The 144,179-nt window shown below is 37.2% G+C and overlaps 2 long non-coding RNA genes across 5 annotated transcripts; one reads left to right on the top strand and one right to left on the bottom strand.

The window, feature by feature from the left end:
- The first annotated feature begins 41,238 nt into the window (after positions 1 to 41,238).
- Positions 41,239 to 89,414, top strand: LOC110482340 (uncharacterized). Its single transcript, XR_002467401.3, has 3 exons — positions 41,239 to 41,516; positions 78,495 to 78,770; positions 80,931 to 89,414. It is a non-coding gene; the product is annotated as an uncharacterized LOC110482340 (long non-coding RNA).
- On the bottom strand, positions 89,391 to 106,876 carry LOC110482353 (uncharacterized). Of its 4 annotated transcripts, XR_002467404.4 has the most exons (6): positions 106,736 to 106,876; positions 99,282 to 99,346; positions 98,728 to 98,806; positions 95,902 to 95,956; positions 92,057 to 95,819; positions 89,391 to 90,476 (listed from the first exon to the last, which is right to left on the bottom strand). It is a non-coding gene; the product is annotated as an uncharacterized LOC110482353 (long non-coding RNA). The 4 variants fall into 4 exon arrangements; XR_014952865.1 differs by having other exon boundaries at positions 92,057 to 95,956; XR_014952864.1 differs by having other exon boundaries at positions 92,057 to 98,806.
- Positions 106,877 to 144,179: the final 37,303 nt, after the last annotated feature.

Here is a 144,179-nt window from a genome sequence, read left to right as displayed (position 1 = left end):
TTGGGGCAGAGAGGGATGTCAAGAAAGGAGTCGGGATAGGGGCTGGGGAAGTCTGGACTGGATTGGGGTCTTGTATATAAACATTAGGAGGGGGTGGTAGTGGAATTACTGCTGGGGGAGCCAGTAAGGGATTGGGGTTCAGGGTTGGGTTAATTGGAGGAGGAGGAGGTGGTGGATAATCAAGGGGATCCCAGGTCTTAGTAGTGGTTTGCCTCCCCTTGTTTTCCTCCTTATCCTCCTCTTTCCTTTTTAATTTATGGATCTTCACATTCCCTTTACTCATATCTTTTAACTAACAAGCAGCATATTCTATCTGCTCAATATTGGGAGTCTCTTGCATTTTTAAATAATGATGTAATTGGGAACAGACCCATGGATCATTAGTTCCATATCACGACCACCTCCCCTGTAACTTTAACTTTGGCCAAATCTCCGTGCAATAATAAACCATTTTTACCTGGTCTAGGGTTTTGGTGGCCTCCTGAGACTCCCAATGGTCTAGCAGTTGTCCTAGTGGACTTTCTATAGAAATACTTTTTATTTTCTTTTTCCCTACCTGGGGGCTTCCTCTTTTACTAGCACACTGTCCCATCTTTAAATCAACTACTCAAATCCCCTCAAAGGTGCCCCTACCCAAACGGAAATCTACAGACGGGCAACACAAATCTACAACCAACTCAATACTTTCTGAACCAAAACTATTTAACTTCAACGTAAGCCTTTTCCCCCCTCAGTGCAACTTAATCCCTCACAGATCTCTTTCACACCTTTCCTTTCACTCCAGGGAATAGCTTTAAGGGATAGGATTCACACACACTTTCTCTACCCGGGTAGATTTTCACACTCACACCTTCGGTATCCACTTCCTAGGCCTCCCCTAGGACAGTCTGATACCGGGGCCTATCCTAATGATCCAACCCCCTAACCATACCCCCATGCCTCGCCTCTGCCCTAGAGACTCCCAAGCACACTTTTCGACACTCGCCAGGGTACCCAGTATTAGAAGCCTCTCCCCAGGCCCCAGGACCTTCCCTGGTCTAGCCTCCCTCCAGGCCGGATGCCTTTCGTCCGCTCCCCAGGCTAGACCGCCCTGTTCTAATACTGTTCCTTCCTCAATTTTTTGAACGGAGGTAGGAAGGGTCCAGGAGACTCCATGGGGTTACCCGGGGGTATCCCTTCCCAGAAACTGGGATCAACCCAAGCGGGGCCCGACCCCTTTGCCGTCCACCGGTCCGGCTTGGCTACCCCCTCCCCAGCGGAATAGCCTAGGAGAAAGGGATGTGTGTGGGAATGTGTGGTGCCTGTCCTTGCCCTTCCGACTCCCCACCCCGGTGCTCTCGGCCGTGGGTTTACGGTCCCCTCCCTGAGACCGCGGTAGCACACCACCTACGGCACGTCTGGCCCGGCCCTGGGAAGTGAGGACCCTCGTGGGCGCTCGGTGCCGGCAGTGCCTGGGGGCACCCTGTAAATGCATGGGACTCACACTATGTCTGGGTATTCCCCATGCCTGGACCTACCCAGACCGCAACGGTCTTATCAAGGGAAACCTAGCCCTGCTGCGTGCCACTCACACCTGGCTATCCCCTGCACGCCTGGGGGGGGGGGGCCCTTATTACCCCCAGGAGACACCTCTTCCACCAGATTCTTTCGCTTCCCCCCGTTCCCGGCTGGCCCCCTTGTAGGAGTCCAGAACTGCGGTACTAGGGGGTCCCACTCGCTTCGAGGGTCCGAGCTGCCGGCCCTCGTCTCATTCATACACCACTCGCACACCTCCTTCGCCCGCCACCGGAGTTACTCACCCTCCGGCGCTCATCGTCATCGCTGTGCCCAGGCTGGTCCTCTTAGTCCGGATGGCCAGCTGTCCCAGAGGCCCAGGATGGGCGGCCGTCCTGGTCCTGGTGTCCTCTTCACGCATGACAATCCCGGACGAGCCCCCAGCTGAAATGAATGGGCAAGGAGACCAGCTCCTTTTGAATGCCTTTATTTAAGTGACTGGCTCTGGTGGGGGCCCAAGGGGTCGTGCACACCGCCACTGCTCCCTTTGGCAATGCAGAGGAGGAGGTAGTCAGTTTTGCTATGCAGCAGAACTGGGGCTCGTTGGCTAGGGGTTTTACTCTGGGTTGACTCTACTTAGGTTATGGTGACGCTTTGGGTACGATTTGTAGTGCTGGTAGGATAGAAGGACTCCTTCCTGATCATCAAAGTCAGTTCATTGTTCAAGTCTTAAGTTGGCTTGTCGTCTTCAGGGGTTTTTCGGAGTTTTTGATCATTGTCCTTAATTTGCATATCCCCGGAAGTGCTCTGGTCACCATTTTGTGGAGAGCGGAGGCAATACCCGGTGGTCGCAACATGGATGACAGGTACAGTGAAGGGGGCACAACATGGAGGGAGACATCAATGGGGGTTTAATAAGTGATAACAATTTCAATTAACACATTTAACCTTAAATTCCTTAACTTCCTTCAATTAATGAACTTGTTCATAACAGCTACAACTGCCAATGAATGCAGTCACACCTGGGAGTGCACCTGGCATTCCATGTTTCCAGTGCCACTGTCAGGATACTGCTCTTGGCCCTGCGAAAATAACCTGGTTTTGAAGATAACTGGCCCTAATTCTTTTTTATGACAAACAAGTTTCGAACATGATAAGGTTTGCAAATTTCAGCTGCTGCATGTTAAATGCCTCTTTATATCCACAGTCATGTGTGAAAGGTTTTAGGGTGTACTGCTATGTCTACCCCACAAAGACACTAAAGATGATTGTGAAATCTTTGTGGAGGTGTTGCACAGTAAAAGGGCTGTCATTCTTGCTCCTGGCCTTGGAAATAACTTACTTTCCCCAGCAACCTCTGTTCTTGTGAGCCACTGTGCTGTTTAGATTTCTTCTTATTGTTCCAAACGTGGAAGGCTTTAGAGAATGGAAGTTTGCCTCCTTACAGTAAGGGTTATGCTGATCATACCACAGACATTCAGAATGGCTGAGGTTGAAAGGGTTCTCTGGAGGTCATCCAAGCCAACCCTTCTGCTCAAACAGAGCCACCTACATCTGATTGCTATTTTCATCTGCTAGCTTTTCTTACTAACCAATTTCTTTTCCTTATTTTAGTTTTCCCTTATTGTAGTTCCTGAAACTTTTGGGAAGCCAAATTCTTCAATTCTGGCTGCTTTCTTTCTGCTGAAATTTTTATTTTTATTTTTATTTAGACTTTTATAAACCTATCTTTCTCTTTTAGACTTTTCCTTTTTGGCTAAATGTACTTCCTTCAGCTTCACATCCAGTTTCCTTATTCAGATTATCGGACAAACCATGCTTTGAGTCTCTATTACTTGCATCTCTCTGGCTTTTTCAAAACTAAGTTTTGCCTTATTCACTCACATGCATTTATTCACTCCATTGTCAATGTCTTCCTATAATTTTTATTAATTCAAAAATACATTTTACACATAGAAAAATGGTAAAAAGGGTTTATATTCACAGCTGTCTCAACTCTTGCTCTTATTAGCAAGTTCTTCCATCATTCCTGTTTCCTTTTCTTCCTGGGCTTGAAAAAAAGCTAGTCTCCTGTTGTGTTCATGTCTTCAACTCTCTTCGGAATTCATTTCTGTCTACAGCTTCTGACAATCAGTTTCTCTCACCTCCTTTTCTGAGGCTTCTGCATTCATTAATATTTAGTATAGCCTTTGATCTCAGGGTCTCCTGTCAGCTTGAGTAAAGCCAGGCAAAAAAAAAAAAAAAAAAAGCCATCAATGAATCCTCCCTCACTGTGTTTTCCCTTAAGGAGACCTCATTCTATTGCAACTCCTTTCCCTTAACTGTATTGTTTCGTTTAATCCATTTCATTTAATTACTGGGATAATTTCAAACACATAAGGTATGGAATACCATAAAGTTATAAAAGAAATTTTTTTATTTCCATTCCAAACACTAGATAATAGCAGAAAACCTCTGCCTATTACTGTATACTAGCTCTAAGTTAAAAGGAATAAACTAAAATGCAATTATTCATGACATTTCATTTCTTAGGTTTTTTTTATATGTGTAATTTTACCATTCATGCAGATAAAGTTACTCATCTATGAAAGGACACCTAGTGGCACCCAAACAGATGTTTCATGTCTACCTATAAAACATAACAATGTCGGTAACATATGAAAGTGAAGACTGTTACGACCCACCCCCATGAAGGCAAGAGCAACTCAGGTTCTTCTTAATAGATCCCTTGGGGCAGATTAGAGTTTTGTGAACACGCGTATGTAGGGTTCATTTCAGAACAATTTGGTTGCAAAGCAAAGCAGGTATGCAGCCATTTTGTTATTATATACATTTATACGGAAATATGAAAACATAAAGGAAAACTTAAGGAATGCTTAATATAATGTATAAGAAAAAGAAAGAAAAAAAAAAGAAAGGAGAAGAATAGAATGATACATGGGTCACCACCCATGGATCTACATGAGACTTGATTGTTGCATATTGGTGTCCATGGGTTGAATTGATGATTGCCATCTTTATCTGTCTGGGGTGGGGGAAAAAGCCCACAAAACACAAAGTCAGATGGGTTAAAATGTGCTAAGGCTCAGGTGGGAACTTCCTGATAAGTCATGTGTGTGTATCTTTCAGTCCTTTGCTGGAAGGTCTCAGAAATTAGTCTGCGGGTATTTGATGGTTTTGGACACCTTCTAAGACAAGACATGCTTCTGATGTCAGCACAGTTGAGCCTGTTATACCCCATCCAACCTTCCTGAGGGGGAAAGAGAAGGAGTTTTACACCTGAGTGAGCTGTGTAAGGAAGGACAATTACTGTGATGAGAAGCACCAGCCCACCCTGCAGAATTTGCCTCCATCACCCTCAATCCTTGGCTTGTAGCCTCCAGGTGGTGACAGTCTGCTCCTCAGGGCAGAGGTTTGCCATTACACACTGAAACGTTCACCTCCTCCTGGGAGTTCGAACCTGGCCTCAGCAAATGGGTCTGTGGGCTATAGCCTCCCTCCTGCTAGAGCTGATTTTCAACACATCTGAGAACGGTTTCCTTTGTGGACATGTTCTACGCCCCCAGGCTTGCTTACTTCTCCTTAGACCTGAGATATCTGAACAATAGTGCCACCTTTATTTTATCACATCTCAAGTTCCCATCAGGTGGCTTAACTCACAGCCCAGCTCCCCTCAAGAAGCATACCCAGGGAGGGATGGGCTTTGGTGGTCCCTGATGAGCAGCTGCTTCTTTGCAGTTTGCTACAGTGGACAGAAATCATTCAGTGATGTTAACAATGTTTAAGCCATTAAAAATATAATTTCAGTCTCTCCCAGAGACTAATCCATAAACTTGAATTCTGCAATTTGCATAGCTCTAGGATTTTGCATGGACCTTAAGGGTACATGAACAACCCCACTAACTTCACTGAGGCCCTAAACAGACATAAAACCCCATGCTGGGTTCTTTGTCAATATCCAGGTATTCAGAAATAACACCACCAAATACCAGGACACCTTTTTTTCTTTTCTCTTCTGTTATGTGTTTAGTGTATTTTCTACAAAATATGTTTTAATACATGGATTTTCTTTGAGAACTTTCTCTGAAATCTGTATCCTCCCAGGGGATAAAGGTTTATACCATTATTTGTCACATTATGTGTTAGCTACAAACAGTTTAAAATTACAGGCATATTTATTGTAAGTACTGAAGCGATGAATTAGATGTTGCATGTTTCATCTATATTTGTCATGATGCTACAGAGCTTGTTAGCAGCCTAGGATATACAGTGATTTAATGCTGGGTTCACATTCAGTATTCTCTTTTAGGCTTAGGATTTACAATTATCTTGTCAGTGTATTTCAAGACATCAGAATGCTGACTCCTTGCAAAAAAATCCCAAACCCACTGAAAAAGGGAATCCACTTAATGACTTAATGAGTATCTGTGTAAGAAGCAATTATCTTTTGTAAAGGGAGAGCTTTATTTGTTCTACTGTCCTATTCAGATGTCTTCCTTACAGAGCAGGCAGCAAATTCCTCACCTAAATATAGGAAAAATATAGGAAAAGTATGTGAATTTGGTCCATGACTTGTGTGCCTACAATATGTAAACTTTATGTAGAATTTTCTGACTTATTCTGGTGATCATTTTCACCACCTATACACTATAGGGAGGTTGGAAATTTTACATATTCTGTCATTAATTTTGTAAAATATTTTTCTTTTCTTGTAATGTGTATAGGAAGGATGCTTCTGTATTATCATTTTTGTTTGCATTCACAAGTTATTCATGTCTCATACAGTTTATAAAACAGGTAAGAATATGCAAGTTATACTTAAAATTAAAATCACATATTTCATTTACTATAGATTCATATCTCAGTCACTGCTAGCCAACATTCCTATTTTAGCAATTACCATCCATAAAACCAAAGTATCCCAGCACTGTTCAGGCAAAACACCTCCAAACCTGCAAAGTTTTTACTGGATGCCAGTGGTTCCTGTGGTGCTTGACTTAGAGTATTTTTTAAAAAATTAAATCACTTTCTCTAGTAAGAGAAAACCTCAATAACCACCAGGATTTATGCTAGATATATAAATATCATGACTGTATGTGTAATCAATACACAAATACAGGAACGATAGCTGAAAGGGGCAGATTCATGACCTGGAATTCAGAGAGAAGAGGTTTTAAACTTTCACCAGAAGAGAACACCACGACTGCTGAAGTTGAATGAGCTTGTGAAAGAAGAATGAAGCAGAAGGAGTCAGGAGATTCACACAGAAGGTGTCATTGAATCTGGGAAGGATGCTTGTTGCAGAAAGGGTAGTCCAGCCTCATGTCATTTGACCCATACGTGTACAGCTGAGATTGACAGCAGTTTGTCAGGCCCCAGCTTCCTCAGTTCACCTCTGATCCCAGTTATCAGCAACACAGATGATCATAGGAAGAAACACGCAGGATAAGAACCATGTCTGTGGTGAAAAATAACACCGTAGGATTTATAGGAGGAATAGGAACAGAATAATGAAACTACCAGCTCAGCTCAGCGTGTGTCCAGCTCAGCCTTCTCCGACCCAAATCAGACAGCAGTGCCACCATCTCTGTGCGTGACTGCAGAAAAAACAGAGGCTCACTGAGACTGGACATGAAATAACTTAGCAGGGAGAAAAGCAGGATGTGAGAGATCAGGAATGAGCACTGAAGGAAGACTTGTGGGCTTTATACAAATGCATGCCTGTGCTGTAATTCACAAGCACCTTGATGCGGAAACCTCAAGAAACTCGCCTTTCACTTGTATTGTGGTTTTCATCTGCATTCATATATCTTATAATTTGTTGCAATATGTACTGGTGCCATATCATACAGGGAGATGAAAGGATTACTTATTAAGCACAGGACAGTCATGAAGTTCTTGGTGAAATCACTTGCTCTAAATTGTTAATATCTACATCTTTTCACTAGGAAATAATGGCAGGGTTTTTTTTTTCCTTACTGCACCTTTCTTTCAATTAATTTTACGTAAGGGATGCTGTAGAGTTCCGCCTCGCGAGATCTCTTAATAGTAGAGAACTCGGCTAGCAGCTTTTCTATGATGGTGGATAAATGAGGCTCGTACCAGGCAGGATGACTCTTTCAAGCTGCTTTATTTCGCTGAGGGCTGGGTGTCAGCTGAGACCAGCGACCCAACCACACAGCAAGGGAGCAGGCTCAAAGAGAGCCCCGAGCAAGGGGCGGGTTAGGGTTTATAACCAGGTGCAGAGTAGGTGGGGCAGGATACAAGAGATCCAATAGGAAAAGGGTTCAGAGGAGGAGTTAGGATGGGGTGATAGGGGTACAACAAATGAGGATGAGGGAAGGGGGTGGTAACTGGAGAAGAACCAATTACAATCAGAGAACTTAAAAACCTTCTAGAACAAGGGGTAAGTACAAAGGGGTGATTGACATAACTAAAAGGTGGGAATAACTGATAATTGCATAACTCGGGGGGAGTGCTGGTTTTGATGGACATCCTGGGAGGCGGGCATCTATACCACAGCCTTCTCCCATAGCATGTCCGGGGGAACTTCTCTTAAGTCCCCTACCACAGGATGCTTCAAGCTCTTTGCTTCTCACACATCTTATATCCTTCGTGATACATTGTAGGGGAGAGAGAAGAATATTATGTAAGTTCTGGTGCCCTCTTTTTACATAGCCAAAGCCACACTCTGACACTCAATATTAGCACAACAAGGAGAACAACACTGGAAGAAAATATCAGAGCAGACCACAGTTACAGTGGAAATGTCAGCAGAGAATGGCTTTTGGTTACAAATGTCAATAATTTCCCTTTATGGTTTTAATGAAAATTCCTCTCTGAGAACTCCTTTATCTGCCCACATGCCTGCACTCTTTGCATAGTAAATATGAAAACCTGTACATAAAAATGAAAGGGACTGGAGTTTCTCTCCTCCTGTAAAGTTGCCAGCAAAAACCAACAATTTGGTTTTGTCCTTCAGGTATATGGTGCATTTTCTCAATATGCTTAAAATAGATTACTATCTAAAGCATCTGAACAAACCCAACTCATTAAATGCAATTATGCTTTAAATACATTTCATCATTTATCACAGAAAAGAGGATAAAATGGTCAGATGTCAATATATATCAGTAGGGTTAAATGTTCATAACAGATTTAAGCAAGGAAATGCACTTTTAAAATACTAAATACCTGAATATATATAAAAAAGGAAAATACTTGAAATACTTAAAAATTAAATACACTTTTAACTTTAATGACTATTTTTAACTTTTCCTTATCAGCAATGATGACACATAAAGTAAAAAGTCTCATTTAATTAATATTTTACTCTTGGAGGAACAGGGTAGACCCTGCCTAAAGTTTGATAAAATATAAATGTAGTATTTTTATGACCCATTATAAGGGTATGTGACATACACTGGAATGAATAAGCTCCCTCAGTGATCATTGTAAATGCCAGACTGTCAACTCTTAGGATCTTATTTGCAAGCACACATAATTTATGCGAGGAAGAGAAAGCAAGAGACAAAAAAGGGACACTGTCAGCCCGTTTTGTCACATTTGTGCTTACAGGGCTGATGCCTGAAGTAACAGCCCCCCCACTTTTTGCTTGAGCAAGCTCCAGGCAGGCATCAACCTCCCCTTTCCTTTTCTCTCCTCCCTAGGAAAGGATGTGATCACACCTAGGCTCATTCTGGGTAAACCCGAAAAGATTTGTTAGATTTTGCGTGTTGAGGTGATCACAGCCCTCTGCCCTCTGCAAGTTCCTCACACAGTCCTGGCAAGGAAGGGATATCCTCTGAGGAATCAGGCCTACTTTTGGGTTGCAGAGGGGAAGAGATGTTTGGTTGCAGGGAAAGAAGAGGAGCAAGCACGGTGATTTTGTCTTGTGTCATTTTTTTATCCTGGCTATATATAAGATGTTTTCAGGTAATACCTCTGTGTAGGCTGTGATGAGCAGTAACCGCATCTGTCAAAGGGAGGTCTTGATCTCAAAGGATGTTTTCTGTGTTATGGGAACATAATTTTCAATTTTGCTTTTATCTCTAACTCTTTCAGAATCCTACACTGATAGGTAACAATTACTTTACTAAATTAAGGGAAGTGGGTAATGGAGGGATCTTCTAGGAAATCAACATAGGACCTTCAAAGGCAGATGATTGAGTGCACTTGAAATAAGCATACAGAAGTGAATATGATAACTAGTATGGTTATTGTGAAAAAATGCAAATATGGTGCTTTGGTGCTTCAAACACCAAGACAATGTGGATTAATGGCCACAATAACAAATGAACCATACCACTCTTTTTCCTACTGGATTTAGAGAAAGTATGCTTGATTCACCCCCTCCGCTAACAATTCTCTTCCTGTCAAACATAAAATATGAATACTGGCCTTGGGTCAAATATGAGTAACTCATATCTACAATATTATGTAACTGGAGATGTACTTAATATTCTGAATATCCTCATCTGTTCCAGTAAAAATTGCAGAAAGTGTGCATTAGCAGAAGGAATGTTCCTGAAGTGTCCTCAAGAGTGGTAGCAAACACCAACAAGCTTTACTTTCTGCTGCTTAAGGTTGTGCATCAAGAATATAAAAACATGTGAGTTACTTTCTTGAAGGCTAAATCCTCTTAATTCTTGGATTACAGTGGTTTAGTACAGAGCAATGAATTTTAAAATTTAATTGGGAGGGGATAGATTTCTAACATTGTCCTAACTGAAATATTTTTATTTGAAAAATAATTTTCTTGTTCTTTCACAAATTAATCTTCAGGCAACATCTACTTTTAAATGTTTGCTTTGATCATGAAACATTTGGCAAAGAAAGAAAATTATGTCAGTTTTTAGTAAGTGTATAATACTTCAATGACCATTTAATTACAGTGGTATAATAGAGACTAAGTTGTGATTTTGTTTTAAACAGCCCATTTTGAGCTCACAACAGGATATTCTGAAAACTGTCTAGAATGACAAAGAAAAGTTTTTTACATCACTACTTCTGTGATTCACATAAATAGAGAGGCTTTTTTTGTGAGAGCAAAGCTCAGGTAGACTGACTCAGTTTAGCTCTGTAGGAAACCATGCACTCAGTTTGATTAACAACAGTAAAAAAATTTCAGGTTAGTTGAACTAGAAACTTATATTTCTTTCCCCCAGAAAGCAGAAGGGCAATTTTGTCTCAAGCAAATATGTAAATTAAATTTATAACTCCGGAACAATTTAACACACTGTAAAAATTCTAGACAGCCAATGAAGACAGGAAACAAATTAAACAGAGTTGATTTAAGGACCACCTTTAGACAGAATAGTGAACCAGGGGAAAAAAAGCCTGCACAAAATATGGTCATATATTAATTATATTGTAATTATTATATATTATAATAATTTTATGTAAACTATTTTTTCTCAATGGGTGGATAATAATTCATCCTTTTTTAATGAAATATATTCACCTGGACATAGCAGGAGGTCAAAACTTAACAAAAAATCTGAAGGCACCTGACTTTTGCTGCTTGATTACAAACAACCAAGATTTGAAATTAGCAAAAGGGAGTACTTGGATGTTTAAGGAGACACATGGAAACTTTGTCTTTAATACTGTTGTTTGCTTTGCATTTTATGTTCGAGTGAAACTAAAGTTTAAAATTCCAGCTTCTACAATTCTCTTTTTATCTTTCAGAGATAATACTAGATATCGGAATGGGGGAACTTGAAGTCAGCACTGGAATTATCTCTGGCATAAAACTATGTTTTATTTATATCACAGCAATCAAAAATTTATACAGTTTGAAATATAATAATGAGAAAAAAAGAGAATGGGTAAAATGGGAAAACATCCATCAACAGTTTCAGTTTCAGTTTCCTGTACTTATGTATTTGGTATCTTGTGATTAATACTTATATAGTAACTAATAATGCACTAATAATTCTGGATGTGGCAAGAGATCCTCTTGAGAGGAGGATCATCTGAGAACTTGATCCTCTATTGCACAGTTTAGTATTCAGCCTGGTAGAGTTGCAAGATGATGATTCAGTGGTAGCATCTTCCAGATACTCGACATACCTGCAAGGGATGTACAGGGTGTGAGGCACATGGACGATTTACAGGTTCTGCTTTTTCTTTTCTGTGTTCTGCTTTCATTCCTCAAATATGACCTTGGAAAGACAAGTAATCATTTATGAGACTGTTTAAGAAGAACATTTTTCTCTATTTTTTGTTCTAGATTATAATTTTGTCCCTGGTTCATGTGTGATCATGCAATGTAGTACAATTTTCTGTAATTCCCTGTTTCTGAAGTGAAGTTGTCAAATTTACCCATTATATTAGTTTTAGAAGTGGAACGGGTTCTCATTACTTCTCCTTGTTACTGGGAAAAGTAGGCTTTTTCTTTGGCTTTCACTGCTTCTGGGGGTTATGTTGAGTTTTTAAGGGTTTTTTTTTTTGGTAAAAGACAAGTTCCTGAAGATGTTTTCTATCCCTGTGCAGTTTAAATGTCTCTAAAATTATTAAAGCTGTGACTGCCATTGACCCCTTGGTATAAATTGGTTGTACTCACTACTCTAGGGCTCTCATTAGCTGGATGTTGTATTATACTTTTTTTTCTTAGTTTGCCATTTGTGGCAGGCTGCATATCTGAGTCTAATTTGGAGGATTTAAGAGCTCTCTTTACCAGAGATTTTTCAAGATATGCTCAGCATCATAGTAGCACAGTCCATCTGTATGGGACATTGATCTCATGACAGATCTGAATAATATCTAAAATAAAACTAAAAGTGTTTCCCTCAGGAATTATGAATTCACAGGTATTCTTTTCCTTCACTAATTCTTCCTGCCTACTGATAGCAGAATGGGATATAAGATATCTGAGTGAACAGAACACAAAACCAAAACACTTCTTGGTTGGAAGGAAGTATGAGGCAATATCCCAGTGACGTGTCTTCAGATTTTTGCTGTCTGTGACAAAAATCAGAGTTGGGTCCATGCGTGTAGTGGGTATATGCTGGCTGGACATTAGGCATCCACCAAAGCCTCTCTATCACTTCTGTCCACAACTTGACAGTGAGAAGAATACATAATGAAGTGTTCATGGCTTGAGATAAGAAATGGGAGATATCATTCACCAAATACCATCATAGGCAAAACAGACTCAAACTGGGCACATTAGTTGAATTTACTACTGACAAAATAAGAACAGGAAAATGAGGAGTAAAAATAGACCGTAAAAACACCTCTCCCCAGTTCTCCCTCCCTCCCGGCTCTACCTACTCCCCACCAGCAGCAAAGGGAGACAGGGAGTGAGGGTTCTGATCAGTTCATCACCCATTGTTTCTCCCACTTCTCAGAAAGAGAAGTCCTTCTCCTGCTCCAGCATGAGGTCCCTCAAAAAAAGTAAGTCCTCCATGACTTTATCACTCTCTACAACTTCCTAAAAGGTGGTTGTAGTCAGGTGAGGGTCTTTCACCAGGCAGCAACTGCCAGAACCAGAGGACACGGTGTCAAGCTGCATCAAGGGAAATATAGGTTGGATATTAGGAAAAAGTTTTTCACAGAAAGAGTCATAAAGTTCTGGAATGGTCTGCCTGGGAAGGTTTTGGACTCACCGTCCTTGGATATGCTTAAAAAAAAAACCTGGATAATGGCACTTGGTGCCATGTCTTAGTTGAGGTGTTAGGGCATGGATTGGACTCAATGTCTTTAAGGTCTCTTGGAACCTAGTAATTCTGTGAATTCTGTGAATTCTGTGAAGTTCTCCAATGTGAGTCCATTCCATAGGTAACAGTCCTCCACAGACTGCTGGAATGTGGGTTGCTCTTACATGGAGTGCAGTCCTCCAGGCACAGCCTGCTCTAATGTGGGTCCCCCATGGGGTCACTAGCCTTATCAGGAAACCTGCTCCAGCATGGGCTCCTGTCTTCACAAGTCCACAGGTCCCTGATAGGAGGTTCTCCAGCATGGGTTTCCCATGGGTTCAGAGCCTCGTCTCAGGCATCCACCTGCTCCAGGGTGGATCTCCTCCACAGACAGGTGGATTTCTGCATCCCTGTCCTCTTCCGTGGGCTTCAGGGGCACAGCTGTCTCTCCATGTCTCTCTCCACCACAGGCTGCCGGGGAGGCTCAGTTCTGTTGCCTGGAACACCTCCTCCCCCTCTGTCTGCACTGACCTTGGTATCTCATATATTCTCACCCTGCTCTGGCCCGAATTTCATCTGCACAAAAACCTGTTTATTTCCTTCTCAAATATGTTATCACAGAGGTATTGCCACCATTTCTGATTGGCCCAGCCTTGGCCAGTGGCATATCCATCTTGGCCCTGCTGGACATGGAATAAACTTCAAGTAGCTTCTTACAGAAACTGCTTCTGTAGCCCCCCTGCTACCAAAACCTGGCCATGAAAACCCAATATGAGTCTTCTAAGTAAAGTTTTCAGCTGTCAACAAGCAGATTTTTATGTATTTGACGTAGTCCCAAGTTACAGCCAAATTTTTTAGGATAGTTGGAGACCCATTCAGATGATTTCATACGGATGAGCAGCCAACAGGTATTATGGTGCAGAACAAATTCTTTTACCACTGTTCTCCTAAAGAGATAGCTGCTCGCATGCCTGTGGTACATCTACTATATTTCATAGAGGACTGGAAAGCAAGGATGCCTCAGTTTTACATATAGGACATTTAGAGCCATTATTGTAAAATTGTCCAGCATTGTGCTGTTGACATTCTGATGAGGCAGCTTAAAAAAAATTAACATCTCACTCTTACTGTGAAGGTGATGAAATGAATCTACTATCTTTCTGTGTAGGTAAAGGTAGCCCACATTTGGGCTAGCAGTAATTCAGTTTGTAAAAAAGCTGAGATGGAGGTTTAAAGAGGAGGGAGGTGCAATGCAAGCGGAAACTGTATTGATCTGGATGTTATAATCTCAGCAATGAATATCAATATCCATTGGTCATAGGTTAGTTGTTATCTGTTTATCTTCAACAAAGCCCTCTTTTGATTGTAACATAACATTGCTGTGGGTTTTGTGTAGTTTTTTGTGAGTACACTGACCTGGAAAGAGAGAATTGCAGATCTGGATGCCTTCTGTCGTTCATGAGCATAATCTGGTGACTCTTAATGCCCAACCATGTCCTCTGCACAAATGAACATTCAGTTAGATCTGCTTGGAAATCAAAATTAGCTCAGCCAGTTAAAGGATGGCTCTAACATTGTCATCCACAGTCACAGGCTGTATGAGCCATTCGCTTTAGAGTTGTAGTCCATGATCCTTGGGGGTCTCTTCCAACTCAGAATATTCTGCAATTCCATGAAAACTGCTGGAAGTCTGATGACTGAAGGAAAAGAGACATCCAAGCTAGCTTTGTATGTCCTGTAGCAGAGAAGCTATGTGGGAGGGGCAATATGTCTGAGGCAGTAAACACTAAGAGAAAGAGATTATGATACTCAGCACTATTCTGCTCAGAGGCAGGTGTTCTGCTTCAAGATTTGACATATTTTGTCCCCATAGCACTGTAACGTAATGTAATTCTACAATTATATTATCTTCCTGATGGAAGAAAATGAAGCATAAAGATTATGTAATTTTCCCCAGGCAAGCCAGTACCAAAGCTAGGAACAGCATAATAATAGACAATGGCATTGTAAGAATTCTAGGAATTGTCCACTGTACTTCAAGATGACAAAATTATTAGATGGTGACACTATGCATAGCAACATGAGCTCTTTTTTTAGCTACTTTTATATATGTTATATTTTTAAGCAGCATTGTTTCTTAACTGAATCAGGCTCAGGTAGGCCTGACCTTCCACTTTTGCTGGCACTGTATTTGGTAAAGTGTCACACATGCAACAAGTACAGAATGTGGTGAGATGTATGGGACCAAGAAGCCTGCTAGGGATCTGCATTCCTTGATCTCTAAGATCTGTCCTAATCATTGGGAAGGGATGGAAGAAAATGTTCAGAGGAGTGATGGGAAGGAAGGATAAAGAAAAGAGGGGAGTGTAGGTTGTTAAGAACATACTGGGGGATTTTGTATCTCAGTTTCAGTCTCAAATTAACTCTTCATATATCCCTGAGACTCTATGGCCCATTACACAATTGCCTGGCTTCCCTAGCACATCTCTATTCCTCCTCTACTTCCCAACTTCCTCAGTGCTGCCAATAAAAATATTGTAGTGCTGCTACAAAGCATAATGTAATGAAGAGATAAGTATATTTGTGGTTGTTAGAGCTCCACATTCAGTCCAATCAAGGAAAAACTCTTTCTAAGGGGAAAAATTTCTAAGCAAATTCCTTGTCCATCATTGTCCTTCACTGTCACCCTTTATGATAACCAGAAAAATTATTGTTTAAGACATCAGTAAAGGGCATTTTCTCCTTGGACAGTAATTAAAAGAAGCAAAACAGAAGACCTCTCTTTCTGATGCCATATCGTATTATTCTTTTGTGATGATACAAACCTGAGTGCCAGTGCTCAGTTTAAAAGACAAAACATAATTGTCCGCAGACCATTGCAGTTCTGATGGTCCTCTAAGGATCATTGCTTCAGATGTGTATTATTAACTGGCATCGTGTCATCTTCCTCTGACCTTTCTCATGAGGATAGCACCCACTGCACATGGCTGAGCAGTTGGCTGTCATTATTCCCACACTCTAAATCTGGGTACCAAACTCAGCTGGTGACTTAATAAGATGTCTTTCTTTCTTTTTTGAAAGAGTTCTTTGTCATATGTTATAATGAGTGTTTCTACTGCCAGTACAAAGTCATATGTCTTAAAGACTTTACCAGAAAGGAAAGAATAATCATTGCCCTGATCTGAGATCAGAAATGTTTGTTGCTACTTAGTTCTCTGGATTTCAAGTATCTTTTTAAAACTCCATAGTGTCTTTAGCAAGAACAGGGAGTAATTGCCATACTTACTTTTCTTTATACCTTCTTAAAATATTCTTAAAATGTTTATAATTAAATTAAAGCCTGATTCCACCTTTTCTTTTTTTTTTCTGTTGAATAACCTTCAAAGCTCTATCTGATATTATGTAAATCAAAGGCCCAGTTCTTGGAATGAAGAAGTAATTGATGGGGGAAATCATGAAGATTTTTTTTTCAGAACTTAATCCTGTATATGTAGGTTTTACAATGAAAAATTTATTTAAGTTCAAGGAAGTTGCTTGTGCTTGCTGTGCCTTGTCACTTTCAGACCAACTTGGAGGCTTTTGTTCCAAAAATATTGGGCAGACAAACACAACACACTAATATATTACCTCTAGAAGATCTGACTTTCCTGTTCAAAGGTGTTATCAATACCACAAGAGAATACCCTGAAGCTATTCTTCACTTTGCTTGAAGAGTTTGATTTACAGACATACTTTCCAAACCCTCACCACAAAAAACCAAGACAATGTTGCCAAAATTATCTTAAAATAAATTTAAGAAACTGATAAACAGTGAAACTATAGAAAAAAAAATGCTGAGATCTGGAGAAGAAATGAGAACACTGCAGAGTGATTCAAACACAGAATAATCTCATGAAAATACAGTATCTGTGATATAAAACATAAATGTTTCTAGAACATGACTTTTCAGTTTAATTTGCATTCCCCAACATTCCTATATAGCTGAGATATTCAGTAGTGCAAAGCAACTGAAAGAAAACAATTAAATCTGTATATATTATGCTTCCTTTAGTGATTAACATTATCATTTGTTGTCTTCAGCACTCAGATTCCTAACATATTATTAGTCATGAATGAAATTACAACACACATTTATTTTGATGGTTACATATGTTGTTTCAACCTCTAAAATACATGCAGTTTTCATTTAACTTTGTATTAAGCAGTGACACAATAAAAAGGAATGCAGTCAGTTCCTCACTACTTACAAAATATTGCTATTACTCAATTAATCTATTTAATTTTTGTTTAGTACCAGCTGTTGCTGTTTTCTCAGAACTTGTCTTAAAGCTTAGATGCTCAAGCTATGAGCAGGAATGCTGTGGGAAGCATTTGAGACACAAGCTTGTTGAGGAGCTGTTGATTTCAGAACACAGTGTAAATGAATTTTCATAGACAAATTAAATGACCCATATCAACTTCTAGTGCTAACAAATACTATTTATGAGTAGTGACACAATGCATATTTCTACCCCTTAACCATTAATGAAGCTACACAAGTAAATTAAGTTATGTCATTCCATCTTCATAAACTGCTGATTCAATAAATCACACTAGAGAAATAGCTGAGTAATTAGAGGATGATGCTTGAAGCAAGAGAGGCCTCATTTGCATATTAACAGGCATTTGTTGCAATAATTTCTGTCCTGGACTGTTGAATGTTAGATATGATTAATCCTGTGAGCACTGCAGCTTGACTTCACAAGGGCTGCAGTATGTGTGTACTTCACAACAGCAGCAAGGAGGCACACAGGTCTAATTAGCACCAGAAAATTGTGCAGGTATAGACACCTTGGAGTATATTTATCTGCAACATCTTGTCCCACAAAAGGTCTTGTGAAACAGTCTCAAAAGACTGGAAGAAAGGGGAAAACAACACAGGAAATCTTTTAAGCACAAGTAAGGCAGAGTTCCTACTTCTCAAATGCCCATATAGGTACAGAAAGATAAAAAAAGTTTTTCACGCAGATTTTATGGAAGGTTTTATTTCATTTGCAAAATTCGTGCCATGAATGAGCTTTTTACCTGAGCAATTGAATGATCTTTGTACTGGAGGATTTTGCTTGGTCTTATTTGTTCGTACAGAAGGGCACAGAAAACTTGATGGAATTTGTGTCACCCTACCTGGTGAATCTGTGGGCATAACACATCTAATTCACCTTGGGTGAAAGTCAGTTTGCTGTCTAATGATTTTCTGTTCTTCATTTGTACTTAACATTTCTTAGGAGGAAAATTCAGTTGTTACCTAACCAATTTAAGTCTACACCCTTTTGTGTAAATAAAGAATCATTTAAAGGACAGCAAGCTACAAGAGGTAGAAATGTGTATGAATGGAATTTGGAAGCTGACTTGACTTGTGTGCCAAAATGATGAAATGTTACTCAACCTCTCCATAAAGATAATGCAGATGAACTAATATATATTGTTCTCTGAGCTGCTTACAAAGCCATGTCTGGTTTCATTTCCAGTATATTGAGTCTACCACATTAGTCAAAAATAACCTAATGGGTTTTACTGAGAAATGAGACATAGTTTGCAAAACTGCAAGCAGAAGAATGTTAGCCTGGCATTATTCTTTATCATCTTTAAGACAGAAAAAAATGCATGGCATATACACCTTTCATAAGTTTATTAATTTTTTTCCTCATCCAATTAAAGAACTGTAGTAAAAGATAATATTATTTTTTGTGTATATGCATTAACAACAGAAGGAGGATTTCCTCCCTACCTTTATTGGGTAGGGAGGAAACACAGTGATGAAAGAAGATGAAAAGGCCAAGGTACCTAAAGACTTCGCCCTAGTCTTTATTATTAAGACCAGTTGATCTCTAGATGAACAGTGCCCAAGCTAGAAGGCCTGGATGAGCACCAAAATTAAGCCCCCTAATCCAAGGGAAAATGGTCAGAGACTTGCTACACCACATAGGCACACGCAAGTCCATGTGGCCAGATAGGATCCACACAACTACACTGAGGGAGCTGGTGGAAGCTCTCGGAGAGTCATTTTATTTCTTTTATGAACAGTCCTACTATCTGAGGAGGTCCCATTTGACTGGAGCTTTGAAAGTGTCCAAAAGAAGGACTGGAGGGAGGATCCAGAGAGCTACAGGCCCTTCAGTGCTGGGAAAGGGTATGGAGCAGATCATCTTGAGTGCCATCATACAGCATGTGCAGGATACCCAGGGGATCAGGCCCAGCCAGAGTGAGTTTTTGAAAGGCAAGTCCTGCTTGGCCATGTTGATGCATTTCTACTGCAAAATGACCCACTTAGCAGATGAGGGGCAGGCTGTGTATACTGTCTACCTGGACTTCAGTGAAGCCTTTGATACTGTTTCCCACAGCAGCTCCTAGAGAACCTGACTGCAGGTGGCCTGGATCGGTGCACTGCACTGGGCACAAATCTGGCTGGATGGCTGGGCCCAGAGAATGGTGGTGGAAAGAGTTACATCCAGCTGATGGCTGGTCACAAATGGTGTCCCCTGGACTGTGAGTACTGGGGCCAGTCCTGTTTGCTACCTTTATCAATGACCCACACCAAGTTGGGCAGGAGTGTTGATCTACTGGAGGGTAGGAAGGCTCTGCAGAAGGATCTAGACAGGCTGGATTGATGAACTGAGGCTGATTAGATGAGGTTCAACAGAGCAGTCCTGGACCCTGCACCCCCTGCAGTGCTACAGCCTTGGGCAGAGTGGCTGAAAATCTGCCTGCAGTAAAAGGACCTGGGAGTGCTGGCTTACAGGGGGTAAATCAAGCTACTTTCTCTAAATCCAGTAGGAAAAAGAGTGGCATGGTGTGCTCAGATGGCCATGAAGGCTAGTAGCATCCTGGCCAGCAGGACTTGAGCAGTGATTGTCCCCCTGTACTCAGCACTGGTGAGGCCAGACACAAAGTGCTGTGTACAATTTTGGAAAAAGATTTTGAAATACTGGAGCATGTCCACAGAAGCAATGGAGCTGGTGAAGTCTGAAGCACAGGTCTTATGAGGAGCACTTGAGGGTGCTGAGAGGTGTTTAGTTCAGAGAAAAGAAGGCTGAAGAGGGTCTTTATTGCTCTCTACAACCATCTAAAAGAAGGTTGTGGTAAGGTGGAGGTTGGCCTCTTCTCCCAGGTAGCAAGAGGTAAGACCAGAAAATGGCCTCAAATTGCACAAGGGGAGGTTTAGATTTGCATTAGGAAAAATTTCTTCACAGTAAGGCTTGACCAGGGAAGTGGTTAGGTAACCAGCCTTGGTGGTATTTAAATGACATGTAGATGTGGCGCTTATGGACATGGTTTAGTGGTGGACTTGTCAGTGTTGGTTAATTCTTGGACTCAATGATCTTAGAGGTCTTTTCCAACCTAAATGATTCTATGATTCTAATTCTATTTTAATTCTGTTCTGTTCCTATTATGTCTCCATGTGTCTTGGGAGGTCCACTTTTGTAAGGAGAGCCACCTTTCTATGTGTCTGCTGTGATCAGGATGGCTGGGGAATCCAGCCTTCCTCTTCTTTCACATAATGGGAGTCATCAGATTTTTCTCATTACAGTTATTAATTACTGCAGTAAACTGCCCAAAGAGGTATGATGTGAATCCACATTAGACCTGTAAATTGTTTCCTGGCCTAAAAATCCTTTTTTGAGCAAAAGAGAAAAAAGGAACCTCATTTTCACTGACTCAGCTGTTCCCCTATCTGTTAATCACCAGAGCACATACTTAGGCACCTCCAGACTGGAAAAGCAGCATGATTCAGACCACCTATGGGAGCTCCTCTGCCTCCTCCTCTCCTCAAGAATTTGATGCTTCTGAAATGCAATGTGCAGCCTGATTAGGGACTGCCTTCAGCTTGACAATGAGGATGTTAGGAAAAAGGGCATTTCAAACCTCTCTTCTTCCCCTGAGGCATCATTGCCACAGGGACAAGGCCTCTGCTTCACTGAGATCTGAGCAATCACACTGGTGTACTGAAGTTGTGAAGAACTATCCCCATCTAAAGAGGATGTGGGGACTCCTTCCTAAATAGGTGTCTAATTTTGTTTCGGTATTACTTAATTCTTCCCTGTTCTGATGGAACAACATTATTCTGTAATAAAAAATTAGGGTGCAAATTCAGAGTTCCTCCCAACGATGGTGAGGTGTTATATCCTATCAATTCCTAAGCTATAATGCAATTTCTGGTGCTGTCAATGCAAGCTCTCTTCATTGTTTCTATCCCAAAAAAATACACGCTTATTCATTTGCTAGAGAAAGGTCCCTTTTGCATAGGGCTTTTCTGTCTTCCAAGTGGTAATAATGCAATACATTCTATAAAAGAGAACAGAGCAAGTCAGCTTGGGACCTAATTACCTCAAGAAAGCAAAATTCTGTTACAGAACAAACTATCTTACTAAGATACCTAACTCAAGCATATAACAAATTATTTTGCCTGTTTTTTTGTGGGCTTTTTTTGGTTTGGCAGTTAGGGGGGAACTGGTGGGGTGGGGTGGAGTGGGGAGGGGAGGGGAGGCTTAATATTTTGTCTTTGATAGCAAAGATCTTAATGGTTAGCAGCCTCTCTATTTTATAATAAAACAATCACAGTAATAGTTATCAGAGGCAGATGAGTTGGGAATATCTCAACAAATATAAATAAGACAGAAACAGAAGAGGAAAAAAGAAGTAAAGAGCATTGCAGTTTGAGACACCTCACCTTTCTCCAGCTGTATCATTCTGCTTATGAAGGTGTTCCTCAGAATGCACCAGAGATATTGTCAGTAACATGATGAGAAGGAGAAGTTAAACCTCTTGCACTGTGAATAGTATCGAATAATGTTAATTTTCTAATGGCTAAAGTGAGTCCTGTGGTTCTCGGTATTTATATTTCACATTAAATCATTTGTTGTCTTATGGACTCATAGTCACTTTTCACAGAGTCCTTGAGAACTGGGGCTCATATTTAGCTTTTTTAATTACCTGAAAGATGTATAAAAACTACATTTGATGAGACAGCTTTATTTAATTCTGACCATTAATTTTAGAGCACATTGTCGAGATGACTAGACAAATGATGGCATTATTCATTTATTTGTTAATTTATTCTCTCATGTAGCACTAAGACAGAAGTACAAATGCAAAAGCTGATGCTAAACAACATCAGAAAGATTTCTGATGGTCCCCAAACAACACAGACTGGTGAGTAAAATATAGAGAAACAGAAAAATTATGGAAATAGTAAGAACTGAATATTACTCAAACTGTCATGGACTATTGCTGTCACTGGATTACTTTCCCTAACAAAGTTGATTCCACAGAGGATGTCAAGAGGAAAAACTTCCATGTATTCTCTTATATCTTGGAGCGATCTAGCATTTCAACCCACAGGCATCCAAAGATAAACATTTACAAAGATAGATAAAACCATTTCCCTTCAGGAAATAGGCAGAAGTTCAGGGAGCTCAGAAATCTAACTCACATTTGTTTGTGGCTTATGGAATATCTACTTTATTCCTTCTTTTTAAATATAAGCAATGAAGCTTCAAGGGGAGAATTTGCTTCTACCAGAAAAAAGGATCTCCAGAAAATGGCCAGAGTTCTTTTTTTTTTTACTTATTGCCAAGACTTCAAAAATACAGTCGAGTGTTAGATTTCTCTTAAACTCTATTTTCTTTGCTTCTTTTTTTTTTTTTTTCTTTTTTGCCATTGTCAAAAGTAACTAGGTAAAAGCAGTTCTATCACATATGTAACCAAAAGGGCAGATAAAGTGCTCACGTGAATTGAAACAATTTTGTGGAGCTTCAGTCATAGTAAATATATGAACCACACAGCCTAGCTTCTTGAAATACTGGTGACAAAAGGATTTACAGAAAAATTACATTAAATTGAGTTTGGTGCATACAATTTTTTACTTTGTCAAATTACATTTAATGTTTTTTACTCAACAGTTATTTATATATTAAAATGCAATAAATTACTATGTCACTGCAGATACTCTCTCCTGTTGTTGAGGATGCTGAACTGGATTTCACGGTATCATGAATTTCCTGAGTTGCATGATACAGTTTATTACAGAGTTCATGCTGTTTCATGAATTGAATAATACAGTTTAAAGCCAACTTGCTTTTTTTTTCTTTTCCTGAATGATTTATTCCTTGAGATCCATATTTGAGTGTTTGTCGGGTCAAGATTAACTGAAAATCTATATAAAATTTAGCTACCCCAAATCACAGTCAGATAAAACATTTACTGCTGCTTCATACCTTTCCAGGTTATAAAATTTAATAAGACCATGTTGTTGCCATCTGCATCAATTTCCCTTTACATCAGGAACTTTCTGCAAAAAGTGTTTCCATAAGCAAGATGTAAGTGTACATATAAGAAACAGACCCAAGCAAGAGAAGGGAGGAGCTTAATGTAGCAGGATGGACATGAGATGGACCAGTTACTTTTGTAGTTTATCACCTTTTGGAGGGGGCAGTGCCTGTGGCATTGTAATGAGGAAAGTGTGTGATCCTTGTGTGTTGGAGGAGAATCCATTTCTTCCCTTTACCATTTCTGCCCGATGAGTTGCCCACAGTGATTCGGCCAGCAGCCACCCAGCTCCCTGGCAGGGTGCACAGCGCCAGGGACCAGGCAGCCACCACTCTGCCTGCAGGGCTGGAGCCTTGGTACAACCATACGAAAACTAAGGATATACTAGGAAAATCAGTAGCAAGGTTCTTTTCAAACTGGTGGCTGTGGTGTTCTTTCACAGATTGGTGTCTTTTATGTTAAGGAGCAGGGATGGCTGCTCCTCTGGGATTATTTATTCTGCTGATGCAAACCTAATTGTTCTGGACTAGAACATCACTTTGCCATCACTTGCTGACTTCCGGACTCTTTCATTTAGCAATATTCTCAAGTTCACAAGCAGGGGTGAAGCAGGGGACATTAGTTATGCTCACATATATTAATTTCCATTGTTGAGTCTAAACTGCATTACCCCACCCACCTGGGCTGAAGCTGCCAGTTTTTCTGTCTTTACTCTTGTTCTATTCCTCTTTTCTGACTGTCAAGTCAATGGCAAATCGTACCATCTTGAAATTCTCTTCCTTTCTCCCAGCTTTAGCAAAAATGCATTCGGCACCATTACTGACTTTGGACTCTCTTGGGTAACTTGCCAATGGATTCACCACAGTTCCCTGACTGCCTCTTCATCACTACCAGCCTAACAGATGGGGACTCACCACATCAGATAGGTCTATCTGCCAAATACTTCCCAGTGGGGATTCCTCCTCTTTGTAGCAGTGTTACATCTTTACTTCTGTTTTTGAATAAGTACTCTCAAGTCCTCCAGAAGACTGTTTTGATTTTGTTCAGTTTAAAGGCATCAAAAGTAGTTTGATGAAGACATTTAAGAACCAATAGTGCCCTTCAATCTTTGAATTAGTTTGTTTTTCAGACTCCTGGCTTTTGGGACACAGATAGAGAGACATTAGTATGATTAAGGTCTATACCCACATACTTTTACCTGACTTTATCTCCTTACATTTTGTTTCTGGTAATGCATAAATTAATAGCAATGAATATATTCTTAATTTTTAATAAGACATTAAAGTAGATAAAATATCACTTGAAGATGTCATTAAACAAAAAATGAACATTTTAATAAGTGCAGCCAATAATTTACCTTGTTTTGAATTCCTGAGTCTCTATTGCTCCGATATCTCCAGCTATTAATATTACTACCCTGTCTTATGCAGCGTGATATTTTCTGGTGTCAGAGGCCAAATGCCAGATACCTTGTTTCATTTTGCATACAATAAAAGTTTGAAGTAATTGAGACAAAGCAAGATTGTGTGCTTGAAAATGTAGATCAGATTTTTTTTTTGTATATAATTCTTAAGAAAAATCATGAAGACAAGCACTTCTGAAAGGTAGGTGTGGAGTAGAAAATGGGAAGCTTTACTATTTATAATAGACTTCAGAAGATCAACTCCTAAGTGCATTACCTCACTCATTAAATACCTCTTTCCTATGACATTGTGAAAATTGAATTTGCCTAATTTATAGGTATACTCCAGATACTTTGTTTGGTACTGTTTTTTTTTTTTTTTTAAGATTTGTGACACAAGATAAGTGCTATGGAAAGGATTTAGCAGCAATCACTGCCTTACACACACTTTGGTGAAGAAAATATAGAGACAAGTGGAACTAAAAACCAGGGAAACTATATTTGATTTCATTTATCCTTCTCTCTTTTCTTAGATGGAGCTCTGTCTGTGAGAAAAAGAGAGCTGGTGACCTTTAAACAGCAGTCTGGAAGTACCATTAGTTGTCACTTGTGGTGAAAAAGTTTGTGCTGTTAAGGATGACCACAATACTGCAAATTAAATCTTGATGGTGAAGATCATTGTTTTCTACATTACAAGGCAGAAATTAAAGTTTTTCATGAAATTTCTCTCCAAGCCAAAGAAAACATAATGATCCTCTAAGTCCCAAGGGCTCCCTACCTATCTCTGAATGGAGAAGAACAACAAACAAATATATGATATTTCTTTAGATTGAAGTGATAAGTGGGAAAATGAAGTTTGTGTGGCTTGAAAATAATGGAAAGAAAGTCTTGGTTTAAGAAGAGTTAGAGGCCTTAGGGAGGCATTTAAAAAGAATTACATTTCCAGGGCCATCCAACTTAATTAATCTTTCAAGCATGAAGGATTTTAAAGAGCTTCAGGTGCAACTATAACAAAGTTTATGCAGAACTAATGATCTCCTGAAGAAACTGTCTCTATATGGAGTAAGGTACGCACAACAGAGCACCAAACAGCTTTACTCCTCTGGGAAATTAAGCACTGTAATTGTACAATGTGAATAGTTCATCAGTATCTCAAAACACTCTTGTACTGAGATCAGGTTGAGTAAGTACAATACTAAGCATCTTATGTTTCTTATGTTATCCTTGGATTTATTTGCTACCAGTTTCAGGTGGTTTTTGTAATTTTATTTTCCCCTTCTTTATAACAATGAGAGATCTGGCTACTGAAAACTGATTGTGGATCTCAGATACTGTGCATTTATACAGTGTATTTTGTAATGGAACTCAGTTTGTTCATGTTTCAGACACTATCAATAAATAAATTTAATATATTAATGATAATATTATGCCATTTCTTTCCCACACATAAATTAATATATTTTTATGAAGAGTCTATTCATTCTGCTTGGCTCCACTCATAAATTTTAGTATGACATATGATGATAAGATGTAGAGATTTATGTGAAATAATTCAGTGCTTTCAGTCTATTTACAATGCAAAATTTGAGTGGCATAGACACAGCTATAGGTAACATAAAATGTGACAGACTTTGAAGAGAGGATGGGGAGTAATGGGTTCATTATGCTCATCACTGAAGCTGATCTTTTTACATTCTGATCTACATTTCTAATGGACAAGACAAATATGTGGATTTTTTCAGTGTTCTTCCTTGGGAAGAAAATGGTAAAATATAATTTTTAAAAAATTATTATTAAGAAAATAATTATTGTATTAGTTTTATTTTAATTTTTTGGCCAGGTAAAAACTGGAAGATACAATGCAGAAGGGGTGAGAAAGACCTCTTGGCAGCAGTATAGTGAACTAAAGCACCTTTGCTATCTTACTGCAAAACCTCTTATTTTTTGAAAAATCTGCAGCAAACTTTAGGGTTATTAGAAAGGACCTAGTTCTTTACTGCTTTGGTGAACCTGAATGCCATGCAAAAAAGTGCAATTTGTTTTACAAGTCTGAGTATCTTTCCAGTCGGTGCAGAAAGCGGGTTTTAGTGCTGTGAAATGCCTAGATTAATTTTTCCTGTCCTGTCAGACTCTTTACCCCTTGAATCGTGCTGTCTGATCTGGCATTCATCATAGCTACAAAGCTATTTTTCCCTGAAGAATAAATAAAAGATTTCTGTCTCACCTCTTAAAGGACCAGAAGTCTTCTTTTAAACTATTTATGTCCTCTTCTTACTCTGCAGCCTGCTGAGCAACATATAAATTTTAAACATTTCACAAACACCTCACAACCTTTCAAAATTATCTTGTAAAATCATGACCTTTTTTAGCTGTTGACTTTATACTTTTGTTTAACCATTGTTCTTTAGGTCGGTGGCAAATCTACTAGTTAAAGGGTCTCGTTCCAAGAACAGATAATAGAGGTTCTTGCTACTATTTACATCTTCCCTAAGGATTTTCAAAGAAAAAGGATTGAGTATTACATTAGCATAAGCATGTCCAGTCTTTATGCAGCCTACAAGATGTTCTGTCTTTCTGCAGGATAACTTATCTTTCCAGAAAAGAACAGCATGGTAGTCATGGCAGATGTTACTGGCATGATAGATATTCAGCACTAGGAAAATTTGCAGTTTTGCCATACACATGACAAAAATTCATGATGACTGTTTGTCTTTTTGAAAGTTTAAATAAACAACAATAATAGTGGTAATAAATATTTAAAGTAACTTTTGAAAGTGTGAAGCTGCATATGGGAAGAAATAAGAAAATATAAGGAAAAATCAACACCAATAGAGAATGTCAAGTTTGTTTTACTAGAACTTCCACATAGGAATTTTTGCAATACTTTTAGAAGCATTTATAGTAGGGAAATCTGCCAAATTTTAGATTTTGATCCAGAAAATTTTGGAACTCATTGGTATGATCTGTTTCTTTTGGAGAGTATCCATCTTCTGTTTTTCCTTCAGCAAGCTGTTTACTTTTTTGCCGTCTCAGAGCTCCATTCACCTACTACATCTTAGACAGTGAGTAGGCAAATGTTCATTCATTGTAGGATGGGACTGATCAAGCCGTATTTCTGAGCTGCCTCAAGTCACAAAAAGCAGGGCAATTTCCCTCTGCCCACAGCCCACCTCTTTAGCTCCTTCCTGTCTCCAAAATTGAAGTGGGACACCAATTCTTGCCACCATTATTACTCTTGTGCAAAAATGAAGAATTGCACATGGAGCCTTAGCATGCTGGTACTGTACTGCCAGGTTTGTTTTCCTAAATTGTGATCTACAGTGATCTCTTCCAACATCACCAGGCTGGAAGGAGTCAAGGGCATCATTATTGTGAGTTTGGCTGCCCTGACAAAGAGGTTGCTAAATCTGCATTAGGGGATGAAATGAGAGCTCTTCAGTGTGATCCTAAGGAGGCAGGCAACGGTTGTGGTAAAGGTAAAAATATGGCTGAAAATTGTCTCTTGATTTTGGGTGGGGCTTTTTATCATAGAAAAAAAGGGAGAAAAAGAGCAGGCATTGTCAGGGCATTTGACTGTTCTGTTTGGAAAACCACATCTAATAACAATATAGCGCTGGACAGTGGACATTCTTGCATATTCCTCTATGATGACTGAGGATATTTTCATAGGACCATTTCAATGTTGGTTTTCCTTCTATCATTATTCCTGAATGATACTCAGATGTAAATTATTATTGCCTTTAAAGATATCAATGAACTATTCCTTTAATAGTGCATTCAGAAACAAATTTATGCTGTCTTGTTATGTATATTAAAATGTTGAAAATTAAACCTTTCTTTTCTCAAGCCTAGGAGATGTTTCCAGTTTTCCTGGCTTCTGAGAATATTCCTATCAAATAAGGGTAATGTAATTTAGTCCTGTGTTTATTATTAATTTCCATTAATTCATTTGCCTTTCAAACTTTTGATTTAATGGTGTCTTACTATTTTTATATGCTTAGTATTTTATAACAACTAAATATTGATGTACATCACTTCATCTTTGTACATGTGTTATTATACCTAGCAATAGAAGTGTGTAGTAACTGGGAGAATTTACACACTGAAATCTTTCTAGGTAGAATACGACAAATTTGAGGAACCTGAATCCACTAATGTTTCATTTACAATTCAGAGATTCTTCAGAACAGCATGGAAGTCCAAGACAGCAGGGAAAACTGCATCTACCTCTCAATGCTCCTACTTCTTAATTTGCAAAAATTTTTGCAAAATCTTCTTTCAGTGAGACTGAGGAATTATCAGTATGTTGGACTAAATGAAGGCTGTGGTAGTTGTGTGCACTGATTTTTGTACCAGCTTTTGCAAGACTGAGGCAGTGGAACTAGACAGGAAATCTTGCAGGTAAAAGGAATTCTTCAGTGTTAGTATGCCACTTAACCTATGCCTGGAGTTTGGAAGAATTTCCAGACTGCCAAGTGCGAGTTTGCTGCACAACACAACACAACAGATTTCATGAATACATCTATCTTACAGTGACATCTCGCAATATCTGCATGTGCTTTGGAAAGAGGAATATTTCAGCTGTATGTATGCTACAGCTCATTCCTGGAGTCCTGCAATCCCAGAATATCAACTCAGTTTTAAAGTAAAAAATTTGTCTGACTTATGTAGTTCTGTGTGCAAGCTGGTGAACAGCCTGAGGATGATGAAATACTTTTCTGGTTACTGAAATGAGATTAGTGTCCTGAGGGTGCTTTCCATCACTGCTTACAGGTGCATCCCATGTCATAGGCATGGAGAAGTCAAAATGATCCTTTCCCAGATGAATTGCAAGATTTGAAAGGAGTAAGTAGGGTGCAGTTTGGGGATTTGAGTGGGGTTTTTTATTTGTTTTGGGTGGGGCTTTTTACTTTTTTTTTTTTTTTTTTTGGATGGGTACTGGCTGAAAAAAAAATTGTAAATTCCTTTATAAATTAATGTTTTAGGTTTGGCCTTTTATATTACTATTGTAAAAGGAAAGTATCCAAGTGAGTAAGTAAATCATTAATGAAATTAGTAAGTTGTCTTGTGATTAACTGGCAAAATAGCTCCACTGATTAATTTCTTCTTGGCTTCATCCTTAACATCAGCCAGCACAGTAAATGCTAGCTGAGCTAAAGATTAGAACAGTACCAATCTACAGTGCAAAAGGAAGTAGCCAGCTATGCAACATATATATAAAATATTTTTATACAAGGTAGAATTGGATACTATGAATAAGTAAATGTCTTCATTTGACACTGGTGATACATTGACATAATACCTGGGAATTTTTTTATTTAAATGAGAAATAGTAAGAGATATTCTAAAGAAATTATGTACTGGAAAGGATAATATTTGAACAAAATAGCACTAGACTGTGACCCAAAACATGATTACTAAATTAAAGAATGAAATCAAGAGAACTCCTACTTTTCTTGATTACAGGTTAGAAGACACTTTGTTACACAACGGATTTCAAGTCTAGACCAGTGGTAATGATAATTACATAGGATGGTAATTCCTATGTAGAAATCCTTAATGAACTTGAATCCTGAATAAGGTTACTCATTTCTAACCAGAATTTAATTTCAATTGAACATATTTCATTCACCAGGTTGACACTAGAAGCAGAGATAAAGGGTCAAAACCTGCTTTTTAATGGATTGCAAAAGAAAGTCTTATATAGCAGCAGATGTCTCTCACATGATAACACACAAAGCTGTCACAGAGCTTGTAATAATCTTTTCATTTCATGAAAAAAAAAATATTACCCAGATCAACAAAGGTATATTCTATGGCTTATATCTGACTTTGTAAAGTAGCAAGATACTACGAGCAATATAATAATTCATAGCCAATTCACATTCATATAATTTTGTGTTAACACTGACCTCCTCTCCTTAATATTTGCCTCCTGAAATATTTATTGACTGCAATAGTATCTCCTCTCAGCCTTCATTTTTTTTGTGAAAAATGTTTAGCACTTTCATTCTCTTGCATAAGATAGGCTTTTAACGCCCCTTTCTATCTTCACAGCCTCTCCAGGCACCTGTTGCAGATGGAGAAAACTTTTCTAGGAGGTGAATAAGGCCTGACATAAATGAGGCTTTACAAAAAATTTACATTAAAACATTATTTTTCTCTTTTCCTCTGGAAAAAACTTTACTTCCCACCCCAATTTTTGGGGTTTTTTTTCAGAGCCCTAGAGCAGGGCTCAGAGTTGTGCTATCATCCACAAATCTTTTCAGGTCTTTTTTTACTTCAACTTTTGCTTCCAATGGGTGACTTCCCAACTTGTAGCAAAACTTTCCAGTTTGCAAGTGCAAATACCTGTACCTAAACTAGATATTGGAAGAAGGATTAAATGAAATTGATATTTCTGTGGTTCATGGCTGTGAATGCTTTTCTCAGCTTCTTTCTGACTTTGTTGATGCCCAGTCCCTTTCAATATCTTCTTCCTCAATGCAGTTTTGTAGTGTAAAGTTTAGATTCACCACCTGCCCAGGTAGGGAAAGTGACCTCTCAAGGGCAGCACACAGATCCTCTCCAGGGTCATCCAATTGCTCCAGATGGCTTTCTGTGGAGTCTCCTGAGGATATTTTAGTACATAGATTGTACATTCCTGGAAATGTCAGGAAGCGGGCAAATTTGAGGGCACACTGTTCCTACCACCATCCTTCAGAAGTGATCAAGAAGTAATTAGGAGAGGACTTTTTGTGTTTGCCATGGAGAGTGGGGCCTGGAGGAGATGCTGGCACTGTAAGTAGCTATTTTCCTTTCAAACACCAACAGAGAAGCTGATGTGTAGTAGTTGCCTGCATGTCACCTTACTTACACGTAACCTGGGAACATCTGAAGTTTTGATTTTCCATTCTTCACATACAAACACCAGAATCAGATAATCTATCTCTGCTTAAACTTTACTGAAATTCAAGTCTTTCTCTAAAATTGAAACTGAACAGAAACCTAATGAGTCTTGATGCAGTTATCAAACACAGATCAACAGGACCAAAATAAAAGATACTGTGATTTTCTTCAAAACAAAGCTGATTATTAAGTCTACAAATTGTCCTCAGATACTCAAGCACTAGGAACCATCCATGTTTCTCATAAATTCAAATAGAATTAGGCAACACCACGGGTATTTTAAGTTTCAGATCACAAATATTTTGCAAACAATCTCCATTATTATTTATAACATGTCTTCATTTTGCCGTCTCCTAACATCACTTGTCACATTTTATATTTCTGCACTCTAACACCTATGCTACACATTAGGGTGAGAAGAGTATTCATTGTGGATCATTCTTTCAACTCCAAAGAATCCTGTTGTTATGCATGACCCTAACTTTAATCATTTGGTATAGTTATTTTCTTACTGTTTTCTATTCCTCTTAAATTTATACACACATAAGCATGTGTGTATAGATTAAAGAGGAATAGAAAAAAGGGGAAGGGAGATTAAGGAAAGAGAGAGCAGGTCTAAAGATCAGGTCACGCCTGATTAACATTTGGTGAGCATTACAGAAAAATAAATATGCACAGGATGAACCACACACAGGCAATGAGTACCTTAAAGTCTTGCAGTAGCTTGAAAAATATTGTAGTAATCAGTTTGAATCAACTGCAATTTAATTATCTAAATGCACAATGGTGTTTCGATTTTCAATATATATTTTCTATTGCTGCTGTTCATGCCACTTAACACAAATTTCACCTTATTTTTCAACTTTTGAAAGTGCTGGGTATCTTTAGAAGTCTGAAATGATAAAAAACCAGTAATAGTATGATTCTTAAAATAACAGTATATTGAGAAAGAAATAAGACAAAATAAGTTTTTTTCTTCCCTGAGGAGACTAAATATAGACGAGGTGTGCCACAGGTGTCAGTTCAGCTCCTGTGCTTATATCCATAGACTGCAGCTTGTGAAAGACTTAAATGCATGTAGCATTGATGTGGAGCAAGTCAGTGCCTGCTTATTGGCAGGGATGAAAGAAGAACATGAGCAAAGTTTGTAATCACTATGGAAACTGACTCTCTAGTTGCTGTGTTGGCACATCTGTCAGGGACAGCAGCTGTTCTAGAGGCTTCCTTCCAACAAAGCTTTTCATGAGACTTGTATCTGGGACTGGGCCCAGGGCTGCAGGGTTCCAACAAGAATCCAACAGTCTGCACAAGCACAATTTTATTCTTCCCTTTGCCCTTGTAAGGCAGCTCTGTTTTCTTTTCAGTGTTTAGAAAACTTGCAGAGTGAAACACCTGGTGATGTGACATGCAAATCCTTTCTACTGTGTGGTTCAGAGCCTAGGTATTGTGGCAAATAAAGAGGGAGTCCAGCTAGGAGATAATGGAGAGCTTGGTTCTCCTTCAGCCTGGTGTGTGGCCTCTTAAAAACCTATGACTTCTTAATTTAAACTTTGGGCACAAATTATTTTTAATAGCATGTGTGGCTACTATTTACAGTATCACATCAACATACTTTCTGGCATTAGCCTCAGCAGAATCATTCTGCATGAAAGAGGAGGACAAGGTGTCTGAGGATAGTGCCACCCTAAGGAATCCAACCATCAGCAAAGGCATGGATACTCTTAGGGCTGACACGTGAAGGTAGATTGGAATTTTCATAATCCAGAGACTCTTGTTAAGATAGTATTTGTCTTTAGATAAGCAAGTCAATTTGAAGCTGGTGTTGTTTAATTCGGGATATGCTGCCTTCAATAAATTAGTGTTTAGAACACGGCATAGACATGTTGTAAGGAATATACACTCTCAGGTGTAATTTTCCAGTGCCAATGACATCCATGAGGCTGCTGAAATATGTGGTGAATTTTCATGAAATCCTATGTACTCAGTAGAGAGTAGATCAATCTTTTTGTTCTGGGAACCCTTTCAAAATCTAGACCTGATTTTTGATTCCCATGAAAACAGGCCACATAATTTTTTGTATAACTGAAGTTTCTCACTGTTTATAGCACTTTTTATAACAAAAACCTCTCAAAATTTTCTTGGGCATTAAGGTATTCTTGCAGCAAATGCAACAATTTCTCATGAAAGAATGGAAGACTACAAAACAATTTGAATTTAAGCTGGTGCATACCAGCCCAGTTCAGCTGCCTTGATTGATACTGTTAAAATTTGATGTAATTAATGGGTGAAAACAAGGAAAAGGAAGAGTGACACAACCAGATGATTTGTCACAGGCCTCCACAAAATTCTTAGTAATTTTTCTTTTGAGAACTGGTGCAACACTACAATCTCTTTCAATACTTATCTATTACAAGCATGTGTTTTCTTTCCTCTAGGAATATATGCCTAGGCATCTAAAACAAGGTGACACATCCAAGAAAGTAGATCATCAAATTTTCTGATGCCGATGTATTTTTCTAATTGTACACTGAGCTAATATTGGAAACAAACATCTAAGTCTTTGCTTTTATTATTTATATTATACCAGAATCCCTAATCTGCTATAAAAACCAGATACTTGTTACCTTTGTATATAATGGACTTTAGAGAGTAGATATTATTAATTTTTCAGCTAAGAGTTTATGTAATTAATGATGCATTTATATCCATATATATACAAACAGTTATCTTCTCATTTAATCCTTGAAAGCTACTAGCGTAGCACAGTTTGCAGTCGTTAGAAAGAATTCAGATATGAAGATCATTGAATTGTTATTTGATAGCCAAATATTTTAAAATATTTTACCACATTTATTAAAGTTCTGAATTCAAGTGGAAAGCCTATTTCTTTGGCTTTAATAATCACTGGAAAGGAAAAACAGTGGGAAAACAATGCTTTATTGCTTGACAGAATACTAGTGGTGGAAGAAAGAAAAAATGAAGGTGTGTTTCCTTTGGCCCAATGTTTTAATTGCAAATAGGTTTGTAGAATAAAATAAATTCTTTCTGATGGTCTTTTGCCATTGCTATGGGGGACTATTCAGATGACACACTTCATGAAGAAGGACTGCACCTGCTAAATGTAGTTTGTCTGAAAAGAGTTTTTATCCATGTTCACTATTAAATTGGGGGATTGCCTTGAGTGAGTTGAATCATGAGGTCAGTGAGACCTTCTTGTTTAAATTCTGTTTCTCTGTAGTTCCAGACCAGCACTTTGATTCCATATGCCAATGGATACATGGAAACACTCTACAAACACAATGCTGGGCTGGAGCACAGGCACACAAAGGTAGTTCCGGTGAGTTTATTTAGCAGTGGAATGAGATCAAGATCTGAAGTGCTGCAGAGCAATGGTCATGCTTCACTCTCAGGAACAAGTACTGCCAAAGAAGGTTCAAAGAGCCATGTTTACAACCATGGAACAAGCTCCCAGTTGATTTCAATATTTGACATTACACAGATATGAAAACTCAGTATAATTTGTTCAATCTGTCCCTATTCATTACTATCTATACCAGCAGCAAGTATTCCCTTCTCCCAGCATGCTACAGTTCTACTATGTGACTGCAGTGAGGACCAAGCAGGGACAGAGGAATAGCAAATAAAAATAATTATCTTCAACTTTCTCACCATAAAGCACTGGAGTAGTGCTGGATTGTGTAATTTTTTTCCTGGTGTGAATTGCTTCAGGTGAATGCAGTTGAAAGACAGAAAGAGTAACTTGTCTTCCCAAAGCTAAACAAACAAGTGAATGTTACAGGTATGGCTTTAGCTTGGGAGATTAACTAGAGTTCCTGTGTCTTCTGGATAGTGTCATGCTCTTCTGTATGCTGGCAGGTACAGCTGGCTTCTTATTATTCTGCAAAGATATGATTATATTTTTATGCAGGCTTTTTACAGAAAGTTAAATTAGCCACTGCAGTTAGGTCTCTGTAAACAGCCACTGCTGCACAGCCAAAGCATCATAAAGTTGTGTTGTATTCTTTTTGACACCAGCATTTTCTGGAAGTGTTGCTCACAGGAATGAAAATGTCCCAAAACACAGAAGCACATTTATTCAGAAAGACTGGAAGTAATTTGGTTGCAGAATTTCAGAGATGCTGCAGTAATCAGGCTGCCCAGAAGGAATTGACTTATCACATTTTTTATACCACTGGGAAAAGAAGAAATGAGCTATCAACCAATTGTATTACCATGTTATACCATTCTCTTTCCTTCATTCAGTTTACCTTCAGGACTATCCAGAATTGCAACAATATTAATTTTCTGTTAACTTTGATTACAAAACTAAAACCTGTCATTATACAAAATAATATTCTTTCCTTTGGACTGCTTGAACCACTTTGTAACCATGGCAAGTCTTACCAACACATTATCGTCTGTCACATATCACATATCCATAACTCTCAACTCACTGCATTTCAGATTTGGCATTCCACTTTGATTCCATGCATTGACACTTCCCAAAAATCACTCAGCTCTGGCCCCTTTTTATGAGGTCTTTCATTATACACATGCTATTTACCAGACTTTACCTAGTGCAATTATTAAAATGCAAACAGTAAGTTTTCCTCTCTGTATTAAATACACTCATTGTCCCTAGTTTCTTGTTGATAAGAGTGTTCCTGTCAAGGAGGTCTATAGACTCAATTTCTTCCTATTTTTTTCTCTTCAAGTTTATTATCTCTCTATGCTGGATGTTTTCATGTACTGACTTCTAGTAGATAATGAACTGTGATTTTCTCCCTGCTGAAGGTTGTTTAAACCTTCCCTTCCATGGCATCTGCCATGGAAGAAAATGTTTAATGGATTTTTTTTTCTCTCAGTAGCATTTAGACTGTAAACTACCAGCAAAGACATTCACTTGCAGATACAGAAAGAAGTGAAAACATTATAGAGATACTGTGCCAAATTTGGTGTTAGTGATTCAACAGGGTTGTTAAAAAGTTGCAGGAGATGTAGATAAAAGCTGTAAGAATAAACAGAAGGCTGAAAACCATGCTTTATAGATAATGGTGTGAGGTGTTCAATTTGCATACAAAACGAAGAAGACTGGAGGTATATACTGAATTTAGGCCCACCAGGTGCAATTAACTCAGATTATTTGATCAGAAGATTAGAAGGTATTCAAGTTGCCCAATTTCCTTAAATGAAGCCCAAAGCTTTTTTCTAGCTAAGCCAGATAATTCAGTCCTCAAAAGTGTGTTAGAGACGGTGAATAGATGAGTCCAGTTTCTGAGCAATCTGTCTGCAACAGGAAGGAAGGTGAGTGGTGCATCTGACATGTCAGAAGGAGGGGATGTCATCCAGAGGGACCTGGACTTAGAGATGGGGCCCGGAAGAACCTCATGAAGTTCAACATGTCCAAGTGCACGGTGTTGTACCTTGGCTGGGACAATCCTAGACATGAGTTCAGATTGAGAGAAGAGCTCACTGAGAGCAGTCTTGTGGAGAAGGGCTTTAGGGGCTCTTGAGGATAAAAACCTGGACATGGGACCACAGTGAATGTTTGCAGATCAGAAAACCAATCACGTCCTGGGCTGCATCAGAAGCAGTGTGGCCAGCAGGTCGAGGGACATGATTCTACCCCTCTGCTTTGCTCTGGTGAGTTCACTCCCACCTGGAGGGCTGCATCCAGCTCTGAGGTCCTCAGCACAAGAAAGACATGGGCCTGTTGGAGTGAATCCAGATGAGGGCCACAAAAATGATCAGAGGGCTGGGGCATCTCTTTTTCAAAGACAGGTGGAGAGAGTTGAAGTTGTTCAGCCTGGAAAATAGAAGTTTCTGGGGAAGATCACATTTCAGAACCTTAAAGGTGCTTACAAAAAGGAGGGAGAAGGATTTTTTATATGGGCAGATAGTGACAGGGCAAGGGGGAATGGTTGTATTCTAAAGGAGGACAGGATTAGCTTAGATGTTAGGAGGAAATTCTTTACTCAGGGATGATAAAGCACTGGAACAGCTTGCCCAGAGAAGTGGGCAGTATGCCCCCTCCCAGTAAGTGTTTAAGGCCAGGTTGGACAGGGCTCTGATCTAATGAGTAGCATCTGTGTCCCTGGCAGGGGAGCTAGAAATATATGATCTTTGAGTCCAACCCAAACCATTTTTATGATTTTATATGATCCTATGAAATGATCAGATAAATTAAGCCAAGATCATTCTAATGGATGAAATATATCTTCTAGTGCACCAGAAAACCAAGAAATCGAATAAATTAACCTTATGCTTCATCACCACGAAAAGGAGAGAAGTGGTCAGACCTGAGTATGCCAGCAGATACATCAATGACACAAGTTTTCTTCAGAGTAGTGGACTAAATGTTCTACTTTTATGTTGCCAGCCACTGATGCTGCAGAGGAAGATGAGAAAACAAATAAACAAAACCAGCAGGAAGTTTTTTTTTCTGACCCTCTGTAAGTAGTTAATTGAAAACTGTAAGCTCTGATTAACATAATTACATTAAAACTTAAGCATTATGAGAAGAGTATAGAGATAATAGGATTCTGAAGTCAGATTGCAAAAAAGAAATTGAATGAAGATACAGAAATGGGATGAGATTTCATAGTTCATAAAGAAGAGAATGAAATTTTGATTTATTGACAATTAGAAAGAACAGCTATGCAGACAGGCTGTCCTGAAGTCAAAAATGTCTCTGTAAGGTTGCATAAGAAGTGCATTTTTAAAATTATAGCCTGTAAATCTGTTTTTTATAAGCCTTTCCACTTTATCATAGAGTTTATTTTTTTTTTATTATTATTTCTACTGCTGGACACTGATCTGTGCAATAACAATAATGACAATATTGCTAAATGCCTCTTGTCCAACATTTGCATCCTGTATCACAACCAGATTGATGAAGTATCTCAACTTGTTTAAGGCACAGAATATAACCAACTACTTCAACAACGTCATGATCCCAATAACCAACATCCTTGTTAACCAAAGATAATTTTGAACTATTTAGTTCAATAAAAATCTAGTTTGTGCAAGGGAGACAAAGGACTGACATGTTAAGAAATACTATGATGGGATACTAATTTCCAGTGGAAAACAGGGACTTAAAATCCTCAAGAAGATACATTGTTCAGAAACCCAAAAATTTGGACACTTCTTTTCTGCCTCCCTCAAGACATACATTGGGTATATTTCTCTAACAAATGTCCTCCAAAACAAGTTTGTTTGTTGCTTTTGTTTTTTTTTGACTTGTGCTCTCAATTTTATAAACTCCTTTTCTCCTCAAGAACCAAGTACATGAGATTCCCTGTCTCACATGAGGTTTTCTTCACGATCTTCTGCTCCCAAAGACTTGTGCAAGCATGAAGCCGCAAGCACTCATGTTCTTCATTCAGGAAGCTCCACTTATTTCTCATTTGTTTGGCTGAATCAATAGGAAGTAGTTGTTGGGATTTTTGTTGATCCAAGGCCTCAATTTATCCTCACTTAAAAGGTTTGCATTAGCAAGTTATAGTAGGATTCTTAAAGTTTACTTTCTCTGCTTCATCCTACAGAGTAAAGAGAAAGGGGACTGAGAAATAATAAAAAACTTGTCAACAATTTTCTGCCTTTGGAATGAATAAGTATACTCAAGTTGCTTTACTCTCAAGGTAACAGGACATAAAGGTTTCATCTACTTCCTTTTCACTGTCAAATTGCAATCATGGAGGCTTGGTGTGACTAAGAGTTGGGCTTGCCAAGGATGCTAATTCAGTGAGTTTGGAAAATGTGTGATTGTAGAAAAGCAGAGAGAGATGTGTGTGGATCATTGTTATGAAGTTCACTATTTCATATTTTGATTTATTTAATCTTAATGAACCCCAGAAAGCACTTTCAGTGTTTACTTTTTCCTCATTTGACTCTAATTAACCTTTCCCATGATTCAGATGTCTGACAAATGTGTAGGGCTGCAGGGCTAAGTGCTTTTTTCCATGATTGACTTTAATTAAGCTTTCTCTAGGCTTGAAACCCTTGTAAACTCAAAGAACTTTATTTTAATTGCCTTCTGCCAGATATACTTATGCTAGACAAATATTATAAATCAAATACAACACTATTAGAAGTATGATGAACTGACTAGCAAAGCAGTAGTCTGCCATGGTGAAATTCATTAAACTCACCAAAAGAGCTATGATGGGAGAAACAATGACTGATTTCATGAAGGTAACTTCTGGGCTGTTAGCATCTTTTGTTTTTCTGCAGTGTAGGTGTATGAAAATATTGTTATTCTTCTCCAGTTTTGATGGTGATACGTCATATTCATTCATACTAGAAATTATCCAGTGGATCCTCCAAGAACTTATTTCATGCTTTGGACTGATCAATAGGTCTCTGTTGCAGCTGCTGGAATGAGTCAGTTCAATCTTAATTAGGGGACTCTGTCACCTAAATCATGGCATTTATGCTCTCTGACTCTGTCCTAAAAGAGCCATCAGAAGAACCAGACAAAAAGGCACCAATGCTTGTACAAATAAATGCTGATTTTATTTTTCAAAATACTGCACACAGAACCACAGTTCAATGGCTGTTTGCAGAAATAAATGAATGATTGTCCATAAATTTTAAGTTAAATGTAAGTTTTATCCGAACAAAGGTTTGTAATCTTTTTTTTTTTTTTTTTTAGTGCTTCCTGTCAAATGGTAGCATGTTAAGTTGGTTCATGGATTGGAAACATCCCTTCTATTCAAACAAATAGCAAACCCTATTTTCATTCTATGTTGCATTGCTATAAATTGAACTGTGAAAGAGGCATTGTGAGTAGCACAAAGGTCGTATGCTGCACATTTTGGCTGCTTTTCCATCATATGTTCTGAAGGATCAACTGAGCTATATTTACCTACCTACACTTCTCCTGTACCATCTCCTTGTGGTTAATGGGAAAGGTGTGGTTCTCATATCAGAATGCCATCCTGTGAAAACCCATTGCATTTGCTGTGGCTGAAATGCTTTCTCTTAATAGAAAAAGTTCTGGGGAGCTTTTGTTAGAACAAAGCCTACCAAAACTGTCTTTGGGATCAATTACAATATAGCACTGGTCTTGAAGTAAGGGTCAACTTTCTCCTTCAGTAACTAACAACATGAAAATAGATATCAACAGAGGTTAACCATAATGTCTCAATTGTGATAGCTCTGTTTCCTTCCAATTTTTAATCCTTTTTTAACATGTGGAATCTTCTAAATTATAAAACAAAATGATTATGACTATGGCTTAGATCAAGTTAATTCTCAAAAGTGAATACTCACACCTGAGCCCACAGTCAAAGAAGTATCTAATATTTAATCATATTATATTAATATGATTAACATATACAAAAATGTTTGTGTGCAATTACAGATTAATATATGCAACTATTTAAAACAACTACTTTATCTGAATACAGATCCTTCACAAAGCAGTAGACTGACTGCTCCATTAGCTCTATTTACCCAGCTAATATGTGTTGCTAAAGCTTTTGCAGCCAAAGGGTCTCCATGGGGACCAGCTTTGGCTTAGAAAGCATAATTAAGTTTGGGTACTATTGATACTCAGCTTCCAAGAGTTTTAATAAAAACACTGTACCAAGGTGGCAACTTTCAAACCCCATCCCAGGACAACAGAACTCCTTAAGCCAATCAAAAAGCAAGTGCCAGAGCCTGAACAAAGCTGTTAAGTCTGGAGTATAAATGTTAGCTTTCCTAGATCCTGCAAGGATGGAGGGTTAGCTCCTGAGTTAGACAGATTGTCAGTTGAAGGACTTCAGAGAATTTTCAAGGTAAGTGAGGATTCATGAAGAGAGATGCACAATGAAGAACTGGTGCACAAAATAATTTTTTTGAAAAGCACTCTTAGCCCTCTAAATAGTAGAATATTGTGGTTTTTAAAATGGAGTTATAAACTGTTTGATGTACTGAGGCTTTTTTTATTCTTGTGAGTCTTTGTTTATTCAGAGTCACAATTATTCTTAGAAAAAAAAATCTACAGCCATATCCTAGTTTTAATTAATTCTATTTTACATCCTGACACTTTAACTTACTTTTGATCAGCTTCTAAGTGATCTGTTTGACACGTCTATCTTTAATTCAGACTAATTGTCAAATCAGTTTACAATTTATCAGCAATGTGAAGAGTAACTCTAGCCAGAAAACTATTTTTCTTTCCAGAGTGAAAGTAAGCTATTACAAAGTGCCTGGGAGACTTAAGAAAAATGGTACTGTCTTCTGAAATTTCTGCGTGCAAGAACCCCTTCAGATTTCTAGGAACAATTTTAAGTAATTTCTGCATTCAACAGACATGACAATTGTCTGACTTGAATGAAAAATATTGCCTAAATTCCATTGCCTTATTTAGACTAAGCTGAGGGCCCGGAATCTATTACAATCTATTCCATGTGCTGGTTTTGTGGTGCTGTTTTCAATACCATGCTTTTACTGGGTGAGAGTGCTGACAAGTTATATTCTTCTTAAACAATACTTGCAATTACAAATCAAACAATAATGTCTGCCTCAACATTTCCTTTACATATATTTTAAAAACTCTGTGTAACAATTATCTGAAAAAAAAGAGCTCTTTCAGCTTTTTTGCTGTATATAAAATCCCAAGTATAGACAGTCATATCTCTTCCCTATTGGCTTATCGTTACCTCTGTGTAACCCTTCCTCCAGCTTCTAGCAGTGAGAACAAGGACCTTACATGGAAATATCCTTTTCTAAAACTGATTAAACTACAACTTATGCACATTTATTTTTCCTCTCCTGGTTCTGTGAAATTAAACTACAGTTGCAGCTGAGCCAGACATTTTAATGAATTGCAGGTTTACAAGAGAAAAAAAGGCAGAACTAGGATAATTTTGCAATTTAGTGAGGCTGGCCAAAACTGGCATAAAGTTTTGGTTCAGAAGGAGAAATTAAGGAAATACTTTCTATGAGGGTTTCATTTCAAATGTACACCATACAATGCTGTGAATTTCACAGATTTCTTTTCAAATTGGAATTTACTAATTTCTTTTGATTATTAATAAAAAAATTTTAAAAGTGCAAAACATCACTGGCATTAAAAAAACCCCAAAACCAAACACAGCAGATTTCTCTAAAGTATATTCTTCATATTTTGGTTGGGACACTGAATAGAAAATCAGTTAGTCACACAGAAAAGCCTTAGTGTGCAAAGTCTAGTAATTTTTAGGGTCATGAGTCATTGGTTATTACTTAAACCATATAACTCAAAAGTCTGCACAGAAAGGATGAGACTCTGTATATTGGTATTTCCAAAGACTGAGCAGAGCTGAGTATGTTCATTACCCACCTGGCCTATGAGAAGTATGTTCATTACCCACCTGGTAGATACTAAGGATATAGGCAGGCAGCAACTCCCTGTGTTGAATTAGTTTGAATTAATGATATTTAGAGATGATGGGGCTTGGTGCTTTTCCCTCTGCTTCTGTGACCACCATGCTTGCTTCTCAGAGTAGACTGTCCATTCCCCTTTTCAATGCTGGCAGCACTACACCTGCTTCACCCCTGCTGTAAAGTTGCCTGTACCGCAGTACCCCTCCCATCAATATGAAATATTTGGCATAAGGGCACAACAGTCTCACTGTGAAAAAGACCAGTGAAAATGGATCCCCCATGCCCATGTGTTTGTCTTTCACTTGCAGTACTCAGGGCTAGATTGTTTCTTTCTTTCCAGAGAAAAAGCAAACCCAAACAAACATTGACCAATCAAACAAAGAAAATACCCAATAATTTAACAAAAACCAAACCAAACCAAACCAAAAAGGGGAGACGAGAAGCCCTAAAATAATGGAGGATATAAGAAAGGAGTACATGATGGGTGTATTGTTTCCAATTAAGTGCAAGGATTTTGAAATATCTTCCTAAAAGCAGTGGTAATTTAAAAAAAATGCAAAAAATTGAACATATTTAAAGCATTTTCTTGTTCCCAGATTAGTGGGTTAAAATAATACTCTGGCTTTTTACTCTGATTTTGCTCATATGAAACTTACCTTCATAAAGTAACTTGCCATATTGATGCAGCTGCTTGGATAATGTTTGTTCCTATGTTTGTCATTACCAAGCAAAGAGACCTGCCAAATTATTCAAAAGTGTATTGCAGTCCCAGCACCTCTTATTATTCTGTTCACTTCTTGCTCCCGTTCTTTTCATGTTGTTCTGATACACAGGGATATAATGAAGAAGTTACATAACTAATTAAAACAGATGCATTTTTCAGAAAGACTTTGGAATTGATTTTTTGAGAACTAGCAAATTCAATTCTCAAGTGTATCTCAACACTATTTCAAAAAGTGTTTCATTTATTTGTTTTAGCTTTGGGGAGTGATGTTCCCGTATGGATTTTTCCAAAGATTTAAGGTCTTACCTTGGGTTACTTGCAATGAATGTGACTAAGCCATGACTGTTTAAGCATGCTGTCAGATCAGAAGCAAAGGTGTAACTAATGTAGCTATCAAAGGGTCTCTAAAACTGACAGACTGCCTCTACAGGATTTTATAATCTGTTTTATTCATACCATTAGTAAGATATAAGTATAGCCTAATTTTTATCACAAAATGCATAAATGAAAGCAGTTGCAATTCAGACATGGGGCTTTGATGGAGGGCTCATTGAAATCATTGAAAAGACACATGCTGGTTCCACTGGTCATGGATGAATATCAAACACATGACATCCTACTGTGATTACTTGTTTCAATGAAAATTTTTCTGATAAATCTGTCAAGCTTTATAATGTGCAAAGGAAAGAAGGGTTAAGAAAACCAGGAAAAAATATTTGTTATATAAATCAAGGTTTTTCTAGTGTGGGCAATGGAAGAAGGGAAAACTTGTAAATTTTCTTCTTTTAAACAGAGGTCTCAAGTACATAACCTTCAATTTTGGATTATTTCATTTTTCAGGTTGGATGGCTGGTGGTTTACCAGTCTGTATTTCTTTACCAGATCTTGATATCTTTTCTCTATCTTGTTCTCATATGAGGTCAGAAGGGAAAAATCGAGGAGAAAGAAAAGGAAAGTTGTACCTAGTTACATTTTGGGATCAGAATTCAAAACCAAAGAGAAAGTTCAATACATGTTTTCTTGCATGGAAATATTTGTAACAAGAATCATAATCATAATAATTATCTACATAAAAAATCCTCATTATTAATAGCAGTGGAAGCAGTGGTATTTGAAGAAAAAAATTCCTCCCTAGTTACTTATAAGAAGACAAATCTTTACAAAATACTGAAATCCAAATTCAAAGAACAGTAAATATGGTTAGCTTTGAGTTGCCACACTGAGTTCTGCTTCTTTTTTATCGATTCAAAATATTCAACTGCATTGGAAAGCTTGGTCTCAAATAGCTACTTTTCCATAAAATACACTTTTTAGATAGCATAATTTCAGATTTGGCAAATTGACCCCAGGATTAATTAATTTTCCCCCCTTTTAAACCCTTACATATCACTCTGCAGCCCTACCCCTCTATCTTCTGTTTACTGGACCATTGAATTTCTTGCTCACAGAATACCAATCACAGGGAAAGAAGCTGGAATGAAATTAGACTTGATCAGTAGTGACTGGTGATGTATGGGGGACACAAATACTCTTCTTCTCTCTGTGAAGTGACATGTTGACATTGCTTGTGTTGTTCCTTGCTTGTATTGAGCAAGGATTTCCACTTTTTGATCATGGTGGTGTCTTTTCTTTGGCCTGTGGTTGTCCAAACATGGAAATACCAAGTGACTGAGTGATGAGCAGTGGGGATTGCTGTATGGAATCTCCACGTACACACATTATGTATATGTGTCTAGCTCCCATGCACAGGCACAGAATAAAAAAAATCCCTGAACCTTCAGGTACTTTTTACTGGTAAAATAGCTGCAGGGTGACTGAGATTAATCAAATTACTTGAGAGAACAAAAGTTCAGGGAAATAGGCACAGCAATAATCCTTGTGATTTATGAGCATCGCGAAGGATTTACCACATTCGGTTCACATGATAATTTTGCTTTGGTCACTGCCTTCTGACTCACCATGAGAACTAATTTGCAAACCTGAGATATCTGAATCTTAAATGATTCTGTTTATTATGCATGATGAATAGAAAACCATTGTACTAACATTCCCTTATTCTTCTTTAGGATTTAAGAGTGACTGAAAATGAAAGTTGTTAAGGTGTCTGAGTTGTCCAAAACTTGACATATATTATTTTCTTCTTCTTGCAATTCCCAACATTGTCTATTAGCCTTCCCTCATTTTAGATTTTTTCCCATCTCTTCAGATATGCAACCGTCTGACATACCAAATAAAGAAAAACTTCAAGTTCTTGTAAAATCTGATGTCCTCTTCCCAGTTACAGCTGCAATTTCTCCATTATTAGTGTTACCAAATATTGTTATTTTCCTTTTTTTTTTCCATGCATCTTTGCTTTCTGCTGTTTCTTGCACACTGAAAGGTGTGTTGATTAGCACCATGACAGGAAAAATATGCAGGGAAATGATACAAAAAAGTCGCACAGATGTCTCTGAAATATTTTGGAAATTCTGTAGCAGTAACATATATGTCACCTTCTGCCATAAGTATAAATTGCTTCAGCTCATTTCTTGTTGAAGTGTGAGTTGTATTAATAAGGAGTGGGTTTAAAATCCTCATTGTTATTTTAAAGGTCAGCCAGCACACACAAGCAGCATGCCAATGACAGGAGTTAATAATTTAGATAACAGAAGATAAAAGTATTAACTCACATGAAATACAGCGACAGCATCACATTGACAATTGTTTTCCTTGGGAAAGCAATATTAAATTTTCATGTGGGTCCAGCAACCATAATCAAGAAGTTGAATCAAACATGAACTTGCAATAACATACTTCCTGATAAGTTCATGTGTATCCTGTGATAATTTTACTCACTTGTGCTAAATGAAAGGTACTCTGCACATCCTTCATTAAGGGAGAGCAGCCTTTAGTTTACCAGTAGCTACTGGAGAACCATGACAGCAACTTGACAACTCAGGTTTTTTCCTGATAATTTGTTATCAGGTGAGAAGATACCTGCATTCAAAGAATGTCTTGATAAGTCCTCCCCTCTGGTAAGACAGGATTGAGTAGACACTGCCATTTTGTCTATGTTTGGACAAAAGTGAGAAGACCTCTTAAATCACACAGCTCTTGGAAAAGAAGCTATGGATTAGTTATTTTCATGTTCTTTCTACACGAGGACCCAGTCTGAAAGACTGAGAAGAAATATCTTTATGCCTTAATAGTACACTGTCTGTTTGATTTGGTCAAAGGTTTCTTTGGTCAACATTTTAAAAATCAGCTAGCCAACCCTCTTTTAAGTTGAAAAATAGATTAAGAAAAGTATTTTATGCCATAGTTGTCCAAACTGAAAAACAGAAATCCTGAAAAATAAAGGTTAGCTTTCTGGAGCTACCTCAAAATCTATGTGGCAAACAGGATATTTGATTTTTGCAATACAGGGCATCACACAATTGTCATTTTCTTGCCTGCTGTCATCTGTTCTAGTAGTGAGACTTGTTCCTTGGATGGGACAGGCAGCAATACTGACATTGCTCCCTATGAAAATAGCATCTTTAAAATCTAGGTGAGATTTTGTAGGAGTCCTGTCAGCTTCCTGAAATTTACATTCCCAGTCATCCTTGGCAATACTAAAGCCAATTTTCTTTTCAGGGGTAATAATAATAACAACAAAGTAATAATAATAATACTAATTTTCTTTTCAAATCATGACATAAAACTTGCCAGAATAATCATAAACCCTTACAGAAGGGATGACTTTAAGGAACTTTATTAGGCATGGAAGTTAAGACTATGTTGAGAGGAAAATAGGATGGTAAGAAAATGAGAAAGTAATTCAAAACACTGCCTGACAAGCCAGACCTGTGCAAAATGCACCAGTGACTAATTACTGGTATGAACTTATACAAAGCAATCCCAAACTGAAAGCTTTCCCTTTGATGATTTGCTTTCATGTGTGACTGGAAGGACCTGGCTTGATGTTTATCCCCTGTAGTGGTCATTTAGTCCTTGAAGGACTGGATCAAAGCCCCCTTCCCATTCTGGCCTTGTGCCACTGTTTACCCACAGGCACTGGCATATGCATGGGTGCTGCATTGGATGGAGCTCCTCGTGTTTTCCCCCAAAAAGTGATCTGCTGATTCATCTTGAACTCTGCCCTTTGGATGAGTGTGATAACTTCAATACACTGTGCTTTTCCACACCAAGTATTATCTACACTGGAAAGAGTGCCGAGAAAGAATGGAGTGGGGAAGACTGTGTTTCATGAAAACAAAAACCTGTTGTGAAGGAAGTGTTTAAAACATGTAGAAGGACACTGCCAAATTACCAAGACTTGCTATTGCATCTATTATGAAATTATAATAATACAGAGGGGACTTCTTTCTGCTAAGGAAATTACTTGCTATATTGTTAATAATTAAAGAAAAATAAAAACAATATGACAGACTCAGCAATTCAAGCGTCAAATAAGCTTTGATAAACAGCTTCTGTAGAGCCTGTGCAAATACAGATTAACTTTAAAAATGCTATTATCCCCAGCAGAGAGATGTTCAACTACTTAAGTCGAGAGACAATTACGGATAGTAGATTGCATGTTAAGTGGTACTGAAGGGCTGTCAGTGAATACACACGTTGAGGACTTTAAATAGCTCTCCCTGGCTCTCTCAGTGCCAGAAGCCCCTTTTTGACAAATCTGCATTGCATTTGAAAGAACAGATAGGAAGTACCTTACCCAGTCACTCTCTTCTGGGACATGGTACATTCATGGGAAGACACAGTTTATTCATGAGGTGGTCATGGTTTGCAGTTGACCTGATGTTACCTGAATAGTTTCATAGCTTTAGTCACTCAGTGCAATGAAATGCTCACAAAAAGTTTGAATCTTGGCTGACAGGCTGTAGCTTTTCTTTCTCAAGCTATACCAATAAGACCACCACAGAGAACAATCCTAGAGTCACAGAATTTCTTCTATCTAGGGTAAATTTTCAGTCCAGGCAACAAAATCCACTTATCTGTTGTAGTGAAAAAGTTGACAGCCTTCCTATATGCTTAAAATTATGATACAGACTTTGTGGTACTTTCCCTAGTTATAGTATACATGGTAGATCACTACAACAGCTCTAGGAAAAACCAAAGTTTCGTTTACTTCCCCTGGTTTATATTTTTTAAGTTTTTTAATTTTGTGAACTGGAAATAGTTAAGTCAGCTCTCACTCTAGTTTTTAGTCCTGTCTGTGTGCTCTATAGTAGGCACAGACGCTGACAAACAGTTCTGAAAAGCAAGATGAGGAGATTAATTCGCTAATGATTAATTAACATATCTGTGTATAGGGGGAAAAAGAAAAATAGTCACATATGGCTGAAATCCTGTCTTAAAACCTAGATTTTATACAAAATTAACCTGTTAACATCCAGGCAATTACTGTATTAAAAAAAAAATTAAAAAATTAAACATTACTATTTGTTTCAGTTCTTCAATGCCCTGAATTATTAGTGGAAGCTGAAGAAGAATGAAAAACTGAGCCCCAGACGGTGATGAATATTTCTATGAGAAGTGCTAGGCAATTGGAATAAATCATTATGAAAAGTGGGGAGCGTGTGAAACAGGCAACAAATAACTGGAGGGCACTTTTTTGTTACCAGTCTGTATGAAAGTCTGCTTGTAACCATGGCAACTGGAAGGCCACGTTCACAGCATTGCTACCAACAAATATTGAAGAGCAACTTACAGCACTTCCCTCATTCCAGTAATATTGGCTGCTTTCCCTGCTGTGCCCTACAGACGTGTCCTGTGACCCCAGGCTCCTCCCTTCACAGGGACAATCTGCATCAGGGCCAGTTCAGCCCTGCAAGTCTGCATTCCTCACTCTTGTCGAGGGGACTGGCATGCAGCATTCAATTCTTTTCATTATTTACTCTGTTTTCAGTAGTAACATTGAAGTTTTACAAAGTGGTCCAGCTAACCCACATGGGACAGGAGGATAAATCTGATTTAACAAAGGAGTGTCATCTAGAAGAGCAATAAGCAATGTGATAATCAAAAGTTAAATGATGCATTGACATGTTAATGCACACCTACTTTTGATCACTGTACCAAAGCATTCTGGAATGCTGTGGAATGAACATTCTGGAACAAAAGTAACAATGATTCAATTTCTTTTCATTTTTTGTCCATAGACTCCATAAATGATGCCTGTATCTGAGTCTTAAATTAAACAACTAAAAGTACTTTGCATGTAAATATACATTTTGTATAACATATGGAATTATTTTAAATTTTACTTAATTCTGAGATCCATATTTTTCAAGGATTTTTGGTGGTGGGGCTGGTCTTTTTCTTTATTGGCCTGAAATACTATAGATCACTATAGATCACTACACATTCTCATCAAACAGCTCTCCAAATAACAAACTATGAGGAGAAACCATGTCCCTGGCAATCCATGCCTATATATCTATATCTATATATTTGTATATCTATATATTTGTATATCTATATATCTATATATCATCTATATATCTATACATCTGTATATGTATATGTAGATAGAGAGATAGATAGATAGATAGATAGATAGATAGATAGATAGATAGATAGACAGACAGATAGATCTTGCAGCCAGCTGTTTAGGTCAGAAAAAAAACCTGTACTACACCAGACATATTTGCCATGGATACTTTATTTATATTTACAATGATGAAGAAAAAAATATAATTTTTTGCAGGCAAATAACTTTTTGATAACATAGAGATTCTAATACCATGTTTTTGAAAAGGGAGAATCATGGAATATCCCAAGTAGGAAGGGACCCACAAGCATCATTGAAGTCCAGCTCCTGTACCTGACAGGACAGCTACAAGAATCATAGCGTGTGACATAGAGTATATAAAGGATCATAATTGTTTTCATTTTTCTGTCACAGGACATTGAAATTACGTGTATTTGAGTCACTCTGAAGTAATAAAAGCAAATTAATATAAACAATTGCAGCTTAGGATCGTCATTTATTCTTTATAGTGAATTTTAGAGCTTTCTGCTGCATGAACTGTTATTAACATTAAATTATTTGTCCAGAAGGGACTTTCTTACATAGTAGGATTTCTTTTTCTTATGATGTGATAGTAAAAATTTTTTAAAAATATAATCATTCTTATTTTTCCACGAATATTCTTCACTGGACATAATATTCCATTTGAGAACCAGTGACTAGTACTTATCCTGCATGGGTTATCAACACCTGTTATTCTGTACCTATGTTTGCTTCTGTGGTGTAGAAACTATTGCTTGATTTTGTGAGAAAGAAGACAAATATCGTAATGTTTTAAGAGATATCAAATTCAAAATCATTTGTGTGTTTTTTTTCACCTGAATGACAAGAAGATTCCATAAGCCCATCTCTCTCATTTTCTTTTGTGTTCTAGGAGTTTCCTCAACATCACAAAATGCTCACTTTCAGAATGAGTAAGATTCTATCAACAATTTTTTTTTTTTAAATCCTACTTTGAAGAGAAATTTCTTTGGGTTAGAAAGTGCTTGCTTCAACAGTTGGCAATTCCACCCTCAAAGTCAAATATACTAGTATAAAAAATTCTTTCAGTCCCTAAATTCTGATTTGATAAAAACAACATGAAAGAAGGAGCTGTGATTTTAATTTTCAAGGAGCTGAGGCCTCGCAGTTGGTGTGGATTTAATTTAAAATATTGAGTTTTCACTACTTTGGGGGTCCAGGCTGTGCTGTTTTCTATAATTGCCCTGATGAACAATTATCTAGAACTAAAGAATGCAAAATACTTGAAGGAATGCAATGAACCCAACTTAATGTCAAAATCATTAAATCCCCAGCTGGGAGAAGAATCATTCTCTTCCATTTCCAAAAAAGAAGTTAAAGATGCCATAAAGTGCAAGTCTACCTGAAACTAATAACTAGATCTTTGTCATGTCAAGAGCTATAAAGGATAAATGCAAGCTATACACTCCCTAAAATGTTTGGCTTTAGGGGATAGCCACAGTTAGTATGGTGGCAGGGATTTTTAGTTACAGGACTCTTTAGTTACAATCTCCTGTTTTACTTACAGGAGAACTGATAAATAGCCTGGGAGACATCCTGCTGGGAGACACTCTCACGCCTTTATCCCTAGCACTGCCTACCTCCCGCTGTGTTCCACTGGTTCTTTTTGGGAGTTTGCAGCAGGGTAAAGCAGCTTTTGTAAATGAGCATGAAAATTTTGCAGGTGCACAAAAGCACTCCCTGATGAATACTGTGTGTGCAGAGACTCCAGTTCACCTGTTACTCAAAAGCAAGCATAACATGAAGAGCATATTGAGTATTAGGCTGTTTGTTGAACCAAGACCCTGTACCATTAGAGTAAAAAATAAATTTTTTCTTCCAAACACCAAATCTTTGATCCTTACTTGTGAGCCTAGCTCATTGAAAGGATATGTCCCTGTATGTATAATAAGACCGCTGATGTCCTTTTGTATCATTTTCATTTTACTGTTTCTGAATGGGAGCTGGCCAGGGTATTGTGCAAAAACATTTCTGTCTCCCAGCTTCCCATTTCATATGACTGAAGCAATGAGCTCAGCACAGCATGATGGAGAAAGGGCAGATTGAACAGATGATTCAGAGGTGAGATGAGGACAAACCTGTGTTTGAATTGTGGGGTGGGGAGGGGTGGTACTTGAGTTAACTTATACAAGGCTTTCACAAATAATGAGGTTTTTTTGTGTTTTCAAACTCAGCTTGTTTTTATGAGCATGAAATAATTGCTGGAGAATTTGTTTGCAGCTAGTTTAATAGTTAGTAACAACAATTCATTATATTAATTCCACACAACTACTACTTTTTCTCACCAATGTTAAATAGTTTAGTTGAACACATGCTATATATGTCCTCATTTGGTTGATGTAAATATATTTCCTATATTCTGTACCAAAACAATATGGAAAATACAGCTTTGACTCATCAGGGAATTTAGTAGTAAACAGCTCAGTATAATTACTTAAGGTTTTAATCTGCTTGATCATGGAATATTCATAGTCATACAGGTATTCATAAGAATAAATGTCAGTACTGCAACATCTTTTCATATCTAGGAAATTACTTGTGAATTGTTTGAGCAAGTATTTCTTTGCAAAAGGCTGAAGTAACATTTCTGCCTGCAGTAATGTGCTAAACAGCTTTGTGTGTGGTGCTATCCTGCACTAATCAATCCTCTAGGCTGAGGTATGATTATTATTCTCATCACTGGCTTTTGTAAAACAAGGGTAATGCTTGCTGGTGAGCAAAGATTTGACATTTGAGCCCTGTAAAAAACTTGCACAATACTCAACATCTTACACTTATATGTAAACTTAGTGCAAGACAAAGCTCTTTCCTGCTTTAAAGACAGTCCATTATACAGGCACCATATCCTCAAACTAGATGGAACAAAGTTAAAAGTTGCATGGGAAGAAAAATTTAAAAGGCTGCCTAGTTGTCAGAAACATTAATTCTGGATTGCTTTTTGTTGAAATTTGTGTGCAATTGCATGTTTAGATTCAGATGTAAATAGCACACTCAGCAGGCAGTGTGATTTCACTTAGAGAGCATGGAGGTTTGCAGTGGGCTGCTTAGCAATAGTGGGCCAATTCCCAGCTGGAATAAGCTGGAGTAGGTCCTAGTGAACTTTACATCTACTGCATGTGTCCTAGTGATTATACAGCTCCAAGCATGTGCCCAGGCCAGTGTCAGGAGACAGCATGAGGGTAAAAGAACCTTTGGTCTGATTCAGTGCAGACATTTTTATGTGAATAGGGAATATTACTATTTCTCACTATTTTTATATTGTTATTAATGGTGAATTATTCCTGTTATTATTTTTATTGTTATTATTAAAGCAAAAGCCAAGGTAGACAAAGCCTGGGCACACATTGTGGCCCACAGATGAGCTTCTGCCAGGGGATGAGGTATCATGGCAGCACTGGGACTGGGCTTAGCAAGTACAGAACAGCTTTCCCCTGTATACCTGCATCATAGAACTGTGCTTGTGGCATTCTCACCCTTTGGAGTACCAATGAGTTTTTGGTGACACCCATCTTGTATCTCTTTGATGCTGGAAATCATTTGATGCTGTTCTTGTGGGCTCCACCTGAACCTACTCAGATGCCACATGAAGTAAGGTTTGCATCGTTTTCAGCCCAGGCATTGCAGGTATGACACCCACCTGAAGGCTCAGTGTGAATAATGCACTCCCCTTCCTTCTGACCATCAGCTGGTGAAACAGGGAATGGAGCCTTGTGTTTCCAGGTGGAGTTTATTCATTCAGTACATCAGGTGGAGTAATAAACTCCAGGTGGGGTTTATTTATTCAGTACATTGGTGAATTTTGAGCCTATGTTTACAAACATGCTCAGAGAAGCAAACTGTTGTCATCTCAGCCTTAGTAAATATAAGCATCTGATGTTCTGACTCTGATAGGAGATACCTTTATCCACCAGAGTGTTTTGTTTCAATTCAGAATGGGTTTTTTTCAAATACAGCATAAATTACATACATTGTTCCTCTTACACAAGTATATCAGAATCTAACGCAGCGTTTGCTAACAATATGTTGATAATGAAATAGAAAAACACCTCTTTCAGACCTACATTTAATTGTCTTTTTTGGGTGAAATGAGTTAGCCATAATGCTCAAGTCTTATGGGAAGATGGAAACATATTTTTTTAAATGCTTCCACATATGTCAGAGGAGATTTGCTCTTATTAATTAGAACCTTGAGAAGACTATTTCAAGAATATGTAGGAGTGTAGGAGTGGTCTACTTAATTAGGTACTATCAGAAACCTTGGATCAACATAGTTTCGATGTACATTAATTTTTTGAAGTCTATTATTTCATCTAGACACAGAATTTTGTTGAAATATTGAAATATTTGGCCTAGTTCTCAGCTTTAGTATCTGAGGCTACAGGGACTTTCATATCTCAGCCAATTTCACATGTTGGATGTTACACAGATTATTAATAGAAAAATAAATAAAAATATTAAGAGAATATTATGATCAAGTAGAATGGCTGGCAACATCATAATCCCACTATGAATATGCAAATTAAAATTATTTAAGAAGAGAAAAGTAGATAGTTAATACTGACAACAGATTTTTTCTTTTACTGTTTTATTTTCTTTTGTTTTCTTTTTTTTTCAATTTAATAGCAACTTTAATTTGCTATAGTTATTTCTTTTGATGGAAATGAAGAATATATGAGCATAATTTCAGAGTGCAATAGCAATATGGCACCAATAAACCTTCTTCCTCCTGAAAAGAGGATAATTCATATGAGGGATTCCAATAGATAGGAAAGTATCATAAATGAGATTTTATGTTTCTCATGTTAGACAGACCAAGGTCTTGATTGTAGTGATTGAGTTTTTAGGTTAGTGTCTCAGGTGATGGCCTCAGAGATATGTCACCCTGTGTTTTCATGGAAAGTTTCAGTGCTGTGAAAGAACTTGCCCTTTCTATTCAGCAGTCTTTTCATTGCTCTCCTTGATTGCTTCCTATTCCATATTCTGTTTCTGCACAATCATTTTAATAACAGCAGTAAAATACAGACCAGTCACTATTATAATTTCTTATTATATTTATAAATAAAAAAGGAATTTAATTGTAGAGTGTATTAGACACCTGAACAGGAAATTCTAGGCCAGTATAAGCAAGCACAGGCTTTTTACTGTACTAACACCACTGTTATAATTCCCTGCTCACATATCCTGCTCCTGTATTACACCCCTGCCTCAAAGGTTCTCTACGTCTGCTCTCAGTTGTGTTGGTTCTGTAACCAACCAAGAGCAAGAGTAACTTGCTGTCAAGGAAGAGTACTTTTGAAGTAGGATGGATCATGTGAGGTGCACATGATATGTGTAGAAAGATGTTATTTTAAAAACATTCTCCTTGCTAGTGAATATCAGGAAATTATCCTTGAGACAACTTCAGATGGAGCAGATGGGGAGAGAGCAGAGTGGGGTGGAAGGGAAAGAAGATATACAGGAAGGATGTGGAGGCTGATTTCTGGCTTCCCGACTCTAACATCCCCAAGGAAAATTATTTAATTCATCTATGTCCTACTGCATGCAACATTTTAAAATTCTGTATTTCTCTAAAATTAAAACATTTTTGAACACCAAATCTGAGAAAAAACTGCTGTACTGTCCATCTTCTCAGTCTCTCAACACTGGTGGTCATGATTTCTCAAAGGAAGCTTACTCTCGTGTAGTGTTTATATAGGAAAGTCTTTATCAAAACCATAAAACAAAATCTTTAGTTTATACCACAAATCAAAAGATAATAGATTTTTTAAAAATTTCTCTTCGTATTTTCCTATTACTTCAGTTATTAATTTGACTAAGTGCCATATCCAGGGACATTTAAGGAATCCTGCTTCTATCCTTTGATCAATTTCAGTAAGAGGGATTGCAAACTGATCAGAAGATATTTCTTCTCAGTCTGGCTCTGTACAACATAATGTCATGAACACAATTTTTGTCTAAATACCAGGTTCAGACTTTTAAGGAAAGTTTTATTCCCAGTAAGAAGTCAAGCTCTTAGCAGCCATTTGAATTTGAAAATTTCTAAGAATTAATCAAATGGTTTCTTGGATGGACTTGAATGAGGAAACTGGTTTTGATTCAAAGCCATTTCTGTTCACACCAGTGAGTTGTTTTTAGACAATTATATGATTCAGTGATTTTATGGAAGCTGATGAAAGATCAGTTATCTAGACAGATGTCTGTGAGGGCAATGTGCTAACCTAGACTATCAGCATGTCACTAGAACCAAAAATTAGAGAAGTCTTAAGAACTTGAAGAAATGATAGAATCATAGAATTATTTTGGTTGGAAGAAACCTTAAAGATCTCTGAGTCCAACTGCAGAGACCTAACAGTGCCAAGTCTACTTCAAGAAGGATTCCAAAATATCTTGGAAACATGAAATACATAATTGATAAACTAATAGGAATTTTGAATGAAATGAAATAAAAGAAAATTAATTAGTTATGAGATTATGCATAACAGGCTATTTGAATGTTAGATACATAGGACAGGAAAAATACTTATGTGCTCATCTCTATTCCTAGAAAATAAACATTGCAATGTCTGATGTGTATTTCTATAATTATAAATTTTATACCAACTAACGTAGTGGAACTTTTTTTTTCTTAATCTTAAATGCTTCAGTAAAAAGGGAATATATAGAATATGGAAACCAGGCTAAGGGAACAGCAAAGAGATGCAAGGGGACAAACCCTCAGGATGAATACATGCTAGAGAATTATTCATTTTAAAATAGGTCACCTTTACATCAATTCTTTGATAAATGTTGTCCTTATTAAGTGTTTATGATAGTGCCCAAGAATATCAACTCAGAACTGAGGTACATGCACAGCTTTTTTAAAAACTCCTGTCCTTTCTTTAAGGTATTTACTATCCATTCTGCCAGATGATGTGAAGAGTAAAGAGACAGAATGGGAATAAAAGAAGATAATTAGGTGATGCTATCAAAAGAGTTTAGCAGAAAGGGGATATGTCAATGCTTATTTCATTTCTTTTGTACTAACATATTCAAGTTATATCTCTACTTGTTTGCTGGGTAGTATTCAGGAGGAACAAGACCCATTTTCTGTTGCCACGTCTTCTTTATAAACCTATACAGCAGAAAAACTCTTAATTTTTTTTTAATCTTGTGTCAACCTAGTGTTGACAGAAAAAATGTTGGTTTTTTGCAGAGGTTCTTGTCCCACAACTGGAAAACATAGCTCCATATACTGTGTCCAGCTGTTTGTCCTAATGTGATCACAAAAGATTATTGTATAGCTTCCAAACTAGCAAGACACTGTATTATATATTGTATTATTATTATGTATTAACATATGCAGTAATATACCTAGAAATGCATGTGTCCATTGAATATTATAATATAGATAGATCACAAGAAAGCATTCCCAATTAATATACTTCTTTGCATGTATCCTCAGCAAGATACAAACAGTTTGAAAAGAGCTCTGGTGCAATACCTTACTAAAGAATATGAAAGAAATGTACAAAAAGTGTTGCAACACTGCTGTGGAGTATTTTACAGACAATGGTGTATTGGTAATTGCTAAGTTATTCCATTGAAACAATATTTATAAACATATCCTAGACCTACATCAAATTAAAAGTAGGCTATCTGACCCATATCCCATTAAATGCAGAAAAAGAGACACCTGACATTACACTCTAAATATCCCCACTGAAAGTTTTAGACATGAATTTTTTTCCCAAGCTGCCCCTTTCTTTAATCCTAACAGTGACAAATTGGAAAGAATTTTGATGGGAGACATATTTTTCCTGCTGACTTACTACTTCTGAGTATTGGTAAACTGCTTACTGATTACTGACTGAAAGAACTCATCTGCTGCATCCTTGCAAGCTTCTAATTAGTCAAAGGACACCTAGGACAAGAACTGGGAATGCTTTCTGATTTCCTGTGCCTCTGAATAAAACCAGTAAAAGTTCAGTTCACATTGTTCTCACCTAATAACTGTCAGGATGAGACACAGGTAAGACGTATTTCAGCCTGAAATGCCTATGCCTAATACAAAAGACAACAATGTGTTTGCTGACACTTCTTTTTGAACATAACATTGAATTATTTGCACATCCCTGAAGAATTCAATGCATCAGACTGCATCATACCATGTATGCTTCCCTTGGTCTAATCAGAACTGAGGAATTTTTCTCTCTCCTAACTGTGACACTTGTTTTATCCAGACACTTAAGATATTATATCTTTAATGCTTATTATTTGGTCCATGATTAAGTGAAAGATAATAAAAAAGCAACACCATCCACCTTCTTCACAGATCCTTCTTACAACCAGAAGAAAATGTTTCTTCTACTTTAAATGAACACCTTCTTGGAGTAGTCTACCTCAATAGCTCACTGACTGGGCATGACTAAGAAACTCACTTTAGAAACAGATTAGATTATATCCTTAATCAAAGCAGTGTGAAGACAGTGATTGAATCAATCAAGGAACAAGCACACAAGAGTGTTTAGATCTGAAGAGGCGAGGAGTATGTCCCTTGATCCCACATCCTTCTCACACATTTCATAAGGACATGTGTGAGCCTGAGGAGTAAATAGTCTCCATTTGCTCTGGCCATTAGATGTGAAGGTGGGATATGACCAAACCCATGAGCTCCACAAGTTCTTCAGAGGTAGGAAACAAGAAAACCCTTGCATGGCTCATTAGAAAAAAACAGCCCAGAATCATGTCAAGGATTTAAACCTGCATTGTGCATTTTCATCTGTCTTCTCATTCCTCCTCATAGCAAGGGGTGTGAGATTCATTACAGAATGATTCATACACTGACTGTCAGGGGGTTCATTACATGGCAAAAGGGCATTTAGATTCCTGAATGGGAAAATTAAAAATTTCAAACAGATTTCTCTTCATTTCATCAACGCTAACAAAAGTGATGACCCACCACTTGGGATGAATTTCTGTAATCTTTTTTTTTGTTTTCCTGCACACTGGCATCCTTGGTTTTCTACTACAGACATGCCTTCAGAAAATAGGTTATTTTAGTAATACTTCATTGTGAAATTATCAGGAAAAACTGTAACTTGGAAGAAAATAAAAATACTTCAGATTATAATGAAAGTCTTCTCTGAAATACTGTGGAAAAAAAGATGTTTTGATTTATGACAAATATGATGGGGTCTACTGAAACCTGAGGGTGCACAGATGAAATGACAGTTGTGCTGTATCCAGCCTACTCTGAATACCAGTTGCACCCTGGCTAAGAGATGATCCTATCAACTTTACATATACAAAGTATAAAAAACCTGGAAGCCTTCTTGTATTTTTCTGCTAGTTGACAGAGGATGTTTGGCATAATCTTCATAACTTCTGCTCCAGTGAGACAAGAATACTTCATTAGGATTTATCATGAGTACCAAGTTCCTGTCTAGAGTAGTCTTGAATCCCAACAATAAAATCTTATTAAAGCAAAGTTTTATGAACAGGTACCACCTTTCGTCTCCACTGGATTAACATTTTTCAGAGGGTTCCAGGTGAGTAAAATCTGGGATTTAAAATGAAGCTGATTTTTAACGTTTTCTGTATCAATTATTACAGACATGTCTGCTTTTGTAAAAATGGCCCTGTTTCATGCTTCACTATATATGTTGAGTTGTATGGGGTGTTAGACACTTCTACAGCTATGTAAGTTCCATAAAGATAAATACATTTTTGTATTCAAAAAATGTTGGATGCAATTCCAAATTTGAGCATTTTTCAAAGCTTTAGTTACCATATCAAGTTAGTAAGTAATAGGGGAGGATGACAGGTATAAAGAAATAGATAACAGAAACATAATGAATCAGAGTTATTAAAAAGAAGAATTTTCTTATTAATCCACTTGCAAAAAGAATCTATTCTGTAGGAAGAGTATTTGAATGTTGGCAGAAATAAAACATATGGTAATATATTTGTAAGATAGTGAAATACATATTCTGTTAAATATGTTGAAAAATATGGCAGATAATGTGCACTTTTTATAAATGCCTATAAATATTTATAATGAAATATATTGAAACATATACTTGTCAAGTATATGTTTTGTCTTTGAATAAAGAATTAATAATGTGAAATGCTTAGCAGTGATAGCTAGATGACTCAGGGGAACAGGATATCTGAGCAGAATGTTAAGTGTGTGACTTCCGTTGATTTCAACAAGAGAATATTTTCATTTTAAAAGTACAGAAACAATGCTGCATTGTTTCTGTAACTTATATTGGAAAGCATCATCAGTTAGTCACCATCACACTGGCACTCTTTATTACATCTGGAGTCTCAGTAACTATCCAGACAGTCAAAAAGGCTCTTTTCAAATTTCTTCCTTATGTATCCAAAACTAAGATACTACCAATCAGTTCTGACTGACGTGTCCCTTTTCTGATGGGAAATAAAAGGTTTATCTTCATCCCTACCCAAAAATAGAGAAGAGAGTGGCAAATGAAAGGAGTATAGAGAGATGACTATTTACCAATTTGCCACTGTAGTGGGGAAGTGTTTTTCTGTGGGGTACTGACTACCAGTGTGATTTGTAGATTGAGCTAAAGTTAATTAGTCTATCCTTGATCTCTGTAGAGACTGATTAGAAATAAATAGCTCCTTCTTTTCACTCAAAACAAGCTAAGTAAATAGGTTCCTCTGTTTGTGGTTTCTTAAGGCTGAATGTAAGAAAAAGATCACCAAATTGTCTTGTCCCACATCAAAATAATAAAGGCATTCTGAGATAATTGTCCCTTGGTTTCTCTTTCTCTGTGGATAGGAAAGATTCAAATCAGATACACATCAAGCTTTATTACAATTTTCTACCTCCTGTGACCCATTTTGAATTTCTGAATTTCAGATGTCTGCATTTAAGGTGTTCACCTCAGCTTAGTAAGTAATAGAAAAAGGATGGCTGTTAGCTCTTGATCTATCTCTTCTAAGACACATAGCTATCCAACAGTGCAACTCTTTAATCACTGGTTTCTGTCATTTTGGGTAAGACTGGGAAAGAATGATAGCAGCAAATAAATAAAATGGTGGCACATTACATGGAGACAGGAAAATCCATTAGGAAATATGTATTTTTATTTTTTAAAGTTATATAAAAAGATAACAAGTTGAAATTAATCAAAGGACTAAAGCATTTTCATGAAAAATATTACCAGGGAATAGTTAGATAGACATCCACCAGAGTAGCTGGAGCAGGCAGCCCTAGCAAGTCATCTAGAAGTTTTTTGTTAATTACTTCCTTAGCTCTGCTTTAATCTAGGGGGAGAAATATGCACATACAAATCATGACTGACTTGAATTCTGTTGCTAGATATGAAAACTACTTCTATGCATCCAAGTTCTTTTAGGTGAAAGATGCCACATAGCAATGGAAGAAGAAAGGAAACTTCTTAGTCATCAGGCTTCCCTTTCCCTTATTCTCCTTTTATTTTTATTCAAATTTACAGACACTTTTAATGTTTGTACAGCTTTTAGATAAGATGATTTTATTCATAGTAGTTTATGTACAGTATTATATTTTGGACTGGTGACCAAAACAGTACTGATGTTTTAGTTGTTGCTGAGCAGTGATTACTCTGCATCAAGGGTTTCTCTGTTTCTCACTCCATCCCACCAGCCAGCAGGCTGGGAATGCACAAGAGCTTGGGAGAGGACGCTGATGAGACAAGAGACATTGACTAATGAATATCCGGTGCCGTGTGTATTCAGAGATAAAATCTGGGAGAAAGAGGAGGAAGATGGACAATTCAGACTGATGGTGTTTGTCTTCCTAAGGCACTGCTAATGCATGATGGAGCCTGGCTTTCCTTGTTTTACTTTGCTTCTGCATGGCTTGGCTTTACCTATCAAACTGTCATCTCAACCCACAAGTCTTCTCACTTTTACACCTGAGATTCTCTCTCCCATCCTGATGTAGAGGAATGGGCTAGTGGTTTTGTGGGGTTTAGCTGTCTTCTCAGGGTTAGCATGCAACAGTGTTCTAATCAGACCACTGGATGGTAGTTTAACAATGGCGAAAATTCCTAATTTTTCTTTTACTTAAGGAAAATAGCTCCCTTGTAACTTAGCTTGTGTTCTGAAATTATTCTATCATCCAGAATTTTAAATATTATAAAAATTGCATCGAGTAATATTCTTTATGTTCAGCAGTTAATTTTGTACTTCATTATCTTGACAGATTTAATTTTCAAATATAATTAATTAATCACTTGCCAAAGACAATGATTTTCAGTTTAAAGCCATCAAAAATCTGAAAATGTCCAAGGCCAATATAGCATAGTAATTGATCTTACTTTTATGTCACTTAAAATGTCCACTAAAAGAAAAACTTCACTGGGGAAAAAAAAATGTTTCCTGGCTACAACCACATGTCACCATTAAGAAGTTTCTGAATTCATTTTATAACCTTTTAAAAATAATCATGGAAATGCTGGTACACCTATGGCAACCACAATACACCCCAAGTGAATCAAGCACACAAAACCTTAAGTGAGTGCTGCTGCAACTCTCCAGGGTGGTCTTTGCTTCCTCACATGTCACTGTTAACTGGTAGTGACAGTTGTCATGTGTCCCAGAACAGAGAGAAACATCATCACAGAACTTCAACCTGTGGCCCTGGTCCTACGGGGAAAGCAGTAGCTTATGAGATGCTAAAAAAGCAAGAAGAATGCAAAGATATGGCTGAGAGCATCTGTTGCTAACTGACATAAAATACTCTAATTCCTCTTCAACATTAGATGGGTTTAGGTGCCACATGGCAGTGGAAGCTAGAAAGAAATATCCCTGACAAGTAGGATAAAATTAAAAGTAGGAGAAGACATGGCCAGTGAAGTGGACTGTAAATGTTCTAAATGGATAACAGCAAGATCAGCTTACATTTGTCAAGGCAAGGAAAGTACATTTCCACGATTGAAGAGTGAGCCAGCCAAGTGCACACAAATTTCAGTTTTGTGGATGGTTTAGAAAAGAGTGCATTTGATGCTGGAGTTACATTGGAATCACTGGTAGAGCAGTGTAATTTAGTTTACTGGAAAGGTACATTACACTTCAGCCACCTCACTGAAGCGAGAGTGAAAACCTCCCGCGTCAGCTCAGTGATCCGTGTGTGTGCACTAAACAAGTGTTTGCTGTACATGACACATTGCAATTGTACTCAGCTATCTTGGGGAAAAAATTGGGTCTCCATATTGGGCTGAGGGAAAACAAAACCAGAATGATATTCTGCAACTGGTATTTTCTGAACCTCTTTCCTTTTCTTTTGCAATGCCAAGAGTAGGGGTTCTACTGCATCTGTATTTCAGACCTGCTTTACAAATTTAAAGGTATGTGGAAGAGCTGCTCTGTATCTCAAAAAAAAAGTTTTTCATTTTTTTCCTTTCAAGTACTTCAAAACACAATGCAATAAATAAAGAATAAAGATTTTTTTTTGTGTTCCAATGGTTGTGGGTTGTGACTAGGAAGACATGGAGCATATGGCACTCTTTTGGTGAGTCTCTGTAACAGTGCCCTGAAAGCCTTCACAAGTCCAGGGACTTCCCCAGGGCTATTCTACATCCTTGGAAGCACTCATCAGGAAGGGAAAAATAAATTTACAGGATGATGGGTTCATGATTCTTCTTCATTCGCAGGAGAGGGCACATAAAGGTGGCTGTATAGACATTAATGTACATGTTCATGGGCTGTTTTTAAATAAGTCCATCCCACAGGAAAAACCAGCATTGCTCCAGCTGTGAGATGGTGAGTAAAAAATACATATTTACAGATTACAAGCACAATATACATCCTGGAAAGTATGCAGACCATGTTTTGAAAGGAGGTAAAGCTGAATTAACAGGGGCATGGCCATGAGGATTGACAGTATTTTGTCTTCCATGCTTTGAAAGGAAAAAGAGTGATATCTATGTGCAGCAGAGGAAAGTTTGTTTACAGAGCTGTTGTCACACAGCCCCTGCTCCCCTTTCTGCTTTGTCGTGTCAGTGCCAGATGAGGACACCCTGGGGAAGAGGTGCTGCAGGCTCTTTTCTAAAGTTTCACCTGTTGATCTGAATCCCAAACCTCCTCAACTACTGCAGGCACATTCTGGACCACAGAACCCTTTGGTCACAAACCCTTTTAAAGGCAGCTTGGACTCCCCTGCTACAACCCAGCCAGCTGTTGTGGCTTCTGATATGGATATAATTGATTTGCACTATGTTGGAGGATGCTGTAGTGTGAAAGTATTTCATTTTTCTTGTGGCAGTGGATGATAAGGCTTTCCTGGACTTCCTACAGACTATTGACCTCTATAATATATCTTTGCAACTGTCAAAAAATACAGCTTGGATGTTAATGGCTATGTCACATGGCTCCATAGACAAATCCTTACTTCTGTTTTTGATAGAATCTTGCACACAAACAGGTAGTATAAACATGATTCCAGCCCAGCAGCTTGTCCAAAAGTGGAGGATGTAACCCCAAATTTCTGTAACTCATGTTTTTTTGATGCTTTACTGCTTGTATGTGTGTTTTCACTCCTCTGCTTTCTCCTTTGTGATCTTAATTTTTTATTTGTAGGTAAAGTGTTTTTTCAGTATGCTCCATACAAACTGAGGAGATAGAGTTGTCTATCCAGGCCAGTGTTGTGCTAGGATGTGCAGGAAGATTCAAAAGACCTTGAGACAGTTTATGCACAATAGCTGTTGCATTTTATTGGTTTGCATTTAATGAGGTACTACTGAAGAATTTGGAAGCATGGCCTTGAGGATCATTTAACATCATGAATCATCCAAATTTAACCTAATTATAGAAGCATATGAAGAAACTAAAAAAAGTTCTACATTGGACTGCAGAAAATAATTTGAAATTTAACACATGATGAAATGACCACAGGTGCTTTATGAAGAGAATGACTCAGAGACTCAGCAGAAGAAAAGTTTAGCCACATTCTAAAAGATGGATACCCATAATGATGTTGGATTTAACTCTTTCCTGAAAAAAAAATTAATACAATTATTTTCTTTATGATGTATGAAAAATTATTCAAGATGACATTCCGTTCGTGTTCATAGGTAAGAACGTGTTCATAGATTGGGAAGGCTAATATAATTTTGCAATATAATTTTATTTTTTACATGATTTTTGGTAGCACAAACCAAGCTTTAAAAGAAAACTCTAATATTTTGTGATTATATCTTTGGAAGAAGAAACTTCATTGTTAGTGTGTAGCAATGACCTTCAGGGCCTCTTTCTCAGTTACTAGTCACTGGGTAAAAAGCCTAAAAGAAAACTGCCTGTTATGTTTCGTAGAAGTTTCTACTTCTCCATAACTCCCATTGTGGGTCTACTGCAACAGCCTGAAGCAACTCCAGGGACCTCAGCCAGAACCTCAAGGAAAGGACTCCAGCAGAGTAGGAGAAATGGAGTCCAAAGCATGACTGAAATAAAAGCATAAATTGTATATATTCTGATGTTTAAATGGAAGTGCCACATATTGGATATTTGAATCCTTGCATAAGAGTCATGTCTCAGCTGTATCCTTGTCTGATTTTCAGTTCTGTCATTCAAGATAATCACAATATTGTACAGATACTTCAAAGGTGAATGATCTAAAGTGTTACAACTTACCAAAGGAAAATACTCAAAAATATTAAACGGTTCAGAACAAAACTAAGGTAGAACATACCGTAGTCTTTAATTCTATAAATGGATGCTGCAAAAAGAGAAACAACCCATTCTTCATTATCCATGGGGAACAGGGTAAGAAGCAATAGGCTTATTTAAAATAAGATACATTTCTAATTTAAAGGACAGTTAAACCCTAGAAAAAACTTAGGAAAGTGTTCCATACAGGAGTGTTCCATCTATAATAGATAGAATCTCTGGATGAATTTTATAATATCTGAAGGTCTTCAACTCAGTCTTCACTGTCTTAGAAGGATGCTTGATTGTATATCTTTATGAAAAATGTTTAAAGCTATATTTTAAACTCATGCATAACAAGTCAGTATTATACATACATGTCGCTTAGTTTTGCCATATTTTTTTTCTGAAATGAATTGTTAAGCTAGAAAAATGAATAAATTATTCAGATGAGAAAGGAGAACCTTCTGGATCAGTACTTTGCAGTGTTACAAGCAAGAGGTTTATGTTTTAACAAAAGTTAAATATGTTTGTGACAGAGTCAGGGGGTAAGAACTGGCAAGGCTTCCTCAGTATTTCAGAAATACTCAGATTTCTTAGCTCCATGTAGAAGCCTTCTGGGGTATACTGTCAAGTCAGGAGGGGATGACTTTAACTTTTTGAAGAAATACTCTTTTAAAGTGAAAATAAATGTAATGGAAAAATCATAAAAGCTAGCTCATGTCTCAACAAAGTGTATGACCATTGACTCAGCTGTTGTCAGAAAGAAGCACAAAGGAGAAAATGCTGCTAAAAATTTCCAGAAACATCAGCAACATCTTGCAAAGAATTGAAGCAAACCAAATCAAGAAGTAAATATTTCCATACTGTGAATATTTGCTGTGAATATTATGTATATTTATCCACAGGAGTGCACAGAGATTGTCTGCAAAATGTTGTACATGTGATAATGTTAAAGCAGCAGAAAACTATTAAGAAATCTCAAGCAAAAGGGTGAGTCATGTGTTTGCCTCAACTAAAAATTTTCAATCTTTGAAAGTGCCCATAAATATTTAATATCACAGTAATAGGATTCCATTTCTCCACACATATAAATGAGTCAAGTGTTGGAAGGCTAGCTTTGCACTCGGGAACCTCCAACTTTACCCCTCCAACTTTATGAATAAGTGTGCTGCAGCATGCATTGGATTCCCTTCAGCATGAAAAGATGGCCTGTACATGTGTAAGGACTTCTTTCTAAGGCTGCTTTCTCTGCTGCTTTGGACGCTCTTACCTGTTAGAAGGTGGAATGCTTGTAGTTAATGTTTCTCAACAGTCAGATTTACAACTTTGGTAACAACTCGTTACTGAAGAACTTGCAATTTCCTCATTTATTAGTCACCTCATTTTGGTGGAAGCTCAGTTTCAGTTTTCATTAATATATCTGATTCAAAGCCTAAGCAAAGAACACACAGAAAAACTGTATATGTCTTTCCTTCTCTTAATTTCACCATTGATATTAGCTTTGTGAAGTCAGAGCAAGGCAGATGTCTTTAGGGAAAAGCAATTAAGCAACTCCAAATGTACTTTTGTTTGTTTGTTTGTTTGTTTGGTTGGTTGGTTGGTTGGTTGGTTGGTTGTGGGGGTTTTGAGTTTTGGTGGTGGTGGTTCTGGTTTTTCAGTTTGGGGGTTTTTTTGGTGTAAGACTTCTGCAAAGCAGAAGTGCAATCAGTGTAATCTTTTCTCACTTACTCATGAAAGAAAACCAAAAGGTTGGAATCAAGCTGACTTAACAGCAGAAAAAAGCCAGTGTCTTCTCATCTAGTATTTATTGTTCGGTTCTTTGTGACCTCATGTCCTTGGAACGGCATTGTGCCAGAAGTACAATTCTTCTAAATATTAGAAGTGAGTGTATTTAGTGTCTTTTTACTACTGTATTTTTCATCGTAGCTCTATGATGGAGATTTTTTTCCTTGAGTGCAGGAATAAATAATTTAAAACTAATTTTTGGGAAGGAGCAGAAGACTACAGATTCTGGCTGTCCAGTGTTTAAGAAAACCCACCTGAACTCAATTTTTTCTGGAACTAAATATTGTTAGTTGAAGGAAAGCTTCAGATCCTGTAAACTGAGAATGTGCTAGTGCAAGAGAACATTTTGCAAGATTATTCTTGAGTGTTCAGTGGATTTTTTGCTTTCCCTGAAGGCAACCTTTTAGTCATAAACCAAACAAAACAGGACCTACAACTTGAGCACAAAACCTTTGTGATGGAAGCAGTGGCAGATCAGTGTTCATGTACCAGAGTCTTGAGTTCAGTGAATCTTCAGTAGGAGATATGTGCCTAATAAAGATCACTGGCTAAAGCAGCAGTTAACAACATTGATTGCACTCATATCTCATGGATTTGTGGTTCCATTCCACCTTTTTGACAATAAAAATATTCTTCATTAGAACAAAGCTGGGAAATCAGTGCTGAGGCAAATCTGTTTGTTGCACTAAGTAAATCATTCATATATAACATAATCAAGATGTTATTAATCATAATGTTAAACATAATCATAATGTTATTATGTATGTTAATTAAATAAAATCCATAAAATAAAATAAATAAAATAAAGATATGTGGACTCAAGCACACATTTTACAGTGAGAGTTACATATAGAAGTAGTTTTAGCTTAATTTCTAGTTCAGATGAATCTTGTGACTAAATAAAATGTTATATCAGAAGTGATTGTGGAGTGGAGGGCTTCTGAAAAGAAGGAAAGTTAAACCATTTTCTAGTCCAATGCTGAAACCCCGGTGGTTTTCCCAGAGCAGTACCACTCTCAAATGTTCATATCTATAGCAGAAAAAATGAAGGAAACCTGTAGGTTTACTCTAGCCCTTAAATATTAGAGGTGACAGTGTCCTGCTTGGGGAGAAGGGAAGGGCTAAAATTTAAAATGTGACTGAAGAGTACCTTTGATTTCCTCAGACCTCTAAATTCCAGCCTAAAATCAAACATAAGTGGAAGATGAATGAGTTTGTATTAGACATGTAGAGGCTGCCCACATTGCCATCCACTGCTGGGTCCTGCATTGAGTCAGAAGTGCAGTTCTGGAAATGAATCTCCCTCCCATTGATGGATTTTTGGTCAGATTGATGTGCAGTCTTGTAGCATACACATGGGATGCTTTTTGGATGAGGGTAAACTGAATGTGCATTGGGAGTACATTAATTATGCTCAAATGGGGTTGTTTTGAAGTACTTCCCAGAAACGCTGTAGTTGAACCATCATCTTGTCCAGGAAATCACCAGTGCTGGGGATTTTGTTTGAAAACTCCAGAATAATAACTTGGATTTAGATATGGTTCATGGATAAAGTTGCCATTTGGACTACATTTGATTTAAAGGCATGATAAAATAAATGCATTACATATTGCTTTGGAGATTGCATTGTATATGTAAATATACACTAGATAAACATTCTGAGTTACTATTTTGCTGTGATTCTGGTTTTTCAAAATATATACTTATGCATGGAAACAAAACAAACTTGCATTTCAGCTAAAAGCATCAGAAATTTGAGTAACAAATTATTTCTTATTACAGAGACTTGATACCATAAAGAAACATTAGCAAGTCATCCTGAGGAGTTTAATAGCGATGAAATCTAATGAAAGGGGAATATTAGGTATTTTTTGTCTCAAATATATCTGCTTCATGGTTTGACTTGCAAAATCAATACTTGAAACCAACTTTATGTTGTTTGTTTTTTTTTTTTTTATAATGATCCTGTAGATAGTGATGAAGAAATTGTCTCTAAAGCTTTATATTGCTTGGTACTTAATTTGCTATGATGAAATCTACATATGTTATTGGGATTCTACATATCTACATATGTTATTGGGATTTAAAAATATATGAAAGGAGCAAAATAGTCTAACAATATACATTATTCGATTAAATTACTGATACTTTGAGATTGTAAGTAAATAGCATTTAAGGTCTAAAACTGTCAAACTAAACTCTAACAAATTTTATTTTTAATATTTTCCACTTTTATGTAATTAACCTTGTGGTTTCTCTGCCTCAGAAAAAACATCATTATCTGAGCACTCAGATGCAAAGAAGGAACAAAGCTAAATTCTGACAACCACAAATGGGCTCTCATCTTTAGTAGTTTTGAATACATCAAAGAATTTTTCTCACAGAGAGCATAACCCTAATGGCAAAGTAGTTTATCATTATAAGACAAACCACAGTAACAAACACAAAATGTACCTACAATATCCAAATTAAAAGACTAAAAAGCTCAGTCTAGACTGCTCTACCCCTCCCTAAGAGATCAATCTCCAGAACCCCATGGAGATATTTCTCTTTGCCCATGTGTCAACCTATTTCCTAAATGGCATTGATGCAAGCCATGTTTTACTACTTCCAGCTCCCTACTTAACCCAATCCCTTTAACAATGGCATGGCAAAACTTTAGGTTTGGATTTTCTTTCAGTCTTCAGAAGAACATTATTTGACTTAGCAGATACAAAACTGGTCTGCATGTCCAGCAGAGATTTTCTTGGTATACTGAATACTCCTGACTTACTTGTCTATTTCCTTAGTCTGCAGAAGGGGACAGCAACATTTTATATCTTATTTATCTTATTTTATAACAACAATCTTGCACATGAGTGTAGATCCTTTGAAATACAGCACTAGCAGAGGTTTTCCTGTTTCTCAAAATACAGCTTTAGGTATGTGAGACACTTTTTCTCAATCCACAAACTGGGTAAAAGAATAAAGATAACCTAAAGCAGAGCAGGAAAGAAAAGCTTGGAAAACAGTGTTTTTATCAAAGAATGGGCATAGTCTGAAGGTCTGTTCTATGTGAAGCAAATTATAAAACTCTCATTCTGCAATAAATCATTTTGATACTTTGCATTAGCATGAAGAGGGTACACTGGCATTTTTACATGATCAAGGTGAAGACAACAGATTTTTTTATTTATTAGATGGTTTTGTGGGCTTTAAGATTTGGACTTGGTCCTTTGTCTAGCTGGATTTTCTGTTTTTCTGGAAGTTTATCTTCTCCTGGTTACTCAGTTCAGTAACATTTGAAGGGTGTTGAAGATTATTTCAAGAAAGCCTGTTTATGAAACTTCACTGGAGTGAATTTAAACATAGCTGGTCTCTGCAACTCATTTGCTATACAATGGGACACTCTTCTGGTATTTGTCTGTAACTTTTCAAAGAGTAAGGAGACCACCTTGACCCTTAACTTGAACACTGATTCATGAATATAATACTCACAGGAAAAAGGATGGCATTGAGCTTTTCCATCACTACCTCACTGAATGATGGTGCAAACTTTCTGTTTTATAACAACACCCTTGAAAAAGTACTGCTGTGTATTTGTCAAAAGCACACATTTTGGCTTTGCACTGTTTTGTTTAATACCTTCCTCTTTTCTTAGATACAAAAGAAGAATATAGAGATGAGATTAAATGATGCACAGTGAAAACCTTTCCTCTTCTGTACCTTAAATGAGACTATGCAAAGGTCCCAGATTGTATGTTTTCTTTAAATGACAATGTTTAATGAAGACACCGTGGGTGGATTTTATCTCACTAACTGATGAAAAGTTAAATATCTTGACTTTCTCTGTAGTCAACGGTGAAAGGCGAGCACCTTTAGATGTGTGAGTCATGTTGTCCTTAGTGTCTAGAAAAGGAGGATAAATTGTGCCCTGAAGATCCTCAGCTCTCCCCATTCACTTCAGAGGAAGCCTAGAAAATGGACTAGCTGATGTAACTTCTAGGTGTCTGAAGTAAAGTGAAATAGATCTGAGGTAAGGGATATCCAAAGCATTTTAAAATCAGCAGCAGTAGATCCTTCACGTGCTTGAACAAGTACACAAGCTTTAATGCTCTATTGTCTAATTGAGGACCTGGGAATCTGAAAGTCCTCTAGAGACAGAAGCACATTACTACAGCATGCAGCAGCATTCAGGTTTAACATGGGCATAACTCAGACTTCTCTTTCACAAGTTTATATCAAGACCTTTTCTTTTTTATAGTTTTGAGGCATTTTCCTCAGTTTCCTGTTGTTCACCAAACAAACCTACTTCCTCTGGAGAAGCTGAGATGCACTGTAGGGTGCACGCTTTAATCTAGTGGTTAGAATATTCACTTTGAAAAAATATTGTCCTCCTTTTAAGACCTGTCTTAAATGTATTTGTTTTTATTCTGGATGATTAAAAAAGTGCTTTCTAAGCCCTGCTGCAGTCATACAGTTCTTTCCACTGACTTGGAGCACGCCAAACAGTGTTAGGAAGAGAAGATATTTCTGCCTCAATCTTATTGCTAGGGAAAGCTATTAGGCTGTTATTCCTGATGATTAACAGACTATAGGGACCACAACCAGAAGTACATAATTAGAAAAAGAATGTATTCCTTCTCAAAAAATCCCACAGACCTCTTCCTTAGCCATAGGATTCAGTTCAGGATTCAGGTGGCACAAATGAAAATTTTCCAATTACAGTTTTTAACATGAAACCCATAGCTGCTCAGAACAGATACTTACGCCAAGCTATGGAGCATCTGACAGGTTTTATTGTCAAGATTTGCATAAACTTTTTTCACCTTTGAACCTGCATCATGTTTGAAAATATTTTAATAATAATTAGCAACTTTATATGTGTCCCAAATTATGCCCTAATTCTAATAAGAAGTGTCATTAGAGAATCCAAATCTGCTAAATTATCTTTTTGAGTTGATTAACTTTCCCCTTCCTATACCTGATTTAAAGTAGGAATCTAATTATCATCTCTTTCCTGATTCAAAGCTCTGAAATATTACATGTTCTTAAATTACTCACCAGGGAATGTGCACAGTGATGGTGCTGAGTGACATATTTCACAAGTGTTATACTTACCATATAAATTATTATTAAATTATATTCCCTGGAGTGTATGGTGTGACATCTGGGGTTGCTTCAGGCATTTGGAGTTCCATGTCTGTTACCAGATCACTATGGTTTCAGGCAGCTAGAGTAATACCATCTGTAAATTAATAAATGTCACCCTTCTGTGCTACTTCCTTTCAATCCACACTCATATCACGGCTTTCATAGTTTGTTCTGCTTCCTGCAAATGTATCATATAAATACATAAAAATTCACTGGACTTTTTTTCTCTTTTGGTGGGATTTTTTAAATGTACAAATGCCATAGAAGAAAATGAAAGCTCTGCTCAGAATAATAAGCAGTTATAAAGAGCTATTTCATTATGTCATTTTTGCAATATAGTGATGTTCTCATTTGTGCCACATTCCAAAGTAAGCTGCAAGCTGCTGATTACCTGATGTTTCAGAGATAGTGTTGCCTTCCTGGAAATAAGAGAATTGACTACTTCTCTGATAGGAATGAGGATTTCACAAGTGCTTTCCTTAGCAAAAGAAAAAAAATTAAGGGGGAAAAATGGCAGGAAAATAATAAGTTTCTCTGTGTAATTCTAACTAAAGGGAAATCCTGCTTCATGTTTTCGAGAAATGTGCCATTCCTTTAGCAAATGCATATTGGCATGCATTTTAATGAAACTTTACAGCATGTAGCTTCATATTTTAAGTATAATTTTAGCAAAGTCAAGTTAATATTTAGTTTTTTACTTAGAACATAAGAGGAAAGGCTTAATGCTGTCATAGACACACAAGGCAAAACCCACCTCTTTGCAAAATCTTGTAGCCATGCTTGTGCACTCATTCTCTGTGTGCACCCATTCTGTGTGTGCACCATCTCTGTGCTGCACCTGGGCACAAACAAACCTTGCTTGTGCTGGAAGTGGCCACATGTCCACACTACATGCTGAGGTTGAGTTATGATTTGGATGAGCTTCAGTAAGCCCAAAAGGGGGAAAATTCTGGCCTGAGCTATTCCACAGTGCAGACTATAGTGTTGTCTTCCCCCCATATGAAGCTATAGGGTTGTCTCTCTATATTTCACTTCCTGGAGGTACATCATGCAGCCAGAGCACCTTCAAGAGAAGACAGCTGCTGCAGAAGCAATGTGAAAAGTGTCCCATGGTTGAGGTTCCCCTGCATTGTCCCTGGGCTTAAGGTGCAAATTTAGGGGAAGTTGTAATTTTGAAGACCTCGCCTGTGCTGTTTGCCTTCGTCTCCTTTACAAAAGAGTATCACATTTAGATATAGCTATGTTCCCTCAAAATTTCTTGCACATCCCCAGCCTCCTCACTGGTGGGGTGGCATGAGAAGCAGAAAAACCTGGTATTCTGTGCAATCTTTGCTCAAGATTAACAAAAACATCTCTATATTATCAAACTTGAGTTCAGCACAAACCCCACCTTCCCCCTGCCACACTTACCACTGTGAAGAAAATTAACTCTACTCCAGCCAAAATCAGAAAAGAGAGGTGGAGGGTGAGCATGAAAAGTACAGAGAGACAGCATTTATAACCTAAGAAGAGGTTATTGCATATTCAAAATATCATACCTCTTCAACTAGAGCAGTCTGCAAGGATTTTCCAGGATACTGCCCTGACTTTAATTTTTTTGCCCTAAAAGTGTTCTGATTAAGTCAGATAAGAATAGAAAATAAGGTCATCATAGCCTTGTTTCCTGAGCACCATGTGAATTTTCAAGTCATTATTTGTGCAATACCTTTGCTATTATTTCACTCTCATTGCTGCCTTCCTTTTTTTTTTTTATATTGAATGTAAAGATACAATAATAAGAACACTAATTAACAATAATTGACCCAGCCCTAATAGATCAGATTCAAAGGGCACCAAGATCAGTAGGATCTTTCCCATTTGTCATGATAAAACTGAATTCTATTTCAATGCAACAAGCAAGAAGCATCTTGGTCAACAAATATCTGAAGCTGAAAGGGCTATACAAAGAAAAGTAAAATCATATGCTTGTTATTTTTAATTCCTTTCCTACCAACCTCTAGTCTAGACTGGTCTAAGGCTGGCCTAAGATAGCCACTCATGTTCAGTCATCCTTTCCTCTTGCCTCCCTACCCTTTTCTATTTTGTCTTTTCTTCAGAAAAATCCACCGTAGCAAATCAGAATGACATCACCCCACAATACACTGCTGTGGGAAGAAAGCCCAAGAACACTATGCTTGATCTGCCTGTTTCCTTGTCAGTCCCAGCTGCATTTTAGCCGAAGTTCACTTTGTAAACAGGTTCCAGCAGGTCTGAGGGAAGTTATATTAAGAGACTCTTTCAATTACATAGGAATATGATTCAGTATAGCTAATAGAAATCCTTTCTTAAAGTGAATTAATTTTGGATTATATATATTTTTTATTTGCAAATCATACTCTTCTGCCATACTGAGCCCATTCACTAGATCTTGCTTTTGGTTTTATTCCTAAGCCATCCCCAGGGCACAGAGCTCTTTCATAGCATCAAAGATTAGGCTGGCATGATTCATGAAGCAAACCACAGGAACTAGCAGAAATCTGTAAGCAATCTGAAATCAACAGGGACTCTATACGTCATCTAACTGTGGTACCCTGTTCCATCTGCAGTGCTCAAGAGAAAAATGAACCTGAAAACAGTTCATGTTGAAAAGACACTGTTGGAGAAGGTGAACAGAATACTTGGAGGCAAGGAATGAAGTGTCCAAGGAGACACAAGGTTTGCTGGAGCAAAACTTCACAAGAATAACAGAGAAAAAATTGTCAATTGGAATTGACCTAGCCCTAATAGATCAGATTCAAAGGGCACCAAGATCAGTAGGATCTTTCCCATTTGTCATGATAAAACTGAATTCTATTTCAATGCAAGCAGCAAGAACAAAAAAGTGTGTTTTAATAGAGGGATAGTTTCTTGTTGATTGTCCTATTGTACAGCAAAAGCAGTTCCTAGATGTCCCTGTAAGGTCCCTGCACCTACTTTGAGAAAATAAATGCAGCAGTTAATGGCTATAGTCAAACAGACTCCTCTGGGATAGCCTAAGATGTGTAATTTTTTTCCCAAAGTTCTCTACTTTTTCAGGGGCTAAATATGTTGTTTGTGCTCCATTGGAATTACACCATTTCTAAGCATGTAATTGGAGGAGGAGTTGCCAATTTCTAAATTTAAAAAAGAAAGAAAAAGAATTTAGTATCTGATGTTGACAAGAACAGTAGGCCTTGCAGACAGAATTGTCCTTCATAAAATTGTTCCCTACAGTGATGTCTTTCAGAAGCTGATAAAGCCTTTATAAAATTCTTCTTATATGTTACTTCTGCACATTTCTTCTCCTGAAGCCTGTCCCTAAATACTTACGCTTCAGCAAAGAAATTAATTTGCAACCCAGCTGACGTATAGCCAGTATATTTCCAGTGAAAATCAACGCCATTACTGTGATACAAATTGGTTGATAGTAGCTCTAATATTTATGTAGGTGTTTGTACAGACTTAGTCCTGTTCCTGAGATAGAGTACAACATGAACCAGCCAGAAACCTTTGCAGCAGATATCTCTCATTGTAGGTGGAAAGCATGTAGCTGTTTGATTAGTCTGTCCCAAAAGTAAATTAGAAATCTCTTGAACTAGTCCAGCTGTCTTGGACAGCACATTTGTGGAGGACAAAGACCAACACCACCCCAGCCCTCTTATCCACTCTCCACCAGCATCCTTTCAGCCTTCTGGTTTGTGGATTTTGGGGTGTAGGAGAGGTATTTCAAAGATCTATAAATCTTCCCCTTTAACACCCTGTTCATATCTAGATGGCCACAAGGAGATGTGAGAATTTCTGCCACCCTTTAGCATTGTGAATACACACTGTCCAAGTCACAGTTCACAAATAATATAAGCTCAATGTAACAGCAGGTAGAAATATATGGCAATTTTTTGGCTAGTTCTTTCTTTATCACAAGTGCTCTTGAGGCTATGTTTCCTTTCCTTTCCTTTTTTTTTTTTAAATAGAATTTATTCTTCTCATGATAGAAAGCAAATTAAATATTCAGCCAATAAAGATAAAGCACAAACTTCAGGATAGAAGCTTCTACTATGGATGTTCCCAGTGAGTGATATCTTACTCTTGCATAATCTGTTGACTATCAGAATTTTTAGTAATATATATATATGTATATAATAACCATTTTAAAGGTAATTTATTATATAAAATATAGTAGTGATAATGAAGAACTCTGGTGGTAGCCATTGCTTTGAGATGAAAGAAAAGCTACAATCATTTTTGTTGCCTCAAATTACACTTGTCAGTGAAGATTTATTCACCATTATACTGTTTTCATAAAGTTTAGCTGTTTGAATCCCAGTATGGTTTATAGCAAACAATTTTTATTTATTACATTATCAGTATGTTTATTGACTGTGTCTGACATATTTTCATATTTTTAAAGTGAAATATCTCACAGCTTTTGACAATGCTAAAGGTTTTATCCAAAGCCAGCCAAATGAAAATAAAAACTCTGTTTTTCTTTAGCAGCAAACTAAAACTCTGTTTTTCTTTAGTGGGGCTTTCATCTAAGTGTGTGTCCAAGTGTTCATCAAAGTCTCATTAGTGCTTGTCTTGCAAGATGGCATCAAACTGAATCCATGGCACTTTAGCAGAATACTCAGAAGCCAAGGATAAGGCTTCAGCCGGCAATACAGAACTATGTGCCTTGGGGAAAATATTTTGAAAATAATATCATGAAACCAACTAATTAAACTCTTGCAGTTTTCTGCAGCTTCTTGCCAGCCCATTTGTACTGAATAGAAAGGAATTACTCATATGTGTATCCCCAGCAGAGCAGAAATTCCCTGAAGGATAAACATACACCTCTGTGTAATAAAACGCCTAAGCTAATATTGGGTGAGAGAGATGTGGAGACAGGAGTTAATAAGCATCTGGACTCTATGACACATTACCACAACTCTTCCACTTGAACTCCAAACCAATATATCTGTTCAGCTCTACTTTCTCCTTAGAGTTGCATCAGTTATTTGGAGATGGCCTAGGGATCCCAGTCACACCATAACAGACACTTCTTGTGGGACCATTTGCTGTGAACTGGTTTACCTAAAAAAGGACTCTCCTCACTCTTGGTGTGTTTCCTTGCAGCAAATTTAAAATTATTCTTTGCCTCATCTATTTGAACTTCATCCTATATTAGGCCAAGCTTCACACCCTAGTCCTCTAGACTTTCTGGATTATAGTCTGCTCGGTGGACTCATCAGTAAGAGTAGCATCACCATCATCCAGTTCAGCAAGAAAGATACTGAAGCCTACAGCAGCAACGTTTTCATTTCATCTAATCTTTAAATCTGTGCACATAGGTTATTCATGTGTCTGAATGATGAAAATGATAGTTATCCATTGCAAGTGATATGTTGCTGGTCCCCTGTGCTATCCCAGTCCAGTCTGGAAGAAATAAATGCTGGAGCCTGTCTTTCCTCTAGCAGAAGGAAAGGAGCCAGGGACAATCACCCTTTGTCATGATCTCTGAGTGATGATGAAAACTAAGCAATTAATCTAATCCCATTAACTGAGTCATGGAAAGGTGTCTTATGAGTTTATTTATCTATCTTTCTGTCACCACAGAGGCAGAGAGGAGGGAAGTCAAGACCCTGGGTTTTACTACCCTGAAGATTCTACATATGAGCTAATCCAAATGAGAAGATTCTAGGATTTCACTGGACAGGACACACCTGCAAGAATCAGAACAAGGAATGGAAGGAACATAAGAAGAAAGAAAACAGGATGAAATATGTACTGAATAAAGCTGTACACTGAATCTGGAGTCTGACAGTAGTCCTATGCTTAATCACCTTTATACATAATATTATATGATTATGATTAGCAAGTCAAAGAAAGCAGGTAAAAAAAGGATTTTTTTATTTTCAATGTCATGAAATTTAGTTGTTGCATTGATTTGTTTTCTGAAAAGGTCTACTGTCATACTAGAATATTTAGTGGGAGATATCATAACAATAAATACTGTCTGCTGAATGTTCTCAATTACCTTGCTAACCAGGGAACCAGAGAGTATTCAGGGAAAAATTAATCTGTTGATGCTGAAGTCAGATATGACAGTACAAAATATTTTAGTGTCTCCAGGTTTATGTCTTGTGACTGTGGAGACAGCCCTTGACTGCAGAGCAAAGCTACTTTGGGCAATATTGTGTATGCTTTCATAGTCCCTCTTTGAGAAATCTCATTGCTGAGTTAAGAGGAGACTGACCAGTGAACTTCAATAACACATCTGAAAGTAATGAACTTATGCTAATGCATCCCATCTGGTAGAGAATTTTTCTAAAATGGGTTAGTAGACATGACTGATAGGTCTACTCCATGGCTGGAGCACCTGTAGGATCTGTTATCTCAGGGTGTCCTAGAGAGTATTTCAGATAAGGTGCAGACAATGCACTTTCTCCTTCACTAAAGTGTAGACTGTGCCCCAAATGGTCCATATTTGTAATTTCTTTCTCTCTTATTTTTAATTTCCACCTCTTTTTCTTTCTCTTGAGAAAATATATCCTGTGTATAAATTAAAACCCTAGTTTCTTTCATTCAGCTAAATGCAGGCAAGGACAGGGAGGTGAGCAAAGAAAAGAGAAAAACAATTGTCTTATTTTGATGATGGTTCATGAAGAGACAGGAATCCATGTTGTTTCTAAGACCCTTACTATAAAAAATAAGAAGCAGGGGAAAATATGATTGACTGGAAATATTTGTTCTGGGTTTGTGACTATGCTATTCAAGCATTTTTTTCCAGTTGTAAATTAATACCAGACAGACCTTCAAGGCAAAAAGTATATCTATGTGGAAAAGTTGTAATGACTTGGGTTTATTACTTAGCTTCACATTTTACTTGGGATTCTTACCTACACCTAATTTATATAACTTTCACACTTGAGAACTTTTTTATTTTAAATGTCTCTGTGAAGAGATTGAGTGCATGATCAGGGTATGAATGTTGTAATCTCTCTGGTTTTATGTTTTCACATTAGTGAAGAAATTTCTCAAACTATCAATGAGAAATGTCAGAGATGCCAACACTGTAACTCTGGAGTTGTTTTTCCTTGTTAATGACACTGTTGCTCCAGTGTCCTCCAAGGTTAAGCACCTTCATATGAATTTGACATTTTTCTTTAGTATAGTATATTAATTTGACTCAAAATGAAGAAAAGGGGGACTATCACAAGTTCTTCTGAATCAGGGCCCTGACTGAGAAATAGGGGAAGCCTTGTTGTTACTGAGAAGACCTACATTTTGAGGACCACTGGATTGTAATTGTAATTCTATTATATTGCATATTTTCAGAGGCCTTAACCCACTGCATGCTTTATAATCTGCAGAATGGGTTTTGTCCAAATTCTATAATAAAAAAATTTAGGTTAGGTAAGTGATAGATTGCTTTCTTTTAATTAAACTTCACTTAGCCATACCTTAAAAAATATTTTAAATATCTCTATATCCTTTTTAATTAAGTCAGGCCACTTATTACTCTATGAAAGCAGTGAATTGAATGGCAAACCATAGTAATATTAATATAAAATAATGGGGACTGTGAGCCAGGACTTCATGGCAAAGGCTGCCAGTAGTATCTTATGAGGAAAAGGATCATCAGACCACAGAGGGATGTGATCCTTTCCCTCTACTCAGTACTGGGGAAAATACCTGAAGTGCTGGGTCCAGTTCTGAGCTCCCCAGCAGAAGAAAGACATGGACATGCTGCTTTGAGTCCAACAAAGGGACATGGAATCACAGAATTGGTAAGGTTAGAAAAAATGTTTAGGATCATCAAGTCTCAGCACCAACCTAGTGATACCACCATGTACACCAATAAACCATGTCCTCAAGTTTTCTGAGTGCTTCCAGGAATGGTGACTACACCACTTCCTTGGGCAGTCTGTTCAAATTATTTACAACCCTTTCTATGAAGGACTGGATCCTAATGTCTAATTCAAACTACTTCTGGAGTAACTTGAGGACATTTCCTCTTGTCCTATTAAGGTATTTCTGTTTTTTACAAAGGTGTTCCTGGGACTGGAGCATCTTTTATATGGGAGTGATACAGCTGGAACAGTTTCAGCCTGGAGAAGAGAAGACTCAGGAGTATCCCATCAACATATTTAAATACCTGATGGCAGAGAATGAAGATGAGGGAGCCAAGATGTCCTCACTTGTGCCCAGTGACAGCACAAAAAGCAATGGGTACCAAATGAAAAAAATTTAAAAAAAAAAAAAAAGAAAAGAAAACTGAGCACAAGGAGGCACTTTTCATATTGTGGAAGTGGGCAAGTGGTCAAACACTAAAAGAGAGCAGAAAAGTTGTGGAGTTTCTGTCTTTGGAGATACTCAATAGCTGCCTGGACATAGACCTGGGAAACTCACTCTAGCTCTGCTTGAGCAGAAGGTTGCACCAGATGATCCTGATATTTTCTTTCCAATCAGAATTATTCCGTGATTTTAGAGAGTGTTTTATATTCATTTATGCCTTATCTTCAACTTGCACTAAAACTTCTGACAAGTTGTCTCAGGCAGTTTCTTTTTAAATATATGTCATTAGGAATGTGCTGCTTGTAAGCCATCTGATGCAATGCAAAAAATCTGAGGATGTCTCAACATCTCAGGTTTTCTGAATGAGACAGTTTAAAATTAACTACCACTTTGAATTGCTAGTCACATTCACATCCCAGAAGAGATGGACAACTCTACTCTGCCAATGGAAGAAAAAACATTGTCCCTCTAAAGAGACTATGCTTTGCATGACTAAGATGACTAGAGAATCCTGGCCATTTGTGCAACTATTTCATGCAGATGATGCCAGTGTAGCTGATTTAAAATGCATTAAATGTGAAAAGTTGGAGAAACAAATACAGCATGAATATTAATTTCAATTCCTAATCATAATCAGGGGTAATCAAACCCAGTAACATAATTTTGGCTGAGTTCCACAAGTTTCTCTTTTTTTAGATCATCCTGTGAATTGAATGTGCCAATAATGAAAACCAAAAAAAATCTGACACCAGCACAGTGATTGAAAAGTGTCTCCTACCCCCAGACATTTAGCATATAGCAGCAGATCAGCATAGCAACATTTTCAAGGGAAGCAATCTCTATTTAACAGCCTGAGTTATGAATCTGAACAATATCTAGAACAATCTGTATTTTCATATAGAGTATACAAACTAATTTATATTAGATTTAACAACATTTTCTTTTCTCAGGCTGAAATAAACAAACTTATTCTGTACATAGCACCATGGTCAAGATGCTTGTATCCCATCCAGCCTGGCTGAAAAGGGAGAGACCCTACCTTGTGGGGCTCACAGTGATATGGTGTAACAAGCCCTCCCTAGCACAGTTACTGGTGTGTGATGACTGAAACAATTCTTGTATATGTTTGAACTAAGGCTTTAATTCTTTGAAACTCGCAAGTCTGGTCCCACTCTCTGCTCATCCAGCAAGCCCAAGTATGTTCTTCCAGAGCCTTTTTACTCTTGGCAGCTAACCCATCCAAAAAGGGAAGTCATTATGGGGCCCTGAAGTATTTCACCACCAAAATCTTCCTCGCTCAGCACCAGGGCCACCACAAATGATATGGCTGACCATCAGAAGCCAGGGAAAGAGCAAATGTTTCTGGAGCTATGGTGCTGTTAAGCCAGGGATGGGCGAAATTACTCGTATGACTTCAGAAGGCAAATGATTGTTTATTCAAAAGCACCTCTCTCTTTTCTAGACAGCATCATGAACATTAATTCTATTGGTCTTAAAGTAAAATCATCTCACTTGATTGGTACACTGGACTTAGGTCAGTGTGGTAGAACATATCTATAAACAATATGAATGGCAAACAAGGTAATATAGGAAGATAGTTTACATTCCTCCTGGACTTTTTCCCAGGCTTAGCCTGGCAGAAATCTTTTTCTCTCTGACTGAACTGAGAATATCTACAGAGCTGGACAGTGAATGATGAAGCTGAGAACATCATCTTTTGAGTCTCAAGTTCTATGTGGTCATGTAAACCTGAATGCCTGAAGATGCCTGTTGGCAGCATCTTCTTCCTAGATCTATTTAGGAAATTTTAGCAAGTACTTGTTTTAACGTCAGAATGTAACAGCACCTTATAAAAGCTTTCTGTAAGAGATACAGGTGGCTCCTGTATGTCTACTCCCATTTAAAATATCTTTTGTGGTTGCTATTCATCCTGTTTAATTACATTTTTAAATAGTAGTTTTATTTTTTTCTGTGACAGGACTAGTTTTTATATGTAAGTATCCTGGCCAGTCTGGGTTCAAGAAGGAGGATCAGATGGTCAACAGGTGGTGAGCAATTGCATTGTGCATCACTTTTTCCCTCCCTTTTTATTGTTATTACTGTATTTTACTTTTTTCAATTATTAAACTGTTCTTATCTCAACATACAAGTTTTACTTTTATTCTACTCCCCATTCCACCAGGATGGGGTGGGAGGAGTGGGAGGGCGAGTGAGCAGCTGTGTGGTGCTTAATTTCCAGCTAGTCTTAAAATCATGAAAATAAGCTTAGATATATTGTAAAGACAGTTTAACAACTTTTTATATCAGATAATTAAAATAGCATGTTTTGAAAATGTTTAAACATTCCCCAATGAACAAAATCCTGTTAAATCTTCCTTGTGTACATAATTTTCTTCAGATTAGTATGCTTCATCTTTATTTTGAGAAAGAACAATTTTGAAACCTAAAAAAATCTACAGAATGATTCTTGCCTTCCCCTTTCCCTTCTGGAAACCTTTAAGAATTATGTGAAATTTTGAACAAGTGAATGGAAGCCAACTACATTGATACATCCACTATGATTTACTATGGTTTTTTATTCCCTTTTGTGCCCCCTGCAACAGGTTATGAAAGTGAGTTCCCAAAATGTTAACAATGTGTGGTGTGAAGAGGCAATTTGAGAAAGATGGTGTCAGTGAACAACAGATTTGCACATCTGCTTCTTAGACCTCCATACAAACACCTCCTCATACTGGAAAAGTACCCTGAATGCGTTACGGAGCCTCGTTTGAGTGACAGCATGAACACTATTGTTTTTTTATTACTTCATGTTATACCAGAAATATTGCAAGAGTATTGTGACTCATAGTTTGTTACAGATGTTGATGTAGCTTTGCCTGTGCCTTTAGCTACGAATATTTCCTCCAGATGTCAAGATCTGCTGTGACAGGAAGCCAGCATGATTGTTTCAATACAGTCACAAATTCTCACAGACGTTAGCACCACAATGACACTGTGAAAGACTTAGTTGAGCTGTGGGATCTGGAGCTGCCAGTGGGAAGAAACAAGCTGGTAAAAGCTACGACTGACTGCAAATCTTACTGCAGACAGCTATACCCTGAGCACCTTCTCCCTCCACACATTTCCTCACATGCCTACACCATATGTCAAATGAGGCTCTGAGGTGATTAAAACAGCAATGTCCCAATGCACAAAGTAGACCATAGAAACGTTTCACAAGCAGCTCCTGCAATCTTTTGCCTTGCCCTGAAAGAAAATAAGAGGCCCTTTATTTGAAGCAGATGATTTCACTCAGCTGCCCATTGTCATGTCTGTCTTTGTCATGTCTTTCTTTTAACTGTATTGTCACAGTTAATTTACATACCATTGACAAATATGAGTACTGAGAATTTCTGGTCCCAGTGTCCATTACCATGCTTTTATCCTGTCAGTGTCATCTGCTGTCAAGTTTAGCAAATTCTCTGTCTTCGTGTAATCGCTTCATACTTATTCAGCCTCCTCATGATTTTGGCTGGGAACAACATCTTCACAAAAAAATTGGCCATTGTTTCCTAGCCAGTATCACTTCCTTTTGGCTAAGACCATCTCAGTGCCATTCACTGATGCGTAGACCACAAGGTACCTTTGCTTACCATCTTCTCAGTTTCCTCTTTGGACAGAACTTTGCCTGTCAGCACATACTTCATTTCCCCAACAGCCCCTAGTGAGCTACACTACAAAAGCTGCTGTAAATCCCAGGCAACATTTTAAACTCATTTCTATCTGTCTTAACTTACCACACCGACTATTTTACTTGGAAACATGGGATCGCATTTAAGGGAGTTATCCATCATTCTTTAAAGAAAAAGTTTGAACCTGTATTCACAATGGCAGTGAATCTCGGTGGTCAATTTAAGTAGTTCCTTTTGAGAGGTGCAGTGCATTAAATTTGTTACCAGTGAGAACTTGTATGGCAAAACTCCTGTGTTCCTCCAGTTGGCCAAGTGTCTTGTGGTAGCTATGTATGACCCCAAATATTTGTTTTCTCATTACAAATGCCATGCCTTATAATTTTTTCTTCAAGTATTTTGTAACTCAAAAGACAAATCATCCACACAGCATCTCCGAGGAGACCAGAATAAATCATCTGAGCCCTGGAATGCAGAGATTCTTTGTCTGAACAGATCTTGCTGTCTGAGTGGCATAAAGGTCTTGACCCTGTGCTGATATTCCAGGTGTGTTTATCCTCTTCCTATGAGGGTTCTTCAGAGATCAGCAGCAGGTTGCACCTTCACATGTGTTGGGGTCCAGATGACTGAAACATTGGGAGAAGATGGTCTTGAGTCCAGGCTCAGGTCTGGTTTTGGCAAAAGTCAGCTCTCACAGTGAAAATAAAATATGTGTAACAATAATAGACCCTATTGCAAAGTTGTGATGGCTAGTTCAAAAACGACAAGCTCTTTCATCAAAACTAGAGACTTATTTTTAATTTTTTTTTAATGCAACTGCACGGGTATTTATTATTTTTAGTCACTTTGACATTGAGTTGAAACTGGCATCATCAAAACTGATTTAATGTCATAATTATCTTGTTTTATGTTTTTCTTATGCGATTGTGATAATTAATTTACAGTTAAAAATGAAGTTTTTCTTTTATTGAATGCCTGATTTTCACACTCACAGGGAGATGGTTTTCCAGAATGCCTGTCTCAGCTCCTGCTGATGTTGAAATTTTCTAGCGGGGTTAGGAAAATCAAAATAAGAATGAGTCTGTCTCTAGGATAATTCAGGCTGCTCCCCTGACTCCAGTAAAGGACGTAATTCAGTATTTGTCTCAGATTAATTTTCTTTAAAATCCAGGTGGACCTCAGATTTAGTGTTGAATAGCATTAGATGTCAGAAAACTCTTTTTTTCCCAGGTTGGAGAAAAACAGCTTTAAAAGGGGCAAATAAAGGGAACACTACAAAACAGTGGAAACAGGAGCACATATGGCCATATACAGGACAGGAAACCTGGGTTTGCATAGAGCTGTGACCTGAACCACTACTTCCAATAAGAATATTGTAACCCAATCAAATTTTAAACACATAAAATTTGTGACATATTGAAGAAAGGATTTTAGAGAGAAAAAAAATCTTTTCTGATCTCAGTTCTACTTAGAAATACTTATTTACATCAGTTGATTATCTTGTTCTTATTACAAATATAACTTACTATTAATTTAAAGGATACTTTCAAAAAGACAGAAGATATGTTGAAAAGTACACAGTTAACTGACAAAATGCAATTTCTTTCAGCCTCCCCTGAAATGTGCCAATCGTTACTGCAAACGGTAGAAAGCCTAGAGAGGAACCATTAAAGGATCCAGGCAGCTCTTCACTGCCATATAATCCTTTACACCTCATTAACCTCAATATCATTTACATAAACTGCTGAACTTTAACACTGCCTCCAATAAAATTTGCAAAATACATGTAAAGGTCAAGATAACAAATTACAAAACTATAAAATCAATTTCTTACTGAAAGGATACTTTGCCAATCATCTCATGGTAATTTGCTTGCCATGGGAGAAGAAAACGATGACATGAATGAAATTATGCTGTGCCTTAATTGTTCACTTAGAGATTTTCATGCACTTTGTCTTTCCGTCATGAAATGTTCCTGGGAAGCTGGCATATATTTTCTAGGTGTTGTGAAGTCTCCTTTACAACTTAATTCCGTTGTTAGGTACTATCTGATGGAAGATGCCTCTTCCTTGGTAAGAAGTGAATGGAGGAATTTTATGAGCAAGTACTATAGGTTGCTTGTCTTGTAATAGCACCCAGTTAGTAATATTCAAGCCAGAGTTTACCTGGTGGAAATATATTAATCTAAATAGCTTTCAGCAACACAATTAAAAATAAACTCTTCCAGGTTTTTTATAAGGTATTGTCATCTACACAGGATCTGGAGGAAAAAAAAGCAGCAAGATTTCTTGGTAGATAGTTTACCTCTCTATATGGTTCTTTCTGCATTAATTTTGAAATCCAAATCCTGTCATACACAATTACAAAAGTAAATGTCAAGTTATCTTTAGAACTTTTCTAGAACATTGTGGGACCAGAAAAGAAAAGTGAACGTTTTTCAGGCTGCAGATTTTGCAAATATCAGAAGTTAAATTCTCACTAAGGTAATGACCTACTGTTTAGCCCATATGTTTGTTGTTCAAAAATGTTGAAAAATAGGATTATATAATGAAATTTTAGACTGCACTGCCTAGTCAGGCTGTTTATTTGAGCTGATATTTTGAGACAGTTTCTTAGGGATCAGCCTCCTGTTGTTTCCTGTTTGCATGCAGTATGACTCAGTCCTCATGCCAACTTGAAGCTTTTCTACTTAATTTGGAAAGTTCAGTATTAAGACTGCTCTTTTAAAAAGGCTGCATGTACCTTATAAACAATGCCTCCTTTATTTCTGAATTAGCACCAAACAAACTAGTGCCAAACCAGCTGCTGCTGCTGCTGCTGGATATTCTTGAGGCATCACTCTGTCCCATCCAAAAGAGTTACTTCCCGCTTCACTAAAAGGATCTGGGTGGTTTGGCTGGGTGGAGAGTTCAATGCCTGAAAAGCCATGGCCTTATCTGCCAGGAAAAGTGTCAATATTCTACTAAGTATACAGGCCTGTCTGACTGCTGAAGGACTCAGTTTTTCTGTATTCTGGGCTCCCGTAAATACTTTGGCCCCACATGAAATGCTGGTCCTAAAAAAGTGAGGCATCCTACTCTTACAACTGCCTGCAAAAGCTCCCACCAAGGCCTGAGAGCACCTTGTTTTCAGTGAGGTGCTTGTCTTCTCTACGACTTTCATGCTGCCAAATGGGGCTGAAAGAAGCCAAAGGGCTGGAAACAGACAGGGCAGAATCAGGAGTGAGACAGACTGACAGAGTTACACAGGAATTGTTTTTTTTTATAGCAAGCATCTGTCTATAGGAGACAATTTATAAAATAATTGTAGTAAAAACAAAGCAAGGTAAGTTGAAGTGGGCTAAGGCACCATAAAAACCTAACAGGTTCTTTGCGTGTTTTGAAGGAAAAAATGTCAGGTTGAAGTAAGACGCGCTCTATTGAAAAATAATATGAAAGTATTTTACATGAAATTGAGTGTTCATTCATTTTACAGTAAGGTGATTTTTGAATTGAAGGCAGTTTTAACTTTGTAAACAAAATTTTCCAATTAAAGAAGAAAGTTCTTTTATTTAAAGTTTTTTCAGAGTGAAGGTTTTTTTGTGCCTGAGTTTTGATCATCCTTATTCTGAATAATGTGGTGAAATTAAAGGATTTCATGAGGAAAATTATTAGAAATATTTAAATTTCCAGATATATCAAATTAGAACGGCATATCACTACTCTGTTCTCTGGGGGGACAGCGTCTTATTCTGGAAGTAATGGTCTACTAAACTACCTTTATTGATGTTAGAAGCGATGTCCTCACAAGCCTCAGTTTTCAATCGATTAAAAAAACTCCATTTTATGTGCTTTTACTTTTTTTTTGTACTGTTTACCCAACACTGTCCTGCAATGGAACATGATACAGTCAATTACATCTGGAACTCTAAATATTTCTATTAAAGTTTCTCTAAGGTTTTTATTATTAAACAGAGTTCGTAAAGTTCAGCAACAGAAGTACTGTTATCCTACACATCATTTATTTATTCCAATAGTTGCCCTCAGACAGATCCTGTCTATTTCTGATCATCATTTTAACTTGTCATAGTGTCCATCATAATTTACTTTTCTACACTGTACGAAAAGAAGTAGGTATTTTTGTTTGGTTGTCTTTTTTGGGTTTTGGGGTTTTTATGGAGAAGCTAGCTTCATCATTCCATCAGGAATGTATCAATACCAAGACTTAAAAAAAAATATTTTTGTCTTAATATTTTCCAGTACAATGTTTCTATTTTCAAAATGCTGTCTTTGTTTTTTAGCTGGAGAAAAATACTTCCATGTGTTTCCCCTGAACAAAATTGAAAGCTGAGCCTATTAAAACTTCCAAAGTTCAGGATTCTTTTGTCTTTTTATCTTAGAGCACTATCCTGCAAATAAATTCCTCTTCTCATTCTCAGCCCTCTGTGTTCTGCTCTTGTCACCTTGTCACCTTCTCTGACAACCAGAGCTTGGAAGCATAGTATATTACATTTTGCTATTGGTGACTTATTTAGTGAAGTAGAGGGAATTACAGATATAAGGACAGCTGTGTTTTACAGTCCTTTAATCTCCTTCCATACGATGAGGTTGATGTTTCTTCAGACTAAACATAGGCCTTATAAGAAAAAGCATAAAAATGAGCAATCTAATTGTAAGTAAATAAATTTCAAGCTACAGCAACATCTAATTCAGACACATACTTTAACATTTTTTTTCATATACCTCAGATATGTGCATAATTAATTGAATCTCAAAATTTTCACATATACTTTATAAACCCTTCTCCAGAATCAAAGGTATTTCTCCAGTGTGCTTCCTTAGCAGTTCAGATCTGGGAAAGACAAACATGGAAATGATGAGGTTTTCTCTTACTAGAGCTTGTTGAGCTGCTCTCTGCCGTATGTGGGGCCTAAATAGCTGAGCAGGGTTTTCTGTCTGTTTTGTGCTTGCAGATAACATACACCCTAGTGAGCAGGCATGTCCAAAAATACAAAGAACATTGTCTTATTGTTGCACTGTTAATTTCATTCTTGATTAGAGTCTTGCAAAGGCTGTAAATCAGCACTAGAGACAATCAGAGCTTTCTTTCATTGCAGTCATTTCACAGTGGTTTTAACTCTTCTTTAGTCTCCACGGTATGCAGGAGATAAAGATTTTTTGTTTTCGTTTTCTCTATGAGAACATAATGTGCCCTCTGTGTCTATCAGCTGTTGTGATAACCAGGGATTAATTAAAGAGTCACTTGTTGCTTCTTCTTATATGCCAAATAGCTTTAATCCCTAAAGTTCCAAAGTAATAAAGATAGCAATATCATCCTGCACACATGGGACAAGAAGAACAGTCCACCTCTGTTCTCATGTCATGTTAAACCACAGAAAATAATAAAATCATAACTTTGAAACTTCCCTTGTGAGCAGTAGTGTGTATAGAGATATACTGAAGATTCTCATTCTCTGTGGCTTCTCCACAAGACTCTGTGGCTATGGAGGGCAAATGCTTTACTGCAGAGTGGTGCACACACCCAGCAGAAAATCTGGCCTCAGCAGCAAAACAAAGATCAGTGATCAGCAATTCCAAGTAGCTTCTCTTGGAAAAAAGTCATGCATATTTCAGCCAGCAGAAAGAATGCAATCCTATAATAAAAGAAAAAAATAAAATCAACAAACAAACAAACAAAACAAAACCCAAACCAAACTAAAAAAAAAACAACAAAGAAAACACACAAACAAAGAAGCAGAAAAAAATCCCCATCAAAACTGCTGAAAACTGTTAAAGACATAGATTCTGAACCTTGGATGAACAAGTGTCAGACTGGCAGTTTGACCTTTTCACTGTGGTCATTTATGCACAGTGTGTAAACTTCTTTCCTCGTCATGCTACATGAAAGTGCCACCTTTATGTAAAAGGCAGGACAGCTCAGGGCATAACCGAGCTGTCTCAAGAGTTATTTTAACCTGAGTTCAGATGCACATACTGGGTGCGGCACAGCTGTGGCTTTCCTGTCTTCTCTCAGTCATGGGAATAAGAGACCAGCCAACATGTTAGAAAGAAGCTTTGGCACCCCAGTTCCCTGATCTAGGCACCTGTGTGGCTGAATCTCCATGCAGCACCTCAAAGTACAGATGCCTGTATTGTTTCAGATGTACCCTGTGTCTTCAAGACCCAGAACTTCTTAAGTTGTGGTCTGGAGACTAGCAGAAAAACTATGATTCAACAAATGCAAGACACTGAGCAGAAGCAAAGGAAAAAAGTTAAAATTCTGCAAGCACATCATCTTTCCATTGGTTCAAAAGCAATTCACAGGACCCTGGAGAATCTTGTGCTTGCAGAGCTGACCTCCTTCAGGTATGATGACACAGCATTGCAGAGTGCTGTGTAGGCAAATCTTTAGCACCAAAATGGAAATAACAGAAGGAGGAAGCAAGCTAAATAAAGGGGGATAATTTGGTGTCTGAGGTAGCATTATGCCAAGAAGTCATAAAATTTATCCAGTTACATAATCAGTAGCAAATCATGTTACTTAGGTTAATGGCTTTGAAAATAGTTTTACTAATAGAGCCTTCAAAACCTCACTAGAGAAGTTTTAGATGAAGATAATTTATACAAAATACTTCCCAATACTCCCCCTCTTTTCAACTCAGGAAGAAATACTTCAGTCGTGACTAGAAGTGGTGTGAACTGACTTCATTTCCTGCACTACTCACTGTTCATTGTTCAAATATTTTAACATGGGGATTGACACAAAAAAAAATATCCCTCTCTAGAAATAGACAAGAACCCAATATCTGGGAATAATGTTCATTTTAAAGACAGAGAAGAACATTGTGAAATCTTCTAATCTTCCCATCTAATACAAAACCTCACTTTAAACAGAATCATAGAAAATGTCCATATCTTTTGGCAAACAAATTTGTCCTAAATGCATCAGACTCAAAAGGTCCTAAGCCAAATTCTCTGTACATATAAATGGCCACTCTAATTGATTGGAGAATGTAAGTTTGACTGTCTCTAAAATTAAATCAGTTATAAAGAAATAATACCCAGTATCAGTTTACATAAACCAAACCAAGGACACAATGCAGGAAGGTCTTTTAGAGAGTCTCAGTCATCAATCTATACTTGTAAATTCCAGTGAAACAAAAAAACAAAAACCAACTTGAAGAGGATTCTCAGAAATTGTGTTTGAAATTCCTCTAAAGTAATTTCTGTTTACCAGAGGATGCAGCAGCATTCAGAAAAAGGAAAATTCATCTCCTTCCAATTTAGTGGTGGTGCTCAGTTTCCCAGTGCACTAGTGTTGTCATCCAGTCTTTTGGTAGCATGAGAGGTGTTGATGAGTTTGCTGGCCTAGGATTTATGTTTGTCTTCTCAGCAGGTAATGTATGAGACAGTCACTTCTAGATAGACCTGGCCAATACTTTCTATAGAAACATTTGTATTAATGACTTCTGAGCTCTTTCATCATACAGTGTACCCAAAAGGAGACCTGGCAGGACAGAACATTTAGATTAAATGATGTCAGTTTGAAGAGTCAGACCAAGAGGGTTGAAACCACTGCTGCCTAAACTATTACTCTTGCAGAATGATAATATCTTATTTTTAGAACATTGAAGCATGTCTCACCCTGCAGCTCAGGCAGCACTTTAATAGTTATTAATGGCAGCTGTCAGGTATGCATCTATTGACCAAGAATGAGTCACACTGGCCCTACTAGAAGGCCCAGTTAGCTAGAAATCTGTGGTGCTTTTTTTTGCTTATTTTCTTTTTCTTCTTATTTTTATTTCAGCAGCTCATTCTTCTGTATGCAGTACGATAGTGAAATATCAGAGTGTTTATCTGCAGTAGCCATTAGGACAAGCTAATGAGCTTGTTTTGGAAATACAAGCAGGTCATCACCTGTTTTGTCAGTAAATAATAATGTTAAGGAGGCAATTTCCATCCCTGTAGGTACTCACAGGTTAATTTAGAAACTACCAGCTTTTAATTAGTAGTGCAGCCAGCATACTGTGTAGCAAAATTTTGATAAAAACCTTTCAATTTGTTAGGAAGATGGAGAAATAAATTAAAAATATTATTCTCATCCAATAGTGTTTTGAAGATGTCTTACCAATATGATTGACATTAATGGTTAAAAGGTAATAACTTAAAATTCTATATCACTTTTTCTCCCCAAATTAAATTACTTTCAGACACATTTCATTTTCATCAGGCTGCAATATTTGCATAGGTTTGACAAATCAGCTGCTGTAACTGTCTTACAGTAATTAGTACAAGCATTTAATATATGCTTTCCCAGGCAAATAAGGCAACTACAAATAGTACAAAATCTGCAACAGTGCCTATGAACCTTCAGGATCAAGCAAAGTCTGCTGGTTTTTGGCAGGAAAGGTCTGCAAGGGCATGGCAACTGCACAGAAAATCCAGCCCGTCCAGCCTGCCTGTTGAACAAAGAGACAGATACAGTGTAGGTCTGCATCCTTTATTTCAGAATGCAATTAAAAATCCTGGCCCTTGCCTAAAAGGTCTGTCAGAGAGAAACTGCTCTGAAGAGATAATGACACTGACAGAGCCAAGAGGAGAGGTCTCAGGAGATCAAGCTGAAGCCCAGAGGGAGTAGACTTTTATGACTGAAGACACTCCTGCCCATGCAGGGTTTGTCTTAATATTGCTGTTTTCAGGTCACCATTTAGGCCATATAATTGCAAATGCCTTTGAAGTAATAAAATGGCATTCAAATGAGTGAGAAAAATGAAGAAAGAGAAGTGAAAATGACAGTGAAGGAAAAGAGAGAGAGAGAGGAGACAGAGAGAGAAATAAATAAATGAGGGAGTAGGAAGTCCCTTTGTCCCTAGTATTCTACTAACCTTAGCACAAATTCCCTACTAAGATGATCTGATAGATTGTACATTCCAAAATATGTTAGCAGAGACAAAAATCTGCCTGGCCCATAGACCAGCACATATTCACTTATTGTATGGTAGACAATGTCCAGTAAAGTGTAAACAAAGTGCACCAGTCTCTGGATGTGAGGATATGCTCTTCTCTCTCCTGACAAACAAGGTGATGACCTGCTCAACCTGGAATGATGAGCTCTCCTGAATGACCAGATTGACTTCTGCACCTGGCTTGTCCTCACTCCTGCACTGGCGCTGCTTGCTATTGAGCCAGCTTCTTCTCTGAACATGGTTTAAAGCAAAGCAATCTCCCTCCAGTCACTGCTTCTGCTCATTAAGCCAGAAGTCCCAAATAGGATCTACTTTTCCCACTTGAGAGCTTTGGAAAGAATAGGCAATTATATTACAGCTCTCCTGCTTGCCAGCCTTGTTTTGTCTACGTGCATGTTCCAGTCCATTTGTTTTAGCTAGCCAGATGTTTTGTTCTAGCTCTCTGGAAGTTTCTTAGTATTCCACATCCAGAAATATGGCTGCTGTGTGCACTTCTGGCCTCTGCCCCCTTTTTCTTCAATATTATGACAGTTAATATGAAAAGTAGTGCTTCCACCTTGGAACAGTCTTTGATGAATTACTAGTAATAACCCAACATTTAATCCCAAAAATTGAGCTACCTGTCAAGTTTGTCTGCAAAGCAATTTCTTTAATTTCCATTGATAGTCCTCTTCTAACAGGGTGATCTCCCCCAGATCAATATCAGCTTAGATATGATTTGGCTTTGTGATCTCTAGGGGCATTAGCTTGTTCACTTGCTGTGCCCAGGATATTTCATCTTGTTCTAAGGTTTCAGCTGAACACAAAGCATCAACAAACTGTCCAAGGTAGGTGTTTTTACTGGCTTGCCTCTGGAGCTGCATCCTGGATGGCAGCTGTGGAACATCGGCACACAATCCTAATTTCAATAATTTGTCTTTCCAATGAGTCCGTGGTGTGCCATTCTTATATTTTCCAGAAAAAGTCCCTTGTCCTTGGTACATTGCTAGGTCATGCATTCTTCCTGCCATGCTGTGATTCAATTATCTTTTCCCAGGAATTCGTGTTTAGAAAATTTCTCCTTTAAGCAAAGATGTGTCTGAAATGCTTTGGTAAATGAGAGAATAAAAGGCATTCCTTACCTCTTCATTGTGTGGGATGGTCTTCTGGTTTGTCACAAAGCTCTGTACAGATCATCTGCTTATAAATTCAAGAGGAAATGTTCGTTTTCCTTTTGTAAATATCATTTTTTCAAAGTAGGAGAGTTTCTCCACAACAGCTGCTACAGACTTTGGAGTTCTTAATTGAGATAAATAGAAGATGTATTTTTTTTCTTAGGTTTTTGAAAGCTTGAATGAGTTTTTGTGCATTCAATATTCTTTCAGTTTCCTTTATTTCATTTGTGACTTAAGGATAGGTAGCTGCTCCTGGTATTATTAATTTATATTGTCAGGTTTTTGGGCCACTTACTTTTTATGTTTTGTAACAGTCTCCACTATGGGCACATAGGTCTGATCCTCTTAGCAAGAATATATCTGAGGTACCTTGTGACAGTTTCAAAGAGTGGGGTTGCAGAATTTCCTAGACAATGGTAATTAAGCACTTATTTCTTACTGGAATTAAAAATTCCTGATTTCTTACTTCCACGGAGAGAATCAAGAAAAAAAATCTAAAAAATCAGGACATCAAATTTCAGGAAAAGCCAGTTTTTTTTTTTACCACAATCCTGGTAAAACTCCAGAAAGAAGATGCATATTTCAGTATAATGCCTACAGATAAGTAAACATGGAGAGAGTGAAAGAATATGCTTCATTACAAGAGAATTTGATTACAAATTATCTTTAAAATTTAAAACATAAGAACACCTTTAGCTTCAAAGCTGAAAGAAGGTAAAAGTTCTTTCCCATAACATTTTATTTTTCAGATCCTTTCATGACAATATTTGATTTTCCAGATCCTCTTTTCATTCCAGAGTTGAACCTTTGTGGTTGATTTATGGAGGCAGAATTGGGCTGGACTATCCTGTAATCCAAATGTGTACTTCAAAGACATCTGGAAAATACATATGAAACTTGAAAACCTTTTGTCTTGTCAGTTTTTAAAGTGATTAGAATGTCAAGTAAATTCTGATGACCTTGGCTGGAAGCCTTTGCCTCCTTCCTTTAGGGCTGAGCATCTCCAGCTTCTCTCTGAAATGGACAGAATGAAGGTAAAGCCTCAACTTACAATGACAGAAGCACTAAAAATGTGAGACAGTTGCTCTGGTAATTTCTGAGTTGAGAATCTATACTAAAAAATTTCCTGTTAAAAGCATCCTTTTCAACACTTACACTGTTATTCTGTGAATTGTTTTGGCCTCAATTCAGTGAAATCTCATGAAAAATGCTTCAATCAGTTCTTTTCAGGAGCATTATGATGTAGTCTTTAATTATAAATGTTCATTTTCCTGTTCCACATAGTCCCAGAACATATTGAAATGACTTGTATTTTATTCATATTTTTATTGTTAGAATGTTTTCCAGGCTGAAAAGCACCTTTTAAAGAAAAATAAAACAAATAAGGAGAAATGGCTGCTCTTTGTTTAATGCATTTTACATAATAATGGTTAGTATCTTTCAAAATAAAATACTGGCATTTTTCACACACACGGAATTACAGGAAAGTTGCAGGGTAACGGTGTATAGGTTCAAATTTTTTAGGTAAAATAAAATCTACCCTTTTCCTTTTGTTTTTACAGGTAGAGGAGGACAGTAAATCAAAAACAATGTTTGATGATTAAAAATGTTTCTAGCAGCATCTCCATTAATCTGAAAGCCATTGGATTTTTACTTTGTTGTAAGTATTTTTGTTGTGATTTCATATATATCAATAGTTATCCTTTGAGTATTATAGGAAGCATTAGTGAACTCTGTATTGTGCACATAAACATGCATATGAGAACATCTGTATACATCTGCCATAGTTAGGATAATATTAATCTTTGTGCTCACCTACATTTGTTCTTACACATTTATAACATATATGAATACTTCGAATCTGCCCTGTATACACACACTACAGTGAGAGTGTAGCCTTGCAAACTCAGTAGACAAGATAGCTCATAGCACATGCGTGCAACCATGGGGAAAATGGCCTACGAGACCTGGTGAGATCATCATGAAATACAAGACAAATAGGATCCAGATTCTGACTACCCCAGTGTTTGACTACTTTCTGCAGTAGCAATGTATTTTTCCATTTATAATAGAAAAGGAAAGGGATAAAACTGAGAAAGGATTCCAGAATGGATAAAACAGAAAGAAGACTCTTTAAAAGACCCTGAGAAAAGGATGTCTTTCCTCTTCTTCGTTGCTCTTTACTGTCAGAAAAACACTATTTCATTAATTATTTCATGCTGATCTTCCCTGTAAACTCTTATGTTGTTTTTCATGCTCTGAGTGATGCACTTTCAGTCTGGGACCAGTGATCCCTTTGAACTCACTTGAAATAAGAGATGACAAATGGAGAAACAGATTTTAATCTTGGCATCTTGGCAGTAGATGGTGATGAGTATTCAAAACTGAAAGATGAACTGTGAAAATGAGAATTGTGTTTTCTTTTGTCTGGAGCTCCTTGGTTCCCAAATTATTCACATTCTGATTCATCATCTTCCTCCTTTTGTTTAATTTTATTCTGACTGCCTGAATCCAGTGGGAAAGAGAAAGAACACCTTTAAAACTTTTCATCTTTGATTAATTTTAACTTGAATGGGGTACAAAGGATGAGGCAGTTTTCCCAGGTGCCCTCATTTTTCATTTTTTTCCTGGGAGCAAAGACACACTGATAACAGCTAGGCAATTTTTTTAGAATGAAAAAGGCAGGTGTTGTGTATGAGCTGATGTTCTCTGTGAGAGTGGTCATCAGTGTCATGAAATCATTCTCTTGAAAGCTCTTGATCCTGCTGAAAGTTTGACTTATATTAATGCATTCTTGAAAATACTCAAAAAGACTTGTGTTCCAAATGTTTCTTAAGGAAAGAAAGATAGATCTGCTCAAAACCAACCGTGCCACACTATCCACATGCTCTCTAACTATGGTTTCCACTTTCCTTGAACTAACCATTTCTACCATTATTTTGTCAACACATTCACTTCAGGAATTCTAAAATCTGGGTCCTTTGAAGTGTGACTTACTGCCTTCTTATCAGGCATAGAGAAGAGCAAAATGGTAACAACCATCTGCATAATTTTTTTTTGTCTTGTTCATTCCAAAATCTGGTTAAAAAACTTCCCCAATTAAACCATACCTTCAATGGTTTATCTCTGCTTCTTAGCAAAGCAATATCTCTGTAGACCATTTTCCTTGCACTTTTGAAAAATCAGTAATTATCTTACTTTTATATGTATGTGTGTTTACAAATGTATCCTGTGCACCCTGTGCTCTAACTATCTTTTCATGTTCATCTCTAACTGCTCTCTATGGAATATTTTGGATATATTCTGCAAAAGGTTGCCATCTGTCTTGTCAGAAAAAAGGTTTTTGAAGTAGATAATGCCATTGGTAGATATTGTTACTTGTCTTTTGGGACAAAACAGGATTGTGGGAAGGAATACACAGAGAAGTAATGCAAATAAACCTGTTAATTCCGAAGGTTTATGATCAGTTTGATCTATACAGTTTCAATTTTTTTCTCACTTGCATATTTACTTCCATCTTTGAAATACTCTAAATTCCTATCCATATTAACCCTTTTGCTTATTGGTACAAAATTCAAGGTCATTTAAGACAAAAGGGGAACAGTGAAATATCTAGCTAAGTGTCCCCCCATTTCTTCTTCAAGGCTTCCTTGTCCACAGCATGGTTCATCCATCCATTCCCTATGATATGTCACCTAGTGAACAGCAGCACTTTCCCCACAAGGGGAGAAATAAAATTTGTCTCTGTTTTCTTCAGAAGTCCATGGGGCATTTTTAACACTCACCATGTCTGACAGCCAGGAACCTGCTTTGTGAGTGGCTGCATGCATCTTGCTCTGCTGTTCTCCATTGTCTTGAAATGACCTGCGCAAGAGTTTAACACCAGGCAGACAGAGACTTGAGCAAGAATTGTCTGTACATCTTGTCCCACAGGTGGCTTTGTGCTGACCCTCTACAAAGACTTGATGGTAAAAGAAACAATCCAACACCTTTGGTGTTAGGCAGCAGGCAAGTACAACCACGGAAAAGGAAAAGGAGCTTAAAGCAGAGATCTAAAAGACTTATGTCTACACTTAGAGGCAGTCAGTCTGCCAACATTTCCTTCAACATTCCCAGAGAGAAATAACCACTTCTAAAGTACTATTAATATGAATGTAAGCTCAGATCACCTGTAAGACTGATCACCTTCTTGAGTTCCCTGTGTCTTCTTATTGAAGGTGATTGACTTGGCCTTAAATAGCCATCTGCCAATGTATAAGTGAAGGAAGATCACCCTAGCACACACAGCCTGGAGGTAACAGTACCTATACGCCCTGTCTATTTTACAAAGTGGACTTACCTATAGTAAAAGGAGGGATTCAAGGTTTTGCCCTAAATTCTTGCAGGACTTGTGCTTTGGGAGCTCTGTAAAAGCAAGCACAATTAAACTATTACAAGTGACCTTCCTGTACATAAGCTGAGCTGTAGAATTTCTACAGGGTGACATGTTTTATACACTCAGTGTTTTATATGACCAAATATAGTACATAGTAAATTTAATAAAATAACATACATAGTATCAGGTTTAACACATTTAAAATTTTGTAAGCTGTGGATTTGGGTATTATGTGATGTTAAAAGTTGTGACAAATCCAAGAAAATAGTTATTAGGAAAAGGCAAAGAGAAAGCATGTGGGAAAAACCTAAGCCAGTGTTCATTCAGATTTCATGTTTATATTTTGTTTGGCACGTTCTTTGCTGCAGTATACTAGTGCATGACAGATATTTTACAGGAAACTGAAAAAATTACATATCTTTTTTTGGATATCTAACTACAAATTTTTTGCTGCATCTTCTCTCATGGCAAATTTAGACAGTTCTGTTATGAGGATGTCCATCATGTTAACCTTGGTCCTCCCAAATCTCTGCCCTTCATCACATTCATCAAGTTCTGCCTGTTCCAGTACTGCATGTTTCAGTGTCCAAGGTTCCCCATTAGTACATGTATTGGAGAGAATACAAGAGGCAAACATCTCAAGATCATTAATGCACATGATATTTACTGCAGCTAAATGAAAACAATCTCTCAACTGTAAGAAGATGGACTGAATGTTTCTTTTTCCAATATTTTGTATGCTCTCCTGAGCATGAGACATGTTTAAAAGTTCTCCCCTTGAAACAAAGAACTACTGGTTGCTGACCTATGCACTGCAGATCACCAGGACTTTTCACTGAAAAGTTTAGAACTGGGAAACTGATTTTCTTCTCACTTACCAGCACATCAGAATGTTTTGGCCTTATGAAAAACATGTCAATTAAGTCAACAGCTTTTCTTAAGAATTTGAGTGCATAGTTAAGCAGATTGTAAGGCTGATTTGACAAGTGGAAGTACTAACATCAGTTTATTTTTTCTTCACTTGAATAAAATTCATGGGAAATTTTATGCATAACCTGTTCAAATCCAGTGGGAAAAGAAATTTCTCCATGGCTTCATATTTGTACATCTAACTCACCACTACATACTTCAGTTTTAAATTTTAAAAGTCACCCATTTTCTTTTAGTGCAGTATTTTCTGCCAGTGCATCAAAGCCTATAGATTTTAATAATTATGCACTTAATATGTGTTGCAGCTCCAAAACCTATCCCAGTATCTTGTTCTTTGGTCTTCCAAAACTGCCTTTAAAATCAGTGCCAACTTCTCTACAAATTCTGTGCTCTCAAACCATTTTGTGTCGCTTTTTTTGGTAAGTCTAATTTTAAGTCTTATGGTCTTTGATGGATGTACAAATTCATTTAATCAGTCAGTTATCCTGCAATATAGGAATCTGAGTCATATGCTCTCCACCAGCCTTTGCTTGGTTAAACACCAGATGGATGGAACAGCTGTATAAATCTTTAATCTTTGTGACAGTCTTTCTTTCATTTATTTTTTGACTTATGTGGTTAGTTTCACTTGTGTGTTCTTCCAGTTAGGGAGTTAAGCGATCCCTGTCATTCAGATCTATTTAACACACTTTGTCTTCAGCTTAGGAAATTTTACTTTTACATTGATTTTTCAATTTATACATTAACTACTTAGCCTGCATTTGAAGTAATAGTGATGTCATTGACATTTCTGTTCATTATCTATTAATCTATAAATGTTAGTTATATAATTAAAATCACACATTATCATGACAGTTTGTAGTTCAGTCTCTTCCTTTGTAAAAGTACTTTCTTGGAAGATAAACCTCAAAACTATTAATTCTCTAATCAATTCTGCTTTTTTCCACACCATTCTGGTTTGCAGTTGCACTATTTTTGTAATCTCACTATATTGACAAAACAATGTAAATCTAAACTGAGACAGTGGCAGAACTATCTGTTGAAATGTACAGCTTTTGAAAGGGCTAAACTTAGCTTTTTAATAGGTTACTGTAATCTATGGATATAAATTTTGAAACACATTTGAGCTTTCTATAGAAGAATAAAATAATATTTTGTTACCATGATTAAAGGAGATGATTATAAGAAAGCATGCATGGTACTTAACACTAAGGAGAATTCCTAACAGGTTTAAAGACACACCTAATGCATTTTGTCTCTGTGATCCAAAGACTGCAACGTGGGAAATTTTGTGCAAAGGCAGAGAACCATTTAATGCATTTGAATATTGATAAGACATAGGAAGAGGGTGGAAGGTCCTTTAACCATGCAGCTTAAATAGTCAATAGAAAAATTACCCTGTAATAATGAATTTGGGGCTTTTTAAGGATAAAAGTATATTCAGATTATTGGTCTGGTTAGAATAGAATAAAGACTAATTTTCTTGTTTCCCCCACCAAAGAATGTCTTGTTTTGTCCAGGATATGTCTTGTTTTGTCCAGGATTAGACTAACACTGTAATCATCTTTCTACTTAAGCAGAAGAGGAATGGGAGGCAAGTAGTGAATATCAATGCTGATTTAGGAAAGGCTGTTGTGGCATCATCATTCTTTAGAGTGCACCAGCAATACTTGGGCTAATTTTGCCACTCCACGTAGTAATGTAATTTCAAGTTCAAAAAAGATTCTTTTCTGGGTCATCCAGGCCACAACATGAAAATCCTGATATTTTGCAATCAGAAAAGCAATCAGAAAAGACATTTGCATAGGGAAAAGAGTGGGAATAAATGGTGATAGTAAAATCAAAACTTTCATAACTGTTATGAAAAACATGCTTCTAGAATATAATAAATCAATCTAAAGCCCCAGGATACCACTAGAGATGCTGAGAGGACAATGAGACTCAACAAGCTATCTCATGACACTGAAATTCTTTAATGCTACTAGGTCCTAAGAGATGCTTGAAATAATTTCATCCTTTACATTTGATCTGGTGTGTTAAAAGCCTGTGGAATAGGATAGGAGTTGAGGACATATATTCATAACTAGCTCTCTTCTGCATGTGAATAATACACTTCCTAAGTGACAAAAGTGAGTGCAGTTGTAAGGACACGTGAGGTTTCTCCCTTCACCTTGGTGTTTCACAGATATGATTTATAACAACCTCATCATTTCAAGGCTGGAAGTTGACTGAATTCATGCTTCCTTCTTAATGGCTTTTCAGCCCTGTGTGCTTTTGTTGTCACGTCTCATATTCAAACATGGGAGCTTTTATCAAAGTGAAAGGCATCAGAGTGACCACAGTGTAAAGTAATTTTGTTCAGAGAAGAGATTCTTGGTGATTTCTTCTCTGCAAGGTGGCCCAAAATACAGAGTGGTTCATATCCCTGTATAGAAATACAATCTCACATAACCAATGCTTTGATGTGTTTGATGTGTTTCGACCATTTCTGAAGTATTTCTAAGCATATTAGTATGATATATGAATGCATTCTCAATATAGGGAAATAACCTTGAACTTCAACTATATTACTGGAAGAAAGGTTCTATTCTTCATTCCAAAGAGGTGTATAGGAGTATTTAATGTAAGGAACATTTCTCATTTCAGCTCTATGGAAATGTAAATTGCCTATACCTGTATAGAAACCCCCCTTTGAACTTCCAGCTTGCTATCAATACTTATTTTGCTTTTGCATGTCCCTTGTTTATTTTTCTCTGCATCTGCATGCAAAAAATTCCTTTCTATCAATATCAGTTACCCACATACAGCCAGAAGAGATTGGATCTCACCCCATTACAGTAACATTTTTCAAACTGTTATAGCTATGAGGTGAAATCTTATTTATTTTATGGCCACAAATTCCAACAAGGAACAGGAATAATTTCCTCTTCATGGAAAGAATTTCTAAGCCTCTGAGACAACCAACACTGTCTTTTCCAAGGAAGGTAGCTTAAAAATTCTTAAAGAACTTTACTTAAAAGAGGTTTAACTGTCTTAAAATTGAATATATTGTTCATAATAGACATCAACATGTCTGGTCTTCTGTTGCTATGGAACTAGGAAGAAACTGAAATGTCTCCCTTTACTTGATTTCACTGGTGTAAGACAGACAGTAACATATAGGAGCACACATTCTGCATTAAGATTTTTAGAACTTTCCTCATATTTTATTTGTGTGGTTTGAACTGACTACTGCTGTCCTGTCATTCTAAAATACATAGAATGACAATTAAATATTTCATAAGATTTAGGTAATCCTCATTAAGCAAGACAGACTTCTGTACTTCTACTCCATATAGAAAGATGCACTTGATATTCACTAATACTTTCTCTGCATATTTTCTGCTTTTAAATCTGATAACTCTTGAAACCACAATGAAAGAATAAACATTAAATATATTATTAATAATCCCATTGTGATTATCTTTGGACAACATAATTTATACAGTAATCATATATCATTCTCAGTATTTTTACCCTAGCGCATTGCAGGGCTTCCTTTCAAGAAAACTAAAATCCAAAACTCTGATATTCTGTCCAAACAGACAGGAGACTTAAGTTCACTTTTTTTAGGGTTACATTTTTCAGGAGTCAATCATGTTTATTATTATCTACAAACCAGGGGTAAGACTGCCTTGTAGATAATAATAGTGTACTTTTATATTATGTATGTGGGCACCTACATATATGCATTTTAATTTCTGCATACATGCACACACATATAATGCATGCATCTACAGGCTTTTATGTGAAAACATTCATGACTATGACTTGTTGATTGTTTTCAAAGACAGTGTAAAAATTCACACTAATATTTTGCCATATTTTCCTGAACACATAAATTTGTGGTCTTGGAGCAAGCCTCTAAGCCACAGACATTTCAGTGTGTCACAGCTGGAAGAATGGTTTCCATAGACATTCAGCATTAAAATAAAACTATTTTATTTGGAAGATGGAATTAAGCATCATATTCCAAAGGAATTCCTTAGAGAAGCATTTCAGGTTTTAGTTTCAAGGAAGCAAGCTAGCAGAAAACAGAACATCTTATTTGATAATCTTGTGCATCTTTTCTGTGAATCTAAGACCACTGCAGTTCAATAGTGGGACAGCAACTGTTTCATTTGCCATGAAATGTAAGGTGGATAATTCTATACCAGTGGGAAAAAAAAAAAAAAAAAAAAAAAAGAGAAAAGTTTCAGTGTTATTTTGGTCCTGTAATTTTTGCTGTAATTGAGAATATGTTGAAATGGAACACCTTAGCAGTCCTAGGATATCTTCAACACAGCCTGCTACCTGCATGTCTTCAACTGCTTATTACCAGGAAATACCACATATCACATAAAAATCACATTGAACTAAGCTTGTATTTTGTGTGAAGGTCTGTCATCATTTGTTTGCTCTGTTTCTGAGTTTCATGATCAACCAATTAAAGCCATTTAAGATCCACTCCATATGCCAAAGAATTTAATTCTCTAAATATTTTTTTGCACATGTAAAGACAATAATATCCACCTATGCAAAAGTATCTGCCTTGTACAAATATTAATCGGCCTGCACCAGGAACCTGATGTGACAAATATTACTGTTTACCTACAAAAGACACTGTTTCCCTATGAAATCAACATTCAATACATTGAATTTCTTGATACATGTAGAAATGGGAGCAAATTATTACATGATATACTATCCCTATTTGTTGTTTTTTTTCTCTTCTGTTACTTCACATTTGGTTTTATAACTATCCTAAAATATAAAACTTGTATCAACTTGATCGGTATTTTGAGAAAATGTATTTTAAGGTAAAGGTTAATTTGTGAAGGAATGATTCAGCTAGAAACACACATGTTGTGTGAGTGCACAGAATTCACAGAAAAGTGGTGGCAAACACTGCCTGATGTCCCTTGTAGTACAGCCAAATGGAAAGACTACACATTGTTGTGAGACCACCTCACAGAGACAGAATGTGAATTTAAAGGTAAGCATGACTAGCTCATATTTAGTAACAGGAATCTTATCCACACCCTCTTTCCTATAGCCCAACCACATTTCTGCAGAGTTTGTGTTTGGTCTAGTCAGTGGTGGGCTTGTCCATGGTATGGTACACCAGCCTTACCTTTGACTGTGAAGGTCTCTCAGTGATGATAAGGAAACCAAGAATATTTTTTCAAAAAGTAAAACACTTGAAACATCTTTTAAAGAATGAATATTCTTAGCTAGAGTGGTCAGGCTCATCTTTCAAAAATATCTTGGTCTCAGTTACATTTCCTCAGACCTGCTGAGTCACTGCAGATAAATCTCTTCAATAATCAGGGTTTCATTAAAATAAGTTAATGATGTAAATTTGGTTTGAAACGTATTTTGTGATCTTCTGAAGAAATGTATTCTGTAATAAGCAGAGAGCTTATTATACAAAAGAATAATATTCTTTCCATCTATCAATATTCTTGAAAAGTAAAGAAACTCTCAAGACCTGCCTTCTTACAAGTCAGGAACAGAAAGCATTTCTCCTTTCCCTTGTTTCATCTTGCCTTTTTGAGCCTATAAGAACCAAAACAAAAACAGGGTAGACCATGATATCCACAGATGCTGATAGTCCATTCACACTGGACAAAGCTGATGAAGAGGGGAGAAAAAAGGACTTCTGGATAAGCAAAGTCAAAAGTCAGAGATCAAATAAAAACAAACTGCTGCTCAGTCCAGCTAAATAAATAATAACAATACACATGACAGATGATACCAGCCTAGACAAAACAGAGAGTGACATTTTTTCACACCTTGTTTTTTCTAAAACTCACTTCTCAGCCAAAGCAAATAACATTCCAACTGAGAAAAAATGATTTGCCATGAGTCTTGACAATATGGAAAGAGGATTTTACATGGAAAAATTTTTGGCAGAATCTCCTATTTCCACTTAAGGAACATTACTTAGCTCTAGACTGAGATGATATGGATGAGGGCAAGACAATTAAACAGTAGATGATAAAGAAGGAAAAGGAGAAACAATTTTTTTTTTAATCCAAAATAATTTTTGTTTTACTTATATATTTGCAATTGTGCAAGTTGTCTGCTTTGTAAGTTACACATATACATTAAATAAACTTTTTATGTAAAGAAACTAACACCAATCCACACTTTATTAAAAGAGATCTTGATTGTCCGCTTTTAAAATGGAGGAAGTGTTATTCTGTAAGGTCTTTAGGCCATAGGCTTGTCTCTCTGCACTTGCTGCTTAGGGAAAGCCACACAAAAGCCAAGCAATATTTACTGTGATAAGGTCCCTGAATTATGCAGAAGAAATGGTTCATTCAAAAAGGAGAAAGCAGTACATACACAGGATTATTTTGTTACCATTATTTAGGCTTCAATTTAGCAAAGTACTTGAGTATGTACTTTAAATCCATTAATTGTTGTTAATTAGTTGAGACCCTCCTGTAATATTGACAGCTTACCTTTGAAGATACACTATTCAAATTCTCCACAATGTAGAATGAATAAGACTTTTTCATGGCCTTCATTTTCTGTCTTCTCTGGCTTTTGTTCTTTCATGCTGTGAGTGAGGACTGTTGCAGCATGCTAGAGGTAGAAAGAGTCCATAACCCATACCTTTTAGCAATCACCTTCAGTTTGATTGTTGAATTTCTGGTTTTCAGTTCTGTGAAGTGCCTGTGCTAGGCTAAAATTAATTGTGACTGAAAAAGAATGGCATTTTCAAAGTTGTTATGACAATCTGCTTCCTTCATTGAGATGCATAAGGCCTAGATATTCCATTTTTTTCCAAGGCCACTTGTGTAACTCTTAGCAAATATATTGGCTATGTGGTGGATGACTCAATTGTCCTGGAATAAAATACTGCATTGACAAATCTACTTGTACTTCTGAGTGTCACAGAGTAAGTAATATTCATTCTTAAAGCAGGCATTTCCTGCCAAATCCTCAATAAAAGCAGTTCTATGGGGACTTAGTTGCAATTCTCCATTTTCAACTTAGAAAGACTTTGAGTCAAGAGAATAATTTTATGTATTCCTGAGCACCCATCACTGATAGGTCAGATGAACATAGTGGTCAAATGTTTCTAGCTTTTCTGAAAGAAACACAGCCTTTCAAAGACCAATTTTTCATTCAATTCAATTTTTTCCTTTATTCTTTGAAGGAAAAGGGCCCCAAAGAAACTCCATTAGTGATTTTCCGTACTTCAGTTCAAGCATATGTGAAACGAAATCTTAAATTTGAAGCATACACGATGAGCAAAAACAAATTTGCATTATTTCTCAGTGATATGTATTAAAAGACAAACATGATTTCTGTCAGCCACAGTTTTCTGGGGGGCACAGTTTTGTCCCCTTTTCCACCAGAACAGGCATGATAGAATTACTTTATAAGCACTGTGTTTCTTCCAGTGCTAGAATGCAAAGCCGTGCTTCAATAGCACCTGTGAAAATATACATCTTCTGCTTGTATATTGTCTAACTTACTTTTCCCTTTTTTATTTTCCTTTTTAGTTTCCCCTCCTTCATCAAAGTGTTTTTTTCCAGACAATAAAGTAGATGTGGGTAGATTTGGATTAAATGATAGCTACATCTAGTGTTTTAAATAGCAGTCAGATCTGGATCCTTTGTTAGAGCTGATAGGAAGAGGCAGAAGGATGGAGGGTTTCACTAGGCTGCAGCAGCCAAGCTAAAGAGATGCAGACAACCAGGGAGAACAGAGGAGTGGTTTTTGGATTGACTGAACAAGAATAGCCAGACAAGGACCATGTCAAATCAGGACATAGTGTGAAGAAGGAGAATGGGGACTGAAGGACTGCTGAAACACGGAGAACTTGAAGTCGTTGGGTAACCGGGTGAGTCAAATAAAGATATGGAGATTTTGATAAGGCTTGGAAAGAGTCAAAGAGTGAGCTTCAGAGTAGTAGAGGTTGAACTCCCCAGGATAATGGAGGGCTTAGAAGGGAAGGGATTTGGAATTGAACAAAGCACCTCTTGTCAGGGCAAGCCTAAAATCAGAATGAAATACAGATAAGAAGCCTCTAAGAGGCAACAATGTGAAAAACCTGTGTTTTCCTGCTAGCCTATTAGGTCCCTAATGTATAATGACAACTGCTACCAAAGCCACAATATGTACAGACTACAGTTGTCTTTGGAGAGATACAGGCATAATCCTGACAGGTCTGAGATAAAAGGTTAAATGTTGGATGGATTGGTGAGCAGGTACAACCATGGAAATGTGAAATCCTCTTTTTGTGGTTTAAAACCAAATGCTAAAGCAGCGTCTAACTGGAATTGGATACAAAAACAACTTAATCACAGATAAATGCAATTTTACAAATTATTGTACTTCTCTGCTCTGTAAGTAGGATAGCATTATCCAGGAGAAAAGTTGGTTGAGTTAGCTTAGATTCTAGCCATGCTATGCACAGACTTTGTCCAGGCTTGGAGTCCTTTAGGTACTCTCCTGATGGTAACCTGATGACCATCAGTTATCTGATTTGATAGACACAATCAAATTCTTGGTTATCTCATTGAAATTTGTGAAATGTCCAAAAACTGTCACCATTGCTTGGTGCTCACAATTTGCTTGCCTCAAAGACTACACTACAAGTGTTAGGTTGCTTACTCGCTTCTGTCCTTAAAAGTAAGTTTATCTCTTATCCTGTTGAGTTAACTAAATTATGTATCTAAATAGTATGTCAACAGGACCTAACCTGTGTGAACTGATACACTTCCACTTTTTGTTCTGTTGACATGCCCATAAATATCCATACGGATTAGCTCCATGCATTGCCTTTCTGAAACTATATATATGCATTGAGACATTGAGACATTCTCCAGATCTTAATAGCTGAACTAATTGTTAATGCCACTAATAGGAGAATTTTTCCAAGTAAATTTATTCATTAAAAATGTGGCATTATTCACATAGCTACAATTATCTAGCAACCTCATTTATCATTCTCAGTTCTGTTAGGCACCAGAGTCAAGATTAGGTCTTTTGTGGAAGACACTGCATTCCATCTAGTGCCTTGCCCATAGGCTGTTTTACATGTATTTTTGTACACCTGCCCTACTGCAAATCTCACCACTCATTTTCCAGCAGTCTGTTGTGAGAGTCATGGTAGCAGAAGTGTTTGTGGGTGGATGGCATATGCTGGCACTACATGTAGCACATAGCAGTCCTCTAAGCACAGCAAAACAGATTTGGTATGTCATGATGTCTTTTTTTGACCTTGGTGGCCCAGATGGGTTACCCAAATATTTCCATCTGCATTTTTTCTTTTGTTTAATTCATTCCCACACAGCATTGGCTGGCATCCAGGAGCTGATACGGACATGCAGTGTAGTCCTGGCAATTGGGGCAGTAACTAAAGTGGTTATTCTGTTCCTAGTATCTCAGCTTTAGGGACTCCAGCACAGGTGTTGCAGATCCCTCTCTTTTGATCTGTGTGGCTAGCTTCTCACCCCCAATATCTATCTGTGGCTTCAAATACCAGTGATTTTCTTCAGATTCCATCACAACCCTGCAGGATATTTTGTACTCTATCAGCATCTCAGATATGGCATAGGGTCACAGCTGCATTGCGACTTGTTTCATTTGTTGAAAGGCTTGCTGTTATTTAACTTTGATTTGTGCATGGGTCACTTTAGCTTGAGGTGATCCTCTCTTGTTAGTCTCTTCTCCTTTGGGGATAACTAAAGGCCATATCCTAACACCTAATATAAATTAGGCCTTGTTTGATGGAAAGTAAGAGTGATTTTCTGCTGCATGCAAGAATGAGGGATTTTGAGACATCTGTGAGCCAAAAAGAGGGTTTTGAGTTGAGAGGAGAAGGTTAGATCAGGTGTAGTGCCTCAAAGCATGGGTATTTAAAGTCAGTACTCTGATTTCAGGAAAGTGATGCATAGGGGAATTCTCCCCTTCCCTTCCTCCACATCATGCAGGGGAACTTCCAGTTTCTTTATCCTTTTGAAAACATAAGTGTAACCCTGCAAATACAATAGCCTAATTACCATAAGGCTATTGGTTAATATGACAATTATATTAGGCATATAGCATGTTTTAGGCTATGGTAAATAGGCAAGTGCATTGAGGGTGGTGGGGCACTGGAACAGGCTTCACAGGAAAGGGGTCACAGCACCAAGCCTGACAGAGTTCAAGAAGTGTTGGGACAATGCTCTCAGGCAGGTGCTGTGATTCTTGGGGTTGTCTTGTGCAGGGCCAGGACTTAGACTTCAATGATCCTTATAGATATTCTATTATTCCAATTAAAAATTTGTAGTATTACATTGCACTTTCTTTCCAGAGGATGTATTCTCACAGTTGAAATTGACTGCAGACAAAGCATCATATATGGATACCAGAAACTTCAAACAAACAAACAAACAAAAAAAAAAAAAAAAAAAAAAAAAAAAAAAGAGCTACTTTGAATCACTAACAGTGAATGCTACAGCAAAGCTTAAGAAATTTTTCTTAAGAATTTCAGAGTCACCAAAGATTTGGAAGAGGAAAAAACTGAAAAAAGTACTACTTGCATCAGCTGAAATGCAAAAGACATTTTTAAGCATGTATATAAAGAAAAGTTTTGCTTGACTTTGGCTTCAGTATTTCCTCAGGTATTCATATGAATTTTGCTTTGTAGTCCAAAATTTATTAAAAATACAGAATCATGCAAGCCATTATGAGATATCACAAAAACAGGAGGCTTTGCTCTTCAATAAAACCAGTGACAATTTCAATTAGATTTCTCAGGCTTTTCTTCCCAGAGTCATGGTGTTGAAGTTAAAAAAAAAAAAAAGATTGAATAGTTTATTGGATTCAGCTAGCATATAGCTTTCAGTGTGTCAGAATAGATTTTTAAAGTGCAGAAAATAGAGAAAACCCAATGAGAAGATGATTCAATTTTCACTATTATTGATACTGTAAACCCATAGATTTGCTACATGTTCAGTATAGCTTGGATCAAAGTGTGAGGATATAGCTTGGATTAAAGAAAAGGATAAAATCGGTCCTGTGTGTAGGACTGATCAATTTATCATTGACCAAAAGCAAGTGCTTTTGACCCAATGTAGTAAACATAATGTTTTCACTCATATTTAAATTATTAGGTGACATTTCAATGTAAGAATGTCTTCACAGAGAGTTCTTGTGAATAACTTGGTTTTTTCATATCTTGACGGGAATATCTTTAAAAGCAGGCTAATGATTTACTTTGGCCTGTAATTATTGTCATTTCCTAGTGACCTTCAGTAAGGGCATCACTAGTGGCAGGCGACATTTCTTATTAGTGAAAAAAAAGCAGAGGTTTTAAAGTTCCTTATCAAATAAATGAATTCTTTGTAACTGTAAAAGCCTGCTTGTTCCCATCAGAAAATTTTTTTGACGTCTGAAAACTGTTAAGAATTCTGAAGTTGGAGAAATCACAGGTGCTGCACTGTCCAATCTCTACTGGTGTTCACACTGTTTCCCTGGAAGTCCAGTTTGACCACAGAGGTGAGGAACACCCAAGAATTTTACTTATTTGTTTGTCTTCTCCAACTATATTAAAGAGAGGAAACATCTTTATGGCAGGCACTATAACAGTGTTAATGGAGACAAATTGAATTCCGTAGCATCCAGCTTCTTTCTCATTCTGTACCCAACCTACTGCAGGACTCCCAGTTCAAACTGGAAGGCAACAATTAACACTGAGTATGTGCAGTAGCCAAGGGCTAAAAAACAGCCCTCTGCAAAACTGCAACAATCACTAAAAATGGGGCTGTTTATACTGTATTTTTCTAAAAGATTCTTTAATATTTCATCCTTCATTTTTAAGCCATTAAACAGGAAAAACATTTGAGATGAGAATGGAAGTTCTTAATAACATTTTGTACTTGTATACCTCTTTTTTTACCATCTTATGTTGTCTTTGGTATAGAGAATATTTTTGCCAATTTTACAGTTTCTGTGGTCAAAAAATACACTATCTTCAGAGCAGTGAGTGTAATTACATTACAAATGTATTAGTATTACATTACAAATGTAATGGTATGACACTGATGAAGGAGGTTCATGTATGTCATTCACAAAAGCTCACCAAAACTTCTTTTAGTGATCAGCTGATTTCATTTGGTGATAGTTCTTTAGAATGGAAAATCAGCCATGGTTTAATATAACTCAGATTAAAAGCTGCTAAACATCCCATAAGAGCAGAAATTGGATATTAAGGACATTTCTCTTCCACAAGAACAAACATTCCTCAAAACTCTTCACCCTAAGTATCTGCTGTGGTTTAACTCCAGCTGGCAATTAAGTACCATGCAGCTGCTCACTCATTCCTCCACCCCGGCACACTGTGGGTGTGGAGAATCAGAAAGAAAGGGTAATCCTTGCTGGTTGAGATAAAAACAATTTAATAATATAAACAAATTATTGTTATTATTATTGTTATTGTGGTTGTTGTTGTGTATTTGCTAATGTTAATAATAATAATAATTGTAATTTCAAGGAGAGGGAGAGAGAATAACAGAACCCAAGGGGAACAAGTGTTACACAAAACTGCTCACCACCCACTGACCGATATCCAGCCTATCCCCTCTTCAACCCTCTGCTAGGTAACTCCCCCAAATTATGTATTCAGCATAACATTCTGTGGTAGGGAAAATTCCTTTAGCCAGTTTTGGCCATGTGCCCTGGCCATGATTCCTTGTGGCTTTTTATGCAGCTCCTCACTAGAAGTTCATGGCGCATTGAGAAATCTTTGACTTCAGGCAAGCTCTAGGCAAGAGTTGAAACATTCATGCATTTGCAATGTTATTCTCATACTAAACCCAAACCACAGCACTGTACCAGCTACTAAGAAGAAAATTAACTCTGTCCAAGCCAAAACCAGAACACTAATCCATCTGAGTGCACTTTTATGGCAAAGCATTCCATGGGGACATTTTGACTGAAAAGTTTCAGACTGCAAGAATGATGAAGATGGTAAAAATCTACATCCACTTTTGAAGGCCAAAACTAATGAAGGAAGCATACAACACTGATGTACTTGAATCTGAGTTTTCACACAATGCTATCACAAGTTTGTCATGTTACACCCTTTATGAAATACTTATTTCATTCCATCATCTACCCAAAGACCAATTTCAGCTCTCCTGTTCTTGCCCACACAGTAACTTAAAAACATCTCTGTGGGATTAAATTAATTACGTTTGTGTGCAATCTTCTCATTATTCAATTTGTAAGTTTTCTAAAAGATAAAACAAGTTCACTAGATGGGACAGACTATTCTTCAATCACAGTATGAAGTACTAATTAAATCCCTTACTGCAAATGAACGGTATTTCATTGTCTTTGCAAATGTTACTGTTAGGAGTCTATACCTGCAGCATTTAAGATAGATGTTTCTAATTCTTCCTTGCTATTTATAACAAGGCAGCCTGTGATCTCACTTTCCTTACAGCCTCCAAGATGAAATTATTTTTTGGTCATTATGAGTCAAGGTGCATTACTCACCTGGAATTTAGAGTGATTTTTTAAAAATTGTTTAATGTACCTGTGGAATAGCTTTGCATTTATTCTGTACTTTTATTTGGATATGTCTTAGAGCCTTGATTAAGATTGATGTCCAGGTTCTAAAAATTGACCAATCATGTACAAATCTCCAGCAAATTTTAAAATATCAAAGACGGTATCTCAGACGCTGATTATGGCCAACAGAGCAGAAGAATATGCAGAAGTTTCAATTCCCATTTCCTGAACATGTACATTAGGATACAGACCAGACAAATAGATAAATGAGAACCTGTGATCCACAGAACATCATTAACTTCACTCAACAGGCCCTTCTGCAGGAGGCTACACTTTTAGGAATGATGTTTTAAAAGTTTAGATGAACAGAACTTGCTTCATTGAATGCTTATTCGTTCCACCAGCATCTTCATTAGAGAATTGTATTCTGTTCCAGATTAAATGGTTTTCCTTTCAATTTGAAGAGAGACTAAGAGGTATGAAAAATTATTCCTTTTAACTGTGATCTTTTTTTGTAGTTAAAAAACATTTTTCATTCATAATTTCTGAGACAGTTTGCATAAAAAAAGCCTAGGCACTGCATATAACTTGGCAGATGTGCTCAACTTTTCAATCTTCAGTTTCTGTGTCACAAATCTGTACATACATGTAACCTGCACTTACAAGCACTTGATTTGAAAGGACAATAGTACATTTTTTTTATTATTTTCTTGAACCTAATGTTCTATGGCTCTATGAGGGGATTTTTGAGACTTCAGGAAAGGTAAGCATATTTAACTGATTATGGTGATTTTCCTGAATGTCATGTGAAGGTTATTACAAAAAGTGAAATATTTTCTTCAACTTAGAAACCCTTTGTTCATCAGTACTCAAAATACCTTCTTTCTATTCATTAATTAATTTTCTCAAAAGATAAAGCAGACAGATTGGGAAAAATTGGTACCTGATCATAGGTTAGACTTCAAGAGTACTGGCAATATGGATTCATATTTCTTTAGTTTAGGGGTGCAAAATTACTCAAATTTTCCACAACTGTAAATTGTCAGTCCTATTTATTTAATTCAGGCCTATTGATTTAAAACTTTTTATAGATAACAAAATTTTAGCTTTAGAAGTCACGTAATAAAAAAGCTTATTTTGATGGCAAGCCCTGAATGTGGAAATCCTAAATTAAATATCCATATTTGATATGCAGCCAAAAAAAAAGAATATTTCATCTGTAAAAATATACTATATTCTACCTTTCTCAAGCATATAAATCATAACTCCAGAGAAAATGAGAGACCTAAAATTGATTAAAATTGATGTGAGGAAAGACTTGAAATTACAAATGTAATTTCAAGTCTTTCCACATAAGTATTTTATTTTAATCTAATTAAATCCTAAAATAGTGATCTCTCTATTTATATCAAAAGTTTATCTAAACAGAGTGAAAATATATGGTAATGGTATACAAAAATAGTCTATGCATTTATGGAGAGTAATGATAAAGCTCATGAGTGAGGAAGCTGGAACACATGGAGTGAAAGATGTCCTCCCACTAGACAGTTAGGATTCAGATGCCCATTAAAATCTCAGCAGCACAAAGGAAACAAGAAGTGTTTTTCTTCCGCTACTTTACTGTGACAGTTTGCAAGAGCATGGAATATTCTGAAGTGTACATTATAGAATGAGTCATTCCCGTTGACAATTTTGGCCTGGACTCCCTTTTGATGGTTTCACCACTCAGTATTTCATTGAAGATCTACCCATAAAAAGTTTGATTCATGCATTCCAAGCTACCTGACCTTGGCTTCAAGCCATTATGTATCATGCTTTACCAGTACAATTGAACAGCAAATAAAAGAATCTGAGAAAAGTCAACATTGAAGGGAGCTGAGGAAAATGTGATGAGATTAATTAAAGGAAAAACTGTTTACAACAGAGTATGAGAAGAGAGATAAATTAAATGTTGATCATGAATAAGAGATTTATAAGAAAATTTGGCATATTTAGAAAAATACATAAAGAACTAAGCTATCTTTTCATCACCAGAATAAATGGGAAAGCAATGAAACTATGAATGCTACATGCTGTGGAATTAATTACCCACTTCTACCACCTTGTGGAGACACAATATTAAATAATATGACAGGCCTGTGTAGGAGAGAAGAGCCATCAAGTGACTATATAATAGGCTGACACCTGACAATCATGGTTTATGAGCTGTTATAACCTTCCTGTGAAGAAGGGACTCTTCAGGAATATCATCCTGAAGTGTAAATATGGACAGCTGTGGGATCCTTACACTAATTAAGTGCTGTGGATCACTCAGCATACATTTTATTTTCAATAATATAATTTTTGTAATTAAATAGAAATATCTTTTAAGGGAGTCTGGACACCAAATTCTCCCACATGGAATGAAAAGTCTCTGCAGTCATCTTAGTATCATGACTGTTCCTGGAAGATAATAACAACTATGGACACAGATAATAGTATTGACTTTTGTTTGTAAGTTTTCAGCAGTCCCAAAGTTCTGAATTAAGAATGAGGGGGAATTATCTCAAATGCTAGAGCATTTATCTAGCATGAGAGAGGTAGCAGCATCTATGGCCACATTCTCCAGTGTTTTTGCCCTATACTCAGCACTGGTGAAGCTGCAGCTCTAATCCTCAGTTGTCAGCCCCTCAGTGCAAGAAAGACATTGAGGTTCTGGAGCATGTCTAGAGAAGGAAAGCAGAGCTGGCTAAGGGTCTGGAGAACAGCTGAGGGAGCTAGGATTGTTTAGCCTGGAGAAAAGGAAGATGAGAGGGGACCTTACTGCTCTCTACAAATACCTGAAAGGAGTCTGCAGCAACGTGGGGTTGGCATCTTCTTCCAGGTAACAAGTGACTGGAGCAGTGCAAATGCCCTCATTTTGTACCAAGGGAAGTTTAGATCAGATATTAGGAAATTTTTTTTCAGAGGACAAGTGGTCAAGGAAGTGATTGAGTTGACCATTCTTGGACATGTTTGAAAGGCTTTTGGATGTGGTGGGCTAGGCAGTGCTGGATTAACATTTGTACGTAATTATATTCAGGTCTTTTCAAACCTTAATGGTTCCTCACCAGTGCAAAGCTTGATGCTCATATCAGCAACAGTAAAAGCAACACAGTTTTGTGTGATTCTGTGTTTTGAGAGCTTCTATTGATGAACTGGATTCTAAACTCTTTCCCTGAGCTTGTCCAATGATATTATGTCAGTATGAAAGCTCAGAAACTGAATCAGTGGGAAGAGCAGGGAAAGCTGATTTCCCTTCTTCCTTTCTACTGTGTTATGTCTAGCCTATTACCCAGCATATGAAAAGGCCTCATGAGCTTAATTCAAAGTTGCATCCAGTACATATCGTACTTCCATTAATCTTTTCTGAGATTAGTGTTGATTATCCCATCTGTAATTGAGACTATATTACAGTAGGAAGCAGTACTGATTTCAGGATGGGAAGTTGGAGGGTTTTGTCTAGTTGGTTTTTAACACTGGGCAAGATCTGGTGAGGTCTCAGGGGCAGAATGTGCCTTGGTAACAGGTGTGCTCCTGGAAAGCATCTGGAATGAACCCAATTCATGATACCTTAGAAAACACCATGCTGTGAAACACAGCATGGTGAGTGGGGACAGTCAGCTAAAGCACACTGCAGAAGGGCATTCTTAAGTGAAATACAAGCTTTAGGTAAGCCTCCAGATCAGTTTTCTGGGCCCCAGGAAGTTTTCAAGATCAGAGAAAGAATGTTATCACTACAGAGGCAGTTTCCACACAAAATTCTGGCTACCCCAAAATGTAAATACTCTAAGGATGTTAAAGGAAACCTCAATATGTTACTTCAAGCTTCTAATTATCTCCAGAGCACTGGTGTTGCAGCCAGTAGTATGAGTTCTTATATCAGTCCCATTCCATCCATTTTTAGTTCAGTTAATATATTTTTAAAACATACAGGTATTTCTCAATACTGTTTTTTTCATGCTCCTTATTAAGATTTTGCTATTGATATTTTGTCAGAAGTATTTCATAAAGCAACTTCACAATATGTTCATATTCAGTATCTCTCACAAGAGATCTTCCCCCCTGTGGCAGCTTTAATATGATTACGTCTTTTCTTAGATTAATTAATCTATCGTCTAAGTCCAGCATCATCTGCATGATGAAAGTCCTTTATGCTATCTGATTTTAATACTTCAACCTTGCTTTATTGCAGCTTTGTAATAGGTTGTGAAAATCTCCATCAAGGATTTAACCAGGAGGTAGTTACTATTTGTGAATTCCTGTCACTCTCCTTAGGTTCTGTTGGTTATGGTCTGTTGGTTATTGTGGAAGAGACTGATATTTTGATATTACATTCTTTCTGATTTTTTTTCTTGTTTTTTCTTGGTTTTTTTGGGTTTTTTTGTTTTTTTTTTTGTTGTTGTTTATTGGCTTTGTTTGGGGTTTTTTGCTGTTTCATGAAGTTTGCAACAAGAATACTTGAAAATCATAGTTTGTTCTTTTATGTCTAGTTTCAATCTCTGTATAGAATTCATATGAATAAAGGTCTATATTTGACATCCTTCTGATAGTAAGTACAAAGCCCCTACAGCAGTGCCAAAGGTCTGTGACTCAGTCAAACTGCAAGGCTAAATGTTTAGGGCATTGATCATAGCACCAAGCCTTCCTGAGTTCAGGAAATATTTGGACAATGCTCTCAGGCACATGGTGTGATTACTGGGGCTGTCCTGTGCAGGGACAGGAGCTGGACTTTGATGATTCTTGTGGATCCCTTCCAACTTAGAATATTCTGGCTCAATGATTCTGTGATTTTAATCACACTGAGACCCCTTGAATTCCTTCATGCTCTGGGGATGGAAAACCATATGAATATCTCTGCATTTCTGTATGTCATGGTTTGACACTGGCACAATGCCAGTGCCCCCATGAAAATGTAACCTCTCCATTGAATGCTGTGAAGTGGAATCAAGAACCGAGCAAAGCAGGCCCAAGCTTAATAACAGGAAAAAAACTTTATTAAGCTACTACTACAAAAGGAAAAAAAACAAACGAAAAAGGGAAAAAAAAAACCACACAAAGATCAAAATGAAAACCTTGCAAAACATTCCTCCTCCCACCACCCAACTCTAACAAATGACAGTGAGACACAATCTGGACCCCAATCAGGTTTCCACCCTCCAAACAATTGATACTCAGCCCATGGAGGAGACAGAGTCTCTCCTGTGCCACAGACCCCCCAAGAAACACAGCTGGAACATCCTGTGCTTCCATGTCACACATGGCACCGCCCGGAGAAAAGTTTGCCATGGTGACCCTTCTCCTTTCCATGCACAGTGCTCTCACCACCAATGCATGGATGGACAGACTGCTTTTAGGATTTTTCTTTTCAAGGATGCCCTGCCAAGAGGGGAGAAAACAACAGTTCAGTTTTATCACTGTTTGGGACCACAGTCCCCCCATTTTCCCCTGGGGCCGAGGGTCCAAGAACAGAGATCTTCTTCTCTTCTCCTTCTTTTGAAGACAGGGGGCACCACCACAAACCCCCTACCTTTTTCTCTGTCCACTCCACTTCTGTCTTTTCCCAGCTGAAGCAGGTCTCTTGACTCACTGGCATCCTCCCAAAATACAGTCTCTATTAGAGGAGAAGATTGGTTCAGTTCGTGGCCAACATGGAAAAGTCCAGCCAAAAGCCACTCTTTGTCCCCCTCCCATCTAGAATTTCTCCTTCTAACATCCCAGGGTCCAAGGTGTCCCTCTTTCTCTCTTTCCACCCGAGGAGGGGAAAAAGAAATTCACAAAGCTTTCATTTCTCATGGAAGGGTTAAAAGTCCGAACTCCCAGGATGGCTTGATTCCCAGACTCCAGCTCCCACGCACTGGGCACCTTGCGGCCCCCACCCAGCTCCTCCTTCCCCACGGTGGAATTGCCGCTGTCTCTTTCTCTCTCGGGAGAGAAACTCTGGTGGGGGGGCGGGAACAGAGACATCCCAGATTTCTCCACCCTTCCATCTGCAGGGGGTTCCAGTCCCTCCACCCTTGGGCCCACCTCAGTCAGGCCATGGGCCTTCCCCTCCCCACCCAGCCATGGCCGGGCAGGGGAGAGGCTGCACTGCGGCTGAGCGGAACCAAAAAGAGCGAGTTCTCCTGGGAATTCTGCTTTTAACCCCTCTGTGTTCTCAGAGGCGTGTCCACATTCAATTGGTCAATATCCAAATTGACCTCTTCCTTCTGGAAAAAATTCTTTTTCCGTGTCAAACCACAACACTGCACCAGAGAAGATGGTAGAAAACAATGTTAAAAAAGTAAACATATCCTTTAATATGAAGCACTCATTAGATATAAATGTTTTGCATAACATGAGCTATTTATTAAATTCAGATTAAAGTTCATATTGGCACAAGTTGAGATGTATCTGTATATTTCAATGTCAGAAGCCAATTTGTTTCAATGTCAGAAGTCAGTGTCAGAAGCAAATTTATTTCCCTAAAACTGATATTCTACTTTGCTTAATGAGAATGCTCTTGTGGATAACTGCTGACAAGCTGGGCTAATTTAAAAATTCTTTAATGTATATCTATCTCAATGAAAGCTTACTACAAGATTTTCATCACAGAAACTATTGTACAGACAGCTGATAACTTAGATCACTTAGATCACCTCAGGTAATTTCTTCATTTTAACACAAAAATTAAAGGAAAATTAAATATATTTATCAACCTATTGCTTTTACTACAATCACAGATTTCTATCTAGTATTTTTCTTAGCAATAAAAACTTTGAAATTGATTTTTTTACTGTCATAGTAGAGCAACTATTTTCTGCATTTGAACTGAATTTTTGCACTGGTGCACTTGACACTGAAGGAAATTTTGAGGAGAGTAGAGATTCTTTTAGATATCTTTTTCAGTAATCAAATCCTAAAGATATCGTTAATCTGACTAAATCAAAATAATTTTGATTTCATTTTTCATCAAGTATGCATAATGTGGCAGCTATCCAGGAAATGAAAATTTGTTTGGAGTATATCTATGTGTAATATAGCTGTGAATAGCATCAGTTTTCCTAGGTAATGAGAGAAGGGGACTCCTATTGTAAACTGAAAATTGAAAAGAAACTTAAAAACCTAGTTATAAACAATTTGTTTGCCATGGGGAGATTTTTGTTGTTATTCTTCCTGTTTGTGCCTTACAAACCAACTATATCCAGCTTTTATATATTGACTGAAAATTTAAGCAGCTGGTCTTAAAAATATTAGGATGGAAAGTTGTTGTATTCCTATTTACTTCATCTTTTGACCAATTAGTCTGAATGATTCCTGTTGCTTGTAGAAATAAAATTTAAGAATCAGCATTCTAACAACTTACTTTTCTCAAGCAGCTGTGTTTCACCTGTTGTGCTACTGTCTCAGAAGGCTTTTACAAATGAATGTAAACAAAACTGCAAGCCAACAGTCTATTAATGGCTGTTTCATCAAAGACAGTGTGAAAATTGACTTTGATTTAAGAGTGAATAATTAAGGAATGGAACAAGCAAAGATCAAACAAGTTACTTGCTTACAGACTAGTGGACCCAGAACAGCAAAGCAATCACAGAACACAAAGATCTCTGACCTGCATCTTCATGCAACATTTTAATTTCTAAAGTTTTCAGCCCTAAGCTCTTACACCTGAAAAAAAAGACTCCGGTCACATGTATTATTTTAGTCTGGTGCTCATGAAAACAAGTTTTTAAGATTGCTTTATTTTTAATGCTACTAGATGCAAATTGGAGATAAATTTAAAATTGCCTGCTGAAACCAGGAATGCCAACTATGTGATATGAGCATTTTAAAAAGTGTAACTGCTCTGAAATGCATGACTCAAGTCCTGCTGAAGTTTTGGTCATCAGTTCTTGCTACTCCCAGCCATTAAGATGTTTGATTGGTTAAAAAAACTCCTATGTCCCACAGTCCAGTTCGCTAATAATCATTCTGCCATTCTGTGATGGTTGAAGAGCCTAGTCAAGACCATAGAAATCATAGACAGTCCATAAACTTCCTGAAGTTTTGGGGGTTTTATGGTGTGGCAAACTCTATGGCAGTCTAAGCAGTAACTGAAGGAATGATTTAATGCAAGTTCAGGGATCACAGAATAACAGAATATGCTGAGTTGGAAGGGATGACAAAGATCACAGAGTTCAACTCCTGCACAGCACCATCCCCATGTGCCTGAGAGTACTGAGACCTCACATACAAAAAAGAAACACAAGGGAAAGGGTAGAGATGTTGACCAGGTGGGCTCCTGCCTGGGAACCTATATGGCTGTAGTGGTGAGACTTCTAAGGTATGAAGGTATGTCAGCTGTCATCTGACCTTACTAAAACGTTCAAGAGAGTAATTTCCGCCTCATAGTGTAAAAGCAGATTTCTTTGAGAGATGTTACATTTCTGTTTTAGAAATGCCTACTCTTGCCCTGTGCCGCATCGTGAAACTTCCTCTAATTTTCGCAAGGCAAGGGAATAGTTGGTTTCTTATCTGAAGCACTAAGTTACTTACATTTTTCCTCTGTGATGGGTAATAAAAGAAAACAGGGACTATTCCACACACTGCTAAAAGTTGTTGAATTGAAACACTGTTTGAAAGAATGTAATTAACTGCTTGAAATCTTGTACTGAGTAAGTAGGGAATTTTTCATCATTAATACATTAAATTTTCATTCAAATTGAGCATATTTTCTTTTCTTTAATAGTTTTATAGAACATGTGATAACAAATGGTTATTTACAAAAAAATGTAAAATTTCTTTAATAAAATGTTTGGATTTTTATTTTTTTTTAGATGATATTTTACCTAATTCCATGTCTCTAATCACATTACACAACCCAGCTCATTCATTTTCTCAGGATTATTCCAGTATACTATGAACTGGTCTTATTTTGCCTCCAAAATAATCTTGTGGAAAAAAAATTAAGTCCTGGAATGCCATAAGAAATCAAGCAGGCATAATCAGCCTGATTGAAAACAGAATGGAATATCCACTTATTTACAATTCGCATTGAGCAATGCACCCTATAGACCTTCTAGTGAAATTAAACATTTACATAGCTCAGATGATTTTTTCATTAGAACTGGGGAGTAGTTTTGGATGACTCAGTGTACCATGACTACCCACTGGAGGGCAGAAGCCTGAGAAGTTTCTTTCTGAAATAAGAGTAAAATAGCTCTCAACTAAGGCTGTGCATAGTTCAATATTATTAATGTCTAGCAACATAATCCTGCAGAGTATGGATGAGGGTTTGGTCATGGAAATTTAAATTAATTTAGGCTTTGAACACTGAGCTATTTTCCTTGCTCTATGTATTAGTGTTTGGAAAAACACATAATCGTGGGATATGATTATATGCAGGTGCTTTTATTAAGAGCTCTGGGAATCAGGGGTACAGACCCAAATCTGACTCCAACATGGCTTTCGAGCTGAACGTATTTTATATTCTATCGTTACACAACTCACATATTAATTATTAAACTTACATTGTTCTGTTGTATACATTGACATGAGTTTCTTGTGATCTTTCTTAGGTCACTGACCAGAGTTTCTCATGATTATTCTTATGATTAAACAGTAATTATATTTAATTACTAAACAATCATCAATTATCATGTACTAGCTACACCGTGCAGTTCTAGCAAGTACGAGTTCTCTATGTACTTAGAGTGTTTGTTTTTCCAGGGCCTACTAAGCTTATTTTTCCTTTTAACCCTTAATCCCCATGATTTTAAAACCCTTTTACTATCATATGGGTAGATATATCATAGAGATGCTTGGCAGGTGTCCTATATTTCATCACTCTGGTCAGGATCTTGGTGAAGTCAGAATGTACAAGACACTAGAATCTATATGTGCAGGCACACACATTCAAGCTGGGCACCACAGAACAAAGGTGAGACCAGTTCCTGCCCAAAGAACTGGCAATATAATTTCAATATAATTAAGATAAATTAAGATAGATCATACAATGAATTCTTGGTGTCATAAATATTCTTATTTATTGACTTCCTCCCCAACTATGTAAATTTGATTCATGATCCTAACCATGAAAATACAATTTTATACATCAATAGTAGCAGGATAGCAATCTGGATAAAGGAGAGAGGAATATGAGTTGCATCCCCACTGCAGATTACAATCCAGAGAAGCTAACACAGAAAAAAAAGGTATTCAATGCAGATTATTTTGTCATACCATGGAGATACAGTCTAACAAATGAATAAAATTTTATTGTGAAGCCGTTCTTACAAAGTGAATTTTCCTCAGCCTTTCATAACATTTAGTTTTAGGCAGTAAAGATGTTTTTAAGGGTCATTACACTAGCTTCTGGGCATGTGAGAGACTTCGCTGTAACAATGAAGAGAAATAAACGCAGATCACTGAGGTTCAGACAACATGTCCTTGACAAAGTCAACATTCAAAGTAAAAACAAACTGCTGTAACCCAGCTTTTCTTGGAGTACTCCATAGTTCCAACACCACTGTAGTGGGTTTTCTTGTATTAATCCACACAGCTATTCAAAAGCAACAGTGCCTCCAAGCCGGTTTTTGACACTGTTGAATTTACTTTAGTAATGTACAGCAGAGGAAAATTATGTATTACAACAATTTATTTAATTTTTTTAAATTAAGTAACTCAGTGAGTGAAACTCTTTTTTAAGCATCTGCAAGCTTTTTTATTTGAGTGAGATGGGGCTATAGTCTTCAGCTGCACAGAGCCCTGCGTGACTCAACTCTGCTTGCACAAATTGTCAGATACAAAATTATGTCTCTTGTTTGTTTTCTTATCATGCACAGAGATGTTTACTGCTTCATATTTGTTTTTCCTAAAAAACTAATATACATAATATCAGCTGTGCTACCAACAAATGTTTCACCAAAAACTATAGTTAAAACAAAACTAACACACAATATTTAAACTGTGTTTTTATATATTTACATTTTCTAGCAAGATGTTTTTGAAACATTTTGTGCAAGTTAGATGTAAATGAGAAATAAGTCTTCTTGTGAAGAAATATCTCCTATGACACATGCATTTTCTCAATTGTGAAAACATTTGCTTACTGAGAACAGCTCACATTTGCCAACTTCTGTAAAATTATAGATTATCCATATCAAGCCAAATCCCGGACTCTCATTCACTGGTCTACACTTTTCATTTACAGTGGTAAAAATCTAGGGAAATTCCTTTATAGAAATTTACTCTGATGACAGCTTTACAGTGCTTTACTGTGAGAAAGATTTTTAAAACTTTCAAGCCTCTCTTCTAACCTCATTTCCAAAGCATTGCCAGGATTCTGTTGCCCTTAGAGAGAGAAGAGTATAAAATTATAACAAATTGTAACATTCCACATAAAGATATCAAGCCCACTTATCCCAAAAGCTTGTGTGAAACAAACAGAGTTAGAATGACTTACCTAGAAGATGCCATTATTGACTAATATACTTTCCCATTATGCTGGACAAAATGAAATACCACACATTATTGATTTGTCTGTCTCTTTTTTTAAGGAAGACAAGCTGGCATTTTTCACAAGCAACCTGAAGTGTTTTGACCAGCAATCTAAATGCAACACAAAATGGTTTTCATACCTAGACACAGGTAAATATTTGAATCTTACAGGTAATACTTAGAAAGCAAAAAGATGTTGAGCTGTTGGCATGAAATGACAAAGTATTAGCACTAAGAAGAAAGCAAAATCCTGATTTAAAGGGAAGTCAGTGGTTAACACTAGTTGTAATGGGCCAAATCCCTCTATCTTGACTTTCACTGGCATCCCAGATCTGCCTCAGGTTCCCTGTGATCCTGACATTGCTTGGCATTTGTGATGGCCAAAGAGAGGACAGACTGGGCCAGTACCATGACCTCATCATGGTCCACTCAGTACACTGGGGACCATAGCACAAGAGAGACTGTCGTGGCCAAATTCTCCATTTTTTGACAACTCTTTGTAATGGGCTCTAAAGCCTATTTTCATGTCTCTTCAGTTCTGGCTGTAGTTTTAGGCACCAGTTTGGGCTGGTGGCTGACTTAACTAAGTTTCAATGGAGACAGCAAAGTTAAGTCTAGATTGCAGGGGCAATTTGATTGCAGTCAGCCCACAGGTGCCAAAGGCATTCCCTAGTTGCCAATGAAGAGAAGAGAAAGATCAGCCTGCTGGAGAATTGCAGGTGTTTGTTGTCACTGTGAATTTTCAAGAAAGCTCTGAGGAGTTGAAATGTCAGCACACATCCTTTCTCCATATTCTGCTTTTTTCTGTTGAACAAACTCTTAGATTTCTTAAATAACAAGGTTTTGTACCAGGAGGGAAGGTCAGTGATGCTATTTGAGCACTGCAGACATTTGCCATTTAAGGGGAAAGAGCACAAATTAGAACATGACAGAAACAGAGACATAAAAAAAGGTGAGATTATCGCAAGGACAGGACAGACACACTGAAAGGACAATACCAGCTGTAGAGGGCAACTGTCAACCATGCAGATATGAGTAAGGAAAAAGCAGGAAAGATTGGCAAGGTAGTGAGGAGTAAGGGGAACTTTGAAGCTAATACAGAAAGCAATAAACAAGAAAGCTGAGAGATTCTTGTTGTTATTCTTTGGTTAAGAAAAAAAAAAGAGAGAGAAAACAATGGTACGACATTTATATGTGTGCATTTGTTTACACTTAAACAAATTCACATAGACAAGACCCTGCACAATCAAATCTTGGTCTGGGCTGCCACAAATAACCACAATTTTATCCTGGCTTTTAGATTTTCTGCACACAGCTCCTAAGAGAAAGCAGACTTTCTCCTGTCAGTTTTTGTGACCTGCAGTTAGCTTAACTGTAGGCATTATTAGTTCAGATGAATTTATCTTGTATAACATTTGTTACTTAGCATTAACAGTTTTTCTTTCTTCTTAATTTATTTCTCCTCCTTTCCTCCCAGCCCTTTGTGTATATGCACACAGGTAAAGATCCCACATTATCTTTTAGCTGGCTAAACAGGCCAATTTATTTTCAGGCTTTTCTCAAAAGACTGACCTTATTCACCTTGAGGGATTCAGGGCTTCCTCCTATTCCCATTTGAGCTTATCTCTTCTGAACACAAATGTCCTTCAAATTAGGAGCTTTATTAGATCCCTGTGACAAAAGTGAGTTTCCCTGACATTACTTGTATGTGATCACTTCAAAGTGAGAGTGAAAACTTTTTATTAAACTGTGACTTTAAAAACTGTCTCTTGGGTCTCAGTCTAGAGCTTCAGCCCAGGTAGTTATGCCAAATGTACAGTTATGATCTCACCATGCCCAAGAAGTACCTGCAGATACTCATGACAAGCCAGAGGCATTAAAAAAAATGAGTGAGATTGTAGTCAGAAAAGCAGCAACTACTTTAGCTGTGAAGAGCCATCTCATAATGTCTATAATCTATACTTTTGGAGTAAGATCAGCACATATTTGTAGGCAGTTTAGTGGCAGCTTATCTGGTAGCATAGGACAACCCATTCCTCTTTTGGCTTACATTTTGAGATATTTTATTGTGAGTCATCAGCTGGGATGTAATATAAGACTGAACAACTATATTTTATAATCATTTGCACATTATTCCCATCTCCCAGAGGTTTAAAATTATGTCTGTTTCCCAAAGGGAAAAAAAAAAAAAAAAAAAAAGAGACATCACTTGCCAATGAAAGGAGTGTCTGAATCAGGGGTCAGAAGCATACATTACAACTAGTAGTTCTCTAATGGTTGTGAAGATTCTCCTTGGAAGAACTGACTTGGAGCAGGCTTCTGGTTTAGTTCACATGAAAACTAGTGAGTGAGGTTTCTTAGCAAAATTTCCTTTGTTCCTCACAGCTAGAAAAGAGTCAGAAAAATGATCAGTTCAGAAGTTGCTTATGAAAATGATTGTTAGGATCAAATCTAGCTTTACAGAACAGTAAATGAATTAAAGCAAATTGAGTTATATGACTAAAGACCTGTAACAAATTACCTGACAAAGATCTCAGACAAGCAGAAATATGAGCAGTTCCAAGAAATTTTGAAGAAAGAGAAGGATAGGGAAAAGGATGATTCAGGCAATTAGCTAATTGAAACCTGTGTTTGTGGCTGGTGTAGAGTGTACAAATTACAGAGTCTGTATTTTACATTGTTCTCATTTAAGTTGGCTCATCATTTTTGCTAAGTGTTTTCCTTCTTTCATATTAATTTGACTATGATTTCCCAATCAGGTGTGAAAAAACTCTCCCCCTTATTGAAGGTGCTTCAGTAAAAGGGTTCAAGCTGGGCTGGAAGAAGAGTGTTAGAAGGAGTAAGGGAGATGTAGGGCAACTTTAATTGTTATCTGGCATTTCTGTCACTTTAAGACCACAAATGTATGTAAGCCAATTAATAAAATTATTGATTATTCTTATTGATTAAAATAGTTTGATTCTAATTATAATCAAAGACAGAAGATAATTTCATGCCCTTGCTTGGCTGAGCTTCTGTGACTTCAAGGTCAGAGACAGATAGAAAATACTCAGTGTATTCAAGTGAAAAATATCTAGTTCCAATGCATGAATTTTCCCGAGATTTAGTAGTTTTAAATTTTAATAAGGGAAGGATTTTTATCACTTTGAGGACTACTTCCACGGCACTTTTAACGGTACATCATATAAGGACTGTCTTCATAAGGAAATAAGCCAGCAAAAATCTAGTGGGAAAAGCATATCACACAGCTATGGTGACGTAAATCCCTATGCAGGCACTTTCTGCATACGTACCAGTGCTTTCAGTACAGTTAGACACTTTACCAAGTAATACTGAAATTCTGCTGGCCTTGCTGTTGCAATACAGTAATACCTCTGGAGTTCTGCTGCCAATCTAGCCTTAAAAATAAGACCAAAATTCTTCTACCTTTTTGGTGATGCAGTTACACTGGGGAACCTGATTTTGGCATCACTTCTACTAATCTACAATACAGAAATCAGTATAATGAAGCTAATGAAGCCACTCTACATGCAGGATCCCAACAACTCTCCTGCTACTTCCCTTATTTTTATAAATAATTTTTGTTATGTATGTTTAAATATAGATGCTTAGGAAACCAAACTGTGCTTAAAGTAATTAGCATCTTCATGGGTTAAAATAACTCAGCAGAGGAATAATCCATACTTCAGTCAGGTGCTCAAAAACCTGTCATTAAGCAATGAAGCAAGATGAGATACAAAAGTATACATTCACAGAAATAACAAGAATTACTAAGATTTTCAAAGAGTAAGTGGTATTGTGAAGTTACAGTGTATGCTGGTGAAGGCAAATAATGAATATATGAATTAATTCAAAAGAAAACAGTTTAAATACATTTTGAGAATGTCTAAAAAAGTAAGTAGAAATGTATAAGATGGACAGCAGGAAAAGAATAGTTGATCAAGTTACCAAAGCAAAAGGAGAAGTGATAGTTCTGGACTTAGGGAGAATGAAAGCTGTCTCCTGCTGGGAGCCACGGAAAGAGGGCAGAAGTGGGAACTTTACTACAAATAGAAATGGAATCAATGTGACAGCTCTTCGGGCAACAAGAAACAGAAATTAATTTCTGCTTTAAAAACAAAAAACTGGAGAAATTTGAAGAATAAATCAGGGGGGAAAAGCAGAGGAAAAAAGCTATTGATAAAGTGAGCAAAGGATTGAAAGCGTGATAGAAGAAGCAACTGAAGAAGGGAATCACATGAGTAATGCTCATTCTTGGAAAAGGCTAATTAACTCCAGAAAATGGATCAAGCTACATTTGCTTCTTCAATAAAATTGACAGAACTGTGGCATTACTTCCTAGAACTGAAGAAACAATAGAAAAAACAAGTTGTCCCTCACCGACAGATTCTGATTGTCCTGTAGAACTTAACTACCACATAAATTAGCTAAAATCTGGGCAGTCACAGTAGCATCCTTTGAATCTGCTAACTATTTGTACTGTTCATGGGAAGTGTACTCCATTGGGTGCAATTATGATTGTTTATTGAATAATTGCTGTCCTTGTCAAATGTTTTCTTGAATATTTGCCTGCACTGTATAACATTTTCACTGAGTAACTGTCTGCTGTGGATAATAGCTTCACTCAGTAATTGCCTACTCTGTTTTCACTGAATCATTTCTCATTCAATGTAATGTTTTACGGCATGATTTTCTTTTCTGAGTCATGTTAATGTAAGTTAGTTGCTGAATTACATATTAAGTTACAGTTGGATCAAATCCAAGTTTGTCTAAGTGCAGTGCATTTTGATAATTTCAAAGCCTGTGGTGGTGATGGTGTTATTTCCCTTTTAGGTAAGGTAGAAAGCGGTAGCAGCTGGAATTTACTGTTAGAGAGGCTGGAGATACAATGTGCTAAGACAAGGAGATTGCCTTCAAAGAAAGGGGGGGGGGTGGGGTGGGAGAAAGAGCAAAAGTGGGCAAAAACAGTAAGAACTTAGGGGAGATAACTGAACTCAGAGAAAGGAATTCTAGGATAAAGGAGAAACAGACAAAAGAAAGAAATTAAGACAGTCTGTAAATGAGTAGGCTAAGAACCAACCCGAGGGAACAGTAAAAAGCAGAATTAAATGAAAGTAATACATACCAATGATGCAGACCTAATGGTCAGCCTGATGTTCTCTCACTTAGCCTCTGCACTAGAGTAACCTTATAAAATTAGCAGCTAATACTTTGCAGTGGAGAGAAGAATAAAGGTGTTAAACACATCCTAAGGTACAAATGCCAGTGTTCTCATCACAAGGTTCATTCCTCCCTTTTTCTTTACTCAGCCTTGGGTTCTACTTCTGCAACATAAAGAAACTGGACTGGAAAACAATTGGGCTCCTGTGGAAATAGTTAACCTGCTGCTGTGGAAATAGTTAACCTGCTGAGGAAATTTTCTCTCAGCTTGGGAACACTGGGCTCTGACTTGCTCCTGTACATGTTGGTGGTTAGATTGGAGCCAAACAAGAACAGATGTTAGCATCTGAATATCCCTCCACTTAGGCTGATGTGTGCTTACATGAAACTTCTGTAAAGCTAACTCATTACACTTCATGTGTTTGCACATGTGTTTGCACATTTATTCCCTTCTTTGCCTGTAATTTTTCAGTAGAGTGGACTGAGTCAGCTTCCATAAATATGTTATTCTTTCCTGTTCTTTTCAAAGAGTGGAAGAATATTCCCTTCTTATATATAAGCATGCATTTTTAGCCCTTATTAGTTGGGCTATTCCTACTATAGGTCAATTGACCTTACACGACCTTACATGAGATCAAAAATAAATTTGTTCATTTCCTACTCTGAACTCTCTTGCATATGCTTTTGTAAATGAAGGCTACTTCTTTCTTTGTTTCCTGTCAGGGATGATATTGCTTTGCTTAGTTTTCTGATGTCTTGAAGCTATATTGTAAAATCACATGAAGAAATAACTAATATCTGAATGTCATTTTGACAAACAGTCTAATAATTATTCTCTTCTTTAGTTTCCATGTCTACACACTTTTATTATGGGTGTTCTGTAAACATTTTCACACAAGAGAATACTTCCATTGTATTGCAGAATTTAAAGATGATGGCTGTATAAAAGACTGAGATTTGGAGGTACCCAGGATGTCCAGTTCTTCCTCCATTGTTATCATATTGCTTTATAAATCACTGCCATAACCCATATGAAAAGAGAACAATGGCAATGTGTCTGATGACAAAGGAGTTGCATTGATATTAGAACTCCTGCCCATTTCTACCTAATTCACATTTTACAGCATAAGTTAAATATGCTTATTATTTTTGAATGACATTAATAATTTGTGAAAGCAGGTATAACAAGACAAGCTCTGAGAGCTTTGAAACAGTAATATTTAAGACAGAATATGCAATAAGTACCTCAGCATTTCCCACTTAACTATATGAGAACACCTGGAGCTGTATTCAATAAAAAGAAATTACATCAGTCTTCTGTACATTGGTCTTCTGTGCCAAGGGGCACAAGAAACCTTCTTAAAGATACATCATGAAGTTTATTATGATTTTGGTCTTCCTTAAAACTGTTGAATACACATCAGTAAATATAAGAAAAAATGGTGCAAATTTCTCTGACTTTTCTCTGCTTCCATCTCTTTGGAATATCTCACTGGAAGTCGATCAGGTTTGTATGCCGAGCTTTCAACTGAATATTTCTTTGTGCTATGTAATTTTTAATAAATAATGATAGCCATTGAACATTACCTTTATAAGCCATGACTTAATAGCAAAACTGAATGTTTAAAAACTTGTCATTTAAAATCATGACAAAACTTGAACATGACAAATCATGAACTTGACCAGAGGTCTGTGGTGGGTGGACATCACACGCCCACTAGGGAGCTTTATCTCTCCCCTCCCCAAATTGCACAGGGGAGAGGAAAAAAGATGGAAAATTACTCACAGGTTGAGATAAGGATTTTTACTGAAGCACAGTGTTCCTTGTACCACAGTAGGCTCAATACAATAGTGAAAATTGATGTACAGTGCTTCTCCAGCAAGGTTTGATCTCCACAGAGGAATAACATTAAAATAACATTTTACATTGTTGAAAGGCAAGAACAGAAATAGAAAATGCCAGAATATTCCTTAAAATACGATATAGTTCTCTACCTCTCACCTCATCCTCTATGAAGTAAAGACATTAAATGAACTTTTTGCAGTGTTAAAAGGCAAGAATGGAAACAGAAATTCTCCAATGCTCCTTCAGGTCTGCTACAAGTCCCACCCCTCATGCCATGCCCACATAATAGTTCCTACTGGAGTAATTCAATGCACAATTTCTTTTCTCCCAAAAATAGTGTTTCATTCTACCGAGAAAGCAGACCCTTTGGGGGATAGCCACCACTTCAACCTTAAGTTATAAAAAGCAAGGAAAATTTTTACATTTAGCCTAATTATACATTTTTTCAGAGCACCAAATAACCTCAAAGGTTATGTTTAGGACACAGAGACAACTGTGTGTGTAAGGGCATAGGACAGAAGAGGCATCACCTCTGCCTTGTGCATAAAGGCTTTACTTCTAGCTCAGGAAGTCCTTGACACACAAGTCACTACAGACTAGAAAGCAATCCCAGGCAAAGAACCACTGTATAGGTTTCTTAACTCCTGTTTGCTTAAATTGTATTTGGCTTGGTAAAACTAGTCTAGCTAAACACTTTCAGTCCTTCTTGAAGGACCAGAAAAGTACCACATTAAGGTCCTACCCACATAGTAGGACCACCACTAATTCCTGCCACAGGAATTGGTTTCAATTATATGCCAGATATGTTTGATTTGCACTTGTACAGGTAGTCTGAGTGTCCTAGATCTATAGAAATCAACTGTTCACAGACTTACTTCCCTGTTCATTTGTTGTTTGTTTTGTTTTTTTAAAATTTGAATTAATAGTTGTTGGATACCTAGGTTGCATCCTGCAGAATAGAGAGTAATTTAAAGGACCCTACAGAGCAGTGTTAGGTACTTTCTTCCTTTATTTTGCTTTCTTCTTTGGCATTCAAGCTTTTAACATCTGGCTAACGAATGAGACTTTTCTAAAAGTGTTGGTACCAAAAACTCAAATTCCCATTTTCGGAGTCTACAGAACTGAAGTGAAGTGTAAGTACTTTCCTTTCCTTCTTTCTGTAGAATATTTTCTGTTTTCCTGGAGATACAGGTATGGTGCAATCAGCTTTTCTTCCACATGATTTCAGTGTCCTTTTGGTTCCAGTTAGAATTTGTGTATGAGTGAACAAAATAAGGAAACTTGGCGCTGATAGGATAGCTACATATTCTAAACTTTAAATCTTCAGGCTTTTTTTTTTTTTTTTTTTTTTTCTGAACCTGCCGATCCCTTAAGTTACTTATGAAAATAGGTTCCATTTGACACTTAGGATGTGTCCTATGACACAAGTGACTGTATGGATAATTAATGTACAATGCGGCAATGACACTTTTGGGAAATTGCTTGCAAAACACCTCTTTGTTGACAGAGAGTACAAATTGAAGTGCTTGGTGTGTTCACTTAAAATCATTCTACAGTGGAACTTCAAGAATAGGTAAAGAATTAGCCAGACTGAATTGCCAGGTGATCATATAGCTATGGCATTGGCAAGTGTGTTAGCATGTGCAGTCATACAGCCACCCATCCCGGCAGTGCCTGGATTCAGCTTTGCATAGGCCTAAAGAGAAAAAAAAAAAATTAAAAAAAATGAGAGCTTTGTAGCCTTGGCCACCATTTCTTCTTTGATACCATTGCTCCACGAGTTACTTTCACAGTTGTTTTGAAATATTCTCTTCCTAAAATTATATGCCACTCAGAAGTTCCTTTCTGATAAAAATAGATGGCAATTATTGTCAGTAGGCAAGTTCTGACTTTTATCACCATCTGTTATATTAAAACAACAGCAAAACAAACAACAAAAAAAGAGTCCTACAGAGAAGTTCCCTGCTTTTATTTTGGAGATTCAAGACCAGTTTTCTCACCAGCCTTGGAGGCCTGCTGTGTCACTCTAATAGTACAAGGAAACCACGGAGCTAGTGAATCCAGCTGGCAAAGGATTTTTCAATCTAAGGAAATCTCTTATTGGCTGTCAGCCAGTGTACAAAGAGCAGAAAGCAGCACTGAACAGAGAATGGTAGATTCACAAAGGATTTTGGTATCTTGTGGCATTTCTGATTTTTAGTGCAAAACAGTACGAAATTCTCTGCCAAAGAAAAGAGTGCCCTGGATCTAAGGCAGCCCATCAGGATTGCAGGAGGGGAGCTGGCCAAGTGCCTGATGATGTTTGACTGGAACACTATCAAGATTGCACCATCTCATTTCAAGTTTGATAAATCAACTTGATAAGTCTAGATAAGTCTACTAAAAGGAAGTTATGCTTGACTCTGCCAAATACAGCAAATGTAGAGCTTCCTCTTCCTTTGGCAGAGTGGGAGTAGGGAGTCAGATTGTTATTTGGTATTTTGAGCATCTTTTACACAGAGTTATTAGGATGCATCCTGTCAAACCTTAGTTGAAATGCTCAGTGTCCATTGACAGTGTCTTGCTAATAAGTCTTTTTAAGGTTAAGACTATCCATGAGGTATTACCTTTGTCTCAGTCAAGACCTTCTCCTTTTTATCCATTAACTTGGACTCATATATAGAATGTATTAGTTTCACAACCTCGTCCACAATCTGTCCTCAAGGGAAATGTCTCCACTTCAGAGAAGACAGATTCAGCAGCAGATGGTTAAGTGTTATTGCCATCCAGCAAAATCACAGCCATGCAACCCCGCCGAGAACTGAGAGCTGAACCAAGGCTCTTTCCTAGGATACAGCTGACCTCTGTATTGACATGTCTGTGGCAGTAACCAGCTTTCCTGTGTATTCAAATAATCTCTAGCTTGACCAGCTACTGATCCTGCCTGGAACATCTCTAATCCTATTAGTAATATGTAGTGGGAATTTGAAATTATTTGGATTCAATTAATTTGAAATTATATGGATTCAATTAAGGGGGAAAATAGTAGATTTCTGACTCCACATATCTACCCACATGTTCTAGGTAGAAAATTAAAGCATGTTAGTTTCTCCTGCAAAATTTAGTATCAATCAAATCAAAATTTTCTCTATGGCTCCTTGTTGTTCATCAGTAAGAAAATTGAGCTGGTATTACACCACTACTTGAGGATAAAACATATTGCAAATGGTCATCACTTTATTATAAGTCACAATAATGATGTTTCCTTGGTAAAGAAGATCTGCATTTAAATATGGAGGAATTTGTGTCTCCTAAGGATATATTTAAATCTGAGTAGTCTCAAACAACTAAAGTAGTTATCAAACTGACTACATGACCATTTTTCTTAGAGATTAAAATGTCATATTGATGATGATTACTGTAATCTCATTTTAAGTACCTCATAAAATGCTTGAGAGGTTTGAAGCAATCTTGAGTTCAGAAGTTTTCTTCTAATTATAAGCCCTGTATACAATTTGCCAAAGATGATCTACTGCCATTTCACTCTGCCCAGAGAAGAGCAATGTAAAGTAAGAAGGGTAAAGGAGGAACATTCACAGGCAGACCTGGATTCAGAAACAGAGAACTAATATTCATCTTTTACAGAATCTGAATATGAATAAGAGTAAAATTGACCACTTTTCTAAGGTCTGGACAGCTCTTCCAAGATCGGTGGTCCAAGTCCCTTCTAAAGCTGTCTATGATTCCTTCATTTAGTGAAATATACTTGAATAGAATTCAATAGAATTCAATAGAATTCACTGGCCAGCTTCCTTGCCAGACATGGTGATTGTCACCATTTTTCCTTAGACTATATGTTTTAGCAAACTGCTGCTCCATGACAGTTACCACTGGTTTTCCCTTATCCTTTAATTTCTGCAAGATAAGAAGCTGTTCATATAAGTGGGTCTATTTTTCTTGATGGGCAGAAACTCTGGGAATGTGCATGGCCTGAAGAACAGAAGATATAGCAGAGGCTAAGCAGCACAGATGAAAGTTCACCCTGGTCTTTGCATATAAGGAGTGTACCAATAAAGAGTTTTTGGACTTGTTCTTATATGGTTAAATTCAGAGAAGTTCAAATCGAGCAATTTCTTCTTCATCCCCTGCCCCCCACAAGATGATCATTTGGTAATATGAAAGTCCCCTTTTGGATTCAGTAAAATGGAGTATGTGATAAGACATATGATAACATTCCCTAGATAAAGGACTAACACTGATTTAGAATAGTATGGCTGTCCAATTCTATTAAAAGAATAAATTTGAATTCCTCCTGCCAGCTTACATTTCCAATGCTTTGAATAAAAACATGTAAGAGTGTGCTGTCAGTCTCCAAATCAGTTTTGCTACATCTATTCTTCTTGCAAACTATCAGTTTTTCATATTTTTTTTCAGTTTCATTTTGGGGTAGTGGGGGATGGATGTCCTATCTCATAACCACATTTTAATTTTCTAATTCCCAAATTACAAGTTCTTTCTGTTCGGGAAATATTTCTTTGAAATGGATCTAATGGAGACTTATAAACAAACAATAATGGGACTACAGGTTTGATAAAAATATTTATTCTAGACATGTTAGACCTTATAGCTTGTATTACTCTCAACTTAAACTCTTCCTTTTTATTTCTGCTGTTAAACTTGATCCTTTTCCAATTAAGGTTTGCTTTCAAATATATGAGTAGGGGGAGTTTTGTTTGTTTTCAGTGGTCAGACTGTGTATGATTCACTTGTGTTTTTTCTAAAACAGTTGTTTTGAGAGAGATAGCAGATTTACAGACAGCAGGTCATATGAAGACAGTCCAGATATGGGTGGCATAGTTTCCAAGTCCTTTTGATTTATGATGGAATAGAGTTTTAGACTGCCTAATTTTAGGATGAACTATGGGTCTATCATAGCACAGAGGCATAGCCTTGGCTAACAGCAGCATTGCAAGTATGATGACTTTAATTTTACTTGTCCAAATTGAATTGAGAAAAAAGAGAACCAATTGGAATTATTATAAACATTGAAAATAGTATTCCTTTTATCCAGTTAGCTGTTGGGTTGGTCTATCCAGTTGAAAATTCTCCTGTTCCAGCTTGTGCCTGTTGTGTCTTGTCCTCCCACCACACACCACTGTGAAGACACCAGCTCCAAAACCCCACTGCAGGTACCAAGGGCTGCTGGATGTCCCCAAAGTCATCTTGTCTCCAGGCAAAGCCAGTCCTGGAACCACAGCCTCCCCTTACAGAGCAGCTGCTCAAGCCCTGACTGAACTGCTGTCCCTCCACTTAACTTGCTACAGTTTACTGATAGCTTTCCCATATTTTGTGTCCCAAATCTGGGCGTGGTACTTCAAATGCAGTTTAATGAATCTATAAAGATGTGAAAAATTTCACGCATCAAGAAAAAAAGCAGATGAGAATGAGGGAATGTCAGTCTGTTCATTTATATGATTACAATACCATTATCTCTATAGTTATTGCTGCACCCAGACCCTACTATGACTGCAATCATTTTCTATATTCATCTCAGAATAATGCCTTGATCAAGAAGTTACCATATTAGGATCAAAGACAAAAAAATCTTTAATTTAAAAATCCCTTCAAAATATTTCTCAATAGTAAAAACAAGTTCTAGAAGTATTATGATATGAAATTTTGACCCTTTTCTTTCCTATCTTGTGTCAGATTTTCAGATGACCTTGTGGGGATCATCTCTGCAGGATAGATAGCAGGCTTTTCAGCTATACAGGTCATATTTCTCTAGAGCATTACATGGTTTCCAGGCTTGATGTCAAATCTTTGGAATTTTTGCACTTCTACTTTAATGAAAACAACAATTATTTTGTCTGATGAAACTCTAAATTCATGCAATGTATTTAAATTGTAAATAAACTGAATTCTGTTTTGACATTGCTGCATTGTAAAAAATTTCATTAGCTGTACATTTTCCTTGACTGATAGCTTTAGAAAAGTTTTTTGACATTTTGAGAGGTTTTCTCTTTTTATACATACAGCTTCATTACTTGGGAAAAAAAAAAAACAAACACAAAAACAACAACAACCAAAAAAAAAAAAAAAAAAGAAAAAGCCAAGGTCATAAATATCTCTCTAAAATCAATAAAAGTAGAAGTAATAAATTATTCTGGACCTTCATTCATACTAACATGATACTGTTTTCTAAAGAAAAAAGTTTTAAGTTCCATTGGAATCCTGGTATGAAAGCTGCAGCATCATGGACAGTATTAGAATAGTGTAGAAAAGCTGAGAAAATTAACTGCAGGATATTTATTCAGCTTTTTGAATTATCCATTCAAGAGCTAGATATAGAGTATTAACTCCTGCTGGGGAACCTCCTTAGTGCAAGCTGTCTCCATGACTTCAGTAAGACCCTACTTCTATAGCTTTCTTTGTAACTCTCATGAATGGAAAGTTACATTGCAGCTCCTATTACATTTCTTCAAAACCACAATTTTTTTAAAGTGGTAAAATCTCATGAACACAGTATTTTGAAAGATAAGACATGTCATGAGTCAGCTGATGTGAATTTCCCTCTAAACTGGGCTCTGGGCGCTCTGTAAACCTTCTGCCATTCAGCTTTAAGCTCTGTTTCTTTGGTGTTTGCAGATTAACTAGTGATGCCCACCTTCCAGATTTTCCCCAACCATCCCAAAATAATAGTGGTTTCTCCAACCACTGTTAGAGGGAGATATGTATCTGAAATTTATGTATACGCAGTTGAACTGTGTCCTCTATGTGAAGACAAAGTTGTTAAAAGTACAGAGACTCAGGCATGGACATTGAACATAGATGATGAATTCAGTTGAAGTCATGGATGACTTCACAGCATACCTGTTGTGTTGTGAAGTCATCTGGCAAGTAGTTCTGAAAAGCCCAGGGACTTTAAAATTCCTTAGCCAGTGCAAAGAAAAGTTAAAAATATTAATCTTATGTAAATATGTTATCAAAAGCCTGGCCGTGGATACATTACATTCCTACACAGTCTGATGTATAGACCTTAAAGGGATTGTTTAACATGGAGCCTAAAAGCTGAGTGGAAATTCCCCTGTCACTCTTGAGAATGAGAATGGAACTGAGAACAGAGAATGCAAAATATCTTACAGGATTGATATTCTAAACCCGCTTCCCTGAGAAGACTTTAAGATACACCATATGTTATTCTTTGCTTGACCACTTTTGAATATCTCTCTAATATCCCCAACAACAGCCAAGAGGATTTGCCACTTCTCAAAGTTATAGGAGGATTTTATAAACTAAACCCTGTGCTGGTAGCTGCTAAAAAAGCTCCCAAGAAGAAAAATACCTGCCTTATCCAATATCTTCTTGCTTCTTTGTGGGTTTTGGTTTGGTGTGGGTTTTTGTTTGGTTTTGGTTGGTTGGCTTTGGGTGGGTTGTTTTCTTTGGTTTGTTTTGTTTATGCTCAGCTGCATGAGCTATCTGAATTGTGCATAAATCTGAAAGGTAATATAGGTGGATTTATGAATATGAACATTTTGTATGGAGAAGCAAAAACATATGAGGAAAAGATTCTCAAAAATCTTACAATCTGAGGAAAGGACAATGAAAGATAATAACTCTCAAGGGCAGTCGGGGTTGGCAAGGAAGATGAATGCAAGGTTAGGCTGACTTAAAATCTGATCCATGGAAAGTCAGGTGAATTTAACAATAATTTTTTTTTGCTTTTGTTTTAAAAAATGGAACAATATAGCAATGGCCCACCCAAGATTGTATAAACATATAATTTAGAACAGCATCTCTGTGATCAAGTTCATCATCAATTCATCAGTCTAATGTGTACCAAAATCCTTCCTGTTAAGATTCACCTCAATTAAATGATCCTGTTAAAAGTTAAAAATTCAATTTAAAATTATTAACTGTAGATTCACCCCTAAAGGGACTAGAGGAGCACTGGGGAGTGCAGCTGTGAAGGTGATGAGAGAGACAAGAAAGCAATTCAAATCTCCTTCTTATACTCGAAAATCAGAGAGAAGACTATATCCCAGCTATCTACAGTCATGGGAGTGTTCAGAGTTGTATCAGTAAAGAGAAAGGTAAAATTAAATAGGTGTCGAAGAAATACAGTTTCCTTCCACCAAATTTGCACCTAAACAGCTATTCTGGAAACCAAGCCATAACTAATTGCTTATCTGTGTGGGGAGATTTTAAAGGAGACAGAGAGGATATTAGTCAGTAACACATGGTGCGGGTGGGGGAGTGGGATTCTGAGGTATTGTATATGAGGGTGCAAGCACAGAGCCCTGCATTAGTCCCAGGGGTGGATACAGTGAAATGGCCTAAGAAGGTGAGGAGGGCAGCAGTGAACTGGGAGACAACTTTTACCTTTGCGTTTTTTCTTTCAGGAGAGGGATGCTTTTTTGACACCCATAGTTTCTGAATCATTCAAGATATTCTGACAGTGAGAGAAAGAGAAACAGAACAGGATATGCCAATCACAACAAAAAAATGTCATTTTCTGTATTGTTTGCATGGTGTTGGTGCTCACTCTTGCCATTTTATATCTTTGTTAGAAGATGAAGAACAGTTCTAAGGAGTGTCAATAGATTGATCAATTATACGCCTAAAGATAGACTGATTTCTGTCTGTACTGTCTCCAGTCATGAGTTAGGAAGGCACTGTTGCTAGGAAGCCAGGAGCAGTGAGATTTCAGCTGCAGCAGGAAAACCTGGACACACTGTGCTTCAGTCTCTAAATCTCTTTTTAAGTTCACAAAGAAAGCACATTTGATTGTCCAATCTGTGTATTTGTCTTTTTTTCTGACAGATATACAGAAAATCACCAAGGTTAATGCATGATCTTATAATATAATCTCTCAGCTTCAATTTTTAAAAAATAAATAATCTTCTTCTGAAAAGAGCACTTGTACCCTTGTTCCAAAGGTGTGGTGAATCTTTTCAGCACTACATCTGGCAATTATTTTAATAAGCTGATACCAGAAAGAAGAGAATAACCTGGGGTCTTAAAACTACACTTATGAACTAAATAGGGGTCTAAATAAGCAGCTGTACTATAGGTCAAAGAAAGAGCTCTGAAAATGAAACCATTCATGACAGTACTTAATACAAATTTGAAAGTCAATGCAATGTTTGAAAGTCAATGCAATGTTTGAAAGTCAATGATAAGAATATTTTAAGTACTTTTAGCCTTAAATATTTAACCTTCAGCTCCTTCCAGATATGACCTGTTTCTCTACAGGTCCTGTCAGAGAGAGGTTGTTTTTTCAGAGTTTCTGAGTGATCTGGTTGGCCATGCTTTAATTCATGGACAGCCAGCTTTCCTCAGCAGGCCAAAAGTGCCTCAGATCAGTGTCACAGAAGGACGCACTTATCCTGAGTTTTAAGAGGTTTTTACATTGACTTAGAAATTGTGATTTTTCTTTTGGCTGTGATACCTCTGCTTCAGCATTGCTGTAGCAATAAGTAGAACATGATAATACCTGAAGAGGATATGAAGTCTGGCAGAGGAACCTGGACAAGGCTGCAAAGGTGCAGTACAGGTCCCACAGGGCAAAGCAGTAATTTCCTGCAGGAGACATAGATTCTGGCCATTTCCAAAACCCATTTTCCATTGCAAAAACATTTTCAAAGGCAAATATTGACCAGTCATAAAATATATTCCCAATCATTCCTTCCCAAATGTCTTCAGTGTATTCACTGTCATTGCTTAAAAACTCCCGCAGATCATCTTTCACTTCTATTATCAAACTCTTAGCTGGAAATCCTCTATAATCTATAGTATTCTGCAAATCATCTTGGAAAACATTAATCTACATGTTAATTTGCTCAGAGGATCTAAATATCACAATTGAAAGAAAAAAAGAAAGTGGCCAAGCAAATTAATTGTCACATTTGTTTTTATAAGAATAGTAAAGAAGTGGAAAGAAAGGACAGTTTGATTAAAGCATAATTTCAATGGTATATTAATGTAGGAAAAAATTTAAAACTATGCAAACATGTACAATTTGCTTTGAATCACCTTTAGGAGAAAGTGCTATTGAATTTCTTTTCTTTATAAAAAAATATTTATAAATCTTCGAATCATGCTCCAAAACTAACAGAGAATGTCTAGATGTCCCTTTTTATAGTTTCTCTGTGAAAGTTTGAATGTTATTACTGCATCATTTTTTTGAACAAAATTATGAGAAACTAAAGCTAAGCCAAAACAAATCATGTGTGACCTCTACAAAAGTTAATTGGTGTCTGTACATTTCTTTTTAAATTATATTTTGTTGGTTCCTGTGATCCAGATAGGCCATAGGCCAAGCTGAATCCCTCAACCTTAACTGAAGCCCAATTAACTAAGATAAATTGTCAAATCACTCTGCAGAGGTGATCAGCATTATTTAATCTTCAAAGTTGGAGCTGTTGGCCAAAATAGGTGTTGCATTGAGTATCATAGATCATGTGCTATCAAATCCAACACTTCTTTAGCTGAAGTATTTTGTGTCGCGGATATATCTCTAAAAATTGGGAAACTTCAAAAAGTTCCTAATGTTTCAGACCAAAGCAAAACAACCTGTGATGGCTCTCTATACAACATGCCCCATTTTTTTTCTCTGAGGACTTATTCTTTCCAGCTAATTTCTAATCTTTCTTAGATATATTTAACAAAGAACTCAGTCCTGCAGCATTCTTTTTCCAGCCATTTGCCTCAGCTGCATCAGTGGAGCTATACAGAGCTGGGGAAAACAGTGTTTTTATTTACTTTTCCATGCATAGTTTTTGATTTTTCCAGGCTGAGGTGTTAGACACAGGCATTTTGTCAACTGCATCTCTGCCCCTGCAAGAGCAACTTTGAACCCAACTTTCTTGCCCAACCCAGCTGAGCTACAGGGAACTGTGGGACTCCCTCAAACTTCACCCTTCAGACCTCGATGGGCACTGAGGCACAGGCATTGCCCATCTCCCATGGTACACTAGGGTATGTCCAATGTAAGTCACTTTTAATGGAAGTATTTTAACTCTCCCCATGTCTGTGCCTCTGGCTGCATCACTTTTAAATATAAAATATTCCTAGCTAATTGTGAATAGAAGTACAAATTTCTCTTATGTTGCTTCTAGAAATCAAAGAATTAAATTCCAGCTTCTCAAAAGACTGAGAAAGTTTAAAGATGGTTTATCTTTGGAATTGTATCTCTGACTATACCACCTCCCTTTTAATTGTAGTTTTGTCTCATATTTCTATTATAAACTCATGAAGCTATGAATGGAGAAAAAAAACCCTGTCAAGTTATGAAACAGTTCTGTTAATTTAGTAATATTTACTTTATATGGAGAAGGTGATAAATGACAGCTGAAGTACTAACATTAATATTGATTTGGATGTGCCCTGGTAGACTAGAAGAAATTCTGAAGACAAAACAAAGTGTCAGCCTAGGTTAATAGTTATAATTAAGTGAAATGTTTCCTTTTTCCCTTTTTTTTTTTTTCTGCTGCAGCAATGGGATTCTTTTCACCTAGTTTTGCTTACTAGGAAGTAAACAGCTCAACAACTTCTGATTGAAGCCGTTTCATTCATTGGAGAAACCATGGCACAGTATCCTTCATTGCCATACATTTAGGATAGAGTCATCATCTTCTGTCTTTAATGACCACAGATGAAGGTTAGACAAATGGCTTAATCTACAGTGAGTTGAATCTTATTTTCAGTGTATAAATACCACAGCCCAATATCTGAAGTCTAGAACTGTCACTGGGAGCAGAATAAGTTGCACATGTCTTAGCACTTCTGATCACGAGGTTGTGGTGTTCAGATTAATTTATTTTTCTGAGAAGTAAGCATATACACCTGTTTTGAGAGTCTAGTTCACCATATGATACAAATAAAATGTCTAAAAGCAAGAATAAAAATGTGTCAAAAAATTATTTTTCAAG

Source organism: Lonchura striata, chromosome 2 (assembly GCF_050655825.1).
Source record: "Lonchura striata isolate lonStrDom1 chromosome 2, ASM5065582v1, whole genome shotgun sequence".
NCBI lineage: Eukaryota > Metazoa > Chordata > Aves > Passeriformes > Estrildidae > Lonchura > Lonchura striata.
Note: the sequence above shows the minus strand (reverse complement) of the source record. Positions and strands in the feature narration are given on the sequence as shown.